Below are 144179 nucleotides of genomic sequence, written 5' to 3' on the forward strand. Positions count from 1 at the left end.
ACTCCAGACATTTCTCAATTGAGAAACTGATATATAATCACATTCCTACAACTTCCAGTGCTATAAGCTTGACAGATTTGAGTGGACTGTTTTGCTTTTTGAGAAATGATTATATTGTTGTCTCTAAGAGACAGAGCTCCTTACTCTGAACTGGTTTTTGAAGGTTTTACACCTAAATAACAACTGCATCTGTAAAGTGTGTAGGGAGGAAAGCCAGATTTATCTCACATCTTGTGTACTCTTTAGGCACTTGGGAGGGCAGATAATGCATTTTCCCATGCCTTTTTGTTTACAAAAATGTCACCATTATGATTTTTATATAGGACTGTTTACAACCATTTTTTTGTGTGTGTGTATTGTTGAATGTGTTCAAGACAACACAGATGCTCACATGTTGCTATACAAATGCAGTGTTTACCAGTTAGAATGGCTGTTATTAAAAAGTCAAAAAATAACAGATGCTAGTGAGGTTGTGGAGAAAACAAAATGCTTATACATTGTTGATGGGAGTGTAAATTAGTTCAATCATTGTGGAAGACAGTGTAATGATTCCTCAAAGATCTAAAGGCAGAAATATCATTTGACCCAGCAATTCCATTACTGGGTATATATCCAATGGAATATAAATTGTTCTGTTAAAAAGACACATGCACATATATGTTCATTGGAGCACTATTCACAATATCAAAGACATGGAATCAACCAAAATGCCCATCAATAATAGATTGGATAGAGAAATGTGGTACATATACGAACTGGAATACTATGCAGCCATGAAAAATAACAAGATCATGTTGTTTGCAGGGACATGAATGGAGCTGGAGGCCATTATCCTTAGCAAACTAACACAGGAACAGAAAACAAAATACATATGCCCTCACTTATAAGTGGGAGATAAATGAACGGAATACCTGGACACTTAGAGGGAAACAATGCACACAGTGGCATATTGGAGGATGGAGGATGGGAGGAGGGAGAGGATCAGGAAAACTAACTAATGGGTACTAGGCTTAATACCTTGGTGATAAAATAATTTGTACAACAAACCCCCATGACACAAGTTTACTTATATAACAAATCTGCATATGTACTCCTGAACTTAAAATAGGTTAAAAAAATAAAATACAATATTTTAGTACAGAAATATAGTATTTAGTTCTATCTTACAATCCTTGAAGTCAGCATCTGGATTTGCATTCTTCTTTTTGCAATTGAACTTGTGATAAAGAAGACTTGGAGGAAGCTAGAGAGGCATGATAGACCCCTGTGCAGAATGAAGAAATGGAAAACCTGCAATGGTTTAAGTTGATGATCACAGCACTTAATTCTTTTGACTCTAAGCCAGACTCAGCTATAAATTTTCTTATGCTTGAAAGTAGGAAAACATTTCATATGCTTTTTTTTCTATCTCAAATATAGTTTTATCTTGACATGGGTTGAAAAACAAAGTAAGCTTAAAGAAAACAAATCTGCTATCTTCTTTGTCAAAGCCTCCTTTACATCATTTCTCTAGGAGTATGATACCTATTTCTTTTCCATGATGAAAAATGAAACACCCAGTCAGTTATAATCTATGACACATAGTAGTTAAGTGATATCCTGCAAAGGAAATTTAATGTGCTTCCAAGTTTCTTCACATTTTGAAGACTGCGTTTAAGAAAGGAGCCTTTAGTGTATTCTCACAGATAAGATGAAAAATGACTCCAGGTCTTTTAAAAGCCTTAGTGATCCAAGAAGATTTCTTAACCTGTCCTGCTAGTATCAGTGTTTCAACAAAGCACCAATGCTTGGGAGCTTCACTGACCCAGGGAAAAAGGAGACTAGATCTGCAGCTTACATTTCCATTTTATTAAAAATTTTCCAGCTTCATGTTAATGGGTGCAGCACACCAACATGGCACGTGTATACGTATGTAACAAACCTGCACGTTGTGCACATGTACCCTAGAACTTAAAGTATAGTAAAAAGTTTTCTATTCTTCCAGAGTCTGAGTCTTCTTGTGCTGAGTGATGTTAGCAGACTGAGGCTCTCTAGAAAGATTTCACGGAGGAAGAGGGCAGTGTTGTATTTCTTCACTGTAACCAGTGTTTGAAAGGATGACATTTCCTTCTGAATCCTTGGTATGCATATCTACTTATTTAGTGAGGAGAAAATACCACCACTTCATGCCTGCTGCAGAAATCAATGTCATATGGAAAATCTTTTATTTTAGAGTGGAGAAAGGAGGACTACATGCTGTCTTAGTGTGTTTTCTGTTGCTTATAACAGAATTGTTGAAACTGGGTAATTTATAAAGAAAATGAATTTATTTTTTGTAGTTATGAAGGCTGGTAAGTCCAAGAATGAGGGACCACATCTGGTGAGGGTCTTCTTGCTGGTGGGGTCTCTCTGCAGAGTCCAGAGGCCATGCAGGGAATCACATGGTGAAGAGGCTGAGTGTGCTAGCCCAGGTCTGTCTTCCTCTTATAAAGCCACCAGTCCCACCCTCATAATAATGGATTAATCTATTAACACACTAGTCAATTAATCCAGGAATGGATTAAACCACTTACGAGGGCAGAGTCCTTACAACACAATCACCACTTAAAGGAGCCACCCCTCAATTCTGCTACATTGGAGAGTACATTTCAACATGAGTTGTGGTGGGGACAACCATTCAAATCCTAGCACACGTATATGTCTCTGGGACAGGGAATGTTTTGGCTCTATTTCATACTAAAGTATAAATGACTAATAAGTAATCTTTTCCCAAGAGAAATTATCTTTTCTTTTCTTTTTCTTTTTCTTCCTTTTTTTTTTTTTTTTTTTTTTTTTAAGAGATGTGATCTCATTATGCTGGTCTTGAGCTCCTGGGCTCAAGTGATCCTCCCACTTCAGCCTCCCAAGTAGCTGAGTAGCTGGGATTATAAGTGCACATTACCATGCCAGGCTCTCAAGTTTAGTTTTTGTCGAAAGAAGAGAAAGAGAACAAAAGGACACTAAGTGGAGGGAGAAAAGAGTGTCATACAATTGGAAGAAATAAGAAAGAAATGGGTGGCTGGAGTACTCACAAGTCAGCTTTGATGATAGCTTTACATATGTGTAGCCTGGTCTTTCCACACTGCTCACATTTAAAGCAGGTCCTATTGATTTTATGATTATAACTATGGCTGTTTTGGTATTAGCCTCTTAGATGGCTTGAAGTAGTTGCTAAAATAATGGTAGATTGGGCTTACTGTAGCAGCTCTTTTTTTTTTTTTTTTTGCATCTAGAACTAGGTCATATCTTTTTATAATCATTCCTGAGGGTATCCTTCTAAGTACTTCTCTTCTTTCTGCTTGAATTTACCCCTCATAGGACAATAGCATATACAATGCCTATAAAATTCATATTTCTGCTGATGTGGCAATTGACTAATTATGCTTAAATATGGGGATCATGATTCTTCTAGTCCTCTGAAAGCTGCTTTGACAGAAATTAAAAAAAAAATCCAGGAGATGCTTTGACAGAAATTTAACAAAAGTCCAGGAATCAATTAATGCCTATGAAAAACAAATAAAAACACATTTCTTAATTGTAACATAAAATACAATAGGCTTATTCCTATTAGTGATAGTCTTTATTCAGAAACATTGTCATTTAAATGTGATAATTTACCTTAAACTACTTCTAATTCTTTTCTCATTAGAGATTTTTCACAATTAAGAAGTAAATATACTTTTTTCTTTTTTTAGGAGACTAAAATCCATGGAACTGGCAGCTTATATTATAATTTCTTATCAGCTTCCTTTGAGGCCTTTGATCATTGACTTCTTTTTTTTCTCATTTCCTTAACAGAGGAAAGTCTACTGAGCAAATTTTGCTGAATTTGTAAACATCTTAAAGTGCACAAGGTTCCATTCATTGACCAGCTTTTCTCATTTTCCCTGGTCTCTTTAGCCTGCTGCTTAAGATGCTCAAAATGGAATGAAAATTTCATTTCATATTATTTTTTGAGTGTTTGCTATTTCCAAGGAACTATGCTAAAATGTCCAAAAATAGAATATGTCCAAAAATAGAATATTCTTATTTTCAGAAAGCTGAAAGCTGGGAAAAGGGGAGGGTTGGTTAAAATATAAATACTCGGGTGTATAAGCTACACATGGCACACGAAAACAAGCAGATATTTACTGAACATCTACCATGCACTCCACCTTGTGCTAGGTTCTGCGGGTGATGAAGAAGTGAGTATAGTTCATGACCTAACTGGGAAGATGAAGCATACACATGCACACAGGCTGGTATGAACCCAAATAAGTGAGGAGATTTTGACAAGAGGACATGAAGAGTGCTGGATTTCTAGTCAGTGTTTAATACATGTTTAGAGATTGTTTAAAGAAGACTGGGGTAAAAAGGAAGTATAGAATAGCCTTAGCTGGTGCTTTAGGAATGATAGTCTGATATAAGGCAGACTGGGAAGGAAGGAGGAGACACTCTCGGCAGGAAGATGACAGGAGCAAAGGGAATAAATGAGGTATGTACTGGCATGACTGGGGATGAGAGAGGTTGAGGGGGTCATGGGTTGAGCATGAGAAGGAGACTTAGAAGGGCATAAAAAGGAGACTTACGTATCTCATCTAAGGTTGTTCTGCTCAAAATAAATGAAGATGGTGTTTGAACCTAGGAATTCTGATCCTGAGTCCCCTGGGTGGGAGGTAAAATCGCACACACACCTAGATGTGGCAGCCTTAAATTTGAGTACAGTAATGTGACTTTAATTTTGTAGATACATGGGAATTAGGTGAATATTATTTTCTTGTCTTTCTGCTATAAGGACAAATATAAAACAGCTGTTTTAATATTGAAACAAAGAGCTCTGAATGGAGAAGAAAAATTCAAGCAAACATTCAGATTTCTGAAATTATTATCTTGTGCCGTAAGTATTGCGAAGTAATTTTTTAACTTTTGAAATTTGAATAATATATAAAATAAGTAACATACCATTCTGTGCTATTACTGAGTTTCTGCTGAGGACTATTTTAGGTTTCTAAAAGGGATCGTTGTAATTGAGACATAACTTGTTTGGGATTCCTATTATATAGAAAACGTTTCTCTAGGATTTTAAATAAACCCAGTATGTATTTGTAAGAAGAACAAAAAGAGGTAGAAAACAGAATCCTACCTCTGAAATTAATAAGGGAAAATTGAAGGGAAATACAGTATGCCTAGAAGTGTACTATCAACCATGGAGGCATTATCAGGTCTTGACATGGTTAGCTTATCTTCGTAGGCTGTTTGGATTGACATACTGCATAACATCAGAACATAAATTAATGGGTCTTCTTGGAAAAAGAACTCAAATGGAAATTAGGGATGGTGTCACTTGGGGTTATATATTTTTAAAAATAACTGTAATTTTCACTGCTCCAATGAAAAATATTGAAAACCATTGGCAATATTTTTTTGTTTCACTCTGCTGTAGTTTATTAACACGAGTTTTAATTAACTCTGTTGACAGTATTATTTTTCTCTTGCAGCAGCTGACTAAAAATCTAGGGCAAATTCTAGTAATAATTGTGCTGAATCTCTTCAGGGAAAAAGTGAGAGTTATAATACTTATTAAACTTTCCAGTGGTTTGCATTAGCAGAAATTTTTGCTAAGACTGGGTATTTTCACTTTTGAAAGCTAGCAAACCTGAGTCCTGAGTTGTCTGAATTGGAAGAAAAGTTTCACTTTTCATAGAGAGAACTTCTTAAAAAGAGAAATTGTTTTAAAGAGGATGCAAATTATTGGATATTTGTGTGTCTAAGCTTATTTAGTAGCTAAGTGTTGGATGATACGGCATGTCTTCTGTTTTCACAAACACTGAAATTGTGCCTCAGCACTGCAATGAAGACATGACAACTTATGCTTTTCCACATTTTTATAAGCTCTGGAAAAAATCTAGGCCATACCCATATTAAATAAAAAATGTTTAAAAATTATTTCCAGATCCACATAAACCTATTTAAGCCATTCGGATTCTCTTAAAAATATTGAAAATTGCATTTTTGACTCTATAGTACAGATGATACATAAATTTATTAGAATGTATAGATATTTTTTATTCTGACATAATCTTTAATGTTGCTAAATTCCTCTTTTTTCTTTCTTCCTCTTAAGTTTAAGCAAAATAAAATTCCCAGTTTGGATTTAAACTGAGCTTCAAATTGTGGTGAAAAAGAAAAGTCTATAATTTGATTCTGTTAGAACTGGAAATTTGCTCCTTATACATTTTCTGATCTTACATCACTTGAAATTACTTCTCCACATAGTCCTGGCTACCGATATGTGTAGAAACTATGTCTGTCATACTATTATAATCATATTTTTAAAGATTTACTCTTTTTCTTTTACTTTGAAACATGTTTTCTTTATTTTCATTCCAGTAAACTTATTGGGTACCTGATAGGTACTTAATAAAGTTCAAAAAGGAGCTCAAATTATTTCAAGCAAAAAGAAAATTTAACAAGATTTTTAAAGCTTCCCATGGGGAAAACGAATCTTGTAAGTGGGCACGTGTTGTTTTTGGCTTGTTAGCAACCAGGGATTTGAACATCTTTCCTATTATGGGCTAACCCTAACAATGGAGGTAAGCAGGACCCTCTCACAACAAAAGTGAAGGAAGCAAATAATTCTTTGACTTCCTAGGCTTATAGGCAAGTCCCATGGCCTTGGCTAATTGGATACTACAAATAAAAATTTTAATATAAGGGAATCATTCTAAGAACGGGAGCAGAGTTTATGCACAGACCTATCATGGTGTTTTCAGAGGTAACAGTGTCCACTGCTAAGTGGGTGAGTGTCCAGAGATGGCAGCGTCTATTCAGGCAATCTTGGCTATACTTTGGGTTTCTTTATTTCTCCCAATTTTTTACATCTTTCCAGTGTTTCTCGAGCTATGTATGATTCTTTCAATAAAATTACTTTCTGTCTAATTAGCTAGAGTAGACTTCAGGTATTTGCAAGCAAGAAGCATGTCTACTACTTTTCATCATCAGGGATTAATTTTTTTAAAGTGCAGGTGAACTTTAATAGTGACTTTTATTTGCACACTTCTTTAAAAATATTTTGAAGCACTTACACAATCTTATTTAATTTTATCCTAGGAATATTACTATGGAATAGTTGGAAACAGTTTCTATCACTAAATGATATAAGAAAAAGCTATGGCTTGGCTATGCAGGCTCTTTTTTGGTTCCATACGAACTTTAAAGTAGTTTTTTCCAATACTGTGAATACCATCTCATACCAGTTAGAATGGTGATCATTAAAAAGTCAGGACACAACAGGTGCTGGAGAGGATGTGGAGAAATAGGAACACTTTTACACTGTTGGTGGGACTGTAAACTAGTTCAACCATTGTGGATGTCAGTGTGGCCATTCCTCAGGGATCCAGAACTAGAAATACCATTTGACCCAGCCATCCCATAACTTGGTATATACCCAAAGGATTATAAATCATGCTGCTATAAAGACACATGCACATGTATATTTATTGTGGCATTATTCACAGTAGCAAAGACTTGGAACCAACCCAAATGTCCAATAATGATAGACTGGATTAAGAAAATGTGGCACATATACACCATGGAATACTATGCAGCCATAAAAAATGACGAGTTCATGTCCTTTGTGGGGACATGGATGAAGCTGGAAACCATCATTCTCAGCAAACTATCGCAAGGACAAAAAACCAGACACCGCATGCTCTCACTCATAGGTGGGAATTGAACAATGAGAACACATGGACACAGGAAAGGGAACATCACATACCGGGGCCTGTTGTGGGGTAGGGGGAGGTGGGGGGGATAGCATTAGGAGATAAACCTAATGTAAATGACAAGTTAATGGGTGCAGCACACCAACATGGCACATGTATACATATGTAACAAACCTGCACATTGTGCACATGTACCCTAAAACTTAAAGTATAATTTAAAATAATAATAATAAAAAAATGTAAAACTTGAAAAAAAAAAGAATAAGCTATGGCATGGAAACATTAGATGACTTGCCTAAGGACATCAGGCATAGAGAAGAGTTTAGAAGCCAAATCACTTGCCTTTCAATATCATATTTTCCCATATTTGTTTACATTGCTTTATATCATGATTGAACCAGTAAGAGTCTTAACAAACCAAAAATAATAGGCAAGACCAATGTTAACTTAGCTATTTATTGAATAAATCTTTAAGCTCTTATTTAAGCAATAAAAACAAAATGATGAAGCAATGGATGAAGCTGTTCCCATTCTCCAGGAGTTTGCTATCTCATCAGGAAGATAGACCTGTACACAGATAACTTTTATACAATGCCAACAATAAACATGTTCTGAAAGAGGGAGCATTTGATCTGGTTTTCTAAGGATGAATAGGATTTTAGTAGGTGTTTATGAAGTTAGGGAAATTTTCATGAGGGAGCTTCTGAAATGAACAAAGGAACAAAATACATACAGGCATGGAGCTGTGTTCTGGTTGGAGGCAGTGTGGAGAGCTTGCTGTTCTTCATCATGAAGAAAATAAAACCAGACATGGGAGACATATTGGTGGAGGTGTGGTTTTTTTCATAGCAGTGATGAGGAAGGGGTTCTCTGGTTATGTGATATTTGGCCAGGGTCCTGGAGGATGTGGGGAATGAATCAGTCTTGGAAAGAGCCTTCTAGGCTGAGGGAATGGTAAGTACCAAGGCTTTGAGGCTCTGAGGAGGAATTTGTGGAGAAAGCAAGAGTTCAATGTGGATAAAGAGAACAAGAGAGAAGAGGAGCTAAAGGAAAGCAGTTTGAAGAGTTAGAGACCGTCAGATCATTACTGTCAGATCATTCATGCCATGGTAAGGCATTGAACATATTATCAGTGTCATAGGAAGTGGATTTTGAGCAGGTGATTTATGCTTTTAAATGATCACTCTGGCTGCTCTGAAGAAAAGATATTGGTTGAGCAAGTAGGGAGTTGAGAAGTTAGAGGTAATGCTGACCTAGATCAGGTGGGACTAGACTAGGATGGCTGTAGTGATAATTTAACCCCTTTACCCCATGTCTGTCTTGAAAAGATGTTTAAATACAAATAATGGTGGGATCTGTATACTGGCTATGAATCAGCCAGTTTGGGGGAAACATTTTTAAATAGTACTTTTGACACCCACAATTCACACTATGAATATGGCTATGTACTAAGGAAAATGGAAGCTTTTAATATTTCCATGAGAGAAGACTTAATAATTTTTATAATTTACATTTCAAAATAATGTCCATCAGGAAATATTATGTTTACCCATTATTATTCGTGCTGAAATACAATTCTATTGCTTCCTCTAGTACCATATGCTTGTTTTTCAGGTTATAATAAAATAGTCTCAAAATTATGTTAGGATTTCAGCTGTTTTACATGAGCTAGTACTTTTTGTAGCATTAATGTCAATGCCAATTAGAGAACATGACTGAAAAGTAGGCAGGTCAGAATCACCAAAGGAAATGAAGATTGCCAATAGTATTTATGAAGCACGAAGGGCAATTTGGTTTAACCATACAATAATGGTGATTGGCTCATAGGCTTTTTCTATAATGGTATGGAAAATAAACTTATTCCTGTGTTCTTAAATGATTTTTGCTAATGAGAGAATTGACATATATGTTACTTGGAGAAATAGCCTTTTATTTTAAAACTTTGAGAACTGGCAGAAATAAAGGCAATCAAATGCTCTGTGAACAGAAATGCAGTTGTTAATGACAATTAAAAGGGATTTGAAAAACTATGGTGCAATGTTCACCACAGTGAAAAATGAAGTATCCAGTCAGGCATAACCTATGGCACCATTCAGTAGTATGTTGCCAACGGGATATAACATATTTTAGATGCTGGATTAAATCTTGATTGAAACTCTTTTGACAACTTTAAATATTTATGAAAAAAATGCGAAAGTTTGGAAATTAAGGAAAATAGTCATAGGAATAGTTTATTATTTAGGATAATAAAACTGTAAAGAGAGAAACATAACAAGATGTGTTTGCACTTATACTTTTATGATATTGATGAATGACTCTTAATCTATTTAACATCTGGTGAAGGCTTGGCTGTAAGGAGCTCAATAAAAGTTGGATAAATATTATATTAGTCTGTTCTCTTGCTGCTAATAAAGACATACCCAAGACTGGGTAATTTACAGAGAAAAAGAGGTTTGATGCACTCACAGTTTCACATGGCTGGGGAGGTCCCATAATCATGGTGGAAGGCAAAGGAGGAGCAAAGTCACATCTTACATGGCAGCAAGAAAGAAAGCATTGCAGGGGAACTGCCCTTTTATAAAACCATCAGCTCTCATGAGACTTATTCACTATCATGAGAAAAGCACAGTAAAAAACAAAACAAAACAAAAACAGCTCCCATGATTCAATTACCTCCCATGGGGTCCCTTCCAGGACACTTGGGGATTATAGGAGCTACAATGAAGGATGAGATATGGGTGGGGACACAGCCAAACCATATCAAATATGGTTAATAGCTCAGGCTGTGGTGTCTGACTGCTGGGGTTTCAATCATAGTCTACAACTTATTAACTGTGTAACCTTAAGGAGTGTTATAAACGAATCTTTGTGTTCCCCTGCCCCCAAATTCATGTTGAAGCCCTACCCCCCAGTGTGGCTGTACTTGAAGATGGGGTCTTTAAGGAAGTCATTAAGGTTAAATACAGTCACAAGTGAGGGGCCCTGGTCTGATAGGATTAGTGTGTCTGTAAGAAGAGACCCAGAGAGCTTGCTTGCTCTCTCTCTTTCTCTCCACACACCACAGAGGAAAGGCCATGTGAAGACTCAGCAAGCTGGCAGCTCTCTGTAAGCAAGGCAGGGATACTTTACCAGACACAGAATTGGCCAGAAATTTTATCTTGGACTTCTAGCCTCCAGAACTGTGAAAAAATAAATTTCTGTTGTTTATGCCATGTAGTCTGTGGCATTTTGTTATAGCAGCTCTAGTGGACTATACAAACAAGCCACCTAATTTATCTGTGCGTTGGATTCCTTACTGTGAAATGGAGATAACAAATAAACCCACCTCCTGGTGTTGCTTTGATGATTAAATGAGCTGAGTGTAACAAGCTCAACTAATGTTAGTTAGTCATAATGATCCAGAATGCAGTTTACTCTTCTTTTTTTTTTAATATCTGGAATAGCGTAAGATAATTTTCTTTGGTGTGTGAGTTTTCTTTTAATGAATTAAACATATTAGGTATATACTTATGTGTAGAAGAATGTATATAAACCTGAGATAGATTTAAATCTATTGCAAAGAATGCTAAATACAGAGGGCTATAGCATGTAAGAAAAGAAAATAAATAACAAAAAAACCTCTGATATGAATTTTGTTTTTTTTGAAGTTATGACTCAAATGTGGCCAAATAGAGAACTGAATATTGTTTTGAAGTGTTCCAGGTTCTTGGAACTGTACTCCAACTGACAACTGCAAACTGCCTGAGACCTCTCAAACAGTGAGCCCTATAAGGACAAACAAACAAAAAGAGCACAGAGTACATGGCTCATTTAGTTACTTTAGCCCTAAATTTTGACTGAAAGTTTTAACTGTATACTATTAACCAATTTAATTTTTTTTGATGAGTTGATATTTCAACATCATGAAAACACAGATTCAGCCAATTTAGTAAACCAAAGGTCAAATCAATCATTTGTTGTCCTAGAAGAGGAAATGAGTAATTGATTTAATTAATTTTGTAGTTTTCCATTGATGGTCCCTGTGAGTTTTAGACAAAGCCCCAATAATGCCAAGGTTTCTATTATTTCTAGTTACTACTTTAACACATTGATATATATCACCGTATAGACAAATTGCTTACTGCCTTAGGTGCTTTGATAAAGTCTTTGGATCCCAGATTTCAAACTAGATGCACTTATATTAGGGTGAGTGGGAATGATGGGTGGGGAGGAGGGTAGAGATAAAGCCACATGTCTCCAAGCATTTGACTCATTGATCTAAGGGAGTTTTTACTATTCTTTAAAGTAAAAAAAATCCTAGGTTGTTGCTGATGTCTTTGAGCTTTGATGGCAGTGTGAAATTCTTGTAAGAAAATAGGAAAGAGGATACTGAAAGAGTATTGATCAAAAATCAGAAACAATATGGGGAAAACAGATGCTCTGAAAAGATTTCTGTTTTCTAATCATTCCTTTCCCTCTTAATTACCAAGTCCTGTTAGTTAGAGGTAGAATAAGATGAAGATGTAAGAGAGAGGGTGAATATAGAATTTCAATGTTATCAATAAATATGTTCTCTGTGTATGTTTTTGTATGTTTTAGTATGATCCTATAAAACTGGGGCTTAGTAGCAGGCAATTCTATAATAGATCACCAATGCATTTCAACAGCATAAATTGTATTCTCATAATGCTTATAATAGAATAATAAAATATTTTAATAAGCACTAGAAAAATCCTAAATGTAAAACCAAGTAATTAAAAACTGAAGGTTTTTTTTTGTTTTGTTTTAATATAATATTTTATTCAATACTAGGCTGCTTAGTGATTGTGGTAATAGTGTGATTCTTTTTTTTATTTTTATTTTTATTTTTTATTATTATTATACTTTAAGTTTTAGGGTACATGTGCACAATGTGCAGGTTAGTTACATATGTATACATGTGCCATGCTGGTGTGCTGCACCCATTAACTCTTCATTTAGCATTAGGTATATCTCATAATGCTATCCCTCCCCACTCCCCCAACCCCACAACAGTTCCCAGAGTGTGATGTTCCCCTTCCTGTGTCCATGTGTTCTCATTGTTCAATTCCCACTCATGAGTGAGAACATGCGGTGTGTGGTTTTTTGTCCTTGTGATAGTTTACTGAGAATGATGATTTCCAATTTCATCCGTGTCCCTACAAAGGACATGAACTCATCATTTTTTATGGCTGCATAGTATTCCATGGTGTATATGTGCCACATTTTCTTAATCCTGTCTATCATTGTTGGACATTTGGATTGGTTCCAAGTCTTTGCTATTGTGAATAGTGCCACAATAAACATACATGTGCATGTGTCTTTATAGCAGCATGATTTATAGTCCTTTGGGTATATACCCAGTAATGGGATGGCTGGGTCAAATGGTATTTCTAGTTCTAGATCCCTGAGGAATGGCCACACTGACTTCCACAATGGTTGAACTAGTTTACAGTCCCACCAACAGTGTAAAAGTGTTCCTATTTCTCCACATCCTCTCCAGCACCTGTTGTTTCCTGACTTTTTAATGATCGCCATTCTAACTGGTGTGAGATGGTATCTCATTGTGGTTTTGATTTGCATTTCTCTGATGGCCAGTGATGATGAGCATTTTTTCATGTGTTTTTTGGCTGCATAAATGTCTTCTTTTGAAAAGTGTCTGTTCATGTCCTTCACCCACTTTTTGATGGGGTTGTTTGTTTTTTTCTTGTAAATTTCTTTGAGTTTATTGTAGATTCTGGATATTAGCCCTTTGTCAGATGATTAGGTTGCGAAAATTTTCTCCCATTTTGTAGGTTGCCTGTTCACTCTGATGGTAGTTTCTTTTGCTGTGCAGAAGCTCTTTAGTTTAATTAGATCCCATTTGTCAATTTTGGCTTTCATTGCCATTCCTTTTGGTGTTTTAGACATGAAGTCCTTGCCCATGCCTATGTCCTGAATGGTAATGCGTATGTTTTCTTCTAGGGTTTTTATGGTTTTAGGTCTAATGTCTAAGTCTTTAAGCCATCTTGAATTAATTTTTGTATAAGGTGTAAGGAAGCGATCCAGTTTCAGCTTTCTACATATGACTAGCCAGTTTTCCCAGCACCATTTATTAAATAGGGAATCCTTTCCCCATTTCTTGCTTTTCTCAGGTTTGTCAAAGATCAGATAGTTGTAGATATGCAGCATTATTTCTGAGGGCTCTGTTCTGTTCCATTGATCTATATTTCTGTTTTGGTACCAGTACCATGCTGTTTTGGTTACTGTAGCCTTGTAGTATAGTTTGAAGTCAGGTAGTGTGATATCTTCAGCTTTGTTCTTTTGGCTTAGGATTGACTTGGTGATGCAGGCTCTTTTTTGGTGCCATATGAACTTTAAAGCAGTTTTTTCCAGTTCTGTGAAGAAAGTCATTGGTAACTTGATGGGGATGGCATTGAATCTATGAATTACCTTGGGCAGTATGGCCATTTTCACGATACTGATTCTTCCTACCCATGAGCATGGAATGTTCTTCCATTTGTTTGTATCCTCTTCTATTTCATTGCGCAGTGGTTTGTAGTTCTCCTTGAAGAAGTCCTTCACATCCCTTGTAAGTTGGATTCCTAAGTATTTTATTCTCTTTGAAGCAATTGTGAATGGGAGTTCACTCATGATTTGGCTCTCTGTTTGTCTGTTATTGGTGTATAGGAATGCTTGTGATTTTTGTACATTGATTTTGTATCCTGAGACTTTGCTGAAGTTGCTTATCAGCTTAAGGAGATTTTGGGCTGAGACAATGGGGTTTTCTAGATATACAATCATGTAGTCTGCAAACAGGGACAATTTGACTTCCTCTTTTCCTAATTGAATACCCTTTATTTCCTTCTCCTGCCTAATTGCCCTGGCCAGAACTTCCAACACTACGTTAAATAGAAGTGGTGAGAGAGGGCATCCCTGTCTTGTGCCAGTTTTCAAAGGGAATGCTTCCAGTTTTTGCCCATTCAGTATGATATTGGCTGTGGGTTTGTCATAAATAGCTCTTATTATTTTGAGATACGTCCCATCAATCCCTAATTTATTGAGAGTTTTTAGCATGAAGGGTTGTTGAATTTTGTCAAAGGCCTTTTCTGCATCTATTGAGATAATCATGTGGTTTTTGTCTTTGGTTCTGTTTATATGCTGGATTACATTTATTGATTTGCGTATATTGAACCAGCCTTGCATCCCAGGGATGAAGCCTACTTGATTATGGTGGATAAGCTTTTCAATGTGCTGCTGGATTGGTTTGCCAGTATTTTATTGAGGATTTTTGCATCAATGTTCGTCACGGATATTGGTCTAAAATCCTCTTTTTTTGTTGTGTCTCTGCCCGGCTTTGGTATCAGGATGATGCTGGCCTCATAAAATGAGTTACGGAGGATTCCCTCTTTTTCTATTGATTGGAATAGTTTCAGAAGGAATGGTACCAATTCCTCTTTGTACCTCTGGTAGAATTCGGCTGTGAATCCATCTGTTCCTGGACTCTTTTTTGTTGGTAAGCTATTGATTATTGCCACAATTTCAGATCCTGGTATTTGTCTATTCAGAGATTCAGCTTCTTCTTGGTTTAGTCTTGGGAGAGTGTATGTATCGAGGAATTTATCCATTTCTTCTAGATTTTCTAGTTTATTTGCGTAGAGGTGTTTGTAGTATTCTCTGATGGTAGTTTGTATTTCTGTGGGATCGGTGGTGATATCCCCTTTATCATTTTTTATTGCATCTATTTGATTCTTCTCTCTTTTTTTCTTTATTAGTCTTGCTAGCAGCCTATCAATTTTGTTGATCCTTTCAAAAAACCAGCTCCTGGATTCATTAATTTTTTGAAGGTTTTTTTGTGTCTCTATTTCCTTCAGTTCTGCTCTGATTTTAGTTATTTCTTGCCTTCTGCTAGCTTTTGAATGTGTTTGCTCTTGCTTTTCTAGTTCTTTTAATTGTGACGTTAGGGTGCCAATTTTGGATCTTTCCTGCTTTCTCTTGTGGGCATTTAGTGCTATAAATTTCCCTCTACACACTGCTTTGAATGTGTCCCAGAGATTCTGGTATGTTGTGTCTTTGTTCTCGTTGGTTTCAAAGAACATCTTTATTTCTGCCTTCATTTCATTATGTACCCAGTAGTCATTCAGGAGCAAGTTGTTCAGTTTCCAAGTAGTTGAGTGGTTTTGAGTGAGTTTCTTAATCCTGAGTTCTAGTTTGATTGCACTGTGGTCTGAGAGATAGTTTGTTATAATTTCTGTTCTTTTCCATTTGCTGAGGAGAGCTTTACTTCCAACTATGTGGTCAATTTTGGAGTAGGTGTTGTGTGGTGCTGAAAAAAATGTATATTCTGTTGATTTGGGGTAGAGAGTTCTGTAGATCTCTATTAGGTCTGCTTGGTGCAGAGCTGAGTTCAATTCCTGGGTATCCTTTTTAACTTTCTGTCTCGTTGATCTGTCTAATGTTGACAGTGGGGTGTTAAAGTCTCCCATTATTATTGTGTGGGAGTCTAAGTCTCTTTCTAGATCACTCAGGACTTGCTTTATGAGTCTGGGTGCTCCTGTATTGGATGCATATATATTTAGGATAGTTAGCTCTTCTTATTGAATTGATCCCTTTACCATTATGTAATGGCCTTCTTTGTCTCTTTTGATCTTTGTTGGTTTCAAGTCTGTTTTATCAGAGACTAGGATTGCAAACCCTGCCTTTTTTTGTTTTCCATTTGCTTGTTAGATCTTCCTCCATCCTTTTATTTTGAGCCTATGTGTGTCTCTGCACGTGAGATGGGTTTCCTGAATACAGCACACTGATGGGTCTTGACTCTTTATCCAATTTGCCAGTCTGTGTCTTTTAATTGGAGCATTTAGTCCATTTACATTTAAAGTTAATATTATTATGTGTGAATTTGATCCTGTCATTATGGTGTTAGCTGGTTATTTTGCTCGTTAGTTGATGCAGTTTCTTCCTAGTCTCGATGGTCTTTACATTTTGGCATGATTTTGCAGCGGCTGGTACCAGTTGTTCCTTTCCATGTTTAGTGCTTCCTTCAGGAGCTCTTTTAGGACAGGCCTGGTGGTGACAAAATCTCTCAGCATTTGCTTGTCTGTAAAGTATTTTATTTCTCCTTCACTTATGAAGCTTAGTTTGGCAGGATATGAAATTCTGGGTTGAAAATTCTTTTCTTTAAGAATGTTGAATATTGGCCCCCACTCTTTTATGGCTTGCAGAGTTTCTGCCAAGAGATCCGCTGTTAGTCTGGTGGGCTTCCGTTTGTGGGTAACCCGACCTTTCTCTCTGACTGCCCTTAACATTTTTTCCTTCATTTCAACTTTGGTGAATCAGACAATTATGTGTCTTGGAGTTGCTCTTCTTGAGGAGTATCTTTGTGGTGTTCTCTGTATTTCCTGAATCTGAATGCTGGCCTGCCTTGCTAGATTGGGGAAGTTCTCCTGGATAATATCCTGCAGAGTGTTTTCCAACTTGGTTCCATTCTCCCCGTCACTTTCATGTACACCAGTCAAATGTAGATTTGGTCTTTTCACATAGTCCCATATTTCTTGGAGGCTTTGTTCATTTCTTTTTATTCTTTTTTCTCTAAACTTCCCTTCTCACTTCATTTCATTCATTTCATCTTCCATCACTGATACCCTTTCTTCCAGTTGATCGCATCGGCTCCTGAGGCTTCTGCATTCTTCACGTAGTTCTCAAGCCTTGACTTTCAGCTCCATCAGCTCCTTTAAGCACTTCTCTGTATTGCTTATTCTAGTTATACATTCGTCTAAAGTTTTTTCAAAGTTTTCAACTTCTTTGCCTTTGGTTTGAATTTCCTCCTGTAGCTTGGAGTAATTTGATCGTCTGAAGCCTTCTTCTCTCAACTCGTCAAAGTCATTCTCCGTCCAGCTTTTTTCCGTTGCTGGTCAGCAACTGCGTTCCTTTGGAGGAGGAGAGGCACTCTGCTTTTTAGAGTTTCCAGTTTCTCTGTTCTGTTTTTTCCTCATCTTTGTGGTTTTATCTACTTTTGGTCTTTGATGATGGTGATGTACAGATGGGTTTTTGGTGTGGATGTCCTTTCTGTTTGTTAGTTTTCCTTCTAACAGACAGGACCCTCAGCTGCAGGGCTGTTGGAGTTTGTTAGATGTCCACTCCAGACCCTGTTTGCTTGGGTATCAGCAGCGGTGTCTGCAGAACAGCAGATTTTCATGAACTGTGAATGCTGTTGTCTGATCATTCCTCTGGAAGTTTTGTCTCAGAGGAGTACCCGGCCGTGCGAGGCGTCAGTCTGCCCCTACTGGGGGGTGCCTCCCAGTTAGGCTGCCAGGGGGTCATGGGTCAGGGACCCACTTGAGGAGGTAGTCTGCCTGTTCTCAGATCTCCAGCTGTGTGCTGGGAGAACCACTGCTCTCTTCAAAGCTGTCAGACAGGGACATTTAAGTCTGCAGAGGTTACTGATGTCTTTTTGTTTGTCTGTGCCCTGCCCCCAGAGGTGGAGCCTACAGAGCTCCTTGATCTATGGTGGGCTCCACCCAGTTCGAGCTTCCTGGCTGCTTTGTTTACCTAAGCAAGCCTGGGCAATGGCAGGCGCCCCTCCCCCAGCCTCGCTGCCACCTTGCGGTTTGATCTCAGACTGCTGTGCTAGTAATCAGTGAGACTCCATGGGCATAGGATCCTCCGAGCCAGGTGCGGGATATAATCTCCTGGTGCAGCGTTTTTTAAGCACGTGTGAAAATCACAGCATTCGGGTGGGAGTGACCTGATTTTCCAGGTGCCGTCTGTCACCCCTTTCTTTGACTAGTAAAGGGAACTCCCTGACCCCTTGCGCTTTCTGAGTAAGGCAATGCCTCACCCTGCTTCGGCTCGTGCACGGTGTGCTGCACCCACTGTCCTGCGCCCACTGTCTGGCACTCCTTAGTGAGATGAACCCGGTACCTCAGATGGAAATGCAGAAATCACCTGTCTTCTGCATCGCTCACTCTGGGAGTTGTAGACCTGAGCTGTTCCTATTCAGCCATCTTGGCTCCTTCCTAAAAACTGAAGGTTTAAAACAAAAATGCTTTATAGTACAATAATTTATTTGGCATCTTAATCAAATTATCTGAAAATAGTATTATAAATTCAGTTGTGTAATTAGATAATTCCTTTGCTTAAGGAAAAAAAGGGAATTCTTCCTAAAGTTCTTTCTCATTTAAGTTATTATGAATATAAAAATATCAATTTCCTTTGTATGTACTCTGTTAAATAGTGTTAGGCAATGATAGAGGGGAAAACAGAAACTTTAAAAAATACATACTAAAAAGTAATGTAAAACATGCTTTGTATTGATCCAACACCCCCCCACCCCACCACAAATATCTAAGAGAGAGATCTAATTCTGGATACACTCATTATTAAAATAAAATTTGTGGCACTTACCTGGTAGCTGAGAAACAATTTGTAACATTAAACACACTGAATTATTATATGGATTTTTAAGTTATTGATATTTTATTTATGTGTTTGATGAAAATATGTTCAATGCTTGAATTGTTTGAATACAGTTACATTTTATATTTTAATTCTTAGATCTTGTTAGTGGAAAAAATAACGTTCTAGTAGCCTATAAAAACAATTTGTGTTTTTGGTTAAATCATCTTTGATATTTTGTCTTTTCGGTCACACAAAGAACATAGTTTATACATATATTTTCATTTAAAAATTGTGAAAGTGAATTTGTCAAACTAGAAGAAAAATCATTTTTTATTTAACAATGTGTTAGCTTGATTTATAACTTTTAAATATTTAGACCCATGATATGTAGGCTTCAGTTTATATTCTTGCTCTGGGTCCCACAAATTTTAGAGGTGGGTCTAATGTGAATACATTCTTGATTGTATTTTTTTCCTTAGGCAAAGGAATTCTCTAATTACACAGCAAACTTCTAATACAAAGTTCAGATAATTTTATTAAGACACCAATTTTGGGGGCAGGTCTAATGTAAATACATTCTTGAATATTTGTTCACTACCTATTTTCTTAAAAATTTGTAAAATAGAGAACACATTTTGTGTGTACGTGTGTGTGTGTGTGAATTACTTAGATCTGTGTTGTCCTAGCAAAAGTACCTTTAGTGAAAGAAAATATGGTTCACTCAGTATTGTTTATTATCTTGGTAACAGACCACCACTTTAAAAAAATTTGTGTTACTAAATGTCTGAGTTATAGTGTTGCAAAATTTCAATGGGTTGAATTCTGCAAAGCAATTCCACAGGCCATGTACAGGCAGAGAGGAAATCAGAAGGACACCTGGGGAAGTGGGCAGGCGAGCTGGAGGATGTTCTCTTTGGGCTCAGGGTGTATCAGTTGCCTCTGTGCTGTATTTTGGTTGAGAACCAGTAAGAGTCTCTCCATTTGAAAATTTGGTGGTGGGCCTTCTATGAAATACAGATTTTTATATTTTTCAAAACAATAGTATTCTGGAAAATTTTACACAAACATATCTTTGTTTGTTTTTTGAGACAGAGTCTCTTTCTGTCCCTCAGGCTGAGTGCAGAAGTATGATTATAGCTCACTGTCACCTCAGCCTTCCAGGCTCAAGTGATCCTCCCACCTCAGCCTCCCCAGTAGCAGGGACTGCAGGCATGCACCACCACACCCAGCTAATCCAGCTGTATTAGTTCGTTTTCATGCTGCTGATAAAGACATACCTGAGAATGTGCAATTTAAAGAAGAAAGAAGTTTAATTGGACTTACAGTTCCACGTGGCCAGGGAAGCCTCACAATCAAGGCAGAAGGCAAGGAGGAGCAAGTCTCGTCTTATGGATGGAAGCAGGCAAAGAGAGAGAGAGAACTTGTGCAGGGAAACTCCCCTTTTTAAAACTATCAGATCATGTGAGACTCACTCACTATCACAAGAACAGCACAGGAAATACCCGCCCCAGTAGTTCAATCACCTCCCACTGAGTTCCTCCTGGGACATGTGGGAATTCTGAAAGTTATGATTCAAGGTGAGATTTGGGTGGGGATACACCAAAACCATATCACCAGCTAAATTTTTTTTTTTACATTTTGTAGACAGGGTCTCACCATGTTGTGCAGGCTGGTCTCTAACTTCTTTATTCAAGCAATCCAAGGTGGTGGGATTACAGGCATGGGTCATGGTCCCTGGCCAGATTTTTATTATGAATAACCAAAAAGCTAATGAAGTATGGAGAGAATGATAATCGCCTAAAATTCCCTACCCAGAGAAAAACTACTGTAGTATGCTTCTGTATATATGTTTCTAGACATGTGATTATATATATTTATACACATACATACACAAACACTTTTGATTGTATATTTTATTCCTCTTTTCATATACTGTGAACATCTATGCATGTCAATACAAATCTAAGATTGTATCGGTATATTCATACACCATACTATATTAACCTAAATTTATTTCACATTCTTAGATATCTAAGATGTTTTTACTTCCATGAAATCCTGAGGTAAGCATACTTTTACGTAAATCTTTAAAATCTTGTCCATTTATTACCTTAAAACATATTATGCAAAGCAGAATTACTGATTTCAAAATAAACGGGTGAATTCCCCAATTCACTGCCAATATTCTTTTTTACCCTTTACCAAATTGCCAATCTCAATGAAAACCTATAAACCTATAAAAATTATCGTTTTAATGCTCATGACTATAAGCAATTTTAGATAAGCTTTCATATATTTATGCGTATGTGCATTTATTTGTTAATTATTTATTCATATAATTTCACTATTCTTGTTTGGTGTCTTCAACCTGTCCTTATTTATTTATGAGTGTACCTTATATGGGAAAAATATTAAAACTTTGTCTCAATTTAACAAACTATGTATTGATCAATGCTCTGTTTTTGGCCCTATGGAGGGCACTGAAGAGACATAATAAGCAAAATAGACATGATGACTGAGCTGAGTGCCTCATTAAATGATCAAGCCAAGGGTGATAAAAGATAAAGAATGTTGTTCTTCACACCTGAAAAACTTCTTTAACCAAGACAATTACATTTTCATTGCTTTTGAATAAAAAAAAATCTGCCTTTATAATTCATATTGTTTTATTTTCCATTTTTTTCTTAATATAATACACTAACACAGTTTATTAAAAATATAAACCTAATTATTGTGGTTTAAAAATTCAAACATTATTAAGTAGTTTGCAACAAACTGCAGTAGCACACCCTGCCCTGTTCCTGACCACTCTGTACTCCCACTGTATGGAAGCAGCCACATTCATCACTGTTAGCTGTTTGAATAGTTGTTTGCCTTCATATTTTTAAGCAATACACTTAAAATTTTTTTCACTTTTTAATATTTTAATTTTTGATTTTTGTGGGTACATAGTAGGTGTATATATTTATGAGGTACATGAGATTTTTGATTTTCAAATTTAAGATACAAATTGATTTTTGTGCTAAGAAAGATGAGCTTTAACTCTCTTACCCTAACTCTGTTTTTTACATACATACACACTCTCAAATGCCTTCTATATCTTCTCAAAACTGTAATTTTTGTTTAAATAATTGTTCCGAGTTTCTTATGTGTATCCATTGTCCAGAGTTTCTCAGTCTCATCACTACTGACATTTTGGGCTGGATAGTTCGTTGTCGTGAAGGACTGTGGTATGCATTGTAGAATGCTTATCAGCCTTCCTAGCATCTATCCACTACATGCTAGAAGCACATCCCACATTGTGATAACAAAAAATGTCTCTAGACATCACCAAATATCCCTTGGGGTACGAAATTACCTCCAGTTGAGAAACACAACCTTAATTTTATAGATGATTACTGTTGTTATTAAGTATTGTTCACAACGGAACTACACATCATACAATTATTTTATTTTCCATACAAATTTTTTGGTGCGATCTTGGCTCACCACAGCCTCCACTTCCTGGGTTCAAGCGATTCTCCTGCCTCAGCCTCCCAAATAGCTGGGATTACAGGCATGCGCCATGACACTCGGCTAATTTTTTAATTTTGTTTTGTTTTTAGCAGAGACGGTGTTTAACAATGTTGGCCAGGCCTTGAACTCTGGAACTCAGTGATCTACCCGCTCAGCCTCCCAAAGTGCTGGGATTACAGTCATGAGCCACCATGCCTGGCTCACGTTTTGTTTTTATTGGAGTTAATTGCATTGTGTGTGTGTTTGCTTAGTTTTATACATAAATTCACTGTTAGCTACAAATACCTCTTAATATGTCAGAAGCATCAGTCATTCTATGAGTTCAATTTTCCCTGGGAGGAACTTACTCCAAAGTGCTCAGGTATACAATTGTCATCTTGCAAATTTTCTCCCTGTCATTCTAAGAATTGTCTTTGACTCTCTAATCTGATAAAGCCCACTTCCTGGATTCAAGTGTATTGGTTATAAATTGCACTTGACTGCTCCCAAGAGACACCAAAACAGCAATGACTTAAACAAGTAATCCATTGACTTTTGGCTGATATAGAAGTAGTAGAGAGCTAGTTCTATGCAGTTACGATAGCTCCAAAAAGTCATCAGGGATTCTGGCTCCTTCCCTTTCTCTGTGACAGAATACTCAGGCATGGCCTCTCTTCTGAAAGTCATGAAATATTTGCTGGATCTTAGATGTCACATGTATATTCAAAGCAGGAAGTGGGAAAGAGGTAGAGAGAAGACAAACAGTTCTTGTCGGCTGTTGGTCTCTCTTTGAAGGAACTATTTGAAAGTGTCAGCTTAGGACGGGTACGGTGGCTCACGCCTGTAATTCCAGCACTTTGGGAGGCCAAGGAGGTTGGATCACGACGTCAGGAGTTCAAGACCAGCCAGGCCAAGATGGTGCAATCTAGTCCCTCCTAAAAACACACCAAAAAATTAGCCAGGCATGGTGGCGGGTGCCTGTTATCCCAGCTACTCGGGAGGCTGAGGCAGAAAATTGCTTGAACCTGGGAGGTGGAGGTGGCAGTGAGCCAAGATCGCACAATTGCACTCCAGCCTGGGTGACAGAGTGAGACTCCCTCTCAAAAAAAAAAAAAAAAAAAAAAAAAGTCTTTGCTTAGATGTCATCCCCTATGCCTTGTGAAATGAAATAGGGGATTCTGATACAGTCTTTTGGTTGGGCATTGCTATCTGGACTAAATTCAAGTTGCATTCCTATGGAAGAGGAGGAGTGGATATTGGGTGAGAAGTTGGTAGTGCCACACCAAGGCTTTCTGTCTTTTTATTTACTATGTTGGTAGAGCATATTCATTTGTATCTTCCTGAGATGGTGAGAATACATTTTTTGTTTATTTATAATAATATATTATTTTTATTTATTATTATTTAATTCCACAGTCTGAAAATGTCTTTAGTTCATGCTACATGTACTTAATAGTTTGGTTTTGTATAAAATTTGATATTAGAAATTATGTTCTCTCAGATTAAAATGTTGAAACCATTCCTGCATTGTCTTTCGGGTTTCAGTGTTGCTACTGAGAAGGCACATATAATTCTGATTCCTGATTCTTTGTTTGTGATCTATTTATCTCCCTAGATGCTTTTAGAATGTTTCCATCATCTTTATTATTTTTAAATTTCATAATAATTATGTTGGCTTGGATCTTCTTCATTCATTGTGCTGGGTACCCTAGGGATCTTTTCAGTGTGGAAACTCAATTTCTTTTGGGAAATTTTTTTGTAGTATTTCTTTGATAATTAACTGCCCTCTACTTTTTTAATGCTTTGTTTCTAGATGTTAGAGCTCTAATTATTTAAATGTTGGAACATCTAGATTGATCCTATAATTTTCCTTCTTTTTTATATTTTTTAGTTATTTTCTTTTTGGTTCTGTGTTTCTGATAATTTTCTCAATTTAAACTTTAACCTTTCTCTTGAATTTCTCATTTCTGCTGTCCTGTTATATTTTCTTTTCTGTTCTCTGTTTCAATTTATAGCAATCTATTTTTATACTGTCATTGCAATAACTTCCATTATCTCTGAGAACATTAATGATAAAGTTTTAGTGTTTCCTTTTGCTCTCTCCAGTAACTTGGAAGGGTACTGTGTCTCCAAGCTACTGGAGAGAGCAGAAGAAAATACTAAAACTTTATCATTAGTGTTCTCTTTTTTTATGTTTTATTTTCCTTTTGTATTCCTTTTCTGTTTTTCATTGAAGGATGTTTTTCAAAATCTTGTGATGTTTTGATAGCCTATTTCTTTATAAGACTTAGAACTTAAAAATATTTGTGAGTTCTCTTTTTGTGCAAAATATGTCATCTTTCTATAATACTGTCAAGTAGGAACTTGGCTATGTCATTTGGATAAGCCCAATATCAGTATCTGTAAATCTGTTTTCTGGTTCTGATCAGAGTACCTCTGGTTGACCATTATAATCTATTGCCCAGGAAAGGAGTATAAACTTGGCTGTTTGGATTCTAGGAGCAGAGCATGAGAAGTGGGCTGGGAGTTTGCTTTTAGAATGCAAAATTCAGTTAATTTTCTTGTTTTCAAAATGGTGCAATATTCTTGCCCTCATCTGTGCAGCCTCATATCCATGGGTTAACAGTTTTCAAATGTTCTAGAAACTTATTCCATATTTCTTCATGTTGCAGGAAAAGATATGAGGGTCTGAAATCTCTTTGTAAAGACTTTCAACACATTTTCTCTTTTTGAGACCCATTTTTTACTTCCTCCTACACAAATATCTGCACTTCCAGTTACTGAGTCTCTTGTTCATTCTCTGGCTAAAATTGTCTTCTTCAGTTTTGTTTTTTCCCATGCAGGTCTTCAAGTTTCACCTATCTTCCTTTACTAAAACAGTTACCACTCATGAATCATATTTCCATCTTCTCTATGTCTTTATAGTTATGCCTTATGTACTCTGGTTAATACTCTCATTTGCTTTGCCCTGTGTCTTATCCATGTTTATCGATTTATTTTAGTTTTAGTGATAGTCCTGGAAACTGCAGATATAAATGTGTCCGATCTGTCATGTTTATCAGGGTTCTCATTAGTTTGTTATAACTTCCATAGGTAATATTTATATGGCCTCAAGTATGTGAAGAAAAAGTGCATTTTAATGTAGCCAGGTTAATGCAGCAATATGAACTTTGAGTTGACTTCAAGGGCTTGTCTAGCTGATGGTGTTTTGTCAGTTAGTGTCATGAATTGTTTGCCCACAAACATGGGGGATTGCATATTTAATCCCCATTTAAGGTGTTTTTTTTTTTTTTTATCATGATAGCTCATGTAGCTGTTATCTTTATTCAATTCAGCAAGTCAAAGATGCCACGATATGTTAGATGCTCATTTGATTATCTGATAAAATGTAATTTGGAGCTAGTGTACTTTTTATCTCTTCCACCTTTCACTTCTAAACTAAATTTCACATTAGCTATCATGAATAAGAAATATTTGAGTTATCTTATCTCATTTTTAGTCTTGAGTTGAAATTCAGTGAGAAACACTGGGGATCTTCCAAATAGCTCTTTTAAGTGGAGAAGCTCCCCCTGAACAGGTTACAGCACACTAGCACAACAAGACAATGTTAGGAAAAGAGAGGAGAAGTATGGAAAAACCTATCTGCAGTGGTCAGAGTATATTTCTAATTTTCTAACATATGACTAATGTGGAGGATTCCCTATTCCAGCTATTTTTAGGAATTGCATTGCCTAACTCGCGAGGAACTATGCAACATGCCTTTGGTCATAAATTTACTGAAGTTGTCTTATTATTTGAATTGTCCTGAATCTGTAGTACACTTTGCACTTTGCCTAAACTTAGTTCAATATCTGCCTATTAAGTGCAAGTCATTTCTCAGATGACACAGCATTTGAAATGCCATTGTGGGAATAAGTAGTTGCATTTGAGATTTTATTTCCATAATGCATCAGTGGAAAGCTGCAATAAAATATAATATGGTTTAATCCCTGAATAAGGAAAATTACTTCATTTCAGCCACTATACCTGGTGTCTTAAGGAAATGCTAACTCATATTATTAAGAGGTACATTGTATTGTATCTGTTAAGAGCAGACAATTTTTTTGCACTCTGATTAAATAGATTCTATTTCGTGGGTTAAGCCAAAACAAGATGATAACAGCAAAGAGATTTGGTTTTGAGTTTTCAGATGTTAAGGAAAACAAAAATAGAAATGCAGGGAAGTTTATTATTTTTAATTTTTCAACAATAAAAAGATACAAGGAAAACTTTTTTCTTGGGAAAAAATAAATTTGCTTTCTGGGTTGTTGTACAGGGAACATCTAGGAATAAAATCTTCAAACATAAAGAAACACTGTCCAAACTAATGGTTCCTGTATCGACCCTAAATAGAGGATAAGAACATTACATTAAGTTGTGTCTCAGTGAAAGCAATTCTTTGAAGGGCTGAGATAATGTGGTAAATGTGCTTTACTGTCTGACGGCTTAATATAGGAATGGATCTTGGGGAATCAGACAAAAGGATGTCAGCATACCCACTAGGCTCTTTCCAGTACCATGAGTAGAAAGAAGCTTAAGATTCTGCAGAATTTCTATTGAAAATTAAGTTCTTCCTTGGACATTCAGGAATATGGAAGGGTTATTTAACTGTGAAGTAATCATAGCTACATGGTGTATTTCATATAATGGAAATTCTTTTATGTTTATACCTTGCAATGTACTCTCAAATTTATTTCCTTGGTATGAGGAAAGATACTCATTCTTGATTTATTGCTCCTACAAAAAATTATATTATTGTTGATATCCACAGGAAGCTGAATATTCAGAAAATAGATGAGTAAATTGGAAACATTTTTATATATTTTTAAAATAACTCCCCAATAAAAATAATACATTTAAAGATGAGTGGGTCTGCAATTTATAATATAATTATTATTTTCTTCTAAATTTAATGTTAAAAATTTAGACAACATTATCTGGTTTTCTGTATTGGAAATTAGAGTTGATTTCTCTAGATCTCCCTATAGTCATTGTTTGTAAACCGTAATGTGTGGCCATCTGCCTGTTCGACTGAAGGTCCCGGGGGTATTTAAGAGGACCTATCTCTCCTGTTTGCCCTCATCCTTTTTATTTCCCAGAAAGAACATGGTCAGCACTCAGTTTTGAAGAAATTCAAGCATTCTTAGTTCAGAGACGGGTAGATATGATGGAAAAGGAAGGGAGAAGAGAAAGTTCAGAAGCCATGCAGATGTTTTAAACACACCTTATATCAAATCTCCATACCTATTTTCCATCAAGCATAAAATGTAGATGTAAACTCATGTGATTCTAACTGCTCATCACCACTGACTCATTTATCTGTCTACCTGAACATACACATATACATGATACAATATATGTAAAAGAATGTGCTTAATACTTTCATTTTGTTGATTTCTTCTGGATCCCCATATACAGCATAGAATTTAACAAATTCATTTAAACAAAATTTCAATATATTTTACTTCTTTGCCACTAACTACAACTGGAAGCTGGAACTAAATATGTATTTGTGGATGGCCGTTTGTCCCTAGAAAAGCAATTTGCATCATGTTGTCAATAGGACTGACTGCGTGTAAATGCAATATGTTTGGATTTTGATGTAGAAATTAGAGTGTTATCTCTAAAATAGATTTATCTCACTTCACACTATTAAAAATACTTCAAGTTCTTGAGACCAAAGCAAGCTTATTGAAAGAATCTGAGTGGTTTTATTTCCATGAGTTCTGGTCACAGAGTAAAAGAACATCATCAAGTGAGTGGTAATAAAAATAGGTCTTAGAATTTACAAATTTTATTTCCTTCATTTGTGTTTGTAAGGTACGTCTAGTGAGGTTATAAGATAAAGACTGGGCTATATTCATATGTATATGTATCATTGGACTGTGAGTTCTTTAAAGGCAGGCTCCATAACATGTATGACTTTGTTCATAGGAAGTATTTTCATAAAATAAAGGTTTCAGTAGTGCTTAGTGACTGACTGAATAAACATCTCCAAAATATCTGGACAGCATAATTAATTTGATCTTTTAAAATGACTTAATGACCCATAGGGATAGCTTATGGTCAAATAAATTGGTGTTTATCAGATATACATCCAAAAGGGGTGAAGGGACTTGTTTTGCTTCAGTGGTAATTTTTTATAAGGCCTTCTACTCATCTGAATTAAAGTTTAAATCAATATTGTAACCAAAATATTATGGAGTTTTACTTTCTTGTTGCTAGTTCATTTGCTTTTTTGTCTACTGATTGATTTTTGAAAATTACTCTGAACTCAATACAATATTTCCTACCTCATTAAAGATTCTGGATGACAAGGCCTTGATTGACAAATGTCAATGGCAGTTAGTTTTGGTTGTTTTTAACGTATTTGCCTAGCATTAGGGACCTCAATTTCTTTTAAAATATTTCAAGTATGTTTTCACAGAAACTCTTAAAGATAGACCAAGATGATTATAACATCAGGGTCATTTTGCAAGGGTAAAATTCTTAACTGAATTTATTTAACCTGAAGATTCTGGTCAAATGCCAGGTCAGATAGTTGCTCTTTGTTCTTTAAATTTCCTTCCTGGGTTAGAATGCATTTGCTTAATTTTTAATATCTGGGGTGGATAATTGGTGAATATTGGTGATGCTTTATTACAGATATAATATGGTTATGTGGGAAGTGATATGGTAAAAAATTGCGGAATATTTTGTATTTATGCTTAATTTCTGGGAGTGAAGAAATTCATGGCACTGTGCTTTCAGTTTGGTGGAAGTAGAATACAGAGTAAAACATCCTGATGCTTGCTTATCTTGAAAAGAAGAAATGGGGCACCTTCAGATAAAATGAGACAGTATATGTCAATTATTTGTAAGCCAAAACAAGCAAATAAAATCATTCATTTTTGCAGATGTTAGTTGTGATAGTGTCAGGGATACAGGAGGGTTTCCTATTAGTTTATTATGTGACTAAAGAGCAGAGGCAACATTGCCTCCTGGTTAGAGTATAAGTTTTGGAGTTATACAGCATTAGTTTTAATTCTCAGTTCTCCTTCTTATTAGTTGTATCTACTTAGGCAAGTTGCTTTTTTTGTGTCTGGCTTGTAATAGTTCCTCAATAAACAGTAGCTATTTTCATTAGCATCGTTAGCAACAAGTAACTGAGGATCTTTCTGGAATAGCCACAATATTCCAATCCGTATTTTTGTTAAACATTTTTGGATAAAGTCAGGTTGAATATTTTGTTAGGGTTCTTTGTTCTGTGATTTTTCCTTGCTCAATTAGCTAGATATTCTTTACCCTTGGTGAAGAAAAACAGAAACCTTAAGGATTAGAGATACAAGCATTTGTATATTATATCTCATTTTTGTTAGATGTTTTAATAGAAGAAACTTTTTTTTTCTTTTTTCTCCTGGCCTAGGAGAAATTTTGGTCACACAGTCAGCAAAATGGTGATGGTAGCTGTGATGGAAGTTGTGACTGCATGGTTTCAGAGGTGCCCCCATTGGTCAATGTGTCTTGGGACATTCAGTTTTGGCTTACCTTCCAGGAGTATGTCCAATCTTTTGGCTTCCCTGGGCCACATTGGAAGAAGAAGAATTGTCTTGGGTCACACATAAAATACACTAACAACAATAGCTTCTGAGAAAAAAAAATCTCATAATATTTTAAGAAAGTTTATGAATTTGTGTTGGGCCTCATTGAAAGCCGTCCTGGGCTGCATGTGGCCTGAAGGCTGCGGGTTGGACAAGCTTGTTCAGACAATATTGCCTGGTTAATTTTACATAATGGGAGCAAGTAAAGTTGAACATGGAGGAGTAAGGTCTGGAGGTTTCTTTCTTTTTCATATTTTAAGGATTAGGGAGATGATATATAAAATGATCAAGTCCAAAAAATATATGCTTTATCAATTCCTGAGATTACATTGAGACTTAGCTATTTGATTTTGAGGTCAGAAATCCTAGCTTTGTTGTTTTTTAGCTGTAGGACCTTGTATGAGTTACTGAAATTTTCTAAACATGTGTCTTCATCTATAAAATGTTAATAATATATCCCACATTGTTTTAAGTTTTATCTAGAACACTGTCACCTAGGTAATGCGTGAAAAATGCTTGATTCTATGCATGGTACATAATGTCTGTTCAGAAAAGGATTGGTGCCTGAACAAAGTTTTTGAGGATTTAGAAAGCAAAAAGACAACTAATAGTTCTTTAATGATCACATACTGTATATGAGGTATAGTATTGAACGATTATTATATACATTTATCTCATTTAATCCACATACCTTGTGTTAAGTAGGTCTTATTACCTTCATTTAACAAATAAGAAAACAGAGTCTCAGGCTGGTTAAGTAACTCGTTAAGTCACACAGCTAGTGGCTGATAATGCCAAAGTGTTGCTTACTTTGTCTATTATCGGACACTAAATTCTATTCTGATAGAATATACTGTATTCCTGGGTCTGTTTCTTTGCTGTCACCAAAATATCTTCATTGTTTCTTATTGATTAATGTATTCCTTCCTCTTTCGAGCCTGTATGCTGTCATTATCCTATATACCTGGTTGATTTAAGGCTGGTAAACATGTATCTGCCTATTTTAACTGTCGGAAAATCCATGTTAATGATTTTCTGGTTAGCAAGCATAGTAAGAAGGGATGTGATTTACAGGTCATTTTGCAGCATTATTGTTTAACTTCAAAAGCAAACATCCATTTTATGTGCATTTAATAAGCAAAATACCAGTGTTATCATATGTCTTGATATCCTCTTGAAAAGACATCAACGTAACAGAGATTTATTAATATTTTTCTCATTAAATCACATACAGCTTTATTCTACACAAAGGTAAGTTCTGCTTATCTATGGCAGAATCAGACATGGCTGAAAGATGAAGTTATTCATAGATGCCAGGGAGTATTAATAATATGGCACCCAAGAGTGGAATTATCTCTGCATCCACCTGCCAAAAGACTTGCAGTGAAGGCACAGAAAACCAGAAATCCTGCAGCTACACCAACATGACAACTCTAAAATGATTTGAAAGTAGAAAAAAAGAGAATTACTGAATTTTGAGATATTCTGATATGTCAGTTACAGCCTTGGCCAACTCCAATTTTTCATAGAAAGTGGAGAATTCGGACATGCAGACAGTTAAATTAATGTCATTCTCCCTCCTCCCATTTGTCATGTAATTTGTATTTTCTATTTGAAAATGGTTGGTAGGTATTGTAAAGCAAATATTTCATAAACTTAACTAGAAAAACCTCTCATACAAAAATGCAAGTAAATTGGGTGTTTCAAACAGTACTTAAGCTTAAAAAGCTTCAAAATAACCTTACTTAATGTCTCAAGATACGCAACACAAAAACAAATTGCTTTTTATTTTTCAGGTTATAGAGAGCATAAAAATCAAACTGCCAATTATTCCAGAGTTTTACTTTTAATGCTCCATAGATAGTACCTAGGAACCAAATTCCTTAAACTTTTGCTTAGCTCTCATTGAGCAGAATTTAAGTAGACTTGGGAAAACCAAAGATGATCTTGGTCTTTTGGGTATTGTCCCTTTTAACCCCTGATCGTTACCAGTCACATACCCTGCCCAAATCTCAGCAAATAGCACGACGTCAGCAAGAAAATAGGAGTGGTCCAACACAAATTCTCTCAGCTATTTGCCCCACTCCCCATACATTTACCTACTTCTGTATATTCCAGTTACAAAGGGAGAAGCATCAAGTCTGACTCATTTTCTGGTGCTCTGTATCCCATTCTCTCCTTCCACCTCAATTTTCTTGTTCCATCTGTAATCATTCACTTTCTTCTTTGCTATAAATCCATCTCTTTTCACTGGCTTTTTTTTCAGTTTATAAATATTCACTCACTCAACAAATATATACTAATCTACACAGGGATGGGCTCATTTCTAGGCACTAAAGATAGAATATTGAATGAATAAACAGTTAAATTCTGGCAGGTGGAGGACAAGATAAGTAAATAGAAATATAGCAGATGGTGATAGGTACTACTGAGGGGTTCATAATATGGTGGTCTGAAAAGGCTTCACTGAGAAGATGGTTTTGCAGAAAGATAGTTGTACCATGGAGGTAAGAATACAAAGCACACAGATCTGGGGAAAGAGAATTTTATAAGAGGTAACAGTATAAAGATCTTAAGAGAGGCACATGCCTGCCATGTGTGAAGAATGTGGCAGCCAAAGAGTCTTGAACAATTGGTGAAAGAATAATAGAAGGAGGTGGCACAGATCATGCAGGGCTTTGTAGCCAATTATATGGATTTTAGTTTTGATTCTAAGTGAGAAAGGGAGCCATTGGAGGGGTATGAGGAGGGAAAGTTGTGATCTGATTTGGTTTTTATCAACATCTTTTAGCTTCTGTGTGGTAGCTTCCCTGGGTTTTCCAAAGGCCATGGAGGGTTGAGGGCAGAAGCAGGAAGATTAACTAGAAGACCATCACAAAATCCAAGGGAGAGTTGAGGTTGGCTTGGGCAAGAGTGGTGATGGTAGATTTGGTAAGAAGTGGTCATAATATGGATAGTTTTAAAATAGAGTCGATAAGATTGGGTGATAGCGTATATGGTGTAAAATTGTGGACTGAAGAATGGCATAGGCTTACTGGGACTTCTGTTGTACACTGGAATGTGGAAAGCTGGAAAAAGCATTGCTCTCATGTTCACAACAGCAAAAAAGTCAGATGACCTACAAATTTACGCCTTTTCTCAAATCCATCAGAGAGCTGATATTGCAGAGCAACTGATTTCTCTGAAATCTAAGCAAATATGGGTGTCTGCAAAGAGATATAGGACACAAGTATTTGCTTATATGTGGAAGATTCACCAGGTGCTATAAGAGGAATTTAGCTAAAATTAAGGAATTGGAAAGGACTAAGTGTGGACCAGAAGAGAATATAGAACCCCTGAGTTCCAAAATTACTAGGGAATTTGCACCCACTTATGTAGGCTGTCCTTCATGGACCTCACTGCATACTCACAAAAAGATTGGTGGGAATCTTAAGAAAGTGTCCCTCTTGGTGTAGGCTTGGAGGGTTGTGAAGAGCGATTACCTTGAGAAAGGGACAAAAACCTCCTAAGATTTTTCTCCTTTATATCATATTAAACTTCTGGGGCTGGAGGTGGCAGTGGGGCAACAAACACCATCAAACTTAGGATATTTGTATAAACAACTTCATTTGGGAGAAGGGGAAAGAAAAACCTTATAATCCAGGGGGAAGTAAAGGATTATGAACTTTTATTGTTAAAAATTAGATATAAAATTTAAATTTCTGATAGAAATAGTTTTGGGCCTGAGGAACTGGTAGAACTCAGTAACCATTAACTAAAATTGTGAAGATGTAGGGGAGGGTAGGATTGATGAGGATGATCAATAGTTTAGTTTTTTGTATACTAAAAAATGACCCTTACACAAACCCCACTTTGTGTAAGGGTCTCCTCTACTTACCTGTGGTCTCCTCTAGCTATGCTTCTAACATCTTCACATCCCAAGGCTAAGGGTCAACAAAGAACTGTTGTTAAATCCTCTGCTCCACACTTTATTGGCTTTAGCTTGTATTTTCAGATATGCTCCTGTGATATTCACTTGAGCTTATCTTACTTTCCTTATTTTGACTCTTGGTAATGTTTTAGGACTCTGGCTAAATCATCTCTGACTCCTTTTGCTTCCCACTGCTTAGAGTGAAATGCCCCACTCAACCTCAATCCTCAGAACCCCCAAACTGCTGCCCATATGCAACATTTTTTAGTAAGGTCTACCCAGAAGAATCACTTACTCTCTGGTTTACACTCTTATTATAGCTCACTCATGATTAAATGAGGTATAATATGCAAAGAATTTAGTGCAATAATTGGCATGTCATAAACTTCTAATAAATGCTAGTTGTTTGTATTAATAAAACTGTTTTTCTTATCTTTTTCTTGTTATTATTACATTGCTGTATTTGTTCCACTTCACCTTTTGGCTTCCCCCCACCCCATCTGTTTTGTATTGTTATTCACTATTGATAAATATGATCAATATGATCACTAGCCCCCAAGTTACTCAAGTTATAAAACTGGAGTTGTCTTATATTTGTGTATCTTTCTCTAGCTTCCCCCAGTCCTTAACTACTATGAAGTCTACTTCCCGGATATCGATAATATTTTTCGCATCCTTTCTATTCCTATTGCTCTTATCTCTTCATACCTTACATGAGCTAGTGTAATAGTTTCCCAATGGAATTCTTTTTCTCTAAAGCATCTCCAACCAAGACTTCATAAATGTATTTCCAAGATACAAATATGATCTAATATTTAAAATACTTTATTCCTTCTCAGTAGGAAGATTGTGAAGCCTTTCATTGTATCCTCTCTTCCAGTATCCATCCTTATCTGATTACTTCAAAAAATGCACTAATCAATGCCACACTATTTGCAATTTTTCCTATCGTTTATATCTTTTTGCTTGTGTGTGTATGTGTATACACATTTGAATAGGACAGTATCTCCAGTTTGTTGGGGTGAACACAACTGAAATGCCACCTCATGTGTGAAGCCTTCGCTGATACTGACATCCTGTTTCTCTAGTGACAACATTCCATATATTCCATCTTATGTGGCACTCTATTTGGTACTTAACTGCATTTTAAAATACTCATGTGTCTATTTTCTTCACTAGGTTGTGAGTCCCTTGAATTTAGACATGGCTGGCTTCTTATTAGTCTGTTTCTTTAACCTGTGGTTCAACACTGGACACATGTAAGGTTCAATGTAAAAATTACTGATTGAATAAATATGATATATTGAATAAGTAGAATCGACTGAGTTAGGTTCACAAATCTTCCATGAATCTTTCCAGACTTATAATTCAATACTGCATTGAATTTACCTAAAGACAAGTGATATAATTTGGATATTTGTCCGTGCAAATGTCATGTTGAAATGTAATCCCCAGTGGTGGAGGTGGGGCCTGGTGGGATGTGTATGGATCATGTAGGCATATCTCTCATGAATGACTTAGCGCCACCCCCTTGGTGATGAGTGAGTTCACATGAGATCTGATTGTTGAAAAGTGTGTGGCACCTCCCTTTCTCATGCTTCTGCTTTCACCATGTGATGACCCTGCTCCCAGTTTGTCTTCATAAGTAAAAGCTCCCTGAGGCCTCCCCAGAAGCTGAGCAGAGGCTGGTGCCATGCTTGTATAGCCTATGGAACTGTAAGCCAATTTAATTTTCTTTATAAATTTTCTTTATAAATTACCCAGTCTGAGGTATTTCTCTATAGCAACATAAAAGTGGCCTAATACAACAAAGATCAACTTTTAAAATTTATTCAAATTATCCAGATGTAGAAAATATACCAAGTATTATGTCATTTCTTCATTTTCAAATTATTAAACTTATCAGTAAATTCTTTTCCTAAATTTGCTAGCATTGTAGTACACATAGTTCATAGGTATTTATAAGTTTAACTGTTTATATACACATGACTTATTCTCCTTTAAAGTAATGATAGAAATATGAACTGGCTATCAATCTTTAGCTATAGAGAAATACCTCTGTACATAAAATGTAATTCTATACTTGAGAAGGTTGAGATTTTATCTACTATAAATTTATTTGAAGATGTGATGAAAACATGGTCAGTAATGAAATTCTTTAGCAAGAAATCTTGGATAAAAAGAGATGAATTAAAATACCCAAGAATTACCCCTTGCTCACAGAGGTTATTTGACCCCTTAATTTGGATATATCAAGACCTAAAATTGAATTTTGAATGGACTGCTACCAGGTAGTAACCAAATTACATTATTTAAGCAGATATCTTTTTGCTTTCATATTTTATAGACTGGATTTGTAATCCTTGCTTCTGAAGAGTTACAATAAGAATATCATTGGACTCAAAAAATCAAACAACAGTTTTGACTACCTACTCTGTGCAATATACTTGAGAGGGATGAAACAGAAAGATTCTCTGCTTCTGATATGCTTATAGTTTGGTGTTAAGACAAAACTATAATTACTACTCTTTATTTTGAGACTACAACCAACAATCATACTAAATGTTGATGTGTCAAACACTGAGTGAAGACATTTAAAGAGATTATTAAATTTAATCATAATGAAAAACATTATGTAGTAGATGTAGATCACCCCTCTTTGTTCAAAGGGAAAACTAGTGCCTGAAAATGTTAACAAATATTCCAAGTCAAACAGTTATTAAGTAATAAAGCTGGAATATCTATCCAGACAGTCTGACACTAGAACTTGTTCTTTTGACCGCCACAGCCTATTGCTTCCCTAAGCATCAGAAATAGAAAGTGAGAACCGTTCAAAAGCATGTTAACCAAATCATAATTCAATATAACAGCCAAGAAATATTGTGGGCAGTACATGATTAATTAACACAAGAATGGCAATGTGTGCCAGTTTGAGAGCCCAGCCCCCAAAGGACTATGACCTGCCCTAGAGCTGATACCACTGCTGCCACTGCTGCCACTGCCAAACCAAAGGAGAGGGGAGGCCAGGCACTTCTATGTGCTCCGAGGACAAATACCACTGCCACTGATGTGAGCTGGCGTGGGACTGAAGCATGAGCAAACCATTCCTTCTACAGCTGCCTGATTACGCTGCTTCCAGTGAGAATGGTCCAGTCCTCCCTGGTGGCAGGTCCATAGTGCAGCTGTTCCACTGCTGGCCTTGGGATCCTGTGGCTGAATGTCTATATTTGTTGCTAGACTTGGAAACTTTTCATCTATTGTTTCATTAAATGGGGTTTTCTAACCCTTTTAGTCTCTCTTCTCCCTTGGGAACACCAATAACAGGATTATTCAGTCTCTTTATGGTGTGTCAAATGTCATAAAGGCTTTGCTTATTCTTTTTTATTCCTTATTCTTTATTTGTTCCTGAGTTATTTCAAATAATCTGTATTCAAGTTACAAAACTCTTTTCTTTTTTTTTTGCTAGATCTTGTGTGTTTTCAAAGCTTTTAAATGTATTTTGTATTTTATTCAATGAATTCTTCAGTTCCAGAATTTGTTTCCTTTAAATAATATCTATATCTCTGATAAATTTCTCATTAATATTTTTAATTATTTTTCTGATTTCTCTGTATTATTTTTCAGAATTCTCTTGTATCTCCCTGAGCTTTTTTAAAACCAGTATTTTGAATTCATTATCCTGGATTTCATGAATTTCTTTTCGACTGGGAACTGTTGCTGGAGAATTATTGTGTTCCTTTAGGGGTGTCATGTTTTCTTGCTTTTTTATGTTCCCTATGCCCTTAATTTGATATCTGTACAGTCTGTGCGGCAGTCACTTCTTCAAATTTTTTGAATTTGCTTGTGTGTGGGAAAACCCTTTCCTGATGATGTATATGTGTTGTTGGTTGGGTCAGGTATTTTGGCTTTGATTTGGGGTGCATGCAGTAGTGTAGCCTGTGTATGATATTTCTTCTGCTGTAAATGATGTCAGTGGTATCTGTGACTTCCTTTGTGGCTTGGAGTAATTATGTAATGATAAAGGGATCAATCCAGCAAAAGAATATAACAATTCTAAATTATATGTACTCAACACTGGAGCATCCAGATTGATAAAACAAGTAACACTACATCTAAAGAGAGAGATTTCTGCCACGTGCAGTGACTCACACCTGTAATCGCAGCACTTTAGGAGGCTGAGGTGGGCGGATCACTTGAGGTCAGGAGTCAGAGACCAGCCTGGTGAAAACCTGTCGCTACTAAAAATACAAAAATTAGCTGGGCATTGTAGTGGCCACCTGTAGTACCAGTTACTCGGGAGGCTGAGCCAGAAGAATTGCTTGAACCCAGGAGGCAGAGGTTGCAGTGAGCAGAGGTTGGGCCACTATACTGCCACCTGGGTAACAGAGCAAAACTCTGTCTATAAATAAATAAGTAGGTAAATAGAGAGATTGCATTAGAATAATAGTGGCAGGCTTCAATCCCTAACTCTCAGCATTAGATAGATCATCTAGACAAAAAAATCAACAAAGATAAATTAGATTTACACTAGATGCTAGACCAAATGTACCTAATAGACATTAACAGAACATTCTACCTAACAACTGAAGAATATACATTCTTTTCAATAGCACATGGAATATTTTCCAAGATAGAACATATGCTAGGCCAAAAAAATAAATCTCAGTAAAGTGTAAGAAATTGAAATCATATCAAGTATCTTCTCAGACTACAATGAAACAAAACTAGAAATCAGCACCAAGAGGAATCTTTAAACTATCCAAATATGTGGAAATTAGACAACATTCTCCTGAACAATTATTGCATCAATAAAGAGATTAAGATGAAACTCAAAAAATTTCTAAAATGAAAATGGAAATAAAACATAGTCAAACCTGTAAGATACAGCAAAAGCAATGACAAGAGAAAAGTTTGTAGTAATAAATGCTTACATCAAAAAATTAGAAAGATTTCAAATAACCAATCTAATGATGCACCTTAAGGAACTAAAAAGGTAAGAACAAATCAAACTCCAAATTAGCAGAAAGAAAGAAATAATAAAGACCTGATGGAACTAAATTAGATAGAGACTATAAATATATAGAAAGTCAACAAATCTAAAAGTTGGTTCTTTTAAAGTTTAGTTAATGATTGATGAATCACTAACTAAAATAGTGAAGAAAAGATGAGAGATGACTCAAATAATTAGAAAATAAAAAAGAGACATCATTAAAAATGATACCACAGATATTAAACTCTGATGATACAAGATCATCGGAGACTATTATGCACAACCATATTCTGACAAAAATGAAAAACCTATAGGAAATGGATAAATTTCTGGAAACATATAAGATTGACTCAGGAAGAAATAGAAAACCTAAACAGACCAATTATGACTAGTGAGATTGAATCAGTAAATAAAGTCTCTCAATAAAGAAAAGCCCAGGACTGGATGGATTCACAGTTAAATTCCACAATTAAACAAAAACTAATACCAGTCCTCCATAAACTATTCCAAAAAATTATAGGGGAGGGAAATCTCTTTAAATTATTATATTAGGTCAGCATTATGCTGATATCAAAGCTACATAAGGATACAACAAATAAAGAAAACTACAGGCCAATATCCCTAACCTAGACACAGAAATCTTCAACAAAATACTAGCAAACAAAATCCAGTACCATATTGAAAAAATAATATACCATGACCAAGTGGGATTTGTGCCAGAGATGCAAAGATGGTTCAACATATGCAAATCAACAAATGTGGTATATCATGTCAAAAGAAAGAAGGACAAAAACCATACCATCATCTCAATAGATACAGAAAAATCATTTGATAAAATTCAACATTGATTCCTGATTTAAAAAACTCTCAACAAACTAGGAATAGAAGAAACATAACTCAACATAATTAATGCAATATTTGACAATCCCACAGCTAACATCATATTGAATGATGAAAAGCTGAAAGCCTACCTTCTAAGGTCTGGAACAGGACAAGGATGCCTGCTTTCACCATTCCTGTTCAACACAGTATTGAAAGTTCTACCCAGAGAAATTAGGCAAGAGAAAAAAATAAAAGGCATCCAAATGGAAAAAAAGGAAGTCAATTTGTCCCTCTTTGCTGATGATATCATATTATATCTAGAAAACATTGAAGACCTCACCAAAACCTCCTAGATTTGATAAATAACTTCAATAATGTTGCAGGATACAAAATCAATGTACAAAAATCAGTAGCATTTCTATTCAGGATAATGAACTGAGAAAGAAATTGAGAAGGCGATCCCATTCTAGTAACTACAGAAACAAACAAACAAAACGAAAAAACTCTAGGAATAAATTTAACCAAGGAGATGAAAGATGTCTATAAGGAAAACTGATGAAAGACATCGAAGAGGACACAAATAAATGAAACCATGTCCTGTACTCTTGGATCAGAAGAATTAATATCATTTAAATGACCACACTACCCAAAGCAATAAAAATGCGATCTCTATTAAAATACCCACATTATTTTTTAGAAGATTAGCAGAAAAACCCCAAAACCTAAAGTTCATTTAGAAGCAAAAAAAAAAAAAGCCCAAATAGCCAAAGCAATCCTGAACATAAAGAACAAAGCTAGAGGCATCTCACTTCAAAATATATTACAAGGCTATAGTAACCCAAACAACATGGTATTGGTATAAAGACAGACACATAGATTAATGGAACATAGAGTCCAGAAGTAAATCAGTGTTTTTACCCCACTGACTTTTGAGAAAGGTGCCAAGAACAAACACTGGGCAAAGGTCACCGTCTTCAATAAGTAGTGCTGGGAAAATGGAATATCCATATGCAGAAGATGAAACAGGACTCATATATCTCCCAGTATGCAGAAATCAACTAAAAATGGATTAGAGACTTAAATGTAACACCAAACACTATAAAACTAGTAGGAGAAAAAAAACTAGAGATAGAGTTAACACTTCAAGACATTAGTGTAAGCAAAGATATCATGGCTAAGAGCTAAAAAGCACAGACAAACCTAACAAAAGTAGACAGATGGGACTACATTAATCTAAACAACTTCTGGCCAGCAAAGAAAACAATCAACAGGGTGAAGAAACAACTTGTTGCATGGGGGAAAATATTTGCAAACTATTCATCCAAAAAGGGACTAATATCCAGAATATATAAGAAACACAAACAATGTGAAAAACCAAATAATTCCATTAAAAAGTGAGCAGAGGGCATGGATAGACATTTCTCAAAAGACATCCAAATATGCAAAAGGCACATGAAAAAATGCTCAACATCACTAGTCATCAAGGGAATGGAATTCAAAACCACAACAAGATACCATCTTACTCAAGTTAGAAGGTATGTTATTAAAAAGGCAAAAAATGACAGATGCTGTTATGGATGTAGGGAAAAGGGAACTCTTAAACATTGTTGGTGGGAATGTAAATTAGTACAACCACTACAAAAAAATCTGTGTGGATTTCTCAAAGAACTAAAAATGAACTATCGTATGACCCAGAAATTTCACTACTAGGTATTTATCAAAAGGAAAAGAAATTGTTATATCAAAGAGATACCTTCATTTGTGTGTTTTTTTGCAGCATATTCACAATAGCAAAGAAAGAGAATCAACTTAAGTATCGGTTGGCAGACCATCGAATCAAGAAAATGTGATGTATATATACACACTGGAATATTATTTAGCCATAATAAAGAATGAAATAATATTATTTGCAGCAACATGTATGGAACTGGATTTTATTATTTTAAGTATAATAAAAGCAATAATAACCCAGGAACAGAAATACAGATACTACATGTTCTCACTCATATGTGGGAGCTTAAAAAGTTGATCTCATGGAGATAGAGAATAGATTGATAAACTCCCAGAGGCTGAGAAGTGTGTGCTGGTGAGAGGGGAGGACAAAGAGGCGTTGGCTAGTGGGTACAAACACAGAGATAGGTAGTAGAAATAGCCCCAGTTTTCAATAGCTCAGTAGGGTCATTATTTTAGCAACAATGTATTGTATATTTCAAAGTAGATAGAAGAGAGGACTCGATATGCTCTCAACACATAGAAATGATGAATTCTCAAGTTGATGGATAGTACAAATACCTTGGCACACATTGTATGCATGTAACAAATACATGTACCCCATAAATACGTAAAATATTTTGTATTGTAAAAAAATGGTAGAAACAAACTCATTGGGTTTATCTTGCCACCCTATAGTATTCTAAGACTGCACTATCCTCTGTAAAAGCAAAACAAGAACACCACCATCTGTAATTTTATTTTGATAGCAAAATAGAGATTCATGCAAATTTAGTCAATTTATTTTTCCTGCACTCATTTTTTTAAAGGTACTCGATAAATTTTCACTCTTTTGCAATATATCCACAAACTGATGCTATTTTGGCATATGTAAACAAATTAGCCACCTACTTATGCAACAAAACAAAGCTTTTGTTAAATTTTTGCAAAGTGGTTTGGACTAAAAATATTCTAAATATCTTTCAAATGTGTTCCAATCTAATAACCATGTGGTATAATAAATTTCTGGCCATAACATATTAAAGGACAGCTCTTCATATCTGTTCTTATAATACTTATTCAATTTCCCCTTACTTTAAATCTTTTTTTCATAGTACCTTAGAAGTTTGCAAAATTCAGAAGTAGCTGCATTTAGTCTGAGTGAATAGAACTCTGGAGATTTATGATGGGACCACATGACTATATAAAAGTGAAGTCATGTAATGATGATTTTCCTTGATTGTAAGAAGATGTTTTTTAGAAAATCAGTTACATATTTTCCCTCCCCATTTCAATGTAGATTATCACTACTTTAGTTGGAGCTTACATCAGGATTTGTATAGAAAAATAAAAAAGAAAATTTTGTTTGGGAGTCCTTTTGGGGATTATTTACTGAAAGAATAACCTCAGTGGGGATAATTTTGACCCTAACTTTCCCGAAGAATTAGCAATTTTAAAATATAGGTAACCTTTAAATCCATACATATTAATTTCATGAATATTTATGTTCTGTAAATATTTATGATTCAAGGTAGATCTTTCCAGAGGAAACTGAATTTGGATGGTTTTATATAAAGATCATAATGACTGTAATATATATATAGAGAGAGGAATAAGGCAGAAGAGAATTAAGTCTCAGCCTCATAAAGTGACTTGTTTACAGCAATATTTAAATAGGGGAGGCACACATTCCAAAAGCAGAAAGTGCACATTCAGTTTTATGATTTTATGAAACTGCTTGACTGACAGAGTTAATTTTGAATATTTCTGGCTTGATTTTCTCTTTGCAAATCTATTTACAGAGAAATAAGAAGCTGTGATGTGACCAATTTGTTACTTTCCAAAATATCTTAGTACATTTTTGATATGGTGATGATTGCCTGATTGACTCCCAAATCTGTGGTAATATGCAACTTAATTTCTCTAGCACCCAGGTCATATTAAACATTCAAAAAATGACACACTGTTTCTGAGTTTTTAAATAAAAAAGAAAGAACTCAGTCATAGGAATTTCTAAAGCAGAAGTCTTCACCTGTTAGGATACAAGTGTAGATGCCAAACCACTAAATCGTGAGTCACATGACCATGGTCCTTTTTAATCCTGTTGTCTTTAGTTCTCTGAACATTAATTTATTATTTCATAAAATAGAGAAACATACCTGTATAGCATGCCTCTTTTGATGATTAAGTGAAAAAGAATTATGTCAAAGAGCATTAAAAATTACCCTTATTACACAAGTGTTAGTCATTTTAGTCATTTTTATAATAAATATTTAATTATGAGCTTAATCTTTGTTCCATCAGAAAGTCATTTCTATTTTCCTTTTCATAAGCAGCTTTTCTCTTGTTTGACTCCTGAGTGAGTTTTCCAGAGCTGGTTTATTTATTTATTTTTAGATTAATAGTTAGCTTTTCATAGTGGGGCACTGCTGACAATCCCTTCTTTTGGACAAAACTCTAGCCTCACTCACCTACATGAGTAACTTCTAGGGGGGTCGAAAGCTATGTTAGGTACAACCAACTGCTTTAAAGCACACATTCCTTACAGATTTGGAACAAAATCTCAAAGTCAGAAGAGGACAAATTAAATATTTGAGGTTGCTATCTTTCAGTCAGTTGCCATCATTTATTACAATATTTTAAGGTTGCTTATTTGATGTGGTAGAAGATTGTGCCATACATTAAGATACCTTAACAATTTTTGTAATGGATTGCTATAAATAACTTACTAAAGGGTTACCATACAAAGAAACTTTGTATGGAATTTTCTTTGATCTGAAGATCAGTTGATGTCTATAATGAGACCTGATATACCAAAAAAAAAACAAAACTCTTTAGAACCGTTAATTAACTGTGCACAGAAGCTAGCCCTAGATTACATAAAGAATAGAATTAAATCGAAGGTAACAGCTGAATCTGATAAATTTAGAAGCAGTTGGGAAACATTACATTTTTATTAAAGTGTGATATAGGCATCTTGAGGTCTCCAAAGCTGATAACAATATTTGAAAAATGCTTTTGTTTCACTGTATTAAGTCTTACAAAACAAACTGTTTATTGTTTTTCTCAATTTATTAATTGATTCTAAAATAAAACCTTTCTAAACAAGCAAAACAACAACTTACATGGTATTAACTTTTGTGTCAGGATTGAATAAAGCAGTATTTGAAATTTAACACATTTTATTACATGTTTTCAAAAATTTTTATTAGTGTGTACCATACAATTGTGGAATGTTGATGATAAAATTTCTCAATATGAGTATTTTCAATGTGGTCTGTCTATGATTTACTCATCAGAAATGCACCACCAAATAATATTGACTTATTGAGTGACAAAAACAAATTTTGAAACTTTGAACCCCTTTGTATCTAAATGAGATGGCATCTGTTGAGATGGATGGGAGAATTCTCTGTATGGTATTGCTTGGTTGCCTAGCAACAGTCACCTGATGTGTTTGGGGAACCAGGCAATGAGCAAAAATTCTAATCAAAGAGAAGCCACAATATCTTTTACAAATGATAAGTGCATGTACAGTAACAACTGTTTTAGCTTTTGTTTGGGTGTATAAAGTATTTGAAACAGGTCAAGAGGGACTTTGGATAAGCTTCACTATTAAGAAAGAGGAATCCGGCAAGAGTTGTATTAAATTGCTCTTATGTTGTTTTTGAAAGATAGAGATCATATTCTAGGGAGATGTCTAAGAATCAAGATGTCCAGTGCCTATAAAATGAACTGTAATGACCTTGGGTAAATGGCATTTTGAAGAGATGTTCTTGGGCATTATTCTTAGCAGGAAATTTCAACTTACATGAATGATTACCCTTAATTAAGTAAGATAAGGAAATAAACAGTTTTCTACTCAGAGAAGGGTAAAAAACATAATTGTCATAAGGAGGGCATTGACAGTTTGGTCTAAACATGCCATAGATTTCTTAAAGGAAAGGTTAGAATGAATAAATACTTATTGCTTCAGATTAATTCCCATTATATAGTGTCCTCTTCTAGAAAGTTTGTGACTTCTTGATGTAATAGTTTTGTAACAGAAATACTGAAGCCATCTAACATGATGTTGCCAAATATACTATTACTGCATCAGTTATAATGAAGCTAAAATTCTTAGACTAGTTTCTATAACAGTAAGCATGAGCTATAATTTAAACTTTTATTTAACAACAAATTGTTGATGAATAGCTGAATCTAATAATCTAGTGGAATAGTAATTCCCACTACTCCTAATTTTTAAAAATCCTCCTTAGAATAAGATAGGGCAAAAATAAATATACAATATAATAATTGGCTTATATAATAAGTTTCTGTAAAAACATCTTCAAAATGTATATAAAAGTAGTATTTTGTAAAACCTCTAATCCAAAATGCTATCTTTCTAAACATATTATAAAAAATGTTTCAGAACTAAGGTACTTCTCTCTCATTAATATTAAACTTAATTATTTACATTTCATTTAGGTTTAATGTTTTCAAACAATGAATATTAGGGTTGTTAAAACTGAGATAACAATCATATAACATAAAGTTCAAAATTTTAAAAATTTAAAGCATACAACTCAGTGTTTTTAGTATATTAACAAGTTTGTATAATTATCGCCACTAATTTTAGTATATTTTCATTATCCCAAAAAGAAGCCATATATTTATTAGCAGTCACTCCCATTCTTCCTTCCTGCTAAGCTCATGGCAAGCACTAATCTACTTTCTGTTTCAATGGATTTGTTTATTCTGAATATTTTAAATAAATAATATGTGTAATATTATATGTTTGGCTTCTTTCACTTAGCATAATATCCTCAAGTTTCACTCGGGTTGTAGCGTGTACCAGATCTTCAATCCTTTCTACAGCTGATAGTGTTTCACTGTATGGATAAACCGCATCTTGTTTATTCATTCATTGGCTGATAGACATTTGGGTTGTTTTCATGTTTTGGTTATTATGAATAATGCTGCTATATTTACTCACATACAGGTTTTTCTTAGATGTGTATTTTCATTTCTCTCAGTTACTTACCTAGAATTGCTGGATAATACGTTAACCTTAGCTGGGATTACAGGTGCCTGCCACCACGCCCGGCTAATTTTTTGCATTTAGTAGAGACGGGGTTTCACAATGTTGACTCGGCTGGTCTCGAACTCCTGACCTCATGAACCACCTTCCTTGGCCTCCCAAAGTGCTGGGCTACAGGCTTGAGTATTTAGCTTTTTAAAGAACTGCCATTTTTTTTTTCCACAGCAGCTGCACCATTTTGCATTTCTACCAGCAATGCATGAGGGTTCCATTTTATCTGCGTCACTCTCAACACTTTGTGAATGGCCATCCATATTCTTCAGAGAAATGTTTATTCAAGACTGCTTCTCAGTTTTAAATCAGGTGGTCTTTTTTTGTTGATTTATAAGAGTAGCTTGTAGTAAGTGTTGAAATTAGAAAATGTGACTCCTCCAAGTTTGTTCTTTTTCAAGATTATTTTGGCTACTCTGTGTCCCTTGCAAATCCATATGAATTTTAGGACTAGCTTATCCAAATTTGCAAAAGAAAAAGGAAGTTGGAAAATTAATAGAGGTTACATTGAACCTGTGGATCAATTTGGGGATTATTGACATCTTAACAATGTTAAGTCTTTCAATTTATAGACATGGAATATCTTTCCATTTATTTAGCACTTCATTAAATTTTTTCAACAATATTTTCAAGTTTTCAGTGTACACATCTGGTACTTCCTTGGTTAAATTCATTTAAGCATTTTATTCCTTTTGATGTTTTAGTAAATAAAATTATTTTCTTGATTGCATTTTAGGATTGTTCAGTACTAAATTTGTAGAAATTCAACTGATTTTTGTGTTAATCTTATGTTCTGGAATCTTGCTGAACTTATTACCCACCTCTAATAATTATTTTGTGAATATTTCAGTTTTTTATTATATAAAATTATGTTATCTGTGAATGTAGTTATACTTCTTCCTTTTCAATCTAGATGTGTTTTCTTTTTCTTGCCTAATTACCTTGACTAGAACTTACAGTACGATGTTGAATTGAATTGTGGAAAGTGGCATCCTTGTTTTATTCCTGAACTTAGGGAGATAACTTTCAGTCTTTCCACAATTAAGTATGATGCTAGCTATACGTTTTTCATAGAGGCCCTTTATCAAACTAGGGAAGTTCTCTTTTCCTAGTTTGTTGAGTGTTTTTATCATAAAAATGTTACAATATTGACACTTTTTCTGCATATAATGAAACGACTTTGTCATGTTTGGCCACTTAATTTTCTGTGCTATTATGCTATGACCAGCTGGTGATTGGACAAATATTTTCTTAGGTGGCTGGAGCTAAAACAAAATCTCTCATGGGCTCTCTGTGTGTGTTTTGGGAATGCCTTCAACACTAAGCAAAGGAGTTTACAACTGTCTTATCTTTCATTATTCCTTGTGTAGAGCCTTAAGATTAGCCAGAAGTGAGAATTTAGGGCCTTCTCATGTCCTTCCTGAGTATGCAGACAGTCGTGGTCATGAATATGGCTTTCTAGGTTTTCAATAAGATGTTGGAGCTCTTCAAAACCCTTGTTCCTCAAAGTACCTCCTTCAGCCTTTCTTCCCAAGTTTTTAAATTAATTTATTGTTTGTCCCAACTGTTATTGATTGCCAGGAGGCAGCCACGAATAATACATTTGTTATGTAATTTGACAAAAATCCTTCCTCAGATATTCACCTAAGCAATGCAAAAATTCTAAGTTAGGTAAGATAATGGCAAGCCCTTTTATTCGAGGATCCACCAGACAGGTCAACTGAACAATCATGTTCTTTGTGAATGAGATCTGTTCCCTTCCCTCTGACACTGCTATTTGTACAATACTTGGAAAGTGAGCTTTTGTCATTAAGTTTATATTTGAGTCAGATGTTGAATAATGGGAACAGAGTAGTTTAAAACACCACAAAGCTCTTTCTTTACCAAGAGTCCATCAGCTTTTTCTTAAGAATTCCCTTAGTTGCACAAGCTTCTGGTTAATTTCCAGAATTTCAAAAATGTTGACTATAACATATATCACCAGTGTTTATTGGTTTTATGGAGGGATAAACTTTTGGCATTCCTTACTTTGCTGTTTCTGTTAACATCGCCCCCCTTTAGGATTTTTAAGAAATAATATTGAATATCTACTAATGAGGAGTCAAACTAAAACACTAATTTCTTGACATAGTGTATTTGTTTCTTATAAAATGAAACAGAAACATATAATCTACATCATATTCCATGCTTTGGTTTCTTTTTATCTCTTACTAATTGAAAATAGAACTTATATACTTATCATGTAGTTATAAACTTGTATGATCTCTGTTTATGCTGTTCTTTTAAAAAGTATATTTTAAATGTTCAGAGATATTGAGAATAAACTGCGGTCAAATGGCTAGTAAATGCCCAAACTGGAATTACTTCCAAATTATGCTTTCCCCAACACCACACATTTAAAAATTGTGTGTACATGCTTCAGTGACAGATGCTTAGTGAAGGAACCATTTCTCTAATTAAGCAGTTTATGGAATGAATGCAATGCAATTCTGAAATGTTACCCCAGTCTATCATCTCAGGAGGACCCTCATTAAAATAATTCCTTAATGTAACGGTATAAATGGATTCTCCAATATTTTAAGCTTGTCTCTCAGGAAGAAGTTGCCTGAAACCTTTGATGTTTTATAATCAGAGAGCCTTTTTGATCTTTTCTTGGTTATACCAATTTTGCATGATATTCCCCAGTCAATAATAATTCTATCATATTAAAATTGCTCTGCTTTATTCTTGATGGTCATCAAAGAATATTTGTTTTAGCCAAATTAATTGCCTGTGGAATAAGTGCAACCATGGGGTTAGTCTCTCTGAAAGGTTTAAAAGCTGGTTTTTATCTAAATTTCAAGTATCTCTTGGGTTATATTTGTTTAAGCCTTTATTTCCATCTTTGGGGGAAAACAAAAGTCATATTACCATTTAAAATTTACATGTATCAGAGTTTGGAGATACCAAAATACATAAGAAGTCTAGACAACCAAAGAAAACAGAAGTGTGCTTGCTTTAAAAATAAGCTATTGCTATTTGAATTGTACAGGAAATGACATACCTCCATCTATTGTCCTGAAGAGCAGTCAGTGTTTTGAATCTCTATGAGGGTAAGTAATCAGAAGCATTCTTTTGTGGAAAAGAATGGATGGATGGATGGTGGGGAAAAATAGGTTTCAAGGCAGACCCTTTTGTCTTGGTTTGCTAGTCTGTTTTTAACTCTTTAAATGATTATTGTGAGTATCTTTGGGGAATAAGTATGAAAGATGTTTTAAAACCTACAAACTGAACCATAGACATAAGTACATTTATTACCCATATCAGTAATCTTAATAATTATTGAGAGAGTGTAGCCATGTGTCACATCAGGTAGAGCTGTTGAGAGGAGATTTCCTAGTGGCCCCTTCTCCTGTAGTTTGTCTGCTATCACAGCCAGTTTTCCAGCCCTGTCATTAGAAAAGGGAGAGTAAGTCCTAATTCTTAGAAATGCTCCTTCTAATTCAGATAATATGTTATAGCTTCAATTGAGACAAAGTAGACTAATGTATATTACTATTATAAAAATATGTATTCATTAGGATTCTGTTTGCAAGTAATAGAGATCGAAATTGAAACACCTTAGGCAAACCAGGAATGTTTGAGTCATACAGCCAAATCTCAAGAAGAGCAGTGTTGGAGATGGCACAAGAATGGGTGGAGTCTGGGTTTAGATGCCATCAGAATTTCCTCAACATTTCACTCTGATTTTCTCTGCAGGTTGGCTTCTTCACCTGCTAGGGATATGGCTATCAGCAAGGTAAGAAAACATTCAAAAATCCTCAGGCTGGGAAGAGTTTCAGTTTAGGAACCAAATGTAGGCCCATTTGAATGAACTGTAAGGAATAAGATGGAAAGAAGTAGGAGTCCAGGATGTAGAGTCAGGCAAAAGCTCAATCTTGAAGGCCATGCTAGACCACACTCACAAAGAGTGTTTTTGGGATTCTGTTCAAGACCATATTTTCAGAGTATTTTTAGGCTTCTGATCAAGATTGCACATGAGTTTATATTCAGTCCTCGAATTCTAAACAAATAACTAATGATTTATGAAATATATCATTAAAAATAGTAGCAACAAACCAAAAATAGTTGGGCTCCAAAGCAAGCTAAATATTTCTGAAGACCAAAAACAGAACAGAGAGACAAATCAGTGAATGAGGCTGAAGCCATGAGTTTGCTAGTATGAAGCAGGGCACTGTCAGTGGGGGCCAGGAACTGGCTCCTGTAGGGTAATAGGGACTACTTGTGGTGAATTCATAGGGAACCACAGCCAGGCTGACTGCTTGGAGCCAAGGGCTGTCTTGAGGCTCCCTTGGCTGCCTTCCTGCCTCAATTCTAGAACACAGGAAGGCATATAATGCCAAATTATCCTACCAAATCAAGAATGTTTGTGAATTATCCTCTAGAGAATAGAAGAGGGAAAATGTCCAAATTCATTCTAATGAATCCAGTATAATATTGACACCAAAACGAGGCAATAAAAGTCTAAGAAAGAAAATGAGAGATGAATTTTACTTATGATTTGGATGCAGAAAATCTCCCCCAAATACTAATACATTTAACTAAGCAGTACATTAAAAAATACATTCTGACCATGCATAATTAATCTTACAAAAGCAAGAATGCTTCAATATTAGAAATGCTGTTATAATAATATATGATTAATAGATTAATAAAGAAATTTACATGATTATCTCAGTAGAAGCAGCAAAAGTAAATATGATTCAACACTGTTTTATATACTAAAAATGAAAGCTCTTAGCAGATAGCATAGCAAACAAAATATGCTACTTCTGTTGTTTTCTATGTCTACCTCATACTCATTCCTAAACCCCTTTTTCCTACCCACTTCTCACTATTGAGACTGTAAAATCTTGGTGAATCAAATGGGGGATATGGACAAAAAAGACTGGAAAAGCCAACTACTCACTTTTCCAGCTTCTGTTGTGTTAACAATGGGCAGATGGCTCAGGCCAGGCCAATGAGGTATAAGGATAATTCTGATGGCAAGGAAATGACTTTCCTCCGTAATAAAAGAAGAGATGGGTGATTCATTTTTATGTGCCGTGGCTACAGTCTGTTTCCTCCCTATGACCATAATTGTATGTGGATATGATGCTTGGAATATGCCATAAAGGAATGTCAGACATCTTGATCCAGGGAAGCTCCTGCCCCTGGAACCACCAATTTTCAAATTATTTCTGTATATCATAACTAAGTATTTTTATTGCAAATGTAAACGTTAGATATTCTTACTTTTGGTCAAAAGCATTTCTAATTGATACAGAATGAAATTTCCTTAATCTAAGAAAGGGTGTCTATTCAAATTCTCCCAACTATCATACTTATTGATAATAGGTTAGAAGTTTACCACTTAGGAATGAAAATGATGCCATTTATAACTTTTTCTATTCAATGTAATACTACAAGTGCTAGTTTGTCTAGTAAGATAGAGAAATAAAGTTATACAAATTATGAAGGAAAAGGAAAAAAAGTCTTTAATTTTCCACAATATGATTGCTTTTATAGAAAACTGAAAGGTATATATATATAAATAAATTAATAGAACTACTCAGAGAATTTTGAAATTTTACTAGATTTTAGGTAAACTAAAAAAATTACATAACTACTATCCACTAAAATGAAATTGATAAATATAATAATATTACATAATAGTGGTAAAGTACTCATGAATAGCTCTAAAATGTCTTAATACTTTTAAGGGGATATTTTTGAAATATTCCTGAAGTACATAAGACTTGAATAAAAGGAGAAATACACAAAGTTTAGGAATTAAAAACTCTTAAAGAAGCACCAATTTACCTCAAATAAATATATATTTTCAATGCAACCTCTATTCAAGACCTAAAGGGATTTATTCAGGGTCTTGATAACTCCTCATGAAACTCATATGATGGTACAAAAGGCCAAGAATAGCTGAGACAATTTTGAGAAAGAAGAGATAGAGGGACTTTATCACACTTGTTTAACAACTTATTAATTATGAGCATATAATATAGAAATTGCTTGAAGTTGGGCAAATAGAAAAATTGGGGAATTTTAAGGAAGTCTAAACATCTATGTAGAAACAATATATTTCAGACTTTTCATTAAAACTGTTGGGAAAGAATGAACAAATATATAAATAGTTCTGGGAAAATTAGTTATCCATATGAAAAACAACTGGAATTCCATTTCATCCAGAATAAACAATTAGGTGGCTGAAAAGGTAAAAATGGAAAGGCAGACCTTTGACCTTTTTAATAGAAATTATGAGAAAATATTTTCATAATCTTGGGCTAAGGAATGATTTATTAAGTTACAAAACAGAATAAATACTAAAGAAAAAAGATGGTTAAATTAACTCTATTAAAATTAAATTTCTGGTCTTCAAGAGACATCATTACCAAAAATAGAATACATGCTATAGGTTGAGAGAAAAATATCTGAAATGTCTTAAAGTATCTAAAATATATCTGACAAAGAATTAGGATCTAGAGTTAAGGAAGGATACCTACAAATGAGGGAGGATATAAGTAATAATACAACAGATAAGTGAGCAAAGGAGAGGAAGAGGGACCAGAAAGAGAAACTCAATCTACGCATATGAATATTCTCAATCTCACTGATTCTTTGGGGAAATGCAAATAAAAAACTGAAATTCCTTTCAAAACCATGGAATTTGAAAAATTAAAATCTAGTTTTACAATTCAATTAGTTGATAAGGATGTGGAGCAATGAAAATTCTCATTTATGCTAGTAGGAGTGTTCACTGAGGAGATTGCAGTAGAATTTAGCACAGTACAGCAATGTGTGTTATGGCCTTAACCCTCACACTATTTATACATCCTAGAGAAAGTTCTTATAGCACAGGATAGCAAGTAAGGTGTTCATGGCAATGCTGCTTGTCATAGTGAAGACTAAAAATACCTAAATGTCCATTAAAAAGAACAGATAAATGTTATGACTTCACAGAATACTATAAATGGTTCAGATGAATGAACGAGAACTATGTTATGACACCTCAAAAACAGAATACTGAGCATAAAAATCAAGTGTCCTAATGATGGGCAAATTACACTATTTAAGTAAAGTTTGAAAACAGGAAGAACCCTTCTGTATAATGTTTCTGTATATATACATGAGTAATCATAGATTGAAAACATGCATGAGAATGATGAATACCGGCTTCAAGACAATGTTCACTCAGGGGAAAAATAAAGGAAGAGGACTGGGGAGAAATGCTTAGAAACTTCAATTATCTGAAACATTTTATTTAAGCTGAGAGTGTGTTACTTGGAATTTTATTAAATTATTTGAGATTTTGTATCCCTGAAATGTTTCACAAGGATCTATTATCTTTCCCTCCTTCCCTACATCGACTTATCTACCTATCTGATGCACATATGTCAGAATAGATAACAGATCTGTAAGTTTTATGTTATTCTGTCTACTTTGCTAAATATTTTAAACATTTAGTTTTCTAAACAGTTACAGTTGCTGCTGTCTGGATAATCCCTCGGGATAATATGGGGTGTGAGATGCCACTGAGCCTTACTACAGTAGCATACGAATGAAAATAGTGAATCTGAAGAACATTTTGAAAGTTGTATGGATACCTGTAGAAACTGAAAGTAAACGTTTAGGAAAAGGCTGATACATCATGTTTCTGCCATGAGTCTCTGAGGGAATAATGAAATAAGTGACTTCTATTGCCAGAAAACACATGTGGAAAGGCTCAGGCTGATGGTGGGGGAAAGGTGAGGCCCTATTTCTCTGAATTTTAATATTCATAGTTTATATTTCTTGAAACATTCCTTGATGTGTTGTATATCCTTTTAAGTGCATTCTGTTGTTACAGAGTTCATCAGAAGGTGTTTGTAGCTTGGCTCCTTCTGAAGATCCCAAGGTAAAATTTTCTGTTTATAAAACATGAAGGCTCTTACAAATGGTCTATACAAATTATTAATATAATGAACTGGCCTGCATGAAGTGGTCTAGGAAAGATCCATTACTTGATTCTTCCTGTAACAGCGTGGGCTTTGAGCTGTGGAAATGCTGATTGGATTGAAACAAGGCTTGCAGCGAGAATCATCTGTTAGAAAAAAGATGTTGTTTGAGTTCATTGTAGATTCTGGACATTAGCCTTTTGTCAGATGAGTAAATTGCAAAAATTTTCTCCCATTCTGTAGGTGGCCTCTTCACTCTGATGGTAGTTTCTTTTGCTGTGCAGAAGCTCTTTAGTTTAATTAGATCCCATTTGTGAATTTTGGCTTTTGTTGCCATTGCTTTTGGTGTTTTAGACATGAAGTCCTTGCCGATGCCTATGTCCCAAATTTACAAGAAAAAAACAAACAACCCCATCAAAAAGTGGGCAAAGGACATGAACAGACACTTCTCAAAAGAAGACATTTATGCAGCCAAAAGACACATGAAAAAATGCTCATCATCACTGTCCATTAGAGAAATGCAAATCAAAACCACAATGAGATACCATCTCACACCAGTTAGAATGGCTATCATTAAAAAGTCAGGAAACAACAGGTGCTGGAGAGGATGTGGAGAAATAGGAACACTTTTACACTGTTGGTGGGACTGTAAACTAGTTCAACCATTGTGGAAGACAGTGTGGCGATTCCTCAGGGATCTAGAACTAGAAATACCATTTGACCCAGCCATCCCATTACTGGCTATATACCCAAAGGATTATAAATCATGCTGCTATGAAGACACATGCACACGTATGTTTATTGCAGCACTATTCACAATAGCAAAGACTTGGAACCAACCCAAATGTCCAACAATGATAGACTGGATTAAGAAAATGTGGCACATATCTACCATGGAATACTATGCAGCCATAAAAAATGGTGAGTTCATGTCCTAGAAAAAGTACAGCCTGACAAAAAATAACCTCTTGAGCCCCTCCCCATCTCACTTATAAAGTGACAGATAATCTCACACCTGCCAGGCCCTTCTGCTTTCCTTTTACATACTTATATACAGTTTATTCTTCCAGAGCAAGATTTCTCAACCTTGGTGCTATTGATTTTGGGCTGGGTAATTCTTTGTTTCTGGGCCTGTCTTGTGCTTGCCTCAATCAAATAGATGCCAGTAGTATCCACCCACACAGTTGTGACAACTCAAACCCAAAATGTCTCCAAATATTGCCAAATGTCCCCTGGGAGGGCAAAATTGCTTCTGGTTGAGAATAACTGTTCTAAAGATAGGCTTACATGGGCCACTAAAGGGAAAAATGGTGAATGAACTTTAATTCTGCAACCTCACTAATATTTGGATTAGGCTTTCATGCATATAAATATATTTGGGGTTATACTAAAAAACTCATGATGTAGGGACCTTTATTAACAGAAGTATTCTGTCACGGGACTCACCTTCTGTGTTCTGACTCTGACAGCAATGTCAATATGTGAACCACTTTTCCATGCTGGAGGCTGAAAATACTGCCGTGAATGAAAAACAGTTTCTTCTCTGAAAGAGAAGGCACTCCTGGAACTTTATGTAAATCCTTGACCAAAATGAAACTTAACATAGATCAGCATTAACTGTGTACCCTACATCAGTGATGAACATTACTACTGGCATTCATTAATGAAAGACGTCACATGTGTGTATATTTATTACTATGAATAAGAATCTTCCTTGCTCTGCTCTTCTTGTATCATTATTAAAGGATGAATAATACCCAGAGAGGTGGTTAAAGCTACTTAATTGGGATATGAATAAATGAAATGTTTAATTAAGAAGGCCAAATGCCAAGGATTTGAATTAGTTTAATGCTTTTCTAGGACTTGACATAATACATTACTGGTGGCTAGCCTTTACAAAATGCTTTGCTTTGAGACACAGGGTTAATTGTTAAGCTTTGGCTTAAAACAATCCAATCTATTATCACTTTGTTTTATATTTTTTGTTTTTTTTCATTGCTTAAATTTGTAGAGAGGAATCCTTATTTTAATAAGGTGTTTCCTACCTTAGGATATTCCAAACCTTTATTATTCACAAATGCTCTTATTTGATTCCAAGTTCCATATATTTTAATATACTCTGCAGCTACAAGATTGAAATGATTTCTAAATTGGCATCTTTCAGTTTTTTCAGTGGCTTGCACAAATTAAGAAAATGTTATTCTGCTTATCAGGAGTGAGCTGGTTGTAGCTTGTGATATTTGTGCTGGTCTTTAAAATATCAGCCATAGAATCATTTATTGTCCAATCAAATAAATTGGAATGCTTCTAACACTGGCTGAATTTTCAGGCTTTTTTTGTGAAATAAAATAATAAAGGATAGAATAGTAATAAAAACCAATTGTACTGATGCATGACATACATTTGCATTGCTCAGATTTGTTCTGCTTCTCATTCCTCCAACTATTTCCCAAAAAAGCCATCCAAAGTAGAAACTTGGTAAGTTTTTTAAAATAAAGCTTATGGACAATACTCCTTAAAAAGATAATATTTTTTAAAAAAATTTGAGGCATGTATTTTAGAATTCTTTGAATACTCTGAAATAAAAGAACAGGTAGAATCATATTTTTTAGAACAGATAGTGATTTTATGGGTAATTCAACACAAAGTTTTCATTTTACTTATGAGGATACTGAAATTAAGATAGGTTAATTGACTTACAAAAGGTCTCCCAGATAGAATAGGCATAATAAAGAATTACTAATTCCTAATCTATTGATATTGGTTTTCTTGCACATGACCTTTCTACATGAACTTCAGGGTTATCTTTTCTGAATATTATTATGTGTTTTAAAGTCAGGGATACAGAAGGCTAAAATAATATTTTCTTCACAGCCAAAAGTTTTGTGTATCAGTTTTAAGGGTTATTTTAATGGTCCTTGATATATTATGACATTTGGAGATTCACATGCACATCACAAGTGCAATTGGACACAGGTTAGTTGTATGACCCAAGTGTTCAACTAGAATTGGATTCCTTTCTGTCTCTAAAGGTATACATTTTGAGATTTATAGAAAGAAAATACCTTTAGCATTGTTTGTACATCCACCAATAAAGTTTTTTAAAAATATAATTTAATCTTAATGTTTCAATTCTGAGGAGTGGGCACATGGGGTTTGTTAAATTGTTCTGTGTAGTTTTTGTTTTGTTTTCAAGTAAATTAATTTTGTAAAGTCAAAAAAGTGAAATTATATGTTAAAATATTTTTGCTATAATAAAGCCAGTATTGCTCAATAGAATATTGTCTTCTTATAATATATGTTCAGTATAACTTCAAGGGATAGAAACTTGCTACTATGAACATTCTTAGAAAAAATAATTCTGTAACAATATAGTAACATCAGTAACAATTTAAACATTAGGTCTCTCCCCCTTATGGTGGTATACAGTGTATATAAGGAGGTATCTCATTGTGATTTTGATTTACATTGCCATCATGACTAAAGATGTTGAGCATCTTTTCATGTGCTTTTTTGACATTTGTATATAATGTATTCAAATTTCTTGCCCATTCTAAAATTGGGTTATTCCACTCCTAGATATATGACCAATAGTAAGTTTAAAACATCATGAAAAATTTTGAATATAATGTTCATATTAGCTTTATCCATAATAGCCAAAAGAGAAAACAATCCAAATATCCATTAACTGAATAATGGATAAACAAAATGTGGTATTGTTTTATTGCCAAACAATATTTCACATATAATGAAATATTGTTTGGCAATAAAAGTAAATTATTATATGTGAAATATTGTTGGCAATAAAAGTGAATCAAGTATTGACATATGTTATAACATGGATGAAATTTGAGAGCATGCTAAGTGAAAAAGAAATAAAAAATTATACGACTACACATCATATAGTTGTGTTTATATAAAATTGTTGGAATAGGCAAGTCAACAGAGACAAAGTAGATTAGTAGTTGCCTAGGGCTAGGAAGAGAGGGAAGTGGGGTATAACACTAAAGTGTATATTTTTTTGTGGTGGGGGGGTGGTGAAAATATTCTAAAATTAGATAACTGTGGTTGTCACATGGCTTCGTGAATGTATTCATTTGTTCTCACACTGCTAATAAAGACATACCTGAGACTGGATAATTTATAAAGGAAAGAGATTTAATTAACTCACATTTCAGCATGGCTGGGGAGGCCTCAGGAAACTTATAATCATGGAGGTAGGGGAAACAAACACATCCTTCGTCACATGGTGACAGCAAGAAGTGCCAAGCAAAAGGGGGAAAAGCTCCTTATAAAACCATCAGATATCGTGAGAACTCACTCGATATCAGGAGAACAGCGTTAGTGTAATCACCCCCATGATTAAATTACCTCTCACCAGTTCCCTCCCACAACAAGTGGGTATTATGGGAACTATATTTCAAGATGAGATATGGGTTGGATCATAGTGAAAGCATATCAGCGAATATCGTAAAAAATTGAATTGTAAACTTTTTTAGTATATGTGCTGCCAAAGAGAGGCATGAACTGTAAGTTTTAATAGGATAGATTTTATAGTATATGAGTTATATTTCAATAAAACTGTTTGAAAAAGGAAAAAACTATATAATTATTATAAAAATAATACAATTTTCTTCTTTAATAGTTTACCAATTAATAAAAATGAGAATTTTTTTTTTATTATTATACCTTAAGTTCTAGGGTACATGTACACAACGTGCAGGTTTGTTACATAGGTATACATGTGCCATGTTGGTTTGCTGCACCCATCAACTTGTCATTTACATTAGGTATTTCTCCTAAAGCTATTCCTCTCCCAGTTCCCCCACCCCCTGAAAGGCCCAGTGTGTGATGTTCCCCGCCCCGTGTCCATGTGTTCTCGTTGTTCAACTCCCACCTATGAGTGAGAACATGTGGTGTTTGGTTTTCTGTTCTTGTGATAGTTTGCTTAGAATGATGGTTTCCAGCTTCATCCATGACCCTGCAAAGGACATGAACTCATCCTTTTTTATAGCTGCATAGTATTCCATGGTGTATATGTGCCACATTTTCTTAATCCAGTCTATCATTGGTGGACATTTGGGTTGGTTCCAAGTCTTTGCAATTGTGAATAGTGCCGCGATAAACATACATGTGCATGTGTCTTTATAGTAGCATGATTTATAATCCTTTGGGTATATACCCTGTAATGGGATGGCTGGTCAAATGGTATTTCTAGTTCTAGATCCTTGAGGAATCATCACACTGTCTTCCACAATGGTTGAACTAATTTACAGTCCCACCAACAGTGTAAAACTGTTCCCATTTCTCCACATCCTTTCCAGCACCTGTTGGTTCCTGACTTTTTAATGATTGCCATTCTAACTCCTCTGAGATGGTATGTCATTGTGGTTTTGATTTGCATTTCTCTAATGAGCAGTGATGGTAAGCATTTTTCCATATGTCTTTTGGCTGCATAAGTGTCTTCTTATGAGAAGTGTCTGTTCATATCCTTTGCCCACTTTTTGATGGGGTTGCTTTTTTCTTGTAAATTCGTTTAAGTTATTTGTAGATTCTGGATATTAGCTCTTGTCAGATGGGTGGATTGCAAAGATTTTCTCCCATTCTGTAGGTTGCCTGTACACTCTTATGATAATTTCTTTTGCTGTGCAGAAACTCTTTGGTTTAATTAGCTCCCACTTGTCTATGTTGGCTTTTGTTGCCATTGCTTTTCGTGTTTTAGTCATGAAGTCTTTGCCCATGCCTATGTCCTGATTGGTATTGCCTGGGTTTTCTTCTAGGGTTTTTATGGTGTTAGGTCTTACATTTAAGTCTTTAATCCATCTTGAATTAATTTTTGTATATGGTGTAAGGAAGAGATCCAGTTTCAGCTTTCTACATATGACTAGCCAGTTTTCCCAGCACCATTTTTTAAATAGGGAATCCTTTGTTCATTGCTTGTTTTTGTCAGGTTTGTCAAAGATCAGATGGCTGTAGATGTGTGGTGTTATTTCTGAGGTCTTTCTTCTGTTCCATTGATCTATATATTTGTTTTGGTACTAGTACCATGCTGTTTTGGTTACTGTAGTCTTGTAGTATAGTTTGAAGTCAGGTAGCATGATGCCTCCACCTTTGTTCTTTTTGCTTAGGATTGTCTTGGCTTTGTGGGCTCTTATTTGGTTCCATATGAAGTTTAAAGTAGTTTTTTCTAATTGTGTGAAGAAAGTCAATGGTAGCTTGATGGGGATAGCATTGAGTATACAAATTAGGTTGAGCAATATGGCCATTTTCACAATACTGATTCTTCCTATCCATGAGAATGGAATGTTCTTCTATATGTTTGTGTCCTCTTTTATTTCATTGAGCAGTGATTTGTAGTTCTCTGTGAAGTGGTCCTTCACATCGCTTGTAAGTTGGATTCCCAGGTATTTTACTCTCTTTGTAGTAATTGTGAATGGGAGCTCACTCATGATTTGGCTCTCTATTATTGGTGTATAGGAATGCTTGTGATTTTTGCACATTTATTTTGTATCCTGAGGCTTTGCTGGAGTTGCTTATCAGCTTAAGGAGATACTGGGCTGAGATGATGGGGTTTTCTTTTTATTTATTTTTTTATTTATTTATATTATACTTTAAGTTTTAGGGTACATGTGCACAACGTGAAGGTTTGTTACATATATATACATGTGCCATGCTGGTGTGCTGCACCCATTAACTCGTCTTTTCACATTAGGTATATCTCCTAATGCTATCCTTTCCCCATCCCCCTACCCCATAACAGGCCCTGGTGTGTGATGTTCCCCTTCCTGTGTCCATGTGTTCTCATTGTTCAATTCCCACCTATGAGTGAAAACATGCTATGTTTGTTTTTTTGTCCTTGCAATAGTTTGCTGAGAATGATGGTTTCCAGCTTCATCCATGTCCCTACAAAGGACATGAACTCATCATTTTTTATGGCTGCATAGTATTCCATGGTGTATATGTGCCACATTTTCTTAATCCAGTCTATCATTGGTGGACATTTGGGTTGGTTCCAAGTCTTTGCTGTTGTGAGTAGTGCTGCGATAAACATACATGTGCATGTGTCTTTATAGCAGCATGATTTATAATCCTTTGCGTATATACCCAGTAATGGGATGGCTGGGTCAAATGGTATTTCTAGTTCTAGATCCCTGAGGAATCGCCACACTGACTTCCACAATGGTGGAACTACTTTACAGTCCCACCAGCAGTGTAAAAGTGTTCCTATTTCTCCACATCCTCTCCAGCACCTGTTGTTTCCTGACTTTTAAATGATCACCATTCCCACTGGTGTGAGATAGTATCTCATTGTGGTTTTGATTTGCATTTTTCTGATGGCCGGTGATGATGAGCATTTTTTCATATGTCTTTTAGCTGCACAAATGTCTTTTTTTGAGAAGTGTCTGTTCATATCCTTTGCCCACTTGTTGATGGGGTTGTTTGCTTTTTTCTTGCAAATTTGTTTGAGTTCATTGTATATTCTGGATATTAGCCCTTTTTCAGATGAGTAGATTGCAAAAATTTTCTCCCATTCTGTAGGTTGCCTGTTCACTCTGATGGTAGTTTCTTTTGCTGTGAAGAAGCTCTTTAGTTTAATTAGATGCCATTTGTCAATTTTGGCTTTTGTTGCCATTGCTTTTGGTGAAATTGAGGCAATAATTAATAGCTTACCAATCAAAAAAAGTCCTGGACCAGACGGATTCACAGCCAATTTCTACCAGAGGTACAAGGAGGAACTGGTACCATTCCTTCTGAAACTATTCCAATCAATAGAAAAGGAATCCTCCCTAACTCATTTTATGAGGGCAGCATCGTCCTGATACCAAATCCTGGCAGAGACACACAAAAAAAGAGGATTTTAGACCAATATCCCTGATGAACATCGATGCAAAAATCCTCAATAAAGTACTGGCAAACCAAATCCAGCAGCATATCGGACAGCTTATCCACCACGATCAAGTGGGCTTCATCCCCAGGATGCAAGGCTGGTTCAACATATGCAAATCAATAAATGTAATCCAGCATGTAAACAGAATCAACGACAAAAACCACATGATTATCTCACTAGACCTAGAAAAGGCCTTTGACAAAATTCAACAGCCCTTCATGCTAAAAACTCTCAATAAATTAGGTATTGATGGGAAGTATCTCAAAACAATAAGAGCTATTTATGACAAACCCACAGCCAATATCATACTGAATGGGCAAAAACTGGAAGCATTCCCTTTGAAAACTGGCACAAGACAGGGATGCCCTCTCTCACCACTCCTATTCAACATAGTGTTGGAAGTTCTGGCCAGGGCAATCAGGCAGGAGAAAGAAATAAAAGGTATTCAATTAAGAAAAGAGGAAGTCAAATTGTCCCTGTTTGCAGATGACATGATTGTATATTTAGAAAACCCCATCATCTCAGCCCCAAATCTCCTTAAGCTGATAAGCAACTTCAGCAAAGTCTCAGGATACAAAATCAATGTACAAAAATCACAAGCATTCTTATACACCAATAAGAGACAAACAGAGAGCCAAATCATGAGTGAACTCCCACTCAAAACTGCTTCAAAGAGAATAAAATACCTAGGAATCCAAGTTACAAGGGTTGTGAAGGACCTCTTCAAGGAGAACTACAAACCACTGCTCAGTGAAATAAAAGAGGATACAAACAAATGGAAGAGCATTCCATGCTCATGGGTAGGAAGAATCGGTATTGTGAAAATGGCCAAACTGCCCAAGGTAATTCATAGATTCAATGCCATCCCCATGAAGCTACCAATGACTTTCTTCACAGAATTGGAAAAAACTACTTTAAAGTTCATATGGAACCAAAAAAGAGACTGCATTGCCATGTCAATCCTAAGCCAAAAGAACAAAGCTGGAGGCATCACACTACCTGACTTCAAACTATACTACAAGGCTACAGTAACCAAAACAGCATGGTACTGGTACCAAATCAGAGATATAGACCAATGGAACAGAACAGAGCCCTCAGAAATAATGCCACATATCTACAACTATCTGATCTTTGACAAACCTGACAAAAACAAGCAATGGGGAAAGGATTCCCTATTCAATAAATGGTGCTGGGAAACCTGGCTAGCCATATGTAGAAAGCTGAAACTGGATCCCTTCCTTACACCTTATATGAAAATTAATTCAAGATGGATTAAAGACTTACATTTTAGACCTAAAACCATAAAAACCCTAGAAGAAAACCTAGGCAATACCATTCAGGACATAGGCATGGTCAAGTACTTCATGTCTAAGACAATGGGGTTTTCTATATATACAATCATGTCATCTGCAAACAGAGACAATTTGACTTCCTCTTTTCCTAACTGAATGCCCTTTATTTCTTTCTCTTGCCTGATTGCCCTGGCCAGAACTTACAATGCTATGTTGAAAAGGAGTGGTGAGAGAGGGCATCCGTGTCTTGTGCTGGTTTTCAAAGGGAATGCTTCCAGTTTTTGCCCATTCAGTAAGATATTGGCTGTGGGTTTGTCATAAATAGCTCTTATTATTTTGAGATACGTTCCATCAATACCTAGTTTATTGAGAGTTTTTAGCATGAAGGGCTGTTGAATTTTGTGGAATGCCTTTTCTGCATCTGTTGAGGTAATCATATGGTTTCTGTCTTTGGTTCTGTTTAGTGATGGATTACGTTTATTGATTTGCATACGTTGAACCAGCCCTGCATCCCAGGGATGTAGCCAACTTGATTGTTGTGGTTAAGCTTTTTGATGTGCTGCTGGATTTGGTTTGCCAGGAAGGCTATCAATTATTGCCTCAATTCCAGAGCCTGTTATTGGTCTATTCAGAGATTCAAATTTTTCATGGTTTAGTCTTGGGAAGGTGTATGTGTCCAGGAGTTTATCCATTTCTTCTAGATTTTCTAGTTTATTTGCATAGAGGTGTTTATATTATTCTCTGATGGTAGTTTGTATTTCTGTGGGATCGGTGGTGATATCCCCTTTATCATTTTTTATTGCATCTTTTTGATTCTTCTCTCTTTTCTTCTTTATTAGTGTTGCTAGTGGTCTATCTATTTTGTTAATCTTTTCAGAAAACCAGCTCCTGGACTCATTGATTTTTTGAAGGTTTTTTTGTGTCTCTATCTCCTTCATTTCTGCTCTTATCTTAATTATTTCTTGCCTTCTGCTAGCTCTTGATTTTGTTAGCTCTTGCTTCTCTTGTTCTTTTAATTGTGATGCTAGGGTGTCGATTTTAGATCTTTCCTGCTTTCTCTTGTGGGCATTTAGTGCTATAAATTTCCCTCTACACACTGCTTTAAATGTATCCCAGAGATTCTGGTACATTGTGTCTTTGTTCTCATTGGTTTCAAAGAACATCTTTATTTCTGCCTTCATTTTGTTATTTACCCAGTAGTCATTCTGGAGCAGGTTATTCAGTTTCCATGTAGTTGTGCAGTTTTGAGTGAGTGTCTTAATCCTGAGTTCTAATTTGATTGCATTGTGGTCTAAGAGACAGTTTGTTGTGATTTCTATTATTTACATTTGCTGAGAAGTGTTTTTCTACCAATTATGTGGTCAATTTTAGAATATGTGCAATGTGGTGCTGAGAAGAATGTATATTCTGTTGATTTGGGGTGCAGAGTTCTGTAGATGTCTGTTAGGTCTGCTTGGTCCAGAGCTGAATTCAAGTCCTGGATATCCTTGTTAACCTTCTGTCTTGTTGATCTGTCTAATATTGACAGTGGGGTGTTAAAGCCTCCCGTTATTATTGTGTGGGAGTCTAAGTTTCTTTGTATGTCTCTCAGGACTTGCTTTATGAATCTGGGTGCTCCTGTATTGGGTGCATATACATTTAGGATAGTTAGCTCTTCTTGTTGAATTGATCCTTTTACCATTATGTAATGGCCTTCTTTGTCTCTTTTGATCTTTGTTGGTTTAAAGTCTGTTTTATCAGAGACTAGGATTGCAACCCCTGCCTTTTTTTGTTTTCCATTTGCTTGGTAGATCTTCCTCCATCCCTTTATTTTGAGCCTATGTGCATCTTTGCACATGAGATGGGTTTCCTAAATACAGCACACCAATAGGTCTTGATTCTTTATCCAGTTTGTCAGTCTATGTATTTTAATTGGGACATTTAGCCCATTTACATTTAAGGTTAATATTGTTATGTTTGAATTTGATCCTGTCATTATAATGTTTGCTGGTTTTTTTGCCGGTTAACTGATGCAGTTTCTTCATAGCATCAATGGTCTTTACCATTTGGCATGTGTTTTGCAGTGGCTGGTACCTGTTGTTCCTTTCCATATTTAGTGCTTCCTTCAGGAGCTTTTGTAAGGCAGGCCTGGTGGTGATAAAATCTCTCAGCATTTGCTTGTCTGTAAAGGATTTTATTTCTCCTTCACTGATGAAGTTTAGTTTGTCTGGGTTTGAGATTCTGGGTTGAAAATTCTTCTCCTTAAGAATGTTGAATATTGGCCCCCACTGTCTTCTTGCTTGTATGGTTTCTGCCGAGAGATCTGCTGTTAGTCTGATGGGCTTCCCTTTGTGGGTAACCCCACCTTTCTCTCTGGCTGCCCTTAACATTTTTTCCTTCATTTCAACCTTGGTGAATCCGGCAATTATGTGTCTTAGGATTGCTCTTCTCAAGGAGTATCTTTGTATTTTCTGAATTTGAATGTTGGCCTCCCTTGCTAGGTTAGGGAAGTTCTCTTGGATAATATCCTGAAGAGTGTTTTCTAACTTGGTTCCATTCTCCCCATCACTTTCCAGTACACCAATCAAATGTATATTTCGTCTTTTCATATAGTCCCATATTTCTTGGAGGGTTTGTTCATTTCTTTCACTCTTTTTTCTCTAATCTTGTCTTGTCACTTTATTTTATTAATTTGATCTTCAGTCACTGATATCCTTTCTTCCACTTGATCAAATTGGGTAATGAAGCTTGTTCATGAGTAACAAAGTTCTCGTGTCGTGGTTTTCAGCTCCATTAGGTCATTTAAGGTCTTCCCTACACTGTTAATTCTAGTTAGCCATTCCTCTAACATTTTTTCAAGGTTTTTAGCGTCCTTGTGATGGGTTAGAACATGCTCCTTTAGCTCGGAGAAGTTTGTTATTACCAACCTTCTGAAGCCTACTTCTGTCAACTCGTCAAACTCATTCTCTGTCCAGCTTTGTTCAGTTGCTGGCGAGGAGCTGCAATCCTTTGGAGGAGAAGACGCACTCTGTTTTTTGCAATTTTCAGCTTTTCTGCTCTGGTTTCTCCCCGTCTTTGTGGGTTTATCTACCTTTGGTCTTTGATGTTGGTGACCTATAGATTGGGTTTTGGTGTGGATGTCCTTTTTGTTGATGTTGATGCTGTTCCTTTCTGTTTGTTTTCCTTCTAACAGTCAGACCCCTGAGCTGCAGGTCTGTTTGAGTTTGCAGTAGGTCCACTCCCGACCCTGTTTGCCTGGATATCACCAGCGGAGGCTGTAGAACAGCAAATATTGCTGCCTGATCCTTCCTCTGGAAGCTTCATCCCAGAGGGGCACCCGCCTGTTTGAGGTGTCTGTCGGCCACTACTGGGAGGTGTTTCCCAGTCAGGCTACACGGGGGTCGGGGACCCGCTTGAGGAGGCAGTCTGTCCTTTCTCAGAGCTTGAACGCCGTGCTGAGAGAACCATTGCTCTCTTCAGGGCTGTCAGGGACATTTAAGTCTGCAGAAGCTGTCTGCTGCCTTTTGTTCTACTATGCCCTGCCCTCAGAGGTGGAATCTATAGAGGCAGTAGGCCTTGCTGAGCTGTGGTGGGCTCTGCCCAGTTTGTACTTCCAGGCCACTTTGTTTACACTGTGAGTTACTCAAGCTTCAGCAATGGCCGATGCCCCTCCCCTTGTCAAGCTGCAGCATTGCAGGTCCATCTCAGACTGCTGGACTAGTAGTGAGCAAGGTTCCGTGGGTGTGGGACCTGCTGAACCAGGCACGGGAGGGTATCTCCTGGTCTGCTGGTTGCTAAGACTTTGGGAAAAGCACCATATTTGGTCAGGAGTGTACTGTTTCTCCAGGCATGGTCTGTCACGGCTTCCCTTGGCTAGGAAAGGGAAATCCCCCCACCCCTTGCACTTCCCGAGCGAGGTATGCCCCGCCCTGCTTCAGCTCATCCTCCATGGGCTGCACCCACTTTCCAACCAGCCCCAGTGCAATGAACCAGGTACTTCAGTTGGAAATTCAGAAATCACCCTTCTTCTGCATTGATCTCGCTGGGAGCTGCAGACTGGAGCTGTTGCTATCCAGCCATCTTGGAAGCAACCCTGAGAATTTCAAAATAAGTCTTTTAGAATCCTTACAATGAGAATAAATTGATTACCAGCTGATAAATACAATAGCCATTTTTTACTTAGGTTATTAAAAATTAATATCTTTGTGTTAAAAACAAATGTTTTCACTTCCTCTGTCAGTAAATAGCATCATTATCTGTCTATTGGTCTATATCAGGATAATCACTTTCCATTTTCTTTATCTCCAACCCATACTGGAGTGTGAGGTTCTGTTGGTTATACCTCCTGGTTATCATTTGGCATTCTTTCTTTCCAATCATGCTGCCTCAGCCTTAATTCAGAATTATAATATCTGGCCTACTCTATAGCCAATAGGTTGGTGTGTACATCTGGTAGATAATGTTCTAAACTTCATATATGATCTTAGTGACATCAATGGTACAATTTCACTTAGAGAATAAAGACTAACATTTTCCTTATGATCTGGAAGACCTTTTATATTATGAGCTCTGTCCATCCCCCCGCCCTACTTCCTATCATTTCCATATGACAACATACACTAGAGTTCAATGCACTTTTCGTGCCATTTTGGACAAGTGAAATTTTTTTTGAGGTTTCATCTTTGACTCATGAGTTAATAGATGTGTGTTGTCTGCTTTTCAAATATTCAGTGATTTTCCAGCTACCTTTATGTTATTGATTTCTAGTTTAATTCACTGAGTCCTGAGAACATACTTTGCATGGCTTTTATTCTTTTAAATTTGTTTTTGTATGCTTTATGGCCCAGAATGTGGTTTATTTTGATGAATTTTTCATGTGTGCTTAAAAACAATGTGTATTCTGACATTGCAACGAGTATTCTATGAATGTCAAGTAGATCACATTGATAGTGCTATTCAGGTCGTCTATATCTTTACTGATTTCCTGCCTGCTTGCTCTATCAATTACTGACAGAGATATGTTGAAGTCTCCAGCTGGAAGAGTAGATTCATCTATTTCTTTTTGCAGTTTTATCTGGTTTTGCTTCAGGTGTTTTTATGCTTTTTTGTAAAGCGCATACACAGGATTATGTCTTTTTGGAGAATTGATCCCTTTATCATTCTGTACTGTCTCTATTCTGATAATTTTCTTTGTTCCGATGTCTGATTTGTCTGAAGTTAACATAATTACCCCAAATTTCTCTTGATTGGAGTTCGCATGATATATTTTTCTCCATATCTGTACTTTGAACCCATCTGAATCTTTATATTTAAGATGTTTCTTATAGATAATGTGTAGTTGAATCTTGTTTTTTATTTAATCCAATCTGACAACATCTATATTTTATTTTATTATTTTTAGAGACTTTATTAACTTTCAGAGACATTATTATTAACTAAATTTCACAGTTTATCATAGGGTCCAATTTTGGGTTGTACATTCTGTGAGTTTTGACAAATGCATAATGTCATGTCTCCACCATCACAGTATCATACAGAATAATTTCAGTGCCCTAAAAATCCCCTGTGATTCATCTGTTTATCTCTCCCCTCTTCCTCCTGCCCATAATGGAACTCCTGGCAACAGTCAGTCCTTTTATTGTCTCTATAATTTTGCCTTTTATACAATATTATATAGTTGGAATCATACAGGGTGCAGGCTTTTCAAACTAACATCTTTTACTTAGCAATATGCACTTAAAATCCTTCTTAAGTTCTTTAAGTTTTTTCATAGCTTGCTAACACATTTCTTTTTATCAGCAAATGATAATAAATTTTATGAATGTACCAGAAGTGTGTAATTTAAATTTGGTGTAAAGAAACACATCTTTATTACTTTCAATTTTTGGCAATTATGAATAAAACTGTTATAAACATTTGTGTGCAGATTTTTGTTTTAGATCTTTGTTGATTGTTTTCATTGTAGTTTTATAGTTTTCCTAATACAGATCGTATTGTTAGCTTTATAAATAGGTACTTAATTTTTTTGATTGGTGCTGATGTAAATGCTGTTTTTAATGTCAAATTTCACTTGTTCACTGCTGGTATACAGGAGAGCAATTGAATTTTGTTTATTAACCTCATATCTGGCACCCTTGCTACAATTGCTTATTAGTTCCAGGAAATTTGTTTGTTGTTGTTAATTCATTAGATTTTCTACATAGTCATGTCATCCTCAAACAGTTTTTTTCCCCTAATCTGTACATCTTATTTCCTTTTCTTTTCTTATTGTGTTAGTTAGGATTTCCAGTAAAATGATGAATAATAATTGTGAGAGGGGATATTCTTGCCTTATCCCCAATCTTAAAGAGAATGTAATTAGGTATTATAATAGATGTAGGTTTAAAAAACAAATTTTTAAACAAGTTGTGGAAGTTCTGCTCTATTTCTAGTTTGTTAGGAGTTTTTATCATGGACAGGTATGGAATTTTACACATGCTTTTTTTCCGCATCTCTTGATGTGATCACATGGTTTTTATTCTTTTGTGTGTTGATATGATGAATTATATTTATTTTTTAAACATTTAAAGGCTGTTGAACCAGCCTTACATACCTGGAGTAGAACATGCAAGATTGCGGCATATAATTCTTTTTGTACATTGTTCAGTTCAATTTGCTTATATTTCATTGAGAAGTTTTGCATCAATATTCATGAAACATTTAAAAATATTTAGTGGCTGCCTTGGAATTTACAATATGTAGCTTTTAAAACCTATAGCCTAATCCACTTTCAAATAACACTGTACAACTTCACATGTTGTGTAGATACTTTATAAGAAAGTATTCCCAGTTCCACCCTTCACTTCCTGTGAACTTGCTGCAATTCATTTCACCTATCCATATGCTATAATGACCCAATATATTGTTGCTATTGTTGCTTTTAACAAACAGTTATCATTTAGGTCAATTAAGAATTAAAAAATGTGTTACCTTCATTTATTCTTTTTCTCACACTCTTTCTTTCTTTATGTAGATCCAAGCTCCTGATCTATATTATTTATGTTGTGCCTAAAGAACTTCTTTTAAAATTTCTTGCAGGGCAGGTCTGTTGTGTATGAATTCCCTTAATGCAAGTTTGTCTGAGAAAGGTTTTTTATCTCTCTCTTATATTACCCATCTAGTCTTGCATTTCATTTTTTCCATTAGGCTCCTTAACCCTTTAATTATAGTTATTTTAAATTCCTTTCTGATAGTTCCAACATCTAAGTGAAATCCGATTCTAGTTCTGATGATTGATTTGTTTATTCAGATTGTGTTTTTCTTGCCTTTTGCCATGTCTTGCAATTTTTTTGTTGTTGAAATATGGACATGTTGTACCAGATTATAGGAGCTGAGGTAAACAAGTCTTTAGTATGAGAGTTTATGCTAATCTGGATAAGAATTGGGCTGGGTTAAATGTTAGCTGTAGCTGTAGGTGCCAGGGGCTTTGGCTTCTCTTGTGTTCTCATTTTTATCTCGACTTGACTTTGGCTTCCGTAAATACTCTCCCTCAGAGAAAATCCACGTCTTACTACTCTTTCAGCTGTAACCCATTATTATTATTCTGAGTCCCTGTGGAATAGTACAGTGTTGGGGAACAGAAATGTTCTATAATCTGGTTACAGCTCAGCAATTACTAGGCTCTCAAGGCTGTAACCTTCACAAGTGATTTTCAAAGAGTACAGCATCCCCAACTCCATCTTTTATCCCTCTACTTCTTTTCCTGCCAGAAACATTCCTAATCTATTTACTTAAGGCTATGACCCCTGTTGAGTGATTTTTCCCTTAGCTGAGACAGGAGAATGGAAGGGGCTGAATTAGGAGGAATTCCCTCCTCTCATCCTGGATAAGGTTCTGGCAAAGCATTTTTAACCTGAAGAGCAGGTCTTGATTATGGACTTATAGAGTAGACTCTGGGCTTATTTCACAACTATTTTCTTCTCTGCCCACCCTTCAACCACCAGAGCCACAGGAAATTTTTCTTGGATATTTACTGTGAGAAGCTAGTGGGATTCCTGAAGGTAAAGCTCATGATAGTATAAAGTTTCCCTCAAGATTGCAGCACCAAGATTTTCACTCCAAAGCTAGTCCACATTCAGCTTTCTATAATTCATCAAAATTACTATTTGAGCCTTCCTACCAGGTTATGGCTCCAGTGGCTGCTTCCTCAGGTGAACAAATCTCACCTCTGACTCTCTGGATCCTCCTGTGTCTCCAGATATGAGAATGGCGGTTTGATCTAAGGCCTGAGATTTCTGATGGGTCTAAGAAAAGTCATTGATTTTCAGTTTTCCCAGTTTTTTTTTTTTTTCTGTTATAAGAATGGAAGCAATTAGTTTAAAGCTCTTTACATGTTGAAATCTGATGTCCTGTCATGCCACTTCCACCATTGTGCCTTTGGATATATTTTCTATCTCATCCTGTAATGCCATTTCCAAATTACTCTTTAGAACTCACCTCAAGGCTGGGCGTGGTGGCTTATGCCTGTAATCTCAGCACTTTAGGGGCCGAGGCAGGTGGATCACGTGAGGTCAGGTGTTCGAGACCAGCCTGACCAATATGGTGAAACCCCATCTCTACTAAAAATACAAAATAAGCCGGGCGTGGTGGTGCATGCCTGTAATCCCAGCTACGTGGGAGACTGAGGCAGGAGAATCACTTGAACAAGGGAGATGGAGGTTGCAGTGAGGTGAGATTGTGCCACTGTACTCCATCCAGTCTGGGCAACAAGAGCATAATTCCGTCTCAAAAAACAAGCAAGCAAGCAAACAAACAGAAAACGAACAAAAACTCACCTCAAATATCACTTTAAGCAATGGAATATCTTCTATTTGTCTGCCCGCCCTGCACTCTAAAAAGGTTAATTTTGCTTTCCTGTGGCTTTCAAAATATCTAAAATACTATATTTACTATATGACTTTTTACTTCTATATATACTTGTATCTTTCATTGTGACCTGTGTATTTAATTCACCTCTGTGTTTCAAGTGTTTAGGAAACATGCCAATACCTAATATACCCTGAACAAATAGTTTTTAATAGATAAATTGATCATTACAAATTATAAGGCTTAATTTTGTAAGAATGGAACCAGCCTCTTCATGATTTTTGGACGAATTAACCATAACCAATATTATATAAACAAACTTTATTCACTTGGATGTTTTCCTTTCAGCTTAAACCTTACAGCTGTGTAGACAATTGCTGTAGATTATTGCAAACACTTGCCATAAGGACAACAGAACTTATGTTCCTGCTCTTTCTCCCACCTTAGGTGGTAGTCAGCTGTGATTGAAAAATATCGTAAAATGGAAGATTTGATCAATACAAGTAGCTTCAAAAAAAGATATGGTATATACATACATATATATTTGAAATATGACATTTAATTTTAATATAATTTATAATGAAGGCTGTTTGTATTGTATGTTTTTATGTAAGGCTCATTTTTAGATTTATATACATTTCTCCTTAAGTGTAATAAGGGTTCTTTGTGGTAAGGACTGTATTTTATCCAGTCATTCTCTAAAGCACCAAGTAGAGTGACGGGACGATATTAGACACTTAATGAGTCACTGTATACATGGACATTATCAATTAGCTTAATATTTGAAATAAATTATTTCTGCTCTTTTTTGAATAGTTGCATAAAAATATTACTGTAAATGCTAACATTTAAAACTCTGTTAGATGCCTTTATGTTATGTAGAGAATCCTCTCTGTCCCGCTAATAACTAGCTCTAAGTAGAATGTCAGTTTCTGAACCTGTTTTCCAGGAATGTCATCCGGTAGCATGAGACCATGGCATGCTTTATTGTAAAACACTGTGGGTGGATTCCCCATATACATATCTTCTTCTGTATTAAACTTCTCAATTGTTACACAAATAAAAACAGTGCTTTTAGTGTATCTGCCAAAAGTTGACAATCTGAATTATTTATGGATGGTTTAGATCCTGGGGCAATTTCCTGCTTGAATATTTCATGTAATTGACTGTAAATATGAAAGTAGAGAGAATGTTGGGTTGATTTTTCTCAGTCTGAAACAAATCTGCACCTTCCCATTATACAGCTTCCCTTAGGAATATCATGAAAATAAATGGGTTGGATTGCTACATACAGTGACTGGGCAGTAGAATAATATTTTAAATTTGTATGATTTTTCATGTTTTAATGGCTGCTTTTGTTTAGTTCATTTCTAATCTCCAACACTCAGAATTATCTGTCACTCACTCATCTGTATCCAGGAAATTAGCAAGATTGATAACATAGGAAAGATTTATCAATAGTAGAAAGAACTTCCTTTGAGCAATATTTATGATTGACATTTCAGAAACAAGATGATATCAATATGTAAGTCATAATGTTATAAAATTTTCTAGCAATGGACGATAGAATTAATATATAGAGAGATACAAATAACCCTGAAGAGGTGAAGAAGCTTATTTGAACATAGAAAGCCAAAAGTCTAATTTAGGACACCTTCAAATCTCCTCTACTTTTGGGTCATAGTGTTAGGTAATACCTCTAATAATAGTAGCAGTTATTTCTTCTGAATGCAGGTGTACCTCCAGTTGTAACCACAGTTGTTTCTTACTCATGATGGTCCAAGTTCACATCCTCTTTCAATTTTTTAGAGGCAGTGCAAGTGAGGGATGTCTTAAGCAGAGTAGAAAACTAAAGCAATATGTTATTTTTTTGTTTGTTTTTTAAGTCATAGCCATAGAGTTCTTTACCTGAGTTCCAGGGACCCTCAAGGACCCATAAATAGATCAATATTTTAATATAATTGGTTTACTTTGCCATTTTACTGTCTTATTTATTTAAAAACATTATTCTGAGATAGGGTCCATAGACTTCTTCACACTGCCAAAGAGGTTCATTATACATACAAAAAAAGCTGTTAGCATATATTAGTGACAAAATTAAAAATTTGTTTTGAATGTCATGGAAGCAAATAATGTATTAACTTATTTTTCAAATAGAATTGACTAAGCTAGTTGTCTAATTTTATCCTGTCAATGCAGTCTCATTATGTAATGCTCTAGTAGAATATTCAGAAAGCTCCAACAATAAGAAGCATCCATTTACAGGTCACAAGACCATCAATGGAGGCATTTCTGGCATTGTCAATTCTTTTTTAAGTTGGTGATTTGTGGTCAACTATTCCTGAGACTAAGTACCTACCACAAAAATTATGTGTTTGTTTTAAATTGTTAATTGACTTGTCATAGACATATTTGTATCTCCTATTTTAGTGGTCAGTATAATCACAAACAGATGTTGCAGAGGCAGCTGTTGATAGCGGAACCTATAATACTCAGGAATATGAAACACATTTAACATAAGTTTAAGAAATAGAAGTGGACCTTTTTCAGTGTAATATTTCTCCTACTTACCCACCATTCCCACACATTTCTTTTAGGTTAAATCATTTTAGAGCTCTGCTAACAGGCAAACCTGTTCTTCTAGGGCTAGGCGAATTCATTACTTAACATCACCTTTTGATCATAGCAGTTCATTTGATTAGCCCTTTTCCTCTAGAAAATTGGTTTTCAAACTTTGGGCCATCATTTAGTTATAGATTATGAAATCAGTTTAATAGATCATACCCAGTATTTCTTTTTACGTAGAAGTGCATAAATGGAACATATCAAGTCTGTCATATGTATGAATGATAAATATTGTTTTGTGAAAATTTGTGGGGTTTTTTGGTGTATATATGTGTGTGGGGGGTAGAACGTAGAGTCATATGTATGTTTACTACATTGAAATATAAAATGTATTTCTTATTGCAGGCTATTGTCAAATAAGACTTAAACTGATTGTCCTAAAAAGTTTTGGAAATCACAAGTAAATTAGTATGGAACTGAGGGAGAGTCAAGAAAATGTGGAAACAAATAGACGACTTAGTGTATAGGAAGCTGGGGACATTAGCACCTAATGATTGGCAAAAATGGTATTGAATATTATTACTAGTGTTAAATACAATCATTATACTTGATGTTTCTTGAGTGCTTACTGTCTGCCAGGATATGTTATAAGAAATTTCCATGGGCTAATGCACTTAATGTTCCCAATGATGCTTTTTATGTTATATAGGTAGTATTGCTATTTCTATTTTACTAATGAGAGAAGAAAGGTACAGATATGCTTAGCAACTCGACCAACATCTTTTAGCTTAGTGAGTGGCAAATTTGAGAATCAAACCTAGGTTCTCTAACTATAAAGTTTATGCTCTTAACACTATAGTAAATTGCTTCCCATTTTAAAGGAGATTGAAACATTAAAAAGAAAAGCAAGAATTGACTGCTCCAAATTTATTTTTAGAAAGGACTGTATATAAAACCATCCTCCCCTAGAATAAGTTCCAGACAATACAAGACCAGGGCTTTCAGTACCTAGCCTATTCAATTTTATAAATGAGTTTTTTTTTTGTTTTGTTTTTTGTTTTTTTTTTTGCAGAAGGTTTTAAAACTAGCTAAAAGGTTAATGGGCTTGATACAATGGGCTTGTAGACTTGTGAAAGAGCCATGCTGGCTGGCTAGAGAACTGCAAATTTAGCTCCTGTCAAATTGACATATATTGTACAACTCTGATCGCCCTATGTATTGAATTTTAAATGACAATACAATTTCAGTACATTTACTCAAATGCTTTTAACTTTCTTCACAAAGGCGGCAAACTCTCCAGAAATACAAACAAAACTAAAATCACCGTTTCAAATTTCAGGCAACTGAAAAGGATTCTGCTGCTGATATAGCAACATGAAGTGAAGAGGAAGTGGTTCAGTTTAATATTTTCCTTAGTATATACAAGTACAAATTATGCTTCTATCAACTTTAATGATATATCTGTTGTGGATTGCTAACTAGCAGTCAAGGCAAGCCAAGGTGAAGTGACTGGGTGATTTCAGAGCTGATATCTTCAGTCTTGTGGGAGCTGATCTTGTCCGTCTCTTGGACATGTGCTCTCTGCGTATCAGAAAATACTGTTGATCACATCAGAGCGTTTGTGAATCCAGTGATTTTTTCCTTCATGAAATGTTCTAGTCTTTTGAGATCTTTGTCTGTGGTGTCACAGCTGAGTGAGCAATTTCTGGCTCCCTGAATTTCCCTTGAGGGCTAAACTGTCAACATCTATGTTCATCATGGAAACCTTAAATTACAGAAAAATAATCTGATTTTAATCATGATTTTATATGTAAAATGAAGGCTCTTTAGAACTTGTAGCTTTCTGAATTTGCCCCTTTGTGAGTTTACTTAATATAATTTGCTAAATGATTGTCAGTCCCCCCAATGAAATTTTTATTTTGTTTTGCTTCCTTTCCTTCTCCCTTACTCTCCTCCTTCCTTCTTTCCTTCCTCTTTCATCCCCTCTTTCTTCCTTTTTTCAGTATTTTATCCCTTTCAACATTTACTGAAATACTGCTATGTGCTAGACACCGTGGGTGTGACTAGGCATACAGAAACATTCCTTGCTTATGAGGGGCACGCATTCACCTCTTGCTATTCATTTTAATCATTGAATATGAAACTTTCTTATTTCATTTTTTTCTGACACCAGTCTTGCCCATATTCTGTCTCTTGTTCTCCCCATGGGCATGGCTGATTAATGCCAAAATGCTGGATGCACCTGGTTTGGTTTATCCTGTCTGATACCACTGGAAATAACAAATAGCTAGATTAGGACTTTCCTTTTGCTTCAGAGCAATGAAATCGGATCCAAGCTTAATGGAAGATATAATGAAAGAGAGAGGGAGGGGCTTGGGATTCAGTCCTATAGGGTGATGCCGAGGAGGCAACATTTCTACATTTTAACCTATTGTGGTCACTGCCCAGTTACCTGAGATTGTAAGTGTCCTAGCAGGAATAAAAGCATTGGGTATATATTTTAAAAATTACATGTGACTAGTTATGTTGCCCCTTATCATTAGTCACTCTTATTGCACTTGTGGTTCATTCTCTATATGGTGATTTAAAATCACCTTTCTAACATAAAAATCTGATTATGCTGTTCCACTATTGTGATGCTTAATATTGAGTGTCAACTTGATTGGATTGAAGGATGCAAAGTATTGGTCCTGGGTGTGTATGTGAGGGTGTTGCCAAAGGGGATTAACATTTGAGTCAGTGGGCTGGGGAAGGCAGACCCACCCTTAATCTGGGTAGGCACCATCTAATCAGCTGCCAGAGAATATAAAGCAGGCAGAACAGTGTGAAAAGGCTAGACTGGCTTAGACTCCCAGCCTACATCTTTCTCCTATGATTCATGCCTTTGAACATCAGACTCCAAGTTCTTCAGCTTTGGGACTTGAACTGGCTTCCTTGCTCCTCAGCTTGCAGACAGCCTCTTGTGGGACCTTGTGATTGTGTGAATTAATACTTCTTAATAAACTCCATATATATATATTTATATATTTATATAGCTATCTATATCGATATCTATCTATCTATATAGGATATATATATATTTTATACATATGTATGTGTGTATATATATACACACATATATATGTATATATATGTGTGTGTGTATATATATATATACGTATATATATACATATATATACATATATATGTATATATATATATACATATATATACATATATATATATATGTATATATATATCTCCTATTAGTGCTGTCCCTCTAGAGAACCCTGACTAATACAGATTTTGGTACCAGGAGTGGTTCTAGAGAAACAGAATATTAAAGATGAAGTTCTTTCATTGGTTTGGGGGTTTCTGGAGTTGGCTGCTTAATATGATTAGACCCCAAAATGCTAAGGATTCTACTTCTAATAGTATAGAGAACACTGATAGCCCTTGGCCTGAACTGTTCAGAGAGTTAATAAATGCATTTGACACTCCTGATTCACCACTTGTGAGAAGCAAGGAGTTTGGTGACTCTATGTATAATAACTTTGACCATATGTGGAGAACCAAGGAACAAAATGAAGCTGTTTGGTTGGTTGCTCCTAAGTTCACAGGACAAAGTGATGACAGAAAATGATCAACTCAAGGATTCTAACTCCCAGCTTCAGAAACAGATACTGAGCCTCAAATCTCCTAAGACTGCCCTGAGTCAGAGTCTTATCTCCCATGAAGAAAGAGCTGAAATTGTGGAAAATCAGATACAAGCTTGTATCATGCAAGTGGCTGATCTGCAATGAAAGGTGCATGCACAGCCTTGCCAGGTGTCTACTGTTAAAGTGAGGGCATTGATTGGAAAAGAATGGGACCCTGCAACTTGGAATGGGGACATGTGGGAGGACCCTGTTGAAGCTGGGGACATTGAGCTTGTAAACTCTGATGAGCCGTTCTTGCCAGAAGAAACAGCTTCCCCATCCCCAGTAGTGGCAACATCTCCTCCCTGACCTACACTGCCATCAGCCTTTCCATGTTTGTCTGAGGAGAAAAGCCCTGCATTGCCTGAGGCAACAGTGATGTCCTCCCCTGAGGCAGTTGCCAGGCAAGATAATGTTGATTCTCCTCAGGAACTATCCCCAACACCCCCATTTGCTTCTAGACCTATAACTAGACTAAAGTACCAGCAGGCTCCCAGAGGTGAGGTTCAGAATATGACTCATGAGGAGGTGCCCTATACCTGAAAAGAACTGCTTAAGTTCTCTAATTTATATAAACAGAAATCTGAAGAGCAGGCATGCAAATGGATATTAAGGGTGTGGGTTAATGGTGGAAGGAATATAGAGTTGGACCAGGCTGAATTTATTGATTTGGGCTCACTAAGTAGGGATTTTGCATTTAATGTTGCAGCTCGGGGAGTTAGAAAGGCTTCTAATAGTTTATTTGCTTGGTTAACTGAAATATGGATTAAAAGATGGCCCACTGTTAGCTGAAATATGGATTAAAAGATGGCCCAAGCTGGAAATGACTGATTTTCCTTGTTTTAATGTAAAGGAAGGGATCCAAAGGCTTAGGGAGATTGAGATGGTGGAGTGGGTTAGTCACTTTAGACCTACTCATCCTAGATGGGAGGGTCCAGAAAATATACCCTTGACCAATGGTATGCAAAATAGATTTTTGAGGGCAGCACCTGCACCTTTGAAGAGCCCTGTAATTACTCTTCTCTGTATGTCAGATCTAACAGTGGGAACTGCAGTCACTCAACTATAAAATTTAAATACAATGGGAATAATTGGATTGCAAGGAGGCAGGGGCCAAGTGGTAGCACTCAAGCGTCAAAAGCAAGGTGGGCATAGCTACCATAATGGACAGCCGAGGCAATGTAGCAATCAGAATAGTGTGACTCATGAAGAGCTCTGGCATTGGCTAATTAATCACAGTGTTCCTAGAGGTGAAATTGATAGGAAGCCTACTGCATTCCTACTTAATTTATATAAGCAGAAAACTCCCAGGTTGAATGGACAAAAGATGAATTTGAATTATAAAAACAGAATCATGGCCTCTCAATCAATTTCTAGACTTCAGCCAGTTTCTAGACCCAGAACCCCTTGAATGAAGGGGAGGCTTGGTCTCCTTGAGGAAGGACCCCACTACACTATCAACAATTTATGCTGTTAATCTTTCTCCCATACTTCCCCAAGGAGACTGCTGGCCTTTTACTAGGGTAAATACATTAGGGAAATGGAAATGATCAGACATTTCAGGGGCTACTGGACACTGGCTCAGAGAGCTGACATTGATTCCAGGGGACCCAAAACATCATTGTTGTTCTCCAGTTAAACTAGAGGCTTATGGAGGTCAGGTAATTAATGAAGCTTTAGCTCAGGTAGGCCTTACAGTGGGTCTACTGGGTCCCTGGGCTTATCCTGTGGTCATTTCCCCAGTGTCAGAATACATAATTGGCATAGACATAGTTAGCAGCTGGCAGAACCCTCACATTGGCTTCCTGACTGGTAGGGAAGCCCACCCCACCACTATCAGGGTGGGAAAGGACAAATGGAAGCCATTAAAGCTGCCTCTACCTACAAAAATAGTAAATCAAAAACAATATTGCATCCCTGGAAGGATTGCAGAGATTAGTGCCACCATCAAGGACTTGAAAGACACAAGTGTGGTGATTCCCACCAAATCCCCATTCAACTCTCCTATTTGGCCTGTGCAGAAGACAGATAGATTTGAAGAATGGCAGTGGATCATCATAAGCTTAACCAAGCTTAAACAAGCTTAACCAATTGGTGACTCCAATTGCAGCTGCCGTACCAGATGTGGTTTCATTGCTTGAGCAAATTAACACATCTCCTGGTACCTGGTATGCAGCCATTGACTTGGTAAATGCCTTTTTCTCCATTGTTGTCCATAAGGCCCATCAGAAGAAATTTGCCTTCAGCTGGCAAAGCCAGCAATATACCTTTACTCTCCTACCTCAGGGGTATATCAACTCTCAGGCTTTGTGTCATAATCTTATTTGGAGAGAACTTGATCGCTTTCTGCTTCCACAAGATATCACAGTGGTCCATTACATTGAAGACATTATGCTGATTGGATCCAGCGAGCAAGAAATAGCAAACACACTGGACTTATTGGTGAGACATTTGTGTGTCAGAGGATGGGAGACAAATCTGACTAAAATTAAGGGAACTTCTACTTCAGTAAAATTTCTAGGGGCCCAGTGGTGTGGAGTCTGTCTCGATATTCCTTCTAAGGTGAAGAATAACTTGCTGCATTTGGCTCTTCCTACAACCAAGAAAGAGGCACAACACCTAGTGGGCCTATTTGGATTTTGGAGACGATACATTCTTCATTTAGGTATGTTACTCCAGCCCATTTATTCAGTGACCCAAAAGGCTGCCGGTTTTGAGTGGGGTCCAGAACAGAAGGTCTCTGCAACAGGTCCAGGCTGCTGTGCAAGCTGATCTGCCACTTGGGCCATATGACCCAGCAGATCCAATGTTCTTGAGATGTCAGTGGCAGATAGGGATGCTGTTGGGAGCTTTTGGAAGACTCCCATAGATCAATCACAGTGGAGGCCACTAGGATTTTGGAGCAAGACCCTGGCATCTTCTGCAGATAACTACTCTCCTTTTGAGAGATAGCTCTTCACCTGGTAATGGGATTTGGTGGAAACTGAACATTTGACTATGGGTCATCAAGTCACAATGCAACCTGAATTGCCTATTATGAACTGGGTGCTTTCTGATCCATCTAGCCATAAAGTGGGATATGCACAGCAGCATTCCATCATCAAATGGAAGTGGTATAAACATGATCGGGCTCAAGCAGGTCCTGAAGGCACAAGTAAGTTACACCACTCTTCCTACCCTTCCTTGTCTCCCCCAGCCTGCACTGACGGCCTCATGGGGAGTTCTCTAGAATCAGTTGACAGAGGAAGAGAAGACTAGAGCCTGGTTTACAGATGGTTCTGCATGATATGCAGGCACCTCCCAAAAGTGGGTAACTGTAACACTACAGCCTCTCTTTAGGATATCCCTGAAGGACAGCAGTGAAGGGAAATCTTCCCAGTGGGCAGAACTTTGAGCAGTCCACCTGGTTGTGCACTTTGTACAGAAGGAAAAATGGCCATTATGTAATTATGTACTGATTCATGGCTGTATTCAATGGTTTGGCTGGATGGTCAGGGACTTGGAAGAAGCATGATTGGAAAATTGGTGACAAATTTGGGGAAAACATATGCAGATGGACCTCTCTGAGTGGTCAAAAACTGTGAAGATATTTGTATCCCCTGTGAGTGCTCACAAATGGGTGACCTCAGCAGAGGAGGATTCTAATAATCGAGCAGAGAGCATGACCCATTCTGTAAACACAACTCAGCCTCTTTCCCTAGCCACCCTTGTCATCGCCTAATGGGCTCATGAACAAAGTGGCCATGATGGTAGGGATGGAGGTTACACATGGGCTCAGCAACATGGACTTGCACTCATCAAAGATGAACTGGCTACAGCCACTGCTGAGTGTCCAGTTTGCCAGCAGCAGAGACCAACACTGAGACCTTCATATGGCACCATTCCTTGGGGTGATCATCCAGCTACCTGGTGGCAGGTTAATTATACTGGACCTATTCCATCATGGAAAGGGCCAAGGTTTGTTCTCACTGGAATAGACACTTACTCTGGATATGGGTTTATCTATCCTGCATGCAATGCATATGCCAAGACTACCATCTATGGACTTATGGAAAGCGTTATTCACCGTCATGGTATTCCACACAGCATTGCTTTTGAACAAGGCACTCACTTTATGGCTAAAGAATTTGGCAGTGGGCTCACGCTTATGAAATTCACTGGTCTTAACCATGTTTCCCATCATCTGGAAGCAGCTGGATTGATAGAATGGTGGAATGGCCTTTTGAAGTCACAATTACAATGCCAAATAGGTGACAACGCTTTGCAGGGCTGGGGCAAAGTTCTCTAAAAGGCCATGTATGCTCTGAATCAGCATCCAATATATGGTACTGTTTCTCGCATAGCCATGATTCATGGGTCCAGGAATCAAGGGGAGGAAGTGGAAGTGGCACCACTCACCATCAACCCTACTAATCCACTAAGAAAATTTTTGCTACCTGTTCCTGCAACATTGCATTCTGCTGGCCTAGAGGTATTAGTTCCAGAGGGAGGAACACTGCCACCAGGAGACACAACAACGAATCCATTAAACTGGAAGTTAAGATTGCCACCTGGACACTTTGGGCTCCTCCTACATTTAAGACAAAAGACTAAGAAGGGAGTTACAGTGTTGGATGGGGTGATTGACCCAGACTATCAAGATGAAATCAGTCTATTACTCCATAACAGAGGTAAGGAAGAGTATACATGGAATACAGGAGGTACAATAGGGTGTCTCTTATTATTACCATGCACTCTGATTAAGGCGAATGGGAAACTACAACAGCCCAGTCCAGGAAGGACTACAAATGGCCCAGACCCTTCAGGAATGGAGGTTTAGGTCACTCCATCAGGAAAAAAACCACGACCTGCTAAGGAGCTTGTTGAAGGCAAAGGGAATACAGAATGGGTAGTAGAAGAAGGTAGTCATCAATACCAGCTGTGACCATATGACCAGTTACAGAAACGAGGACTGTAATTGTCATGAGTATTTCCTCCTTCTTCTATTAAAACAGGTTTGTGCATGTATACACTTGTACTAAGAAAATATCTTTTTTTTTTTTTTTTTTTTTTTTTTTTTTGAGACGGAGTCTCACTCTTTCGCCCAAGCTGGACTGCAGTGGCGCTATCCCGGCTCACTGCAAGCTCCGCCTCTTGGGTTCATGCCATTCTCCTGCCTCAGCCTCCCGAGTAGCTGGGATTACAGGCGCCCACCACCACGCCCGGCTAATTTTTTGTATTTTTAGTAGAGACGGGGTTTCACCGTGTTAGCCAGGATGGTCTCGATCTCCTGACCTCGTGATCCGCCCGCCTCGGCCTCCCAAAGTGCTGGGATTACAGGCGTGAGCCACCGCGCCCGGCCTAAGAAAATATCTTAATTTTGTTTCCTTTTTCCTTTATCATGTGACAGAAGATTTATTGACTTCATGTCAGCATTTAAGTATTGTTAACTTTATGTAATAGCATTTGGGTTGGGGATTGGTGCAATTCCGGTTGTATGAAGGATAGTTGTATTATGTTAGGCACAATTATGACCTTATTATTGTCTTTATTTAAAGATTGTGTATGATCTCAGCAGATGTGTATGGATTCAAGTTGACAAGGGGTGAACTTGTGATGGTTAATACTGAGTGTCAACTTGATTGAAGGATGCAATGTATTGATCCTGGGTGTGTCTGTGAGGGTGTTGCCGAATGAGATTAACATTTCAGTCAGTGGGCTGGGGAAGGCAGACCCACCCTTAATCTGGGTAGGCACCATGTAATCAGCTGCCAGCATGGCCAGAATAAAAAGCAGAAAGAAAAGTGTGAAAAGGCTAGACTGGCTTAGCCTCCCAGTCTACATCTTTATCCCATGCTGGATGCTTCCTGCCCTCAAACATTGGACTCCAAGTTCTTCAGCTTTGGGACTTGAACTGGCTTCCTTGCTCCTCAGCTTGCAGATGACATATTGTGGGACCTTGTGATCGTGTGAGTTAATACTACTTAATAAACTCACACACACACACACACACACACACACACACACATATATATATATCTTATTAGTTATGTCTCTCTAGAGAACCCTGAATAACACAACTGTTTAAAACCTTCTTGTGGCATCTGATTGTCTAAATGTAAAGGGCAAAGTTTGCCAGCTTGGTATAGTAGGCCACCCATACTTCTTACCCTCACAACTTCTCCAGTCGTATATCTTGCTTATTTTCCCCCTTTTCTCATCACATTTTGAATTTATTTATGATTTCATGAAGGTCTTGTATGAATTCCTACTTTTATTCCTTTGCATACCTGTTTTCTCTACCTGGAATTCCACTTTTCTCCTCCATTACTTAGTCACCAGAGAAAGCCAATCAGTTGATGAAACTCATGACTTGGCGTTATCTCCTCTGAAGATCTTCCCTGAATTTCCAAATTAGAATGAATCATCCATTTTCTATCCTATCTCCTCTGAAGATCTTCCCTGAATCCCCAAATTAGAATGAATCATCCATTTTCTATCCTTCTTCTAAATCTTGTATGTATTCCTATTATTGCCTTTCTTATACTGCCAGATTATCAATTGTGTATACATTTGTTTTTTCTCTTATACTGAGTTCCTTGAAGGTAAATATCATGTTTATTATGCTTCTATTTCCAGTTGCCTCACCGAATTCTTGAACCATAATAATTAATAAATATTTGTAATTTAGCAATTAATTAATATGGATTTATATATTCTTTCTATTCAGTTTGTTTCTTTTGTTCTAGGAAACTCTTTATTCTCCAAGGAACCTTAATAATATATTTCATATGCTCCAGTCCTGTGCTAAGTTATCTGTATTCCCTAGGACCCCAATTTGAACTTTAATATGTATGCTTCCTGGTAGACAGCTTAATGTAAAAATTAGTGTTCTCACTTAACAAGTCAAGTGACGTTGGAGTGGAATTTAATTAGGTCAATGAGCTAATGTCTACTCTTCATAGAATATTCACATCTTTCAGACATTCCTTCTTATTTACCAAGCTAAGAGTTTTAAATTAATGAAGAAAAAGTCAATGGTTAATGTACTCGTTTATGATATTTTCTATTACTGCTTTGATAACTCAGAAAGTGTTTTTATATGTAAAACCAAATTTCATTTTCAAAACTACCCTGTGAATAAAATAGGGCAAATTTTACTTATAGAACTTCTAGTTAAGGAAAAGGTTGCATTCTGGCAGCTAGTTGAGATCTGGGAAAGGCTGGCTGGTCAGTTAGACACATGGTGACATTTTTTGTTGGGGAGAATTCTCTACATGTCGGGCTTTGGGTTAAGAATTCTGATGTTCCCACAAATGAAGAGGAGGATCAAAGTCTCAGAGGCAGTCTCACATTTATTAGTTTTTCAGTATCTGATCATTGAATCTAGAAGGAATTTTTAAAATTTAAATAAAAATAAAGTACTACCAGAACAGGGCACTCATATTCTCTAGTTAGTCCACTATCTTTTTGTAGACAAAGCTACAGGAGCTTCAAAATTACAATTGGAAGATGGCTTGAAAAGCATTATTGGGTCCAGACAGGGAAAGCATAAATGCCTGCCTCACCCATTTCCTCACAGATAAAGCTGCCATTAGAACAAGAGAGGTGACATCCCTGAAAATTGGCCTAAATGATCACATGATCACCCCAGTGTTGATTTCTCCTGTGCTGATCCTTTTTTATTTTTATTTTTCAAGGCTATTTGTTGTTGTTGTTGACAATCTGTATCAGTCAGGGTCCAGCCAGGGTATTAGAGGTATTCTGTGTATTTTAATAGAAGGAGATTTAAAACAGGGAATTGATTACATACATGATCATAGAATAGAGCACTGAAATAGGATACTGAAGTCTCTCAGAGATTAGCACTAGCAGGAAGCTGCTACCACTTCTAGGGTTGGGAGAACACTTGCTTCCATAATCTGGGAGCAAGGGCTATCCTGTGAGAGCCAGAAGCTGTGTTGGGTTTGGCTGTTGAGAGCTGTTACAGACGGAATCTGTTTATTAAGGAGCCATGGAAGAGATATAGCCACTGCAGAATGATACCACAGGAGGTAAAGAGAATGGAAGAAATATATTGTCCACTCCTCTCTCACCTTCAAATAGCCCTCCAGTGCTTCTCAATAGCTGGAAGTACTTGGGAGCCAGATATCAGAGATGAATATGAGATGAAACTATCATTGGCCAGATGTCTTCTTTCTTCAGACATGTTCAAAGGTTACATTTCATTAGCAGGCAACTTACATAATTGACTCTATTTAGTATTCTGAACTAGCAAGTTTGATCAGACTGATATACCTATCAAATTTTAGGGCCTCTATCAAATGAAATTTAAAAGAAATATACACAAGATTATGGGTCTGTTTCTTTCTCTAGAAGTGCATGTTCCAGGCCTTGAATAAACACTTTGTCTTTTGTTGTTGTTGTTAAGTTTGTGCATAAGTTTAGATCCAAGGAAGCACTGTTTTTCTAAAATTGACATCTTGTTCATGATAATAGAATGTAGAGCCTTTATTCAAGTTCTGAGAAGAAATCAGAGGAATATTAGTGGGAGGGCATTTTTAGTTGTATGAAAAATATAGTGTCTGTATGTGTGTGTTTGTGTGTGCTTTTCTATTATGTTTTAGTGGGACGTCAAAAGGATAGCTCATTTATATCTTATTTTTATTTATTTATTGCCTTGAGACAGAGTCCCACCCTGTCACCCAGTCTGGAGTGCAGTGGTGCAATCTTGGCTCACTGCAACCTCTGCCTCCCAGATTCAAGTGATTCTCCTGCTTCAGCCTCCTGAGTAGCTGGGATTACAGGCGCCCGCCACCACGCCCAGCTAATTTTTGTATTTTTAGTAGAGATGTGGTTTCACCATGTTGGCAAGGCTGGTCTCAAACTCCTGACCTCAGGTGATCCACCCACCTCGGCCTCTCAAAGTGCTGGGATTACAGGCATGAGCCACTGTGCCTGGCCTTATTTTTGAGGAAAGAAATATCAGTGTGTCTGTTCTGATACCTTATCATTATACTCTGTGGAAAGAAGTACAGAATATTTTAAATTACGATTGTCCATAATATCCTGGATGTATATAATCACTTTACTTAGAAGGCGAAAGGACTTTGAAGACTGTGTACCAGAGCTTGTGGGAGAGACAAAGGAAGAAACACAGAGCCTTGAAATAAGAAAAATGTGTGGTCAGCAGATTGGCTCCTATTTGTTACAGCCCTCTGTCAGATAAAGTGCTTTTGCCAAAATGTAAATGTACTGGGTCATTAAGAATATAATTTAGTTTGGCTGATATTTTGTATGCAGCAAGACTTTCCCCTGGAAGGAAGCAGCATGAGACTTTCAGTTTAGGGTAAGCTCTTATGTAACGTCACCTCAAACTATGGGAGGAAGCGAGGGAAGAGTAGAATCTCTGGAGCCAAGGGAAGGCTTGCCTTTTCCCATTTCAGTGAGCTGTAATTGAATGACTTTTTGTATTTGCATTGTTAAAGCTATCATCCCTTCGCTTCATTTATTGGTTCTGTTTTCTATCATAGCTAGAGGACTTCTATAAGTCCTCTTCCACCTCCACCCTAGGCCAAAATCCGAAATTCCTTTAATAATTCCTCCGTAATGCTTGATTTTCAGATCCTTCATCTTCTTTGTCACCATCATTAGAAAGTATATTTTAGTGAGGTTGAAATCAAAATGATGAACACATGCCTCTTACAGATGTAGATTAGCCAGTACAGAGAATCTGGGACTATTTTTTCCTGTACACGGTGCCTCTGTACCACAGTTCATGGTTTTATGTTTGTTGGTGATCATGTCTCAACTCTTAATGATGTTAAATGTACAGTTAACAAAAACTTCATCCTTTTGTATTTTCTTCACATGAACTAGGCTTAATTTAGATTTTCATCATATGGTGCATTTGTGAACACTTATTCATTTACCCTTGTTTATAAATGTCACAAAAATTATGGCAATTATTATTTAGAAAATAAACTTCTGTGTATTTCCGGAAAAGGTTTTTCAGCTTTACTGAAATCTCAACTTTCCTTTGTGTAAAATATAAATTATAATATCCATTTTACAAAATGTTTTGAAGAGGAATAATCTGTGGTTAATAATACTTTCAGTTCACAAATTCCCATATGCAGTGAATATCTACTATAATTGTTTAATCTGAAATCTGTGTTGCTCTTCATTGTGCTAGAGAGAAATAAAACAGTCATTCTTGAGGTCTGTAGAACTCAAAGAAGACGTGGGAAATTTTTATAAATTTGGAGAATACAGAGCTCCACTTGGAATGGCTAGACAGATGTGGGAATGATAGTTTGGGTAATTCAAGAGGAAGGGAGAGCAGGCATAAAAGGTGTTAGGCTGCAGAGCCAAGGTAGGTTTGATGACTAGAAATTATTCTATTGTGCTGGAAATATCAAGTGTGCATCAGAAGAAATAAGAGAGAAAAGTAAGATAGGAGTTGAATAATTTTTAGAACTATTTACTCAGACTGTGCTGGGCTTGAAGTGCTAGGCTGAGGAGGCAGATTCTAGTCCCTTTGCATTTAAAGGCTTTAGAGCCATTAAATTATTTCAAGGAATAGGTTATTATGGTTATCTGTATAATTTAATGAAACATAAAGGTAGCTGGAACAACCTTGTGTGGGTAGGCTTGGGAGGGCAGTGGCTGAAGTTAGGGGGCCCCATTAGGACACATTACAGTGGTCCAGGCAAGTGATACAGAAGGCCCACACTAGAGAGGTGATGAAGAGGGCATAAATGGTAAAGTGCTCGTCATTAAAATACGTGTCTTCATCATTAGTTTCTGTTTCTCCTACTTCAGGAAGTTGCTGACTAGAAAACCTTAGGGCTATCCTAAAGGGTCAGAGCTGTGCATTTCCTACATCCTACCAATCTTCTCTCTAACCTAGATCAGTAATGTTTTCTGACATAGTGAATGCAGCTATTAGAAAAAGTTAAATTATAATCAGAGTGTAGTGGGAATTAAGAAAGTAATCTCAACTTAGAATAAAGATAAAGCTGTATTTGGAACATACTCATTTTTTAAATAATCATTTTGTGCTTTTCTAATTTCATACTAAGTAGCTAGATAAGGTTAAATAAGTATAAATGGCATTTATGTATGTTATAATTAAAGATGACTAAATAATATAATTGGTTCTCATTAAGCTTTGAGACAAACAGAATATAGGTAAGGTAAATGAAGCAAGAGTTTAAATTATGTCCTGTGGCTACTGGTATTAAAATTGATAGAAGCCACAAAAATGTATGTACAATATGACCTTAATTAATGTTTGTAGCTTTGAAAATCACATCCAAAACTTAAAAAAAAAATAAGACCTTCCATGTTGATATGGTTTGGCTATTGTCCACCCAAATCTCATCTTGAATTGTAGCTCCTATAATCACCACATGTCATGGCAGGGACCCCATGGGAGGTAATTGAATCATGGGGGCTGGTTTTTCTTGTGCTTTTCTCATGATATTGAATAAATCTCACAAGATGTGATGGTTTTACAAAGGGGCAGTTCCTCTGTACACGTTCTCTTGCCTGCTGCCATGTAAGATGTGACTTTGCTCCTCCTTCACCTTCCACCATGATTTTGAGGCCTCCCCAGCTATGTGGAACTGTGAGTCCATTAAACCCTTTTCCTTTATAAATTACCCAGTCTCAGTTATGCCTTTATTAGCAGCATGGGAACGACTAATACACATGTGTAATGTGTTTTATAGCTTCAAAAACACACCCATGGCTGTTCTCTTTCGATATTCAGAATGATTCTGCCAGGAAGGCACTTATTATTTTGCCAAACAGAGACTTTGAAGAGGTTAAGTGAATTTCATAGCTATTTGCCAAGTTGGTAAATAACAACTATTAGAAGTTGACACTTTTTTCTCATTCTTTTTGCGATATTTTTTTGTACTATGCCATATTACCTAAGTTATTATATTGGTCAAGATAGACTAAATTTCCATGACTCAGAACAAATAACCTTTATTTTTTATTTAATTTTCTCACATTTGTCCATTGAATGCTACCTAGGGGCTCTGCTTTGTGTTTTTTCAATTCAGAATACTGAATCAACAGAGGAGCCCTGCTCTGTGGCAAGGCCAGTCATCATGACAGAGGGAAAAAGAACATGGCAAAGCCTATACAGACCTTGAAAGCTTCTGCCTTCAGTGACCCACAATACTAACGTCTCCATGTCATTGATCAAAGTAAATCAAACAGCTATATCTAGCTCAGGTGAACAAGGGTATACAATCCTTCTATTTGTCCAGAAAGAGAGACAGACAGATGAAATATTTGTAAACTTCTTGATTATAATTACAGTTGTTAAAAGTCAAAGCTTAAAAATTAATAAAAATTTAAGGAATTAACATGTTAGTATTTAAAAAATACTTTTTATTCAAAGCTTATATATGAAGGTTTTTCTGTGTATATTTTTTAACGAGCACAATTTCTTGGCAACTCAGTATGGGCATTTCCAAAGTGAAAACTATGTAATGCTGAACCTTGGAGATGCTCTGTATAAGTTTTGAAATACTACATAGCTAACACTACATACCAGCTTCATTCTTGGAGAGCCACAGTGTACATTAGCATTTAAAGCACAACTGGGGAAAAATATCACTAAAGAAGCCAAAGGCTAAATAAATTATATTCGATAAATGGGATGTGATGTTATGTAGTTATTAGAGATATATTTTTGAAGAGTTTTCATTGCATTGAAAAATGTTTCTGATTTAAGTTTAAAGTCAATAAAGCCTGATAAATTTCAAAAAGACTAGTAAATCCAGTGAAGTTCTCAACTCATTTGAAGACACCTCTTCATGTGTATGTGCGCAGCACTCACTGGTATCCTGAAAGCATGGTATTTTGGAAAATACTGCTTTAAATTGTTCTTTAATATCTGCCTTTTCCTTAATATGTCAGCAAGTCCATTCAGAGTTATGTTTTCCTGAGTTTTAGGTGGCAAAGATTAACCTTTCAGGAACTCAGATTCCTCATTTATAAAATGGGTTTAATAGTTCCTGTGAGGATTAAAGAAACAATATATGTAAAGTACTCACCAGTAGGCAGTTAGTTTTGATATTTCTTTCTGCTCTTTCTTTCTTTCTTTTTTTTTTTTTTTTGAGATAGAATCTCGTTCTGTCACCCAGGCTGGAGTGTAGTGGTGCAATCTCGGCTCACTGTAATCTCTGCCTCCTGGGTTCAAGTGATTCTCCTGCCTCAGCCTCCTGAGCAACTGGGACCACAGATGCACGCCACCATGCCCGGCTAATTTTTTTTTTAAATCTTATTATTATTATACTTTAAGTTTTAGGGTACATGTGCACAACGCGCAGGTTTGTTACATATGTATACATGTGCCATGTTGGTGTGCTGCACCCATTAACTCGTCATTTAGCATTAGGTATATCTTCTCATGCTATCCCTCCCCACTCCCCCCACCCCACAACAGTCCCCAGTGTGTGATGTTCCCCTTCCTGTGTCCATGTGTTCTCATTGTCCAATTCCCACCTATGAGTGAGAATAAGTGGTGTTTGGTTTTTTGTCCTTGTGATAGTTTGCTGAGAATGATGGTTTCCAGTTTCATCCATGTCCCTACAAAGGACATGAACTCGTCATTTTTTATGGCTGCATAGTATTCCATGGTGTATATGTGCCACATTTTCTTAATCCAGTCTATCATTGTTGGACATTTAGGTTGGTTCCAAGTCTTTGCTATTGTGAATAGTGCCGCAATAAACATACGTGTGCATGTGTCTTCATAGCAGCATGATTTATAATCCTTTGGGTATATACCCAGTAATGGGGTGGCTGCGTCAAATGGTGTTTCTAGTTCTAGATCCCTGAGGAATCGCCACACTGACTTCCACAATGGTTGAACTAGTTTACAGTCCCACCAACAGTGTAAAAGTGTTCCTATTTCTCCACATCCTCTCCAGCACCTGTTGTTTCCTGACTTTTTAATGATCTCCATTCTAACTGGTATGAGATGGTATCTCATTGTGGTTTTGATTTGCATTTATCTGATGGCCAGTGATGATGAGCATTTTTTCATGTGTTTTTTGGCTGCATAAATGTCTTCTTTTGAGAAGTGTCTGTTCATGTCCTTCGCCCACTTTTTGATGGGGTTGTTTGTTTTTTTCTTGTAAATTTGTTTGAGTTCATTGTAGATTCTGGATATTAGCCCTTTGTCAGATGAGTCGGTTGCAAAAATTTTCTCCCATTCTGTAGGTTGCCCGTTCACTCTGATGGTAGTTTCTTTTGCCGTGCAGAAGCTCTTTAGTTTAATTAGATCCCATTTGTCAATTTTGGCTTTTGTTGCCATTGCTTTTGGTGTTTTAGACATGAAGCCCTTGCCCATGCCTATGTCCTGAATGGTATTGCCTAGATTTTCTTCTAGGGTTTTTATGGTTTTAAGTCTAACATTTAAGTCTTTAATCCATCTTGAATTAATTTTTGTATAAGGTGTAAGGAAGGGATCCAGTTTCAGCTTTCTACATATGGCTAGCCAGTTTTCCCAGCACCATTTATTAAATAGGGAATCCTTTCCCCATTGCTTGTTTTTGTCAGGTTTGTCAAAGATCAGATAGTTGTAGATATGTGGCATTATTTTTGAGGGCTCTGTTCTGTTCCATTGGTCTATATCTCTGATTTGGTACCAGTACCATGCTGTTTTGGTTACTGGGGCCTTGTAGTATAGTTTGAAGTCAGGTAGTGTTATGCCTCCAGCTTTGTTCTGTTGGCTTAGGATTGACTTGGCGATGCGGTCTCTTTTTTGGTTCCATATGAACTTTAAAGTAGTTTTTTCCAATTCTGTGAAGAAAGTCATTGGTAGCTTGATGGGGATGGCATTAAATCTATGAATTACCTTGGGCAGTATGGCCATTTTCATGATATTGATTCTTCCTACCCATGAGCATGGAATGTTCTTCCATTTGTTTGTATCCTCTTTTATTTCATTGAGCAGTGGTTTGTAGTTCTCCTTGAAGAAGTCCTTCACGTCCCTTGTAAGTTGGATTCCTAGGTGTTTTATTCTCTTTGAAGCAATTGTGAATGGGAGTTCACTCATGATTTGGCTCTCTGTTTGTCTGTTATTTGTGTATAAGAATGCTTGTGATTTTTGCACATTGATTTTGTATCCTGAGACTTTGCTGAAGTTGCTTATCAGCCTGAGGAGATTTTGTGCTTAAATGATGGGGTTTTCCTGATATACAATCATGTCATCTGCAAACAGGGACAACTTGACTTCCTCTTTTCCTAATTGAATACCCTTTATTTCCTTCTCCTGCCTGATTTCCCTGGCCAGAACTTCCAACACTATGTTGAATATGAGTGGTGAGAGAGGGCATCCCTGTCTTGTGCCCGTTTTCAAAGGGAGTACTTCCAGTTTTTGCCCATTCAGTATGATATTGGATGTGGGTTTGTCATAGATAGCTCTTATTATTTTGAGATACGTCCCAATACCTAATTTATTGAGAGTTTTTAGCATGAAGGGCTGTTGAATTTTGTCAAAGGCCTTTTCTGCATCTATTGAGATAATCATGTGGTTTTTGTCTTTGGTTCTGTTTATATGGTGAATTACATTTATTGATTTGCATATGTTGAACCAGCCTTGCATCCCAGGGATGAAGCCCACTCGATCATGGTGGATAAGCTTTTTAATGTGCTGCTGGATTCGGTTTGCCAGTATTTTATTGGGGATTTTTGCGTTGATGTTCCTCAAGGATATTGGTATAAAATTCTCTTTTTTTGTTGTGTCTCTGCCAGGCTTTGGTATCAGGATGATGCTGCCCTCATAAAATGAGTTAGGGAGGATTCCCTCTTTTTCTGTTTGATTGGAATGGTTTCAGAAGGAATGGTACCAGCTCCTCTTTGTACCTCTGGTAGAATTCAGCTGTGAATCCATCTGGTCCTGGACTTTTTTTTGGTTGGTAAGCTATTGATTATTGCCTCAATTTCAGAGCCTGTTATTGGTCTATTCAGAGATTCAACTTTTTTCCTGGTTTAGTCTTGGGAGCATATATGTGTTGAGGAATGTATCCATTTCTTCTAGATTTTCTAGTTTATTTGCGTAGAGGTGTTTGTAGTATTCTCTGATGGTAGTTTGTATTTCTGTGGGATCAGTGGTGATATCCCCTTTATCATTTTTTATTGTGTCTATTTGTTTCTTCTCTCTTTTCTTCTTTATTAGTCTTGCTAGCAGCCTATCAATTTTGTTGATCTTTTCAAAAAACCAGCTCCTGGATTCATTAATTTTTTGAAGGGTTTTTTTGTGTCTCTATTTCCTTCATTTCTGCTCTGATCTTAGTTATTTCTTGCCTTCTGCTGGCTTTTGAATGTGTTCGCTCTTGCTTTTCTAGTTCTTTTAATTGTGATGTTAGGGTATCAATTTTAGATCTTTCCTGCTTTCTCCTGTGGGCATTTAGTGCTATAAATTTCCCTCTACACACTGCTTTGAATGTGTCCCAGAGATTCTGGCATGATGTATCTTTGTTCTCATTGGTTTCAAAGAATATCTTTATTTCTGCCTTCATTTCATTATGTACCCAGTAGTCATTCAGGAGCACGTTGTTCAGTTTCCATATAGATGAGCGGTTTTGAGTGAGTTTCTTAATCCTGAGTTCTAGTTTGATTGCTCTGGGGTCTGAGAGACAGTTTGTTATAATTTCTGTTCTTTTCCATTTGCTGAGGAGTGCTTTACTTCCAACTATGTGGTCAATTTTGGAGTAGGTGTGGTGTGGTGCTGAAAACAATGTATATTCTGTTGATTTTGGGTGGAGAGTTCTGTAGATGTCTGTTAGGTCCGCTTGGTGCAGAGCTGAGTTCAATTCCTGGGTATCCTTGTTAACTTTCTGTCTCGTTGATCTGTCTAATGTTGACAGTGGGGTGTTAAAGTCTCCCATTATTATTTTGTGGGAGTCTAAGTCTCTTTCTATGTCACTAAGGACTTGGTTTATGAATCTGGGTGCTCCTGTATTGGGTGCATATATATTTAGCATAGTTAGCTCTTCTTGTTGAATTGATCCCTTTACCATTATGTGATGGCCTTCTTTGTCTTTTTTGATCTTTGTTGGTTTAAAGTCTGTTTTATCAGAGACTAGGATTGCAACCCCTGCCTTTTTTTGTTTTCCATTTGCTTGGTAGATCTTCCTCCATCCCTTTATTTTGAGCCTATGTGTGTCTCTACACGTGAGATGGGTTTCCTGAATACAGAGCACTGATGGGTCTTGACTCTGTCCAATTTGCCAGTTGTGTCTTTTAATTGGAACATTTAGCCCATTTACGTTTAAAGTTAATATTGTTATGTGTGAATTTGATCCTGTGTTTATGATGTTAGCTGGTTATTTTGCTCATTAGTTGATGAGGTTTCTTCCTAGCCTTGATGGTCTTTACAATTTGGCATGTTTTTGCAGTGGCTGGTACCGGTTGTTCCTTTCCATGTTTAGAGCTTCCTTCAGGAGCTCTTTTAGGGCAGGCCTGGTCGTGACAAAATCTCTCAGCATTTGCTTGTCTGTAAAGTATTTTATTTCTCCTTCACTTATGAAGCTTAGTTTGGCAGGATATGAAATTCGGGGTTGAAAATTCTTTCCTTTAAGAATGTTGAATATTGGTCCCCACTCTCTTCTGGCTTGTAGAGTTTCTGCCGAGATATCAGCTGTTAGTCTCATGGGCTTCCCTTTATGGGTAACCCGACCTTTCTCTCTGGCTTCCCTTAACATTTTTTCCTTCATTTCAACTTTGGTGAATCTGACAATTATGTGTCTTGGAGTTGCTCTTCTTGAGGAGTATCTTTGTTGCGTTCTCTGTATCTCCTGAATTTGAATGTTGGCCTACCTTGCTAGATTGGGGAAGTTCTCCTGGATAATATCCTGCAGAGTGTTTCCCAACTTGCTTCCATTCTCCCCGTCACTTTCAGGTACACTTATCAGACACAGATTTGGTCTTTTCACATAGTCCTATATTTATTGGAGGTTTTTATCATTTCTTTTTATTCTTTTTTCTCTAAACTTCTCTTCCCGCTTCATTTCATTCATTTCGTCTTCCATCACTGATACCCTTTCTTCCAGTTGATCGCATTGGCTACTGAGGCTTCTGCATTCATCACGTAGCTCTCATGCCTTGGTTTTCAGCTCCATCACGTCCTTTAAGGACTTCTCTGCATTGGTTATTCTAGTTATCCATTCGTCTAATTTTTTTCAAAGATTTTAACTTCTTTGCCATTGGTTCGAATTTCCTTTTGTAGCTCAGAGTAGTTTGATCATCTGAAGACTTCTTCTCTCAACTCATCAAAGTCATTCTCCATCCAGCTTTGTTCCATTGCTGGTGAGGAGCTGCGTTCCTTTGGAGGAGGAGAGGCGCTCTGATTTTTAGAGTTTCCAGTTTTTCTGCTTTGTTTTTTTTTCCCATTTTTGTGGTTTTATCTACCTTTGGTCTTTGATGATGGTGATGTACAGATGGGTTTTTGGTGTGGATGTCCTTTCTGTTTGTTAGTTTTCCTTCTAACAGACAGGACCCTCAGCTGCAGGTCTGTTGGAGCTCGCTAGAGGTCCACTCCAGGCCCTGTTTGCCTGGGTATCAGCAGCGGTGGCTGCAGAACAGTGTATATTGGTGAACTGCAAATGCTGCTGCCTGATCGTTCCTCTGGAAGTTTTGTCTCAGAGGAGTACCTGGCCATGTGAGGTGTCAGTCAGCCCCTACTGGGGGATGCCTCCCAGTTAGGCTACTTGGGGATCAGGGACCCACTTGAGGTAGTCTTCCTGTTCTCAGATCTCAAGCTGCATGCTGGGAGAACCACTACTCTCTTCAAAGCTGTCAGACAGGGACATTTAAGTCTGCAGAGGTTACTGCTGTCTTTTTGTTTGTCTGTGCCCTGCCCCCAGAGGTGGAGCTGACAGAGGCAGGCAGGCCTCCTTGAGCTGTGGTGGGCTCCACTCAGTTCGAGCTTCCCGGCCACATTGTTTACCTAGTCAAACGACTAACTGGGCAATGTTGGGTGCCCCTCCCCCAGCCTCACTGCTGCCTTGCAGTTTGATCTCAGACTGCTGTGCTAGCAATGAGTGAGACTCCGTGGGCGTAGGACCCTCCGAGCCATGTGCGGGATATAATCTCCTGGTGTGCCATTTTTTAAGTCCATTGGAAAAGCACAGTATTAGGGTGGGAGTGACCCGATTTTCCCGGTGCCGTCTGTCACCCCTTTCTTTGACTAGGAAAGGGAATTCCCTGACCCCTTGTGCTTCCCAGGTGAGGTGATGCCTGTCCCTGCTTTGGCTTGCACACGGTGCGCTGCACCCACTGTCCTGCACCTACTGTCTGGCACTCCCCAGTGAGATGAACCCAGTAACTCAGTTGGAAATGCAGAAATCACCCATCTTGTGCATCACTCACGCTGGGAGCTGTAGACAGGAGCTGTTCCTATTCGGCCATCTTGGCTCCTCCCCCACCCTTTTTTTTTTTTTTTTTTTTAATGAAGATGAGGTTCACCATATTGGCCAGGCTGGTCTTGAACCCCTGACCTCAGGTGATCCACCCACCTCGACTTCACAAAGTGCTGGGATTATAGGCGTGAGCCACCGCACCCAGCTGCTTTCTCTTTTCCACTTACGTATTAGGAAAATTAAAGAATATAAAATGATTTTTCATATTTATTTAATGAAAATAGTCTGTGTTTCTTAAAGCTAGCCATCAAAACAGTGATAGAATAAGCTGTTACACACTTTAATTTTGCTAACTTCTTGTAGGGAACATTAGGAGCAGAGAACACTGAGCCAACAGAGTGTGGAAGTCATGATTCCAGGTATTAGCATGTGTCAAAGAGAGTGAAAGCTAAAGGACTTTTGTCAGCAAGGCTGACTGCCACTTTCTATAATGAAGGCACATTTCCTAAATGGACCTTGAGCAGTTCCCACAGCAGGCAATCAGAAACATCCAAATTTAACATCCCATTTAGGTTTGCTGCATGCTAGCCTATCTTTCTTGGTAACAAGAAAGGAAAATTATTTGTCAGTATAAGGACTGCTTGTTAAAACTCATTTTTAAGTGGATTTACCTTTGGGGCATGTAAAATGAAGAAGAGGCTTTTTTTTGGGTCTTTGAGAAAATTGATCCAAATAATTATAACAGACAAAGGCAGCCTCCTCAATGGATGCAATGAAGCAAAGTCAAAATAATACAAATAAATAGAAGATAATGAAAATGTTAGAAAGTGAAAGCTTTTCGGTTGTACACCTTCCTAGAATGGGGGAATAGGGCTGTAAAACTCTCCTATTCTGGAATCAACTTTGTATTTCCAGGTTTGGCCCAGAAGCAGTTTATTCTGAGGTGTAAGAAAGAATGCCTGTTTTCTATCTATGTCATACCTGGGCCATTGAGACCAGGAGGAAGAAGGCTGGTCATGAAACCCATTTAAGGATTGCATTAATCTGCGAAACTGATCCAGGGAGTTCAGATTTAATCTTCTGTTATGCAGTAAACCTATGATAGTTTGTAAAACTTCCCCACCTTTATGTAGGATAGTGTGAAAGTGTGGTATGTGGGGTGATTGGCAAGAATTATTTCTTTTCAGAAGCACCCTACTCTTGATTGTCTGTAGACCAGTAGATATAGGGATCTTCTTCTGGCTTTTTGATTTTGTCCATAAATTATCATCTGCAATGGACTTCTATCTGTTTCCACAAAAAAGCTTTCTTAGAAATCAGGCATCTTCATGAGTTCTACTGAGTTCAGGAGTGATTTTCAAATGCTAATTATAGGCCTGTTCCCTGGAGCTGAAGGTTGATAGAACCAAATATAGAGTAGACATTATTTCCACTCAGTGTAAAATTGATGAAGAGCATATCATAATATTAATAGCTGCAAATGACTAGAAAATGTGAACCTTGTTCTAACATGAGACACTCCAAGATTAGCACAGAAAGCATAAACCAAGAAATCTGGCATGTGACTTGGTGACTTACAAATTATTGCCCATTCATTTATTGTTTCATTTATTCTGCCATTCATCAGACATTTGCTAAGACCATACTGTGTATGGTCCCAGTACACAGTAGAACACATAGGAGACAGGCTTACAGCAAAATCCACAAATTTCAGGACAGGCTGACTTGGATCCACAACCTAAGTAATCCTTATTTTTTTTTAACCACTCTATGCCTTAGGTTTTCTACATATAAAAGGAAGAAATTAATATGGTGACATGGTTTTATTAGTGAATTTATTAGTAACATAATATAATTAAAACCATCTAGCAAACAGTAGTATCACACAATACTTGTTAAATCTCTTTGCTCTGTGATCGGTTTTCCTTATAATTCTGAAAATGATATTGTTATGGCGTGGTTCCTGACCTTGAATAACTGAGACCGATGCTAGTCAAAAATACAGACAGCTGTCATTCTGCTCTGTACTTCTATGAGATCATCTTTTTTAGATTCCACATATGGTTAGGGAGATTCTGGTCAAAAGATGCACAATTCTCATTAGAAGGAAAAAATTCAAGAAATATTGTACAAGTTGACAGTATTAATAACAATATATTATATTCTTGAAATATGTTAAGAGAGTAGATCTGAAATGTTCCCACCACAAAATGATAGCTTTGTGAGGTAATACATGCATTAGCTAGGTTTGGCTATTCTACTATATATTACAAAATATCATGTTGTACATGATAAATACATATAATTTTATCTGCCTGTTTATAAATTATTTTAAAAATTTCATAATAACTATAATAAAATACAGAAAGTCTTTCAAATAGATTACCAGAGGTATTTACTATAAGAACACAGAGATACATGTGTTATATACGAGGGTAGTGAACATATCTGTCTCATATAGTTTTAGAATCCCCAATGCTTACCAAAATTTCTGGCACTTAGTGCTTTTTAGTAAATGTTGAGTAGATGACTGAGTCTGCAAGAGGTTGAGATCTAGGGCTACATCGTTCCCAATGAGAGAGAAATGATACCTTGTAAAAAAGATGTTGAGGTTGGGAATCTGGGACACAGATTCTGAGACCTAGATTCATGTGCAGAAAGTTTATTAGAGTGGTCTAGGCATTAGCAGGCACAGGGAAAGGAAAGAAGGCAGGATTTGGCAGAGAGAAAAGTTGAGTTGTGAAACATTCATGGTGAAAAATTTGGCCAAATCCACTGCAGCACAGAAGGTAAAATGGGTTTTTAGCTTTCCAGAGGACCCTTGCATTGACCAGATACGTGGGCTACCCTTGGAAAGTGGGTACCTTTAGCTGAGGGAAATTCCTGAACAGGTATAACACCTGAGGGCTCGTTAAACAGGCTTCTGAGCCACAAAGAAAATGTGCCTTTATTACTGAAATAGCATCTGTGGTTGCAATGCTGTGTCCACTATAGTTAATTCTTCTTCTTCACAAAATATGGTAAGAGCTACTCTAGGATATTGATATACCTCTTTTCCTGTAAAAAATTATAAAAAGAAGGTTATTAGGATAACTACAGATTTCGCTCCTGCAGTTTAACTTCATAAGTAATATCCTCAAGTAATTACCTAAGTGGGTCACCTGCATGCCAAATATATTTCCCCTTCCCCCACTGCATAGCAACAGCCTTATTTCCTCTGTTGATCAGTGTCAGTAAACTTTTCCTGAATAGTGACTCTTGTCTGCTGGACCTTTGGCATAATATGGATCTTGTAGTGCCTGGGTAGCAGCCATATCTTAAAATTCAATGGGACATCTGGTCTAAAGTAGCAGCAAAAAGATTTACAAGAAAGACAAGTACAAATTACCCAAGTGGGCCACTCTGTGATCCTGGACCCATGTATTCTACCTGTTGGAGTCATGGCACCATATGATAAGTACCATTTAGAGTATACAATGCATTCCGGAGGATGGTACCCCATCTTTTTGATGTTTGATTCTCGAACTGTTCTGCAACTTTGCCTTCGACAGGCCATTCTATTGCTATGTCAGGACAGCAGTTTCTGGTTGGTGAGGTTTGTGATAGGACTAGCAGATTTCATTGTGAGATGCCCACCGCCCATGTCTGCTGTAAAATATGTTCTTTGGTCTAATATGATGTTATGTGAGATTCTGTGTCAGTGGGTCAAACACTTTGTAAGCCCTTTGATGGTGATGCAGGTAGAAGCCCTGCATTATGAAAAGCAAACTCCTATATGGCATACGTGCTGATTCCAGCCAAATGATTCACTGTCCCTTCCAGAGTGGAAGAAATTCACTGGAATTTCTTGGAAGTGGAAATGTGGGTAACTTGCTGTCAAGTGTCTGTTTGGTCTTCTTAAGGAATGGTGCTGCATCAGAGACACATTGTTCCATGTGGTTGCCACCATGGTGCTGCTTTGTCTGAGCCCATATGAATCCTTCAGGTTTTCTTTCTTGCTTCTGTGCCTAGAAACAGAGAAACATAGGAATATTTTGCCAGTCTGGTAATACTGCTCCCTAAATTTCTAACCCCCTTCAGTATGCTATTAGGTCATGCGCTTGTCTTCAAAAATATAAGAAAGTAGGACAGATCTGTTGTCAGATAAAACTCCTTTTTCATTTTCCCAGTCTAGGAAAATGTTGTCTTCCTTCTCTCTCTTGCTTCTTTCTAGAACTAATTTTCTTTTTACCTTGTCTTGAAGGCATCCAAAATAATTCCCTCAATGAGTTTGTGCCTACGCAAATAAAGGAATAGTTCTGCACTTCCAACTGCTTTCAATTTTAGTTCTGGAAAAAAGAAGTTCCAGAGGCAGGGAAATAATAAGGGCCTGGAGAACTTATTGGAGAAAGGGGGGAAAAAAAGCAAACAAAATATAAGTAAATTCATCAGAATTGTTTGTCAGTTGCCTTCATCTACAGCACTCTAGCGCTATTAATCCAATAAAGGGGAGAGGTTCAGGGAGAATGGCATAGTTGAGTGAGGTGACAGAGTATGGTCATGTACCAGCACAATTAGAATGAGAGATTTTAGGTGCCCTAACGGTTCCGAAGATTACCTAATCCAACTATTTCTTTTTATACAAGGACAATCAGTCTCAGTGGTGGAACTAGGGACTAGGGCTTTTAATTACTAGCCCAATCTCCATTTCTATTCCTTATTTTCATGCCTTAGATGACTTCTTTTTCTTGTCCAAAACTTGGAGAAGAGAGGCCTGTTAAATTCTTGGCAGGTTGACTGTGAAATTCATGTTGCAATCAATTTAAGGTGTGGATATTTTTTTTCCCTGCATGTACATTACTACCAGACCACAATGAACTGTGAGATGTGATCTGCAATCATAGATCAAACTGGAAATACTGAACAAAGGCAGTTTGTTTAGTGAAAATGAATGTATAGGTGGTGCTATGTACTGACAAAAAGCTCTTTTTCCCTCCCCATTTCCTGCTGAAGGTGAAAGCTAAAGCATATTAAAAAGTGACCCTTTGAAGCCAGGAATGTTAGCCTTCCCAAACTTGATAAGAATATTTAATTTCTTTAACATCAGGCTGTGTTTAAAGAAAGTATAATTCAGACATTAAGAGACCAGGTAAATGGCTCCAGGGCTCTTTCTGTTTCTTCCTTACCTGCCAGGATTTTTGGCGTAGCATCAGATAGCACTGTATACCCCATCCCAGATGCCCGTCCAGGGAACGGATGTTATAAAGAGGCTGCCTTCTGTTCTGATTAGCTGACTGACAAATGAAGACTATCTGGCAATGCCATCTTCATTCTCACACTAAAATTACAGTGTGAACATGCAAAGATAGGCATACGGAGCATACGTTTGTATGTTTTTGCAGATCCAGATTCCATTCATGCTTCTTCTAATATTAGAACTGAATTTCCCTTTGGGGAAATAATATCTTCTCCATTATGTATAGTCTGGGTAGTGCTTTCCATTGATGCATTCTGTACAATCCTATGAAAATGGTAGATGCATAACTCAGGCTCAGCCAAAACTCTCTCCAGGATTTTAATCTTTGGTGTCATGACATAGGACAGAAAAATGAATGGAGCTGATTCACCTAAGAGACTGCCTCATTCTAGCACAAAATCTCCTAGTAGATAGCTCTGTAGTCATAGAAATATTGTATACCTGTGCTGCCTAATGCGGTAGCCACTAGCCACATGAGACTACTGAGAACATGAAATAGAGCTAATGTAACTAAGGAACTGAATTTTTAATTATATTTATTCCAGTTAATTAAAATTAAAATTGAAATAGCCACAATTTGGTATTGGTTTCTGCTCTGGACAGCACAGCTCTAGCAGAGTTCTCTGAAGAAATCATGCACTGGCCCACACTAGTTGGATATCTGGGGCTGCTCTGTTTTTTTTTTTTTTTTTTTTTTTTTTAAATCTCTTTCTAAACCTGGTTCTAGCTATTTGTTTGATTCTGCGAGCTACCCTAACCCAATTTGTTACAATAATTTCCTCCTTTTCCTAGTAGCTACAGTTAATTTTGTTTGTTTAACTCTAAATAAAGAACTTAAGTTGAGAAAACTCGTTAATGTAGTGATGTATCGACAATATGTTAAGTACCTATATATGTCAAGGAATATATATGGTAGTCTCTGGGGATAAAACATTTATGTATAAATAAATATCATCCTTACCATTCAGGAGCTGAGACTAACGAAGAAGACAGAAATATTAACAGTTAGTGATAACGCCATGAGATCAATTAGAACTTTGAAAAGGATTTTAGGATCACAGAGAAGAAGTCTCATTAATACAGTGCTGTAGATTGAATAGTGGTCTCCAAAATGATGTGTACACCAGTACACATGACTGTGACCTTATGTGAAAATAGTCTTTGCTGATGAAGTTAAGAATCTACAGATGATATTATGTTAGATTTTGGGTGGAACTTAGATTCAATGCTGACTGTTCTTATCAAAGATACCCAGAAGAACAATACAAAGAGAAGAGTGGATGGTCTGTAAAGATGGAGAAAGAGATTGGTCTTATGCTGTCATAATCCAAGGAATGCCAGGAGCCACCAAAAGATGGAAAGGGCAAAATGGGTTCTCCCCTAGAGACTTTGGAAGAATCATGGCCCTGCTGATGCTTTGCTTTCAGACTTCTGGCCTCCAGAATTGTGAGGTAATAATTTTGTTTTTAGTCAAGAAGTTTATGGTAATTTGTTATGACAACCTTAGAAATCTAACATAGATAGCAAGATGTTCTAGTCAAGCTCTAGTATTGGAACCCTGCCTCAAACCCAGCCATCTGTGTTGTCCTCTGGATAGCTGGCCTAGATTCTGTCTGTTTTTTCAGGGATGCTAGACTGTCTTCCTTCTACCTTCAGCTGTTAGGTAGGGTTCTGTTGCAACATAGACGGGATGCATTTATCTTATCTTTGGGTATTGTCCTTTCAACTGTAAGCTCCACAAGGGAAGGGATCTTTGTTTATTTTTTTTCCCACAATATTTTCAGCACCTAGAAGAGTACCCAGCATACACTAAGTTTTAAATATTTAGTTGAATGAATGAATAAATACATAAATGAAGATTATTTCTGCTAAGTCCTTCCTTTTGACATTACCAAACTCCTCTTCCTCCTGCCACATACACTTTTGATATTAGTGATAATCTTGGTAATAATCAAATTCACTCTTCTTCCTGGGTGAATCATATTTAGATTGCTGGTTACTATTTACCTGGAAGGGGCACAGTCATCAAATTGACTTGGTCACTCTTACTCCAATCCCAGATGGTTCATAGATTCTGCCACCCCTCTCACCAGTTGAAGTATTCTGAAAAGAGTAAGGAAAAAAACATTGTTGGATTGCATTGAAATAATGACATCTTTGTGAAAACTCAGGATTTTTTTTTTTTTGCTATGTTTAAACAGATTGCTTTGATCAATATATTGTCAAACTAATGCCAAATTCATCTTAGGCTTTCTACAGCCTCAAGCATAATCTCAGATTTAAATTACATCATGCTTTATGCATCATGTCACAAAATTCATACATTAAATTCCCTGCACTATATTTTAGGAGGAGGGCTTCAGATTCCTATTAGGTCTTTTTGACACTTCTTTAACATATTCTTCTAGAAAGTTTGATTGTCTTTCTTTTTCTCAGCTATAAGGGATTTATGTAACAAGTTGCAATGACTGCTAGAGGTAACAATAAATGTCACAGCCTGATACGGAGAGAAGAGGCAGTTACAAAATAAATGCACCCACAAAAGACAATGTATAACAGAGAGAGAATCAATTCAAGGAAGGCATAAATTGTTTGACATCCCTCAGTGATCTACAATACATTGTGCTGGTACCATAATTATTAGGGATATACGAATTAAAACCACAATGAGATATCACCTCACTTGTACCTGTTAGGATGGCAATTATCAAAAAGTCAAAAGATAACGAATGATGAGAATGTGAATAAAAGGAAACTCTTATACATTGTTGGTGGGAATGTAAATTGGTATAGTCATATGTAAGATAATATGGATGTTTCTCAAAAAAAAAATAAAAATAGAACTGTGATATAACCCACCAATCCCACTTCTGGATATTAATCCAAAGGATATGAAATCAGCATGTCAAATGGATATCTGCCTTTCCATGTTCATTGCAGCCTTATTAAAAGTAGCCAAGATATGGAATCAACCTAAATGCCTCTCAACAGAAGAATATATTAAAAATGTGGTGTATATATACATAATAGAATACTATTTAGCCTCATAAAAGAAGAAAAACATGTCATTTCTGATGGATGAACTTGAAAGACATCATAGTAAGTGAAATAAGCCAGACACAGAAACAAATGCAGCATGATCTCACTTACATATGGAATCCAAAAAAGTAAATCTTATAAAAGTAGACAGTAGAGTGGTAGTTAGCAGAGGCTGGTAGGGTAGGAGAATTAGGAAGATATTGGTCAAATGATACAAAATTTCAGTTAGAAAGGAATAATAAGTTCAAGAGATCTATTGTACATGTTGGAGACTACAGTTAATGAAAATATATTGTACACCTGATAATAGATAATACAGTGTTTTCACCATAAAAACAAGTATGTGAAATAAAACATTTTCCAATTAGCTTGACTTAGCCATTCCACAATGTATACATATATCAAAACATCGTGTTGTACACCCTAAATATATGCAAGGTTTATTTGTCGAGAAAAAGGTAATGTACAAAATTTTAGCTAGAAGGAATGAGTTCAAGAGATCTATTTTGTAACATGGTGACTACAGGTATAAGAATATATTGTATTCTTGAAAAGTGCTGAGAGTAGATTTTACATGTTCTCACCATAAAAACAACAACTTTCTGATGTAATGCATCAGAAAGATTTAGACATTCCACAATGTTTGTGTATGTGCATGTATGTGTGTATAAACATGTTGTAGATAATATGTACAATTGTTTCTGTCCAAAAAAACAAAAAAGTATGGAGGAGTTAAAAAGAATGCCACAAACTCATTAGTTAAAAACAAAATAGTGCTTGAAATGGCAAATCTTACCTTATGTGGTTGATTCCCTTAAGTGTTGATGCTGGGATAGGATGGGAAGCTTCAAGAGCTCCATGACCATCAGCAGGCCTCCCAGGTGTGAAGACTGACAGTTCTGAAGAAGTCAGATTATCATATCACACAAGTATATACTGTGATACGACACACATATAGGAGGTCACTATAGGTACACAGGGGATTATCTCCAACCTGATAGATTGATGGGTCTTATTCTTATTGTGCAGTGCACATTCTCTCTCTCTGTCTCTTTCTCTCTCTTTCGTTCACACATGCCCAGAAACATTTAGACTCCTGTCTTTGGGCCATGATGTTTCCAAAGCAAAATGCCCCTCTTTATCCTAGCACAAAGACAGACAGTTTAAGGTTGAATTCTGAAATCATCTGTCCTTGGTTTTGGCCCTTTGGCTCTCATTGTACCTATAGGAACTGTGCTAACTCCTTTCCCTCTCTAGGTCATCCTCTCCTCTGTTGAGCTCCAGGTATTATTTATAGTCATTCTTTTTAAATACTATGATCTCTCTGAGCCCCATCTATAAATAAAAGCTCTAATAGCATTGATAATAATTTACCTGAAACATATTTAGCATTTGCTGAGCACAGTGGCTCATACCTGTAATCCAGAACTTTGGGAGGCTGAGGCAAGAGGATTGCCTGGGGCTAGGAGTTCAAGACCAGCCTGGGCAATAAAGCAAGCCTCCCCTGTCTCTACAAATAATAATAATAATAATAATAATAATAATAATAATAGTAATAATAATTATCCAGGCTTTGTGGCAAGTGCCTGTAGTCCTAGTTTTTCAGGAGGCTGAGGCAGGAGGATCCCCTGAGCCCAGGAGTTCAAGACTGGAGTGAGCTATGATTGTACCACTACACTCTAGTCAGCCAATAGAGGGAGACCTTATCTCTAAAATAAATAAATAAAAACACTTTTAGTCTCTATCCTATAATAACACCCCAAGTATTATTATTTGTGACTAACCATAGATTTATGCCATTAAAGGAACCTCCAACAGCAAAGGAGAAAGTTGAACTTTTGACAAAGATGGGAGGATTAAGTCTTAAGGAATTTCATATCATCCAACTGGCTAATAAGCAAACAGAGACTTTGGAGTTAAGATTGAGGTGTCTTTAGATGTATTGGGTCATTGATTATTATTATTGTTATTAGGCTTACAGTAGTAGTGAAGGTAGAATAGTTAAACAGTTATGGCGTTAAAGAAAACTGTGGGATGGGGTGCAATGGCTCACGCCTGTAATCCCAGCAGTTTGGAAGGTCGAGGCAGGTGGATCACAAAGTCAGGAGTTTGAGACCAGCCTGGCAAATATAATGAAACCCTGTCTCTACTAAAAATACAAAAAAAAAAAAAAAAAAATTAGCTGGGCGTGGTGGCACATGCCTATAATCCCAGCTACTTGGGAGGCTGAGGCAGGAGAATTGCTTGAACCCGGGAGGTGGAGATTGCAGTGAGCCGAGATCGCACCACTACGCACCAGCCTGGGTGACAGAGAGACTCTGTTTAAAAAAAAAAAAAGAAATAAAACTGTGGATGCTTATCAGACAAGGTTAATGCATTTGATGCCCTGGGATCTGTACTCCTTAAGAAGTGACATTCCTCTTCCACTGTACAGAAAAAACACATAAATAATATGATAAAATGAACAATCTTGGGGATTTTTATCTTCTTCAGTGAGTTTTGTAGTTTTTAAAGCCTTTCATTATACAACCATCTTTTGTTATTGAAGCTAGTAGGTACCTGAGGTTTGTTTTCTCAGAAGGATTCAGTTCCGTCTCTTGTGGCTTTCACTTCCACCTGACTGTTATGTCACTTCTCTTTCATTTATTTATTTATTTTCCTTAGAGGCCTAACCAGGCAAACTGCTCTCTTCTGATAACATTTTAAAAATAGTTGTTATATAGTTATTTATTTGATTCAAACTGACCACTTCTATGAAATCTTTGTGGTTTGGAATATTCATCAGGAATCTTATCAAATGTGGTAAGAAAGTCCCTTCTGCTTAGCATGATTGTAACCCTCCTTTCACACCTTCAATATCTTAGACAGTGGGTAGCAATATCAAGGAAGATTTTCCACAAGCAAAATCTGTGGAAGATTTATCAGCTGTTCCCACCACTAAGAATACAAACTTTCTCTTCACAAATTGTCATACGAAGTAATATGATTCTAGAGTGCTACTCTGTCTTCAAAAGATTAAAAAAAAAACACTAGATATGGTGAAATCATAACTAGAGAAAAAATGTGTTTTTCTCCACTCCACCTAACTTTCGTATATGGTTATACAAAATTAACGTTTTCAGTTTCTTGTGTTGACACTTTTAAAAACAGTAGCAGAAGAGGGTTTAGTGTTTGAATTTTTATATTCTTTTTTTGGATTTAGCTTTCACAAGAAATTCTATCGTTGCAGCACTAAATGGAGAATCTTATAAAAATTTAATCAGATTTCTTCCACAGAGAGAAAAGAACAAAGTCTTACTTTGTCATCTTGTACAAATGGTGCGTTTTCTCTTTCTAACTAATCAGATACCAGGGATGCTCTTATGAGTTGATGAAGTGCAATGTGAATTGTGACTCAGCTAACATTTATGAAGAAAGAACTCTGTGTCAGACATGGTTACATATCTTAATAATATTGTTTAATCACAGGGCATAATAACTATTGCTACATTATATAATTGCCAACTACCTGCCAGAAGATTTTTGCTCATTTATTGATGTTGCTCAAAGCCATGCAGTCAGTAAGTGCTGAAGGTAAGATCTGATGTTCATTTCATTTAGCTCTGTAGTCTGTGTTCTAGTATTTCTTACTCAGTGCTGCCTGATTAAATAGGGTAATTTGGTCTTCCCTTGATTTGTACCTCCCTTGATTTGTACCTCACACACTATCTCTTTTTAAATTTAAATTACCAAGAATTACACTAAAACTGATTTACCTGTGTGGATAATAAAAACCTTTGACTTTTTAAAGTGACCTCTTCACTGTACAAATGCTCTTGGGAGGCCTTAAACATTTATTGGAGTAAAGTATAAGAGGATGTGATTTGAGCCAGGCCCTGGGACAATAGGATGCAGTCAAAGTGCCTAGGAGTGTGTGCATGTGAGAATGTGGTTGGCTTAATAATGGAGGAAAGAGTCATAGCAAAGAAAGATGAGAGAATTCAAGGCAAGTCTCTGGTACTTTACAACTTATAGCACTATTTCTCTCCTGCCTTGTGTCTTATCAGAAAGATTCCACCAAGAAAACTTACAGGTTCTTGTTGTGGGTTTACTGTAAGCTCTGCCTTTACGTTTTCTTTATTCTTTTAACTTTCCTGGTTCCTATGCCTCCTTTAATCAGCTTAGTTTTCTGAGCCTAATGTTTTTAGTTTTCTTGCAGTCTTGGAGGCATCCTGCTCAAAACTTTACAAATGGCAATTTTTGAGGGAATAAAATTTTTTGAAGTTAAAGTCTTCCAGGGGAAGTATTTTCACAGTGTCTATTCAAAGTGAATAGGCAGTTAATTATCCTAATTGATTGTCATGGTGACTGAGGATAGAGAGAAGATACATGCCACAGAAGATGTTGAGCTGGTGAAATGCAGAAGCAAATGGGCAAGGGTCCAAGGGTAGGACCTGGAAGGTTGGTGTTAGCACTAGTGTCAGTTTTGTTGATATCATACCTGGAAAGGGAACAGAATTATGTCTAAAATCTGGTAGTGTTAATTGCATGGAAAATGTGTGGAGCTGGCAAAGTAAGAATGAGAACATCTTATTATGTTCTCGTTTCACTTTGGGGTAAGTTCTCTTTTGCTGGTTAAAGATTTCTAATATAAAATATTTCTATTCTAAACTATCTTATGTTTCTGGCACTGTTCTATGCAGTATAGGTGGGATAGTGCTATGGAAGATTTTGAAATAATACCAGGTTTTCTTTAGTGGCACAATTCTCCCCTCATTGGCATTCTCTCCCTATAATAACTTCAAGAGTTTTGATTTTACTGGGTTTCTCTAAACTTTTTTAAGTTACTACTAATAGGAAATTATGGAAATATGCCTTTTAAAGATATTTGTGATTTTAAATGACTCTTCAAGACCAAATGGATCAGTGAGAAGGCTATAAGCTTTGGAATGAGATAGACATGGTATTTTGTCTCTGCTTTACCACTTAATATACTGGTACTTTTAAACAAGTAATTAATCTTTTCTGATCCTGCTATGATCTGACTGTTTTTGTCCTTCCAAAATGTATACATTGAAAACTCATTACCAATGTCATGGTATTAGGAGGAGGAGCCTTCAGGATGTGATTAGACATGAGGGCAGAATCCTTATGAATGAAATCAGTGCCTTTATAAAGCAGGCTCTAGAGAGCTACCTTGCCCTTCCACCATGTGAGAACAGAGAGAAGGCATCCTCAACGAATCCGAAAGCTGGCTTTCATCAGATATTGAATCTGCCTGGATGTTGGACTTCCTAGGCTCCCGAATTCTGAGATGTAAATTTCTGTTATCTGTAAGCTACCCAGTCTATGGTATTTTGCAATAGCAGTCTGAATGGAATAAGACAGATCCTAAGCATCTCCACCTGTAAAGTGGAGATAAATACCTTATGGGATGGTGTGAATTGTGAAGATTAAATGAAATAATGTATGTACTACACAGAATGCAGAGCACAAAGTGAGGGCTCCATAAATAACCTTTGCTGTTGTGCTCTTCTATTTGAATCACTCAAAACAGAGATCAGAATATATTAAAATCACAATCATTCTTATTTCATTTTTTTCCCAGTAATATTCAACACTTGAATCTGGGGGCATAATTTCTGTCCCTGTAGCTAGTAGAGATGGTTGCAAATTTGGCTCAAAGGTAAGAGTAGGCAAAGAGAGAAAAGTGGAAGGATCTTTTTGAGATGCTTGCTATAAAATCAAGTGTGTCCTTAAGTTTCACTTTGGGGTAAGCTCTCTTCTGCTAGTTAAATATTTTAAAAATAGAATATTTCCTTTAAATATTATCTTAAAGTTTATCTTGGCAGAGGAAAACTGGCAACCTCTTAGCATTTTTAATTTTGATAGCCAAAACCCGTGTACTGTACCTACATTTCAAAATTTAACTCATATTATACCTAAGATGTTTAGGGAGACTGTAGTTTCTTTACTTTATCAATAACTAATATTATTTTTCTCTCAATAATCATCTATAGTTTAGTTGGAAGGGGACTTTTTAAGTCATTTCCTGTTTCACATTCATCTATTTCTACAATTTATACAGTCCTTCCAGGTTTTGCTCAGTGTTTCTAGGAAAGAAAGGCTTTCAGATTTTAGTTTATTCTTACAAGCTTCTTTCCAAGATGGTAGCTGAATATTTGGGAGTAAAATAGTACATGAAATCATGGAGGAAGGTAAGACTTGGAGAACTTGGGAATAATACTGACTGGTTTCTTCAGTCTTAGGCACAATGTCCTCCTTCCTTCCTGGTTGCAGCTTGTCCTTCTGGTATCCATGGCTGGAGAATATAGCTGAAGCTCTTCCATCTCTTCCAAAGCCCACTGACTCAGCTTCACTTTAGTTAAAATTTTGTCGATAGACCCCTCTTAGATCTGGCTGTAGTTCCCTTTCAGCCAAGTGCCAAAAGTCTGAGCTGTCTTACCCAAAGACATTTTGGATCACTCTTGGGATCTCTTCTGCAGGTTCCTTAACGAGACTCAGCAATTTGTAGGTATCTGCAGGCTCATGATCATGCACCTCAATGCTTTCCAGTGACTGGCCATCCTGAACCACCAGATTTACTTTTTTCAGCTGTGTCTTTGAAGCTTTCTCTTTGTATAATTTCAGAAGAAGAGTGGGTGTCCTTGGTGCCACTGCAACTTGTATCATCATACTCCTTTTCTGAGCTAAAGTCTGCAGGGAGGAAATTGGGACATGTGCCTCAATTTTCTCTCCTGCCTTTCTTTCTCTTTCTTCTTCCCACATCCCCCAGGACCAAATTGTGCAGGCTTTTCCTTACATCAAATCTCAATTTCATTACTGAAACTAAATGATGAGGACTATTTCATCTACCTTACAGGGAGGACTCCATAATCTGTGTCTTCCTACTTTATCCCTTGATTTCTCAAATGATAACTAAAGGAATGCAGCAATTCTGCTTTCAAGGAAGCCTGATTTTCTTGCCTCTTGGCATGCCAAAGAAGTCAAGTGCTGACTCTGTGTTGCTTGAGAACAATAGAATTCATTTAAGCGGAAGGTTGAAATGTAGCCATGATAAAAAAAAAAAAAAGAGCTGCTAAGATGCATTTATAATAGACTTGTAAAAAATTATTTCAATTACCTATGACTTTATTTTGAAAATCCAATGGCTCTTCCGTTTTGTGCAAACTAATTTTGAAAAATTAACCAAGCACATATTATATTGGTATATTAATTTTTTTTACTGTTAATGCATAATCCCATGTGGAACAAGGATTGTAATGAAAAATGTGTCTTTAGCATAGTATCTGTTATGTAGTAGGCCTTCATTAAATATTTGTTGAGAGAATTAATTTATGGTAAGTTATACTCCAGTTTATATTGGCAAAGTACTTTAATGATATATGAAGAGGAAACATTGTAAAAGATAGCGACTGCTTTGATAAAAGTTTTTAGAGATTTTCAAACTTCATCTAATAATCTTTTACTATTGGACATTTTTTCATAGCTTCTTTATTTTATCTTTTTTTCTCTCCCCATTACTTCTGTTTGGTGGAAGTAACATGCTTTTGGCAGTTAGAATAGAATTTGATGCCTTTTCATTTTCTTTTCACTTAAGCTATTAAACTTTTCCCTGTTTTTGAGTCGTGTTCTGGGATATCTTTTGCTCTCAGCCTGCTTCAAGTCTGAATGCAAATAACTGTGCAAACTGACTGCAAGTGTAATGCAGGTATCTGTATTATATGAGCAAATCTTGCCCATTACTAACAGAGGCTACACAAGAATTATCTGTCCATTACAATCTGCTGCAGCTTCAAAATATCCCAAAGCAAAAGTAAGGCAAGTTTGTAGAGGCTAAGTTATAAAAATAAAAAATACCACCACCTGTGAGCACTAAAAATGTTCTTGCTAACACTATGTTTCTCTTATTGGTTCAAACATCTTTCTTTCCAAATTGTATTACTCATTTTAGACTGAGTTTATATGTATTACAAATTCTAAATAACAAAATTAAATTAGTTTTCCTTGACTCATCAAAATAATTAAACCAGTGTGTGGTTACCTTGGCTCTCTAATTTAAATAAACAAAATAATGAATTAAGTCATTTATTTATTCCATAAATTGTTATTCAATGCTTAGTATTTGCCAAATGGTCCTCTAGGTAGAAGAGATACAAAAATGAACAAAACAAACAGCAAGCAGTCTCTGCCCTTATGAAGCATATATTATAGTGGAGACAGGCACACATTAAACAAAACAAGTGTGTTATATGCAATCAAATTATCAAATATTTACTGAATATACTCACATCCCAATATTTGCAAAATACAATGATACTTACAAACTAGCATATCCATAGTCTTTTCTATTGAAACTTCAAGTTTCTCTTAAGAGCTAAGTTTGAAACTATTAAAGAACTATATAATTTGTAACATTTGTGAAAAATAAATAGCTATATGAAACAATAGCATAATCACCTGAATGTTTAATAATTATAATGATAGTAAATATTATAATCCCACCTTAATTTATCACAACTACTCACATTATTAGCCCATTTGTGTTAACACAATCTCAATAAGGTTGGTGGGACACATGTGATTATTCCTGTTTGTAGGAAGACTCTGAGACACAGAGGGGTAAAGCAACTTGCTTGTGTTTCATGATTTGTAATTGAGAGCTTGAACCAAGGTGCTGGACTCATAGTTAGTATTTAGGGAACATAAAGGAAGAAAATGTGTACCAAGAAGGCTGGCAGTGACACTGCACAGCTGGAAAATAGCAGAATACAAAAAGAGGTCTCAAGATCTCTTCCCACATCAAATCGCATTATTCTTCTTAAAGAAATATCATTCCCATTACATAGTCTTCAAGTTTTATGGAGCAGTTTTTCACTCATCCAAAGCAGAACTATTTTTGGAGGGCAGCTTTCTATTTCTGCAAATCTGATTTCTCTTTGAAACTTACTTTCTACCTCTCTTAGTTTTTATCCTACCTTCAACCTATTATGTCTAAAACAAGCTCATTGTCTTTCTTCCAGAATAAGTTATTTTAGGGCATGTTTATAGACGTCATTATTCTCCAATTGTTGAGGCTGAAAACTTTGTAGCCATCCTAGTCATCTCTCTCTTTTATATTTTCCGTTTGCCAAGAGTAGCTAGTCAGCATCTTTTGTGTTTGCTAGTTGATTTCCATTTCCATTGCTCCAAGGCTAAAGCAGAATCTCATTACTTCATGTGTGGATACATTTAATAATATTATAGTTAATTTTATCCACCCCTTTAGTTCATCATACAAAGTCAGACATCTGGGTTATTATATATAAAATTATTGTCAACCAAAAGTGATAAAGGATAAGGAAAGGCTGTCATTGTATCAATGGCATTTTTACTTGCATTTTATATTTGATATAAGAACAGGTGTTTCATTTGTCTTGTTCAATACTATATCTCCAAGCCCTGAAACAATGTTGTCATGAACAGACTGCAGATTGCTGTCTTACATCATGATACTTACACTTGTCTGGCCAAGTGATCCCTGACTCATGGTATTTCAATATCCTCCCCTTGATTGTGGATAGGACCTATGACTTGCTTCTAACCAACAGAAGATGGCCAAGGTGGTGGAATGCTATTTCCATGATTACATTATGGAAGGTTGTTACTTTAATCTTACCAGCAGACTCTGTACTGACTCTCCCATGCTGGCTGTAGTGAAACAAGCTGCCATATGAAGAGATCCACATGGTAAGAAAACCAACAGCCAGCAAGTTGCCAAGGATTTCACCTGACAGCTTACAAAGAAAGATGTGAATCCTGCTCAAAGCCACATGAACTTCCAAGTAGATCCTTCCTCAAGTAGAGCCTTAGATGAGACTCCAGTTCTGGTCAGTGCCTTGAATGCAGACTTGGGAGAGACACTGAAGCAGAGGACTGAACTAAGCCGTGCTGGGATTCCTGATCCACAGAAATTGAGAGATAATAAATGTGTGTGGCTTAAAGTTGATAAGTCTTTGGTTATTTGTTACTAAGTAATAGATAATACATACAACTTGCATTTACTTGGAGGTGAATAAATATTTGTCAACTGAATAAGTGAATGGAATATTCTCTTTGTAGTTTTACAGGTTAACATTATATATAGTATTTAAAATATGTTCTAAAAAAGAAAAACAACACATAACGCTTAAGCAAGCTAAATTTATTTTAAGATCCGAATCTTTAAAGACATTTTCTCTAGTGTTGAGTAGTTTTACTGCAAATGAAGTAGCATCAGTTTTTGCTTTGAGTTTTAGTTGGTGTTTGATGGCTGAAATCGCTAACGTCATTTAAAGTGTTTAATTAAATGTGTGATCTATACTTTCACACAATGGTTAATTAAGCCTACGTCTGTAGACATAAACCGATCACTCCTTTTATTTTCTCAAAGACTTTGAAGTTTCAAAGTCATTTTTTGCCATAATTCTTGAGGAGGATGCTTAATTAAATTTGTATTGTTTTCAGATATCTTTACTACCAGCAGCATAGTGTACTACAGTGCTGAACATGCAGAGACAATATACATTATAAATCGAAATGTTGCAAATATACATTAAAGATTAAATTCCCTAGATATTACCTCACTTGCAAAGACTAATGTCAGAAGAGAAATCTTAATGTTTCATATCTCCTGTAAAATATTGGAAAATCACAGTTCTCTTAGGAAGAAAAAAGAAGTTTCAATAAGGTTAACATCTACAATATATGATGGCATATGAGGAACACATACTTTTTATTATAAGTATTAAAAGAAAAACATCAGTAGGCAATATGCTAACATGGAAATGGTAGTTTTTATGTTTGCATAAGCTATTCCTGAAAATTTTGAAATTGATTAAAATGTTTACTCCTATGATAGTCAATTTCTTGGTTGCTTCTTTATTTAACCTAACTCATTTTCAGACCATCTCACTCCACCAGAAACCTCATCTTTTCATTTTACCATTATAGTGATTGAGTTTAGAACTGATCACATCAAACAGAAAACAATCTTGAGTTAATTAAGTATGCCTTGCTATTTTTTTAAAAAATCAATGGATGAGAGTATATTTAACCATAGACCTTTCTAAAAAAGTAATTCCCAGTGGAAACCCTAATTTTGAAACATAATTTTTTTAATATATGTATTTCTTATTATACTTTAAGTTCTAGGGTACAAGTGCAGTATGGTATATTTAACAGAATAAAAATGGACAATTTAAAGCTCTGTGTGGGTAACTACTTTAAAGGAGAACATGTAAAACAAATAAAAATTAGAAATTCAAATTTCAATGCAAGAAGTTGTTGAAGTTCTTTTTATCCTCTTTGATCAAAAAAGGCAGAGATAATACTTGGGGAGAGCTCCTGGTTAAAAAAAAAATTGGCCTCAACTGCGGTGTATTGTAGTGAGTGTGAATCATATTGTCAACAAAGGGAATTACATTTGATACCTAGTGACTAGAATGAATTTCAGGAATTAAAAGGATGCTTAGAAAGTGGGACAGTTAGAGGAGAGATACAAGAATCTAGGTCATCCCTAGTTCATAGTCTTTGGTATCTTTACTGAGACATTGGGTTAATTCCTAAGTCAGTCTCTATGTTTATCATTTTAAAATTGTTATTTTATGTCTCTTTTTCCTTCAGTTCTGCACTGATCTTAGTTATTTCTTGCCTTCTGCTAGCTTTTGAATATGTTTGCTCTTGCTTCTCTAGTTCTTTTAATTCTGATGTTAGGGTGTCAGTTTTAGATCTTTCCTGCTTTCTCTTGTGGGCATTTAGTGCTATAAATTTCCCTCAACACACTGCTTTGAATGTGTCCCAGAGATTCTGGTATGTTGTATCTTTGTTCTCATTGGTTTCAAAAAACATCTTTATTTCTGCCTTCATTTCATTATGTACCCAGTAGTCATTCAGGGGCAGGTTGTTCAGTTTCCATGTAGTTGAGTGGTTTTGAGTGAGTTTCTTAATCCTGAGTTCTAGTTTGATTGCACTGGGGTCTGAGAGAGAGTTTGTTATAATTTCTGTTCTTTTACATTTGCTGAGGAGTGCTTTACTTCAACTATGTGGTCAATTTTGGAATAAGTGCGATGTGGTGCTGAGAAGAATGTATATTCTGTTGATTTTGGGTGGAGAGTTCTGTAGATGTCTATTAGGTCTGCTTGGTGCAGAGCTGAGTTCAATTCCTGGGTATCCTTGTTAACTTTCTGTCGCGTTGATCTGTCTAATGTTGACAGTGGGGTGTTAAAGTCTCCCATTATTATTGTTTGGGAGTCTAAGTCTCTTTGTAAGTCTGTAAGGGCTTGCTTTATGAATCTGGGTGCTCCTGTATTGGGTGCATACATATTTAGGATAGTTAGCTCTTCTTGTTGAATTGATCCCTTTACCATTATGTAATGGCGTTCTTTGTCTCTTTTGATCTTTGTTGGCTTAAAGTCTGTTTTATCAGAGACTAGGATTGCAACCCCTGCCTTTTTTGTTTTCCATTTGCTTGTTAGATCGTCCTCCGTTCCTTTATTTTGAACCTATGTGTTAGACATAAAACCATAAAAACCCCAGGAGAAAACCTAGCCAATACCATTCAGGACATAGGCATGGGCAAGGACTCCATGTCTAAAACACCAAAAGCAATGGCAACAAAAGCCAAAATTGACAAATGGGATCTAATTAAACTAAAGAGCTTCTGCACAGCAAAAGAAACTACCATCAGAGTGGACAGGCAACCTACAGAATGGGAGAAAATTTTTGTAATCTACTCATCTGACAAAGGGCTAGTATCCAGAATCTACAATGAACTCAAACAAATGTACAAGAAAAAAACAAACAACCCCATCAAAAAGTGGGCAAAGGATATGAACACACACTTCTCAAAAGAAGATATTTATGCAGCCAAAAGACACATGAAAAAATGCTTATCATCACTGGTCATCAGAGAAATGCAAATCAAAACCACAATGAGATACCATCTCACACCAGTTAGAATGGCGATCATTAAAAAGTCAGGAAACAACAGGTGCTGGAGAGGATGTGGAGAAATAGGAACACTTTTATACTGTTGGTGGGACTGTAAACTAGTTCAGCCATTGTGGAAGTCAGTGTGTCAATTCCTCAGGGATCTAGAACTAGAAATACCATTTGACCCAGCCATCCCATTACTGGCTATATACCCAAAGGATTATAAATCATGCTGCTATAAAGACGCATGCACACGTATGTTTGTTGCAGCACTATTCACAATAGCAAAGACTTGGAACCAAGCCAAATGTCCAACAATGATAGACTGGATTAAGAAAATGTGGCACACATACACCATGGAATACTGTGCAGCCATAAAAAATGATGAGTTCATGTCCTTTGTAGGGACATGGATGAAGCTGGAAACCATCATTCTCAGCAAACTATCACAAGGACACAAAACCAAATACTGCATATTCTCACTCATATGTGGGAACTGAACAATGAGAACACATGGACACAGGAAGGGGAACATCACACACTGGGGCCTGTTGTGGGATAGGGGGAGTGGGGAGGGTTACCATTAGGAGATATACCTAATGTTAAATGACGAGTTAATGGGTGCAGCACACCAACATGGCACGTGTATGTATATGTAACAAACTGCACGTTGTGCACATGTGCCCTAAAACTTAAAGTATAATAGATAAAATAAAATTGTTATTTTAATATTAAGAAATATTTTTAAATGATTTAGAAATTTAGAATAAATAATATTCATTAGAAAGAACATTGGCTGGGTGTGGTGGCTCAGCCTTTAATCCCAGCACTTTGGGATGCTGAGGTGTGTGGATCAACTGGGGTCAGGAGTTCAAGACCAGCCTCACCAAGATGGTGAAACCCCATCTCTACTAAAAATACAAATATTAGCTGGGCATGGTGGCGCATGTCTGTAGTCCTAGCTACTTGGAAGGCTGAGGTGGGAGGATCACTTGAACCCAGGAGGCGGAGGTTACAGTGAGCTGAGATCATGCCACTGCACTCCAGCCTGGGTAAGAGAGACTACATCTCAAAAAAAAAAAAAAAAAAAAAAAAAGGAAGACCATCTAACATACCTGTATGCCCAGCCCAGTGTTGATCTCAACTCTAAGATAAATCGTGGAAACATACGAAGTTCAGTTTGCAGTTTAAGTGATTAGACAGGCTGAGATCTCATGAAAATCCTTGAGAAAACTAGACTCGAGGATGTATCAATCTGTAGTAGAATCTTAACATATATAGAAATGCTTCTTCAATGTAATTCCTTTGTACAGTGCTGAAAAAGTTTCCAAATGCTCATGATTAAATGAAAGAAATAAAAATGTAATCATTTATTAATTTTTTCACAAGGCCAAATTTATTAAAGGAATAGACTTTATTCTGCAGTTATGTCCATCTTAAATACTAGATGCTATGTAATCTGTACCAGATGAGATAATTAATATTTCTACACAGCAATATACAAAGTTTGGAATTCTAGTTTTGTTTAAACAAAAAAATCTAAAAATCTTGGCACTTTAGCTCTATACTTTACTGGGCATCTCTTAGGAATATCAGCCTTATCCTACTGTTCTGAGATCTCTGAGATTGGTGGGAGTGGACTTTGACAAGTCTTGGGCATGGAAGAGCAACAATTTTATAAATATAACAAGTTTTAGCATGCTTCTGTGGTTCCCACTGCCCAGACTGATTATTAAGCAGTTTCTTTTTTTTTATTTTATTATTATACTTTAAGTTTTAGGGTACATGTGCACATTGTGCAGGTTAGTTACATATGTATACATGTGCCATGCTGGTGCACTGCACCCACTAACTTGTCATCTAGCATTAGGTATATCTCCCAGTGCTATCCCTCCCCCCTACCCCCACCTCACAACAGTGCCCAGAGTGTGATATTCCCCTTCCTGTGTCCATGTGATCTCATTGTTCAATTCCCACCTATGAGTGAGAATATGCGGTGTTTGGTTTTTTGTTCTTGCGATAGTTTACTGAGAGTGATGTTTTCCAGTTTCATCCATGTCCCTACAAAGGACATGAACTCATCATTTTTTATGGCTGCATGGTATTCCATGGTGTATATGTGCCACATTTTCTCAATCCAGTCTATCATTGTTGGACATTTAGGTTGCTTCCAAGTCTTTGCTATTGTGAATAATGCCCCAATAAACATACATGTGCATGTGTCTTTATAGCAGCATGATTTATAGTCCTTTGGGTATATACCCAGTAACGGGATGGCTGGGTCAAATGGGATTTCCAGTCCTAGATCCCTGAGGAATCGCCACACTGACTTCCACAATGGTTGAACTAGTTTACAGTCCCACCAACAGTGTAAAAGTGTTCCTATTTCTCCACATCCTGTCCAGCACCTGTTGTTTCCTGACTTTTTAATGATAGCCATTCTAACTGGTGTGAGATGGTATCTCATTGTGGTTTTGATTTGCATTTCTCTGATGGTCAGTGATGGTGAGCATTTTTTCATGTGTTTTTTGACTGCATAAATGTCTTCTTTTGAGAAGTGTCTGTTCATGTCCTTCGCCCACTTTTTGATGGGGTTGTTTGTTTTTTTCTTGTATATTTGTTTGAGTTCATTGTAGATTCTGGATATTAGCCCTTTGTCAGATGAGTCGGTTGCAAAAATTTTCTCCCATTTTGTAGGTTGCCTGTTCACTCTGATGGTAGTTTCTTTTTCTGTGCAGAAGCTCTTTAGTTTAATTAGATCCCATTTGTCAATTTTGGCTTTTGTTGCCATTGCTTTTGGTGTTTTAGACATGGAGTCGTTGCCCATGCCTATGTCCTGAATGGTAATCCCTAGGTTTTCTTCTAGGGTTTTTATGGTTTTAGGTCTAATGTTTAAGTCTTTAATCCATCTTGAATTGAGTTTTGTATAAGGTGTAAGGAAGTGATCCAGTTTCAGCTTTCTACATATGGCTAGCCAGTTTTCCCGGCACCATTTATTAAATAGGGAATCCTTTCCCTATTGCTTGTTTTTCTCAGGTTTGTCAAAGATCAGATAATTGTAGATATGCGGCGTTATTTCTGAGGGCTCTGTTCTGTTCCATTGATCTTTATCTCTGTTTTGGTACCAGTACCATGCTGTTTTGGTTACTGTAGCCTTGTAGTATAGTTTAAAGTCAGGTAGTGTGATGCCTCCAGCTTTGTTCTTTTGGCTTAGGATTAACTTGGTGATGAGGGCTCTTTTTTGGTTCCATATGAACTTTAAAGTAGTTTTTTCCAATTCTGTGAAGAAAGGCATTGGTAGCTTGATGGGGATGGCATTGAATCTATAAATTACCTTGGGCAGTATGGCCATTTTCACGATATTGATTCTTCCTACCCATGAGCATGGAATGTTCTTCCATTTGTTTGTATCCTCTTTTATTTCCTTGAGCAGTGGTTTGTAGTTCTCCTTGAAGAGGTCCTTCACATCCCTTGTAAGTTGGATTCCTAGGTATTTTATTCTCTTTGAAGCACTTGTGAATGGGAGTTCACTCATGATTTGGCTCTCTGTTTGTCTGTTATTGGTGTATAAGAATGCTTGTGATTTTTGTACATTGATTTTGTATCCTGAGACTTTGCTGAAGTTGCTTATCAGCTTAAGGAGATTTTGGGCTGAGACAATGGGGTTTTCTAGATATACGATCATGTCATCTGCAAACAGGGACAATTTGACTTCCTCTTTTCCTAATTGAATACCCTTTATTTCCTTCTCCTGCCTGATTGCCCTGGCCAGGACTTCCAACACTATGTTGAATAGGAGTGGTGAGAGAGGGCATCCCTGTCTTGTGCCAGTTTTCAAAGGGAATGCTGCCAGTTTTTGCCCATTCAGTATGATATTGGCTGTAGGTTTGTCATAGATAGCTCTTATTATTTTGAAATACATCCCATCAATACCTAATTTATTGAGAGTTTTTAGCATGAAGGGTTGTTGAATTTTATCAAAGGCTTTTTCTGCATCTATTGAGATAATCATGTGGTTTTTGTCTTTGGCTCTGTTTATATGCTGGATTACATTTATTGATTTGCATATATTGAACCAGCCTTGCATCACAGGGATGAAGCCCACTTGATCATGGTGGATAAGCTTTTCGATGTGCTGCTGGATTCGTTTTGCCAGTATTTTATTGAGGATTTTTGCATCAATGTTCATCAAGGATATTGGTCTAAAATTCTCTTTTTTTGTTGTGTCTCTGCCTGGCTTTTGTATCAGAATGATGCTGGCCTCATAAAATGAGTTAGGGAGGATTCCCTCTTTTTCTATTGATTGGAATAGTTTCAGAAGGAATGGTACCAGTTCCTCCTTGTACCTCCGGTAGAATTCAGCTGTGAATCCATCCAGGAGAACTTCCCCAATCTAGCAAGGCAGGCCAACATTCAGATTCAGGAAATACAGAGAACGCCACAAAGATACTCCTCAAGAAGAGCAACTCCAAGGCACATAATTGTCAGATTCACCAAAGTTGAAATGAAGGAAAAAATGTTAAGGGCAGTCAGAGAGAAAGGTCGGGTTACCCTCAAAGGGAAGCCCATCAGACTAACAGCGGATCTCTCGGCAGAAACCCGACAAGCCAGAAGAGAGTGGGGGCCAATATTCAACATTCTTAAAGAAAAGAATTTTCAACCCAGAATTTCATATCCAGCCAAACTAAGCTTCATAAGCGAAGGAGAAATAAAATACTTTACAGACAAGCAAATGCTTAGAGATTTTGTCACCACCAGGCCTGCCCTAAAAGAGCTCCTGAAGGAAGCGCTAAACATGGAAAGGAACAACTGGTACCAGCCGCTGGAAAATCATGCCAAAATGTAAAGACCATCAAGACTAGGAAGAAACTGCATCAACTAACGCGCAAAATAACCAGCTAACATCATAATGACAGGATAAAATTCACACATAACAATATTAACTTTAAATGTAAATGGACTAAATGCTCCAATTAAAAGACACAGACTGGCAAATTGGATAAAGAGTCAAGACCCATCAGTGTGCTGTATTCAGGAAACCCATCTCATGTGCAGAGACACACATAGGCTCAAAATAAAAGGATGGAGGAAGATCTTCCAAGCAAATGGAAAACAAAAAAAGGCAGGGGTTGCAATCCTAGTCTCTGATAAAACAGACTTTAAACCAACAAAGATCAAAAGAGACAAAGAAGGCCATTACATAATGGTAAAGGGATCAATTCAACAAGAAGAGCTAACTATCCTAAATATATATGCACCCAATACAGGAGCACCAAGATTCATAAAGCAAGTCCTGAGTGACCTACAAAGAGACTTAGACTCCCACATATTAATAATGGGAGACTTTAACACCCCACTGTCAACATTAGACAGATCAACGAGACAGAAAGTTAACAAGGATACCCAGGAATTGAACTCAGCTCTGCACCGAGCGGACCTAATAGACATCTACAGAACTCTCCACCCCAAATCAACAGAATATACATTTTTTTCAGCACCATACCACACCTATTCCAAAATTGACCACATAGTTGGAAGTAAAGCTCTCCTCAGCAAATGGAAAAGAACAGAAATTATAACAAACTATCTCTCAGACCACAGTGCAATCAAACTAGAACTCAGGATTAAGAATCTCACTCAAAACCGCTCAACTACATGGAAACTGAACAACCTGCTCCTGAATGACTACTGGGTACATAACGAAATGAAGGCAGAAATAAAGATGTTCTTTGAAACCAACGAGAACAAAGACACAACATACCAGAATCTCTGGGACACATTCAAAGCAGTGTGTAGAGGGAAATTTATAGCACTAAATGCCCACAAGAGAAAGCAGGAAAGATCCAAAATTGGCACCCTAACATCACAATTAAAAGAACTAGAAAAGCAAGAGCAAACACATTCAAAAGCTAGCAGAAGGCAAGAAATAACTAAAATCAGAGCAGAACTGAAGGAAATAGAGACACAAAAAAACCTTCAAAAAATTAATGAATCCAGGAGCTGGTTTTTTGAAAGGATCAACAAAATTGATAGACCGCTAGCAAGACTAATAAAGAAAAAAAGAGAGAAGAATCTAATAGACACAATAAAAAATGATAAAGGGGATATCACCACCGATCCCACAGAAATGCAAACTACCATCAGAGAATACTACAAACACCTCTACGCAAATAAACTAGAAAATCTAGAAGAAATGGATAAATTCCTCGACACATACACTCTCCCAATACTAAACCAGGAAGAAGTTGAATCTCTGAATAGACCCATAACAGGATCTGAAATTGTGGCAATAATCAATAGCTTATTAAGCAGTTTCTTGCCTTTCTGTTCCCAATATTATTTCAACTGGGAGCTCCATTTCTTAATGAATTTGATATCTTAGCTCATGGCTAAAATAATATTCATAGTCTTTTTTTTTTTTAGCAAGTTACATTTATTTACTTAGAGTTTGTTCATTCTCAGCTGGTCTACATTTGTTGAAGAGCTCTCAATGTATACTTTCAACTGAAACCTGATACTTCCTTAGAAAACACATCTACCCAACCTCATTAAAAGCATACTTACTAGTTTTCAAAGGTGTTATGTTATTATTGCCTTTTATATAAAAAGATAAATCCAGATATAGAATATTGCCTTTTAGTTGCTTTGTTAGTGGCAGGGATGAGTTGAAATGAACTATGGAATTTGAGAACTAGAAAAGATTTAGATTGCTCAATCAAATTCCTTCATTTGTTTAGATAGAAAAACTTCTGGTGGCCCAAATTAATGCAGTAAAAGAATCAGAGTGGTAGAAACACCAATACTAGAGCCCAAATCTCCTGTTACTTAGTCTCTAGCCTTTTCTATACTCTTATCCAACATTTTCTTGGCTGTGCTTATTACTTTTATTATGACCAATTAAAAAAATACACATTGGAGTACCATCTTACTTTGTTAGGCAGCCATGGGTACAAAGATATATATATATATATATACGTGTGTGTGTGTGTGTGTGTGTGTATGTGTGTATGTATGTGTAATGATTCCTCCTCTCAAACAGAAACATACTGAGATCCATGCCGGAGAGGCTTCCTGCCTGGGCCCTATTCTTTACATGGCACTGGTTTGGATTTCCTCCAGCCATTCTCCTCTCCACAGAAACCTGAACATCACTTTTTGACCATTTGCTTGTTAACTGGTACTCTTGAATTTTCTTCCTCAACTTAGGGCCTGTATGAACTTCTTCACTGAATATGTCTTCCTGAGGGTAGGGTCCACCTTTGGTATAAAGAACCCCAAACTGCGGGATGGTTAAGAAGTTGTTGATTGTGAATATTGTGGGTGGAGCTTGGCTGAGTAGGCTGGAGATTCTATATGCATGCATGCTAAGAATTTCACTCTGTGAAACAGTACTGTGGGTGTGAAGAGAATGTAGCAAGCAGGGATCTAGGGGCTGGATATCTCTCATGGTACTATTTTCCAGCAGAGTGAGAAATTCAAGAATTATAAACTTGTACCTGAATTAGCTGGGCATTAAAACATATATTCACCAGGGCAAAAGGGTGGAATAGACTGCACAAAATAGTTTGCCAGTTCAATTTATAAATTTTAAATATTGAGATATATAATATGAGGTGCCATTTGTCCTCTAATATTGAGCCCACAAGTGTTAGAAGAAGGATATTCTCCTGGAGATTTGCCTTTGGTCATAAAACTTGCACAAATTCAATTTCATCTTCTTGATTGAAGTTGTGTCTATGACTTTTATATTATTAGGAGAATTTAAAAGAATAGCCTCTTTCAGTTGAGACAAACTTCACTTTTGAGAAATTGTAGAGTTGTTTGGTGCCTCTGGAAATGCCCCAGGCAATTCAGTGGGAATATTCCTCTTCTAAAATGATAAACAGGTCTAAAGGAATTATAATAATAATCTGATTGGAAAAACAACATTAAAATACAGGTTTGTCTTAGGAGGTAGGAATATATTCATTCATTCAATAAATATTTGTTGAGTACCTAAAAAAAATACAGGTTATGTTAGTCTTAATCTATATGCCAAAAATCATGCCCAGGATCTGATTATAGGGTGGCAAAGCTACAAAGGAATACTGAGTTCACAGGATCAACAAGTCTCGTGTATTTAATTCAATTAATTCAAAGCCCTGACTACAATAAATAAGGATCCTCAAAACTGAATAGGAAACATTTGTAAAAGCAAGCTTGAGATTCTGTAATACCCAAATTCTCCTGAACACTCAAGGCCATTATATGTAGTCCCTTTCCTTTTGCCAAAATAGATCAGCCTCCACTTGCCTGGAAACCCTGTTTGACCTCAACCCTGAAAAGTACCTCATAGGATGACATGTATTCCTTTTGACATTTGCTCCTATAAATCCTCATTCATTTTCAGACAATTTCCAGGGATAAGCTTTTCAGTATAGGCTTAGCAGAGAATTAAGTTTCCTGTTCTTTGAGAAAGCAACACATCAATCAAATGAATGGCATGATCTAACTATATGCATTGGCAGGAACCCAAAGAACGAGTATATAAGTAAATCTTGAAGATGTTAGACCTAGGAAGCAGCTTATTAGACTGGAAATAAACTTTATCAATGGTCGTCACCCATCAGTCAGATCTCAATGTCCTGGCAAGCAAGTGACCCTAATGGTTTGCTGTGATAAATTTTGAAGCTTAGGCATGATGATTATCTAAAATAAATTAGGTATAGAACTGAGGCAGATATAAGAGGTTTCAGAGAGATGAGGAAATCCGAGTAAACTTCCTTGGAAAGACCAGAGAAGCCACTATCTGATGGGCTTTTCAGAAGCTTCTAAAGAGCACAGTTTCTCCTGTAAGGTAATAGGGAACACACTGGTCAGTAGTGGGGAGAGAGGCAGTAGTGTATTTGAGAAGACTGAATTTGGTTATTATCTGCAGGTCAGGAGGGTGGGAAATCATTTTATCAAACTAGATTCCTTAGTATGAATGGGGATGATGGATTATAGGAATTCAGAGGCCAGGTGGTAGCACTCCCTTGTCAGATGTAAGGGAATTGGAATTGCCATAATTGGCATCAAGGCCAGAATGGCAATCAGGATGCCTGAGCCGTAGGTATCTGTGAAACAAGCTAAGAGATTATGATAGTTTTAAGGGTGAGATAGAAAGCCCCTAAACATATTATTATTATTATTATTAATAAAAAATAATGAAGCCGGGCATGGTGGCTCATGCCTGTAATCCCAGCACTTTGGGATGCCAAGGCAGGTGGATCACCTGATGTCAGGAGTTCGAGACCAGCCTGGCCAATGTGGTGAAATCCTGTCTCTACTAAAAATAAAAAAATTAGCCAGGCATGGTGGCGGGCGCCTGTAATTCCGGCTACTCGGGAGGCTGAAGCAGGAAAATCACTTGAACCTGGGAGGCGGAGGTTGCGGTAAGCCAAGATCACACCATTGCACTCCAAACTGGGTGACAAGAGTGAAACTCCATGTCAAAATAATAATAATAATAATAATAATAATAATAATAATACTGTTATATCAGCCACTGAAATGGAATATCATGTCCTGCCAGTTTCCAGATTTAAATCAGTTTGCTAACCCAGGGTCCAGCAGTTGAAGGAGACTGTAAGTCCTCGGCATCATCACAAATACATGTGGTAAATATTCCCTTGTTTTGTTCCCAAAGGGATCTGTGACTTTTGCCAGAGTTACAGTGCCCTGGGAAGGAGGTTTACACAGACATTTAAAAACAGTTCACTATAGCATCTAAGCTGATTCTGATGCCAGGGTATCTAAAACAGTGTTATGGTCCTCTCTTATAGAGGTTTATGGTGGATAAGTTGCAGCAGTGAATACCATAGCTTGTTTTACTAACCCTTCTGCCTAAAATTTTTTCAGACACTGCGTTTCTGTGATTTATACTTTACTCTTTTGGAGGAGTGAGGGCACAAAAATTTCACAAAAAATGGAGAATCATTTTGCAACGTGGGAGCTGGGCAAAATGGGAGGTCACAAATGAATCTGAGTGGTGCAAAGAGTTTTCTGCATGAGACATATTCTAAATGCTACTTCCACTGTTTTTGGCTTGATCTACCCTTTGTCCATGGCCACTTATTTTACTCTGACTGCTATCATCATTAACTTTATATGATAGCACCTTGTCTCCTGCTTGCGTTCTGCATCTCTTGCCTTTCCAACTGTGGTTTGCTGGTTGCCAGTGAGGTGTTAAATGCCATAGGATTCACTTGCCACCTATGCATGTGCAGGGTGGAATTGGAAGTGAAACATGGTGCATAAATTCTCAATCCTTCTTCACGTAGACAGACTCTTATAAAATGGGCTAGTAAATATGCCCTCTCAGAAGGCAGTCTGATATCAAGCAAAATTAGTTGTGCTTGATTTCAAGCAGTGGCCCGCTCAGTAATGCTCTCTCTCCTCTTTGCTCTCGGTTCTTTAATGCCTTACTCTCCATTTCCTTTCCCCTTGCTTCCCCATGATTTCTTTCAGCAGTAAAGTAATACTATACAAATTTATACCCTAAGCTCCTCTTACTTTCACTGGTCTTCTTTTTCTTATCTGAGTGGGGAGTTTCTGATAATTCAACTTAATCTGTAAAGCTTGATTTACCAAGGCAAAATTGATCATTTTCTCGCCTTTGTTACTCCTGATTTCCTAGTCTATACGTTTATCTTGCATTTACCACAATATTTTATAATGATACATATTACTGACTAAACCATGAGCTTTTTGAAGGCTATGTCTTATGCTTCTTTGAATTGTAAATATTTGAATTGGCTCTGAGACATAATACATAATCAAAAATTTTTAATGGGATGAGTTAATGATATTATTAAAATTTATTTTAAATTATTTCAAATTTTATTTTATATTCAGGGTGTACATGTGCAGGTTTGTTCCATGGGTATATTGTGTGATTCTTAGGTTTGGGATATGAATGATACTGTCACTGAGATAGTCAACATGGTACCCAAATGTCAGTTTTTTAACTCTTGCTCCTAGCCCTCCCTCATGCTTCTAGTAGTCCCCAGATTCTATTGTTGCCTTTTTTACATCCATAAGCATCTAGTATTTAGTTCTCAATTATAAGTGAGAATATGTGGTATTTGGCTTTCTGTTCCTGCATTAATTCATTTAGGGTAATAGCCTCTGCTGCATCCATGTTTCTGCCAAGGGTATCTTTTATTTTATAGTTGAATAGTATTCCATGGTGGATATGTACCATGTTTTCATTACTCAATCCACTGTTGATAGGCCCCTAGGTTGATTCCATGTCTTTGCTCTCGTGAATAGAGCTGTGATGAATATACTAGTGCATGTGTCTTTTAAGTAGAGCAATGTATTTTCTTTTGAATAGATACCCAGTAATGGGGTTGCTGGGCCGAATGATGGTTCTGTTTTAAGTTTCTTGAGATATCTCCAAACCGTTTTCCACAGTGTTTGAACTAAGTTATATCCCCACCAACAGTGTATAAGCATTCCCTTTTCTTCAGAGGCTCACCAGCATTTGTTGTTTTTTTACTTTTGTTATTATTATATTTGAAACAGAGTTTGCTCTGTCTCCTGGCCAGGCTGAAGTGCAGTGGCATGATCTTGGCTCACTGCAACATACGCCTCCTGGGTTCAAGTGATTCTCCTGCCTCAGCCTTCCGAGTAGCTGGGATTACAGGCGCACACTACCACACCTAGCTAATTTTTGTATTTTTAGTAGGGATGGGGTTTTGCCATGTTGGCCTGGCTGGTCTTGAACCACTGACCTCGGGTGATCTGCCTGCCTCGGCCTCCCAAAGTGCTGCGATTACAGGCATGAGCCACTGTGCCTGGCCTTGACTTTTTAATAATAGCCATTCTGCCGGGTGTGAGATGGTATCTCATTATGGTTTCGATTAGTATTTCTCGGATAATTAATAATGAGTATTTATTCATGTTTTTTGGCCACTTGTATGTCTTCTTTTGAAAAGTGTGTATTCATGTCCTTGCCCATTTTTAATGAGGTTATTTATTCTGCTCATTGAATTGTTTAAGTTCCTCAGATTTCGGGATATTAGGCCTTTGTCATATGCATATTTTACAAATATTTTCTCCCATTCTGCAGGTTATTTATTTACTCTGTAAGGCTGATCTAGTGGTAACAAATTCCGTTAGTACTTGCTTGTCTGGAAAATATTTTATTTTTCCTTGCTTATGAAGCTTAATTTGGCAGAGTATGAAATTCTTGTAATTTCTTTTTTTTTTTTTTTTTTTTTTTTTTAAGAATGTGCTGAAGAAAGGTCTCCAGTCTCTCCTGGCTTCTAAGAATTTTGCTGAAAATTCTGCTGTTAGCCTAATAAGTTTCCCTTTTTATGGTATCTGCCCTTTTCTCTCTGCCTGTAAGACTTTTTCTTTAGCATTGATCTTGGACAATCTGGTGACTACATGCTTTGATTTGGTTCATTTTCTATAGCTTGTCACAGATGTTCCCTGGATTTCTTGTATCTGAATGCCTACCTCTCTAGCAAGATCAGAAAAATTTTCTAAAATTATTTCCTCAAATATGTTTTCCAGGTTGTCTAATTTTTCTCTTTGTGTCTCAGAAATGCCAATAACTAGGAGGATTATGCTTTACCTAATCCCATATTTCTCAAAAACTTCATTTTTTTTTTTTTTTTTTTTGAGATGGAGTCTCACACCGTCACCCAGGCTGGAGTGCAGTGGTATGATCTTCGCTCACTACAACCTCTGCCTCCCAGATTCAAGCAATTCTCCTGCCTCAGCTTCCCTAGTAGTTGGGATTACAGGCACCCACCACCACGCCCAGCTAATTTTTTGTATTTTTGGTAGGGACGGGGTTTCACCATGTTGGCCAGGCTGGTCTCAAACTCCTGACCTTGTGATTCGCCCTCTTCGGCCTCCCAAAGTGCTGGGATTACAGGCATGAGCCACTGCTCCCAACCCATTAATTTTTTAAGATTTTTTTTTCCTTGTCTTTGTCTGAATTAGTTTGAAAGACTAGTCTTTAAGCTCTGACATTCTTTCTGCTGCTTGGTTCAATCTATTGATAAAGCTTTCAATTATATTTTGAAATTGTTTTTTCAATTCCAGAAGCTCTGATTGATTTATTTTAAGATGTTTATCTCTTCCTTTATTTCCTGGATTGGTTTAGAAGTTTCTTTTTGTTAATTTTCAACCTTTTTTAAGATCTTCTTGAGCTTCCTTGCAACCCATGCTTTGAATTCTTTGTCTGTCATTTTTGAGCTTCCATTTTGGTTAGAAGCCATTGCTGGAGAGCTAGTGTGATACTTTGGTGGTACTGCTATTATACATTTTGTATCGTATGTATTATACATATAATACATTCTGATTTTTCATGGTGGCAGAATTCTTTCACTGGTTTCTTCTCATTTGGAAATGCTGACACTTCCAAATTTTTCTAATTATTTTCATTTGGGTAGGAATTTTTCTCCCCTATAATATTGTTTATTTATTTTTCTTTCGATTTCCCCCCTTTTCCCCTCCATAGATTGTGTGTCTATAGAGAATGTTAGGTATGGTCTTTTGGCTTTGCTTCCATATGTAGTCCTCTGCACTTCTTTCGGTAGGTTTTACATGGGTTGTGTGGTTTGATCTACAAGCCAGTAGATGGCACTTATGGGTAAGAACTGGATGCAGCCAACGTGGTTGGGTATATACTTGATCCTTATGTATCAGGAGAAGCTCTCTGTTGCCTTGGACAATGGGCTGATCTGTGGAGTGCCCAGTGGTTTCAGCTCGCTGCTTAGCCCCAGGGGGTTGGAGGCAAGATGGACAGAGCCAGACCAGGCAGGCCCAGCTTCAGGTCTCCTGATAACAGGCACGACATCAGTGCCATGGGAAAGTCCAGTGGCTGGTGACCAAGCATCCTGAAGTGAGCTTAGGCAGGGAGCTGGGAGACCTGCACAGGCAGGGGGCAGCCTAAACCTAATCCAGGAGAGCAGTTGCTCAAGATGACTAAAAACATTCCTGGGTGTAGAGTGCAGAGTGCTCTGCTGTAGGAAGTAAGGTGGTTTGACCTTCTGATCCAGGTGAGCTGGTGCTCTAACTGCATGGAGATCTGCCTAGGCATTGAGTGGAGAAGGCCCCACTGTACCACAGTCTCTGGGCATGGAACAGAAAGGGTCCTGCTGCATTGTGATCTCTGTGCAGAAAGGATGAAGCAGTTCAGAATGCCAAGCTGGGTGAGCAGGTGCTCCAAATACCTGGAGATCTGCCTGGATGTGAAATGGAGAGGGCCCCCTGCACCATGATCTCTGCACAGAAGGTTGGGACAGGTCAGGCTGCTGACTGAGTGCTCTGGATGCCTGGAGATATACCTGAGCATAAAGTGGAGAGGACATACTGCACCACAATCTATGCCCCGGTAGGGTGGAGCAGCTCAGGTTGCTGATCCAGGAGAGAAGTTGCTCTGAATGCTTGGAGGTTTTCCTAGATATGAAGTGAAAAGGGCCTCACAGAACCAAGATCTCTGCACAGGAAGGGTGGGGCAGGTCAGGCTGCTAATCCATATGAGTAAGTGCTTTGAATGCCTGGAGTTCTGCCTGGGGTGGATCAGAGTGATCCCTGCTGTACCACTATCTCAGGGGATCAGGCTGGAGTACCCAGCAATGACACATGCAAACTAGTTCCAGGTCACCAAGCTGGCCTTGACTGCAAGCCTTGCCTACCAGAAGAAAGTGCAGCTGTAGCAGCTCTCCTCCTGCCCCAGAGCAGTCCTAATGCCTATTTCTGAGGTGCTTTCCAAAATTCTGGCTTTGGAGGTACCTACCCTGCTCCAGAACAAATGCACCAATCTCTAGCCTGAGTTGGAAATGCCTGCATGGCTACACTGGTGGTTCCCCAAAGAAGGACTGACTTTGTATACATTCAGATTAAAAATGGCATCCTGCTCTCAGTTCTAGGTCTAGGAAAATGCCTCTAGTTTTTCCTGGTGCGTTTTCCTCTCAATGCCTCCAAACCTTTCCCTATGTTAGCTCCAGGTCTTGGGAGAAATGAAGTGCTCTCCCTTTGCCTGGGTTGCTTGGATTCCCAGTGGAAAGATGAGTCACAGAAGGAAGTTCCCTGCATCTTTTACGTACTGGGGTTTCACTCATTTTTATCAGCCAGATTCTGTCACAGAGGCTGTTGGACCACATTTTCCTCCTTGGGATCTGGGATGTACATCACAATTTCAGTGGAATCCTGTTTTCCTTCTTGAATTAAAGCACAGAAAGTTGATCTTTATGCACTATCTTGCTGCTTCCAAGTGGCAGAGGCATACTAAAATCCCCTACTCTGCTATCTTGGGGGAAAAAAGAAAATTGAAATAAACTAAAATTTAATATTATGACTAAGTTATAATTTAGTAGTCTGTGTGAAAGCAGAAAGAAGTCTAAGAAGGCTTATACTACACAAGTACCTATTAGGTACTCACATGTAATTATTGTGTAAACATATATAATATTTTATTTGCCTGTACATTTTATCTATCTAGCTAGCTGTATCTTAACGACCTATGTCTCTATTTTCAGTAATATCCCTTTGAGGATGAGGAAGATAATAGACAAGGGCCACTAATAAAGCAGTAGCACTTGAAGTTACTTGTTCAAAATCAAAACACACTATATTCTTTGGAGAAATGATTTTTATTGCTACAGTTAGGAAGAGAGCCTGGATTGCTCCTTTGTTTTGGTCCAGTGTGTTTTGGTTCTGGCAGAGATTTTGTTGTTATAATGGTCTCATTGCAGTACTCAAACTAGAAATAGCAGGTGTAAGAAATGACATCATTTTCTCCAGGAACTGCAATGACAATAAAAAAAAATCATGTGCAGTTGAAATACTTGGAGTTTCATATCAATACTGGATTCCTGAGCACATATTAATTTATTCACCAATCTCTCTCTAACATACCACTCTGCTTCAACCTCTATAATTGCCTAATACAATTATTATTGTTGTAATTTATAGGTGTCACCTCTTATTTGTATGCCACAGAGTACTTTGCTGTCCAAACCTAGTCATTACATAACTTCCACCTTCACCCCATAGACTGAGGAAAAAGCTCATTTATATCCAGAGCTTAATAACTTATGCTTATCACATAATTTTATCTCTTTCAATTTTATCTCTCAGAATTTTCCTCCAAAATCACTAAAAAAGTTACGAGATCCTGAGACTCAAAATTGGTAAGAACTTTGGTTTCTGTGTTCTAGAAAACAGTGACCACTTAATTATAAAAGTTCAGAAATTATACAATAACAATTTGGCATCCAATTGAGAATATACTATTAGCATCTAATTATTCTCTATTGAATTTTCTGACCTGAATGTATTACTTATGAATGAGAATAGAGGAAAAAATGACTTGTTTGTTCAATAAACCCTTTTATGATTTATCCAAGCTACTTAATTTAGTGCTTACTTTTTTTGAGTACTGCACCTTGAGAAAATGCATCCTACAAAATACCCTGTTTGTCCAGAACATTTATTTGGAATGAATTAAAGCTCTTAAAGGTGCTACTATTTTCTTGCTTTATCATGCCTTTAGGAGATTTCTTAGTTCCTGTCAAGGTACCCAATACTCCTTGTTAAAGGTTGATGTAAAATGCCACAAAACAACTCTAGGGGTGTGTGGGCAGTCTTCATAATGTCAAAGAGATGTTATATTTATTTATAATGAAACTGTAGTTATTTACTTTCGATTTTAAGCTGATTTGTCACTTTAATTTTCTGTTCAATCATGCCACTTTAAACAAAGGAAATAAAAATAGAGATAAACAATATGATCACTTTATTAATTAATATCATTGAAAAAGAAGTCATATAAGTTTTGTGAAACACATCTCAAAGTTGCATATAAAATCCTACAGAATTTTTGCCTGCATATTCCCTACTTTAAATGCTGAAACAATAACACAATTGTTGGCAGTTAACAAGAAAATGTTATTGAAGAAATCTACTTACTAAACATGACCTAACCTTGTCCTATTTTTCATGCTGTTTTTTTAATCTACAGCGATACAAGGCTTTTGTGAGCTTCTAGAACAGATCAGGTCCCCAAAGAAAAGTACATGGGCAAGCAATTAAGAAAGCTTTAGAAGTGGCTGGCTTGCTTGCGAGCTGCTCATAATGATCATCATTGTTCTTAGACTCAAATCTGCGACTAGTGGTAAAATAAGAGGATGAACACATGAGGGCAAACTTGGTAAATTTCAGCAGTGAAACAGAGGAGAAGGAATACACATCCTTAATGAGATATTCAATACCAAAGCTAAGATTAAACATATATCTAATCTTGCCATATCTTTGGTATTGAATATCTCCCCTATTTCACAGATAAGATGAAACAAATTCAAAAACAGAAAGATTTAGCCAGCTTATTCATTCACATTCCTTACCTTTTATTCTTATATATTCTTCTGGACTCTCTATTCTTCCATTTGTTTCTTTATACTGAAATCAGAATTCCTACAGCGGCACTACTGACATTTGGATGGGTTGATTCTTTGATGGGTGAATGGAGGCTGGACTGTCTTGTACACTGTAAGCTGCTTAGCCGTATCCCTGATTTTTATTCACTACATTTCATACACACAACTATCCTGTACCCTAATTACCACAACTAAAATTGTCTCTAGATATTGGCAAATATTCCCTGGGAGGTAAAATTACCCCTAGTTTAGAACCACTGTACTGAAAGGAAAAGAAACTGTATTAAATTAGGTGATGCTGACTTCTTTTCTTAGATCTCAGTTGCTTAACACAATAAAAGATTATGTTTTTCTTACATTATAGGAAAGTGTAGACATTTTTGGTCAGATGGTCTAGCATAGTATGATGAAGAAATTTAAGCTCTTTACATCTTACAGATCTATCTTCTTCGAGGAGCTTCAAGTCCTCTCCATTCATCCTGAAGATGAGAAAAGAGACCAGAAAAAAACACATTCAATTTTTAAATTACTTGGGAGAGGAATAGATATATACGTTTTATTTTTTATCTTCCATTAAGAAAAATATTAATTAGTCTCACATAGATGTACATAAACTGGGAAGTGTAGTTCCTAGACAGGCTGCCATTTCAAAGCAATTATCACACTTGAAGAAAAGCAGCAAAAGTCTTTGGGGGGCAGAGATGAGGTTCCACTTAGCCTTCTTTGCTGCATAGACTTGAAGTAGTTTATACTTCTTTATGTGCCCCCTCAGTTTGGGATGCTGATAGAGGTTTGCGAGAGGAACCAAACCAAGGTACCCCTGGACAGAGAATATTTTAAAATATTTAGCCCGAAGGGAAAAAAATCAGAAACCTACAGACATTATAGTTCTATAATTGGGATGATAAGAAACATATGATTTTGAGCCTTTCAAAAAATGTGCCACATATTTTAGAAGATTGAGAGGCTTCATAAGAATCTTGTAAACCCATATGATTGTGGAGATGCCAATTAGGCTATTTAAAATTAATTGCCTTTTTTACGTAGGGACTATGATGGCCTTGATGACAATGTGACAAAACTTGAAACACAAGGAAGATGGTCTTTTGAAAGCCAGAACATTATCTCCTTAGGAGTAACCAGCAATGTAGGTCTTGATTTTTGAAAACTGTCTCCCTCAGTAAGGTCTTTGTTATAAGTGTCTCCAGAGAGCTATCCCTGGTTCTGATATTTTATTCCCAACTTTTCTGTAACGAAGGGACAATATCTTTATTCTTGACCCAATATTTGCCTCAAACATTGTCCTCCTGACTTTAACTATCCTTTACACTACTGTCCACTGGACCAAAATCAATCTGTGAAGCCATCATTACACCTTAAACAATTTCCAATTTTATTTTCATCAACTTTGTGCCTGCTGCCTGAGTTAATAAGTACCTAGTTTAATCTTCACATGTCCAGGATATGCCCCAGAACTACATTCTGTTTTCTACCTGTATTAGTTATACATCACCATAAGATACATATATTGTGCATATAGCCAATGTTTAGGGAAGTACTTTCATAAGGAATCAATAACTATTGTAAAAGTTAAACTAATTTTCATGGGTTGTTACTGTTAAAATATTAGAGAATGACTTAGAGATAAATCTAAGTTCAAAATCTAAATTAGTGATAGTATGATATATTATTGATATGGTTTGGCTCTGTGTTCCCACCCAAATCTCATCTTGAATTGTAATCCCCAAATTCCCCACGTGTCAAGGGAGGAAGCTGGTGGGAGGTGATTGGATCAAGGGGGCAGTTTCCCCCATGCTGTTCTTGTAATATTGAGTGAGTTCTCATGAGATCTGATTTAAACAAAATGTTATTTTACTTTAAGTTCTGTGATACATGTGCCAAACGTGCAGGTTTGTTACACAGGTATACATGTGCCATGGTGGTTTGCTGCACCTATCAACCCATCATCCAGGTTTTAAGCTCCCCATGCATTAGGTATTTGTCCTAATTCTCCCTCGTCTTGCCCCGGATTCCCTGACAGGCCCAGGTGTGTGATGTACCACTCCCTGTGTACATGTGATGTCATTGTTCAACTCCTACTTATGAGTGAAAACAAGTGGTGTTTGCTTTTCTGTTCCTGTGTTAGTTTGCAGAGGATGATGGTTTTATAAGTGTTTGACAGTTCCTCTTTCACATGCTCTCTCTGGCCTACAGCCACATAAGACATGCCTGCTTCTCCTTCCGCCATGATTGTAAGTTTCCTGAGACCTCCCAAGCCATGCCACACTGTGAGTCAATTAATCCTCTTTCCTTTATAAACCACCCCATCTCAGGCAGTTATTTGTAGCAGCATGAGAACAAACTAATACAATTATGAAAATAATGATTTAGCTGTAAATTTATACTTTTGCTAATTAAGTTTCTCATCTTTTTCGGTAATCCCAATGATTACCTGTAAAAGGTGAAGTGCTTTAAATGCTGAAACAGTAACACATCTGTTGGCAGTGAACAAAAAAAATGTTTATTGAAGACCGGGCGCGGTGGCTCACGCCTGTAATCCCAGCACTTTGGGAGGCCAAGCCCGGCAGATCACGAGGTCAGGAGATCGAGATCATCCTGGCTAACATGGTGAAACCCCATCTCTACTGAAAATACAAAAAATTAGCCGGGCGTGGTGCGGGCGCCTGTAGTCCCAGCTATTCGGGAGGCTGAGGCAGGAGAATGGCGTGAACCCGGGAGGCGGAGCTGGCAGTGAGCTGAGATTGCGCCACTGCACTCTAGCCTGGGCGACAGAGTGAGACTCCTTCTCAAAAAATAAAAATGTTTATTGAAGTAATCTGATTGCCAAATATGACCTAACCTCGTATATCTACATATACATGATGTATACATAATATATGTATACATATGTATGTATATATGTAGCAGGTAATGAAATTATAAGTGCTGTCTTCATACTCAATATATTATCTCACATGATTCCATGTAATGTGCATGTTTCACTCTGTCAGTAAGGAAAGAAAGGATAAGAGATCAGTTTGGTATTATGTTTTGGTTATTTTCTTCAGTGACCTTTTAGCATATAAAGTGTAATTCTTATGCCAAACACACAAAACACGTTACCTGAACTAAGAAGAACTGTATTTTTCAGGGTTGACTCCTATGAAAGAGTAAGTTTTAACAGCCCAGGGCACAAATAAACCAGCTTGAGGAATATTGATCAGGCAGGCTTGCAGTATTTGAGCTGACTGGAAAATGTACTTTTGCTCCTCAATTAGAATCAAGTTCAGAATCAAGAAAACTAGAGAAATTTCTTAAAAATATAAAACAAAACACACCTGAAGTGTAAGGAGCTCTAATTTTTATAAGAATTAAGTTAAGTCAGGGATTCTCAAGAGAAGAAAAAATTTATATACTGCCATGAGAATGGTATACCTAAGACACTTTATTTTCCTTGCATCTGGGTTGACGTTTTTCCAGATAATAAGATAAAATGTACTTGATTTCTATACGTTTTATTTAATATAAAGTAAATCTGAATATTTTAATTTGTGTTTCATTGGCCTAATAATATATTATACTATTAAACATTGAAACATGTAAAATCATATGCATAATTCCCTTGCTAGATTCTCCATAGAAATCAAAAGAAACTGACAAATACAGCAAGATTTCTATACTTAATGAGACATTCCTTTTTATGCAGTTAAGACCCATGTCATTTGAACATGGGAAGGGAAAAGTTCAACCTAAGTGGTATGAACAAAACATATTTATAGGCTATTTTTAAAATGTTGACCTTTGCTATACTAAATATTGTCGATCATGGATAGAAATTTATAAAATTTTCAGCCCATTTTTCAGTTGTTTGAATAGTAGATATAGCTTGAAGGTAAAAATAATTCTCAAGCACTAGGATAATCAGTCCAGTTTGACAGTAATCCTAGATTATTGATTATATGATTTAAGCTTTGCCGACTGCTTTCATTTTACCCATACACACATCTGGCAATTTTGTTGTTTACCCAGCATATAGCTGATCTTCAAACGCCTAAGGAAAAAATCATTTTAAAGAATGATATTGTTCACTTCTTAAAATCAGGTAATATGTGGCCATGTTCTTCCCTGTATGCCTGTATTCTTCCTTAAATGTTTTCTAAGACCATGTTTTACAAACTTTAAGTACATGTGAATCATGTGTGCATCTTGTTAAAATGTAGAATCTGGACAGCAGGTCTGGAGTAGAGCTTGATATTCTGTGTTTCTTGCAAGCTCCCAGGTGATGCTGATGGTGCTCATCTGCAGACCACATTTCTAATAGTGAGGCATTAGTCTGCAATGCAATCGTGGTGAAATATTTAACCTTCTTATTTTAGGACCTCCATTTTCACAAAAGAAATGCAATAGGGACAAGTGACATATCACGATTAAGAGTATGGGTCTTGTGTCAGGTGACCTGAATTTGACTTCCAGTTTTCTCCCTTCCTTTTCTCTTGACTAAGCTGCTAAACCTGTCTACACCTCAGCTTTCCATTATATAAAAGTGGATAATATCTGGTTCTGCATCATGGAGTTGTTGTGTGAATTATATAGGATGATGCTTATAAAGTTCCTAGCCTACTGACTGGCAGGAATGTAGTTAAGTACTGTAAGATATTAGGTATTATTATTTATATTTACAACCTCTGAAGTTGAAGGGGTTTCTAAAATTATGTAGTGTGACGCTTTATTATAAAAGCTTGAAATATTGAGACATGTAAGATAAACTGAGTTTCTTTGAATCACTAAGCAAATGTTTGTTAATGGCCTGGGTGGTAGCATATTAGAGGCAAGATCTGAGAGAAAATCTGGAGGGATAAATACAAGGGAAAGAAAGTTCTTTATTTGTACAAAAACAAATTAAACTGAAACAAACCAAGCATATGCCTTATTACTTAACAGATACTTATATTTTTTAAAATACATTTCTATTCTTCCAAACATCAAGTTATTTGTGATATTTCAATTTATAATACCACTTATAGAATTTTAGAGGCATTTTTAGAAGAGAAAATCTTCAAGTGAAAATAGAAATTTATGACATAACTCTGCAAAGAGTAATTGCTTGGCAGATAACATCACATTCTTTCATACTTAAACGTTTCTTGTTCATTTTAAGTTGTGTGTCTATCACTGTCTGGCGCTGAAATCAAGAGACAGGCATTTTAATTCCATTTCTGTGACTCACTGATTGTGGCTTCTTGAGTAAGTTACTTAATCTATCTCTGGATCAGTTTTATCAACTATAAAATATACATTTTTTCTCCAATCATTATAGTCATGGGTATTGATAAAAAATGTGTTGTTGACTATTATCAGTATGAGTTCGTAATAACACACCTTCAGCAATTGATTAAGGCCATTAGTAGCTTAAGCACTTTGTGTAGGGAATCCTATGTCAGTGACTTATGCAGTCATAGAAAGTAAGGACTCATTTCTTTGTGTTAAAAAGACTGAGAAATTGGGTCAATTTTATGCAGCTGTCAATGTTATGCAAGCTACATTATTAACTATACATGTGTAGGCCCCTGTATTTTCTTAAAAGAAAAAAGTACATCACACCATTGTAAAATATTAAGTTTATTTCCAGCTGAACTTTGTAAATAAGTTTTAATTTTATTTAATTGTATTAGGGTGTATATGCAAATTGTCTATGACGCTTTACAAAACATTTTCTTATAACTTGAGTTGGGGTTATTTTTCCATTATTTTATGCCTCTATGGCCTTCCTTCTTTCTTACAAAATGGCATCCAAATGCAGACATATTAATAGAAAACATATGGTCTTAGTAAAGTGGATTCTTAACTTTTTGTCAGAGATGGATTAATGGTTACTGACTCAGATATGTCTCTACAGGAAGTACATTTCGAAGCTCTAGATTGTGAAGTTTCCTGTGTTCCCGAAGATTTTCTTCCTAATCAAGATAAAGATTTATCTAACAAACGTTCATTTCCTTTGAAATTGGAAAAGTATTAAGAAATATGATTTTTTTTTTTAGTTGCCTCAAGTAAAGCCTACCAAAACTATTTGGGCAGCTTCTCCTTATTTCTTTCTAGAGATTTTGCATATAAACTTCTTTTACCTATTGAGAATGCTATTATTTCAGCATTTTTCATGTGCCCGTTGCTGATTGTTCCTGAAGCCCCATCCCTTTAACTGTCATCTGTCCCTCTGTGGGTCATTCAGGAACACCAGATAGAGCTAGTGCTTATATTTATAACTTTGGCCCAACATGATAGTTGATGCAAGTGTAAAGAATATTTTAAGAGGTAACTTAAGCATGTGGAATAGAAAGCACAATATCTCTCTAGGTGTATTCCTACAAGAGTGCTATCAAATTAAATTAACATTTTTAGTCAAAGAAAAGGACTAAAAGGTGTTCTGGCCTCCTTAATAAAGCTCTTTTCTTAATTTAGGAAGCTTCGAGCTTTAAACATTTGGTTTGAAATGTGTCTAGTAAAAATGCCTGAATTGTCTAAGCCTATGTAAAAGTCTGTGAGAAGGAATGTTCAGGAGCCTTCTCTGTTTACAAATGTTTCCCTTAGCACATCAGCAGTTTGCCTGGCCCCCAGATAACATTTTGAAATATGTCTTAGCCAAACGTCAAACCAGATAGTTAATTATAAGAATAGATATTTTCTTGGTTGAAAATTCTTTTCTTTAAGAATGTTGAATATTGGCCCCCACTCTCTTCTGGCTTGTAGGGTTTCTGCCGAGAGATCTGCTGTTAGTCTGATGGGCTTCCCTTTGAGGGTAACCTGACCTTTCTCTCTGGCTGCCCTTAACATTTTTTCCTTCATTTCAACTTTGGTGAATCTGACAATTATGTGTCTTGGAGTTGCTCTTCTCGAGGAGTATCTTTGTGGCGTTCTCTGTATTTCCTGAATCTGAACGTTGGCCTGCCTTGCTAGATTGGGGAAGTTCTCCTGGATAATATCCTGCAGAGTGTTTTCCAACTTGGTTCCATTCTCCACATCACTTTCAGGTACACCAATCAGATGTAGATTTGGTCTTTTCACATAGTCCCATATTTCTTGGAGGCTTTGCTCATTTCTTTTTATTCTTTTTTCTCTAAACTTCCCTTCTCGCTTCATTTCATTCATTTCATCTTCCATTGCTGATACCCTTTCTTCCAGTTGATCTACTCATCTGACAAAGGGCTAATATCCAGAATCTACAATGAACTCAAACAAATTT

General features: G+C 36.7%; 1 long non-coding RNA gene across 4 annotated transcripts; it reads left to right on the forward strand.

Moving 5' to 3' along the window:
* The first annotated feature begins 46887 nt into the window (after positions 1 to 46887).
* On the forward strand, positions 46888 to 110156 carry LOC101927213 (uncharacterized). Of its 4 annotated transcripts, XR_001739480.1 has the most exons (6): positions 46888 to 47026; positions 49746 to 49806; positions 50453 to 50492; positions 54452 to 54492; positions 54594 to 54641; positions 104780 to 105137. It is a non-coding gene; the product is annotated as an uncharacterized LOC101927213 (long non-coding RNA). The 4 variants fall into 4 exon arrangements; XR_001739478.1 differs by lacking the exons at positions 54452 to 54492; positions 104780 to 105137 and adding an exon at positions 110040 to 110156; XR_001739479.1 differs by lacking the exon at positions 54452 to 54492.
* The last annotated feature ends 34023 nt before the right edge of the window (positions 110157 to 144179 follow it).

Source organism: Homo sapiens, chromosome 2 (genome assembly GCF_000001405.40).
Source record: "Homo sapiens chromosome 2, GRCh38.p14 Primary Assembly".
In the NCBI taxonomy this organism is placed as follows: domain Eukaryota; kingdom Metazoa; phylum Chordata; class Mammalia; order Primates; family Hominidae; genus Homo; species Homo sapiens.